The 110,600-nt window shown below is 49.6% G+C and overlaps 4 protein-coding genes and 1 long non-coding RNA gene across 18 annotated transcripts in view; 4 read left to right on the forward strand and 1 right to left on the reverse strand.

Moving 5' to 3' along the window:
* The first annotated feature begins 14,392 nt into the window (after positions 1–14,392).
* Positions 14,393–25,243, forward strand: ACER1 (alkaline ceramidase 1). The gene is made up of 6 exons (XM_027701659.1): positions 14,393–14,485; positions 20,774–20,888; positions 21,903–22,041; positions 23,034–23,171; positions 23,899–24,036; positions 25,075–25,243. Exons 1-6 carry the CDS (start codon positions 14,393–14,395, stop codon positions 25,241–25,243), a joined length of 792 nt encoding a protein of 263 aa, XP_027557460.1.
* Positions 25,244–39,264: 14,021 nt separating this feature from the next.
* Positions 39,265–71,873, forward strand: MLLT1 (MLLT1, super elongation complex subunit). 2 transcript variants are annotated; one of them, XM_027701599.1, is made up of 12 exons: positions 39,265–39,440; positions 43,371–43,551; positions 46,430–46,512; positions 55,308–55,451; positions 57,155–57,280; positions 58,522–59,067; positions 63,807–63,903; positions 64,689–64,800; positions 65,986–66,085; positions 66,306–66,377; positions 66,963–67,034; positions 67,862–71,873. In XM_027701599.1, the coding sequence occupies exons 1-12, from the start codon at positions 39,429–39,431 to the stop codon at positions 67,988–67,990; spliced, it is 1,674 nt and encodes a 557-aa protein (XP_027557400.1). In that variant the 5' UTR covers positions 39,265–39,428; the 3' UTR covers positions 67,991–71,873. The 2 variants fall into 2 exon arrangements, with proteins under 2 accessions (XP_027557400.1, XP_027557401.1); XM_027701600.1 differs by having other exon boundaries at positions 39,266–39,440; positions 63,816–63,903.
* A 521-nt stretch (positions 71,874–72,394) lies between these two features.
* Positions 72,395–89,575, reverse strand: ACSBG2 (acyl-CoA synthetase bubblegum family member 2). 9 transcript variants are annotated; one of them, XM_027701594.1, is made up of 15 exons: positions 89,530–89,575; positions 85,538–85,667; positions 83,549–83,628; positions 82,788–83,032; positions 81,437–81,525; positions 80,755–80,875; positions 80,253–80,333; positions 79,567–79,716; positions 78,863–79,039; positions 78,129–78,310; positions 77,626–77,859; positions 76,827–77,044; positions 75,585–75,724; positions 74,505–74,751; positions 72,395–73,898 (listed from the first exon to the last, which is right to left on the reverse strand). In XM_027701594.1, exons 2-15 carry the CDS (start codon positions 85,660–85,662, stop codon positions 73,786–73,788), a joined length of 2,202 nt encoding a protein of 733 aa, XP_027557395.1. In that variant the 5' UTR covers positions 85,663–85,667; positions 89,530–89,575; the 3' UTR covers positions 72,395–73,785. The 9 variants fall into 9 exon arrangements, with proteins under 9 accessions (XP_027557395.1, XP_027557393.1, XP_027557392.1 ...); XM_027701592.1 differs by lacking the exon at positions 89,530–89,575 and adding an exon at positions 88,700–88,780; XM_027701591.1 differs by lacking the exon at positions 89,530–89,575 and adding an exon at positions 88,421–88,675.
* LOC113976438 lies at positions 84,704–85,717 on the forward strand. The gene is made up of 3 exons (XR_003537095.1): positions 84,704–84,818; positions 84,905–85,037; positions 85,680–85,717. It is a non-coding gene; the product is annotated as an uncharacterized LOC113976438 (long non-coding RNA).
* An 11,292-nt stretch (positions 89,576–100,867) lies between the features above and the next one.
* Positions 100,868–110,600, forward strand: part of RFX2 (regulatory factor X2) — a 64,766-nt gene continuing 55,033 nt past the window's right edge. For 4 of the 5 annotated variants that reach the window (XM_027701603.1, XM_027701606.1, XM_027701607.1 and 1 more), the window contains exon 1: positions 100,868–100,952. The gene's annotated coding sequence lies outside the window, so the exon portion shown is untranslated. The remainder of the gene's footprint in view (positions 100,953–110,600) is intronic. The other variant, XM_027701604.1, reaches the window with a different exon arrangement.

Consider the following 110,600-nt stretch of genomic DNA (forward strand, 5'->3'; position numbering starts at 1 on the left):
GACGAGATAACAGTGGGAACTCCTGGCACTCTGGGGCTGGGATGGTGTTTTTCCCTTCTGGAGCACACAGAGCTCTCCCTGGCCAGGCACAAACTCCGGAGCTGGGAATGCTGCTGCCGTCAGAGGGGCAGGAGAGGGTCAGCAGGGCAAGCACAGCCTGTGGCCCAGGCAGTGGCCTCGGGCCCAGCTGCCCTTAAAGGGTGTGATGAAGCTGGTTGGACTCGCTGAGGGCTCAGGAAGGTCCCCCACCACGACACCAGGCACAGGAGGAAAATTCCTGCAGGATGTGGGCACTGCTGCCTGCAACTCCACTAAAAATCAGCATAAAGAGCAGCCAGAGAAACCTCTCTGATCCACGACCAAGGCTCCACATAAACAGGAACACGAGGGCCAGCGGGCCCGGCCCCGTCATCCCTCATTGTCCTCTCTGGCAGGAGGCCACGGGCCTGCCTTGTATGGGAGGAAATGGCTTTTCTGGTCCTCTGCAGGTCAGTTTTGTCAGTTGGCTCCAACACCAGCCTTGTTTTACTGGGAGGAGCAGAGTGAAGTGGTGACACTCAGCAGAGGGGTTCAAGCTCTGGAGGGACCAAACCCACTCTTTTAAGAGCAGATAAGGGATATCTCCACATAGAAAAATTGTCTTTAATGCATTTTTGGCACCTCTATGACCTCCCTTGCTGACCATGGCTCAGTTTCTCCAGCCCAGCTCTGTGTCAGGGAGCCCCCACACCAATGTCCCCTCCTGGGTGTGCTCCTAAGGAGCCCCCCAAAATGCCCAGTGTGGAGCTGGGCAGAGGCACTGGAGGATCAGGTGTGTTTTGGGGGCACTGAAGGGGCAGGGGAGCAGCCCATGGCTGGGGTAAGAACATCCTCTTACTGCCCTGCCCAGGTCAGTCACATCCCCCCGGGTGAAGCAGCAAGTGGGTCATTGATTGTAATTGGAGATGATAATTGATGCTCATTGCAGGGGGGGGTTGGACCAGGGTTGGACCTTCAAAGGTCCCTTCCAACCCAAAATATTCTATGGTTCTATGCATATAAATTATTATATTATTATAATACAAAGTTAAATCAATAATTTACTTTCACCCCATGAATCATGGGACGGTTTAGGCTGGAAAAGACCTGTAAAGATCATCGAGTCGAGCCATAAGGTCAAGGCCAGGTTGGATGGGCCTTGGAGCAACCTGATCTGGTGGAAGGTGTCCCTGCCCACGGAATTGGATGAGCTGTAAGGTCCCTTCCTACCCGAGCCATTTTGGGATTCTATGATCACCGAGTCCAATCGTAACTGGGACCCTCTTTTTCGGGATGATCCCAGGCTCCTCTGGCCCTTTTTGGCTTCAGTCTGGAGGGAAAGCAGGTCCCGGGCCCCGAGGGGTCCCCTGATCCCCCCTCGGACACCCCCCCGGCCGCAGCAGCAGCTCTGCAGCCCCCGGGCAGCGCAGCTGGGAGATGAGCGCAGCCGTCCCCTCTCGCTGATCTGCATTTGTTTTAAGGTTCTTTCATGTCCCCTTTGAGGCTCGTTTCCTGTCCTTTGTAGCAAACAATGGTGTGTCTCCCCCCTCCCGGCCCAGGCTGGTTTTATCTCCCCTCCCCTGGGCCGCCGCTCTCTCGGGAGCTGAGCTTTATGTTCACCTTCAAATAAAAACCCTGCTCTGGTTTCACCGAATTGATTTTAAAGCTGCGGGCGGGAGTGGATGTCTGGGAGATGTATTTGCATGTTTGTTCCTTTCTCTGGTGGAAATCGGGGATCTAAAACTCCCAGGGTACCTCTGGTCCCCCTTATCCCCCTGTATCACAGGTCCCCCTTTCCCCCTGTACCCAATCCCCTTTTCCCCCATGCCCTGAGTCTCCCCTCTCCCCCCGCACCCTTGGTCGCCCTTTTCCCCCCATATCCCAATCCCCCCTCTCTCCCCGCTCCCGTCACCCCCCTGGGTCCCCCGTCTACCCCTCTACCCCGATTCCACCTCTCTCCCCGAACTCGAGTCCTCCCTTTCCCCTCATATCCCAATCCCCACTTTTCCCCGTATCCCAACCTCTGCTTTCCCCCCCTTACTCCAATCCCCCCTTCCTCTGTATCCTGATCCCCCTCTCCCCACGTACCCCAATGCCCCCTTTCCCCCATACCCCAATTCTCCCTTCCCCCTCACCCTGACCCCCCCTTCCTCCATACCCTGATCCCACTTTCCCCATTTCCCCCAATTCCCCCTCTTCCCTCGTAGCCCAACCCCCCCTCTCCCCCTGCACCCCAATCCCTCCTTTCCCCATTTTCCCTAATTCCCCCTCTCTCTGGCATCTCGATTCCCCCTTTCCTCGTGTACCCCAATTCCCCCTCTCTCCCTGTACCCAGATTCCCCTTTTCCCCTCCATATCCTAATCCCTCTCTCCCCCTATGCCCCAATCGCCCCTTTCCCCTCGTACCCCAATCCTCCTCTCCTTCGATACCCCAACCCCCTTTCCCCCCATACCCCGATTCCCTTTTCCCCCACACCCCATCCCCTTTCCCCCACACCCCGATCCCCCTTTCCCCCATACCCCCATCCCCTTTCCCCCACACCTCGATCCCCCCTTTCCCCCACACCCCGATCCCCCTTTCCCCCACACCCCGTGTCCCCCCGTCCCGGCTGCACCGCGCTGTCTCTGCCCGCAGGTGGCAGCACCGGCCCGGCCATGGGGGACGCGGCGCAGCCCGGGGGGGTCCCGGGGGGTCCCGGGGAACCCCTGGAATGAGGAATGGCGAATCAGGAAAAACCCCTCAGCAGAAGAGGAGCCTGAGAGTGGCTGAGGGCCCCGGGCAAAGAGGTCCCGGTTTGGGGCGGTGCGGGTGCTCCCGACAGGGCTCTGCCACCCCCGGCCGCCACCTCCAGGCAGCTTTTTGTGCTTTGGGGCAGGACAGAGGTGCCCAAAGGGTTTGGGTGCCACCGGCCTCCCTGCAGGCACTTGGGAGGAGTGTCTGAAACAGGAGTTGTTGAGTCCAACCATCAACCCACCGCCACTAATCCACGTCCTCAAGTGCCACATCCACGTGTTGTTTGAACACTCCCAGGGATGGAGACTCTGCCACTGCCCTGGGCAGCCTGTTCAATGCCTGATCACTATTTTAGCAAAGATCTTTTTCCTAATATTCAACCTGAACCTCCCGTGGCAAAACTTGAGGCCATTTCCTCTCATCCTGTCCCTTGTTCCCTGGAAAAGACTGACTCCCCCTGTCTTCCCCCTCCTGTCAGGGAGTTGCAGAGCCAGAAGGTCCCCCCTGAGCCTCCTCTTCTCCAGGCCGAGCCCCTCCAGCTCCCTCAGCTGCTCCTGGTGCTCCAGACCCTTCCCAGCTCCGTTCCCTTCCCTGGACAAGCTCCAGCCCCTCAGTGTCCTTCCAGTCACGAGCAGTGCAGAACTGGACACAGGATCGGAGGTGCCTCAGCAGTGCCAGCACAAGGCACAGTCACTGCCCTGGGCCCGTGGCCACACTATTCCTGGCACAGGCCAGATGCCATTGGCCTCCTTGGCCACCTGGGCACACGCCTGCTCATGTTCAGCCACTGCCTCTCTGCCCTGCACTAATTAGCTGTGGATTCTGGCATCCTTAAACCATAAAACAACACCCAGCCCCTATCTCAGGGCAGATCTGGAGGCTCCTTGCAGATCCCTATCCCATCTTTCCGATAGGGAAGCTGAGCTGTGCAGCAGGGAAGGGATGGATCCGTCACCACCCTGCAGAGTCAGGGCCGAGCTTCTCCCAGGAGATCATTCAGCATCATATCCAGTGCATTTAGTGCCTTGGAAAGAGAGGGTGGGAATGGATCCAGCTACAGGGAGAGGAGAGAAAGACAGCAGGATGTACCTGGAGTGGGGTTTGGGGAGACAGGGATTCCTTTGGCCAGGTGAACACTGTCCCCACCTCACCCCTCATGAGGTGTTACCATTTCCAGCTGCCTCAGCACTCCCCAGGCTGTTTACAAAACTTGGTAAAAATTAATTAGTGTTTTTACGAACTGTACAGAGTGTCCCAGCTCAGCCAGACCGAGTGGTAACACCAGGAACAACCATCATGGCAATTATTGCTCTGCATGGCTGAAGGATTTTGGATCCCAACCCCAGAGAGACCACAAAGCAAACCTGTCCCAAAGAGTCATGACAGGCATGGAACACAGTTGAGAAATGGACTTCAGGGGCCTCAGGCCCCCAAAAGCGCCCTGATTTGGGTTAAATGATGCTTCAACTGCTGGGATGGGCAGCTCCAGGGACCCCCATGGCCATCCCTCACCCCCCAAGAGCTGCTGTGGGCACCTCAGTCCAGAAGGATCACGACACACACAGGCACACAGGTATGAAGTCTGTGTGTAGGATTCTCAAATGACACCACTTTTGGGTTTATATCTCCAAAATATGTGTTTTTTTACAAAACTCACCTGCTGCTGTGGGTGGGTGTTTTATACAATACCCAGCTCCTCCTTGGGATATCACCCTGTCCTGTCCCTGCACCATTTTCCTGCCACTTTGGTTGTGCTTTCACTGCATCAGGTCTCAGCCAGCTTGTGACCCTTCTGTGCAGTGAGGGAGGCCAGAGGTGTGTGAGCCCCAAGGTTTTTCCCTTCTCTGACCCGGCCTCGCACACCTTGTTACCTCCCAGCTCCAGTGCTGCAAAACTCCTGCTTCCAGGCTTAAAAATCCTGTTCCTGCACATTGTCTGGAGAATTTCTGTGAACAGGTAGGAAAAATCAGAATTTCTTGGTTTGTTGTGATAGTCAGAGCTGCAGTTGCCCCTAATTTGCAAGGCTTGTGCTAATATTCCAGGGTTTTTTGCAGGACAAATATTGCAATAGGAACATCCCTGGACAAACTGGAGTTCCTACTCATCACCTCCCTAATTCCAGAGTGTGAGGGTGTTGTTGTGCTTCTCTCACTGCCTACAGAGATTTCAGGACATGAAAATAAGATTTGGGAAACAGTGTCACAGATGCCACGGGGAGAGGCACACTGTGGGTGGGGTGGCTCCCTCTCCCATTCCCACTCCCAGTTCTCCAGTCTCAACAACAGGGGAGGTAGGCAAGGACCTGGCCTGGAGGGTGGGTTCCCAGAGCAGCCTCCTCCTCTGCCACCAGCCTTGTGCAACCCTCCTGCCCTCTCTCCAAGGGTGTGGGCAGATCCCTGGCAGGAAGATGCTGCTCAGGGTCCAGCTGGGCTTGGGAAACAGCTCCACATGGCACCTGCCCTGGTCTCACAACATCCCCTGTGTGCCTCTGGCACTGGGATGGGGTGGTTGAATCAGCTGGAGACTCTCAGGGCCGATTTGACACCCTGGAGCTGTTTTGGAGCCAAGCTCCAGCCTGATGCAAGCAGGAAATCCAGTGAATTGCACCAGCCAGGAGTTATTTTGGGCCCTTCAGCTTTGCCTCTGAGTTGCCTGAAGACTCTGAAACACTCAGGATGAATTGGTTTTATCGGTTAGAGATGGGTTTTAGTCCCTCCAGGGAAAGGCAGGAATTAAAAGTGTAACAACATAGTCAAGAAATAGGAAGTTATTAAATGAATAAAGGAAATGCCTCTGCAGGCGTGGGAAGGGATGGATGTTCAATGGAATGAGCCTTCCCCAAACTCTCCTCCCCAGAGTTTGGCCCATCAAATTATACCAGGGGAGGTGTAAATTGGTTATCAGGAGAAAGTCCTTCAAGGAAAGGGTGTTCAGGTATTGGAACAAGTTGCCCTGGGAGGTGGCAGAGTCCCCATCCCTGGAAGTGTTCAAACAACCTGTGGATGTGGCACTTGGGGACAAGGTTTGGTGGTGGGCTCGGCAGTGCTGGGTTGACAGTTGGACTCAGTGACCTCAGAGGGCTTTTCCGACCTAAAAAATTCCATGATTCCGTGTTTGGTGACTCCCTGTGTCCCTGGGGCAGCCCTGGGAAAAGGGCACACCCTTGCCAATAGATCAGCACTTGCACAAACCTGCAGATGGCATCAGGAGCTTCCTATGGAATGTGTACAGAGGAGAAAACACCTTCAGGGATGTATCCAGTCCTCTTTTAAGGCCATCAAGAACGGGATCTGCAGGAGAGTGACGTGGTCTCGACAGGCCCGTGTTTCACTGTGCTGGAGCTGAGCTCTGCCCGCTGCCCAGGCACAGGCACACGGCCAGAGGCTGCTCAGAGCTCCAGCAGGACACAAACATTGCTGCTTCTCTGCTGGGATTGAGCTGCAATCACAAGAGATGCTCTGCTATGAGGGGTCTCACCTGCTTGTGCCGGGCAGTGGATGCAGGAGCCTGGAGAGGGTTTTCCTCATGTTTTCAGAGCCCAGGCACCAAACCAAGGATGAAGCCAGTGGGACACTCCTGCCAGAGCTGCTGAGGGCATCTCTGCCCAAATCTCTTCCCAGGCTTTGCCATTTCAGGTGACAAACTCTCCCAAGGGGTTTTTTCTAGTGGCTCTTCTAAGTGTCACCATGTCACTGTTATAACAACCCTTCTGTCTGCCCTTGAGACACTCACACCACATTTCTGTTTTCAAAAGAAAAACCGTGTTAAATATCAGTTTCCATTTATTTTTGTAGGCAGACAGAGGTTTAAAACACCTGGGATGGAATGCGCTTCTTTTGAACAGAGGTGGGAAACTGAAAAACAGGGATGCGCACTGGGAATGAGCAGGGTGGGATGGGGAGGTGGCAGGGAAATGCAGAGAAGAGGCTTGGAGGCAGGAGCAGGGAACAATTCACACTCTAGAAGTGACCCAGCTGGAGGGCTCCCATCAGGCAACAGGGAGGCAAGAGGGGCAGTAGTTTTAAACTGCCAGAGGGCAGATTACATGGGATATTGGGAAGGAATTCTTCCCTGTGAGGGTGGGGAGGCCCTGGCACAGGTTGCCCAGAGCAGCTGTGGCTGCCCCTGGATCCCTGGAAGTGTCCAAGGCCAGGTTGGACGGGGCTTGGAGCAACCTGGGCTAGTGGAAGGTGTCCCTGCCCATGGCAGGGGGTGGCACTAGATGAGCTTTAAGGTCCCTTTCAATTCAAACCATTCTGTGATTCTAAGAGGAGGTACTTTTTCAGCCATCACCTAGTTAATCAGGACCATGGTGACATTGAATATGACCACACAAAAATAACCTTTAAAAACTTGAGATAAACGTGTCCAGGATGAGCCTGTGCTGACTGGTTAAAGATGACGATCCAGGACCTCCAGCTAAGGAATTATTTAATCACTGACCACCAGAAGATGGGGCAGGAGGCAAACCTGTCATCTGCCTTCCTGGGAGCTTACGAAGGCATTAATTGCCCTTCCTGAAGCAGAGGAGCCTTCCTGCTCTCTGCCCACCAGAGCACAGAGGGGCTGGGAGTCTGCCCCCAGGTACTCAGAGACAGCCTTGCATGAAGTCTGTGGTTCCCAGGGTTTGTTGCAGTCTCTGCTATCAAGTCTCTCACAGAACTTGCACAAACCCTCGGGGTCTCCTGCCAAGGTTTTGCGCCACTCTGGGAAGGATTGCAACGTGGGATAACACATCTCCCTGGCTGCAGGGTGCTGCCAAGCTCCTGCCAGCTCTGATGGGAAGCTGTGGGATCAGCCCAAGCAAACAGGAACTTTCTCTTCATCCCCTTGCGTTTGCACATCTCTTCAGAATCAGCATTCCTGCAAATGCCCCATCCCTGGAAGTATTTAAGGCCAGGCTGGACAGAGCTTGGAGCAACCTGGGATAGTGAAAGGTGTCCCTGCCCATGGCAAGGGGTGGGATGAGATGGGCTTTAAGATCCCTTCCCACCCAAACCAGTCTGTGACTGTGATTTGAAGAGGAGGTACATTTCAGCCAGCACCTAATCATACAGGACCATGTTCCACAGAATATGACCACAAAAATAACCTTTAAAAGCTTGAGATAAACTTGTGCAGGATTTTGGGAAATAAGAAAAGTTGACAAGTTGCTGTGTGCAGAAGTCTGGTGTGGCAAGAGGTGCCTCCCTGCTCCGTGGCTGCTAAATCCAAAACCTTCCAGGACTCCAGGCAGCCTTTGTGGCTGAGAAAGCCCTGGTTGTGCTGCTACAGCAGGGCCAAGAATAAGGTGATTTTTCTCCCTTCTACTTAGAGAGCTCATATTTTCATCTACAAGAAGGGGAGGATGGGGAAGGTCTCTGCTCAGCCCTGCACATCCAGCGGGTGAGTTGCACAAGTCAAGGCCTCTCCAGGCACACAGGGCTGTGCTGGAGCTGCATGTGACAGATGACAGTGCTGGGAGAACGTCCCTTAACTACTCCTGTTATTGCTGTCACCATCAGTAATTATGGCATTTGCTTTAAACCTGCCTGCATTTCAAAACAAGCACGGGGTGGTCACATTGACAAAGCCTCTTGGGTTGCCTGGAATGGCATCCTGCCTGGAGTGAAGATAATGGAGCGCCTGGGAGATTGCTCAATGATGAGGGATTGGTGGGGAATTTCTCCTGGACCCCGAGACCAACCCTCTGAGGCCTGACAAGGCTTGTGCTCTGCTGCTGTGGGGGCTGACTTGCACAAGGAGCAGGGCCATGGTGTTGTAAAAGCAGGTGTTTCAGGCACTCAGGGCTCCAAAGCCACACCTCGCGTGGGGTGCATCTGGCTTTGCTTTGCTGCTGCTGCTGCTGCTGCTGGTTTTTGGTTGCCTGGAGCCCCTGCCCTACCTGGTGAGGAAACACAGATATTTCCAGCTCTGCAGATGTGAACAGGAGTGGGTACATTGCTCCCGGAGGGCTCTGCAGCAGCGATGGAGACAAATGCTTCCATTTGGCTCTGCAAAGCACATCCAACATTAGCACGTCTCCTGCTGCTGTTGTTATTCCTTCCAGACCACATTCTGCTAAACAGCTTCCCAGCCAAGCACAGGACATGATTCCTGCCCTGTGGAGCCATGAATGAGAGGGATTATCTAACTGTTCAGCACTAGCAAGGCTCCTGGCTCACCTGCCTGTGTTTTTTATACCTGGAAGCACGAAATTGCATCCCTGGAGCTGAAGTCGTGTACCAAAAGCAAAGGAGGTGGCAGTGGGATGGAGCATGTCCAGGAGGCTTCAGGGCCTTCCTGAGCATGGACAGGGTGATGCAGTAGGACAGCAAGGAGCCAAAATGCCTGATTTCCCTTCCCTCAGCCTTGCTGTGAGAATGGAACAAAGTCATTTGTCTCCTCCCACCGCAGGGCTCTGACTCACAAGTGCTGACCAAACAGCAGTGGGAATATGGGATGCCAGCACCCCCACCTCATCCTCCCTGCCCTGGCTGCTGCTGCTGCCCCTCTGCCCACAGTCCCAGCCCCACACCAGCCCAGGCAATTAAATAACCACACGTGCCTCTGAACCACAGCTGCTCCCAATGGTATTTAAAAGAAAATCCCCTGTCAGCAGCAGTTGGGGTGGAAACCTCCAACCAAGGTGCCATAGGATGAGGCAGGTAGGACCAGCCTCAAGTTAAGCAACTGGATTCTCCCAAACTCACCTGCCAGAGTCCCTGTTTCCCTGTTTTGGTGGTACCAGCAGCAGAACTGACTCTTCCCCACCACAGCTTGTGAGCATAAAGCTATAAAACACTGGCAACTGGAACCAGAGGTTCAGGTCCTGTGAATGTCCCTGTCCGTTCCCTCAGCTTGGACAGGGCTTGGAGCAACCTGGATACTGGAGGGTGCCCCTGCTCATGGCAGGGGGTGGAACAAGATGGGCTTTAAGGTCCTTTCCAACTCCAACTATTCCATGGCTCTGTGATTCTGTGATTCCACTGCCTCATCTCAGCTGTTCCAGTGGGACCCTCAGACTCTGCCCAAGGGATGACAGAGAGGAAAAGGAGCTGGGATGAGGCTCTTCAGATTAAAGCACGTCCCATGGCACAAGGCCTGGGACGTTGCCTGGGATGTGGGGTCTTGCAAGGGGGCAGCAGTTCCAGGGAGCAGGAAGGGACCAGCCAAGGGGACAGGACAGTGCTGCCCCTGAGATATCCCACTGGTCAGTGGCCCTCACAGAGAGAAGTGAGCTGAGATGTCACATGTTAAAAGAAAGGTGGAGAAGAGGCAGGAAGTCTTAGCAAGGTGAGGAGTTCAGGTGAAGCTTTGAGAGAAAGAAGTTTTAAGCACAGGGAGGATTAGAATCACGGAATGGTTAAGGCTGGAAAAGACCTTTAAGGTCATCAAGTCTAACCATCAACTCAGCACCACGTTCACCACTAAACCATCCCCCCAAGTGCCACACCAACACGTTGTTTGAACTCTCCCAGGGATGGTGACTCCACCACTGCCCTGTGCCAATGCTTTACAACCCTTTCCCTGAAAAAAGTGTCCCTAGTATCCAACCTACATCTCTCCTGGCACAACTTGAGGCTGTTTCCTCTTGTCCTGTTCCTTGTTCCCTGGGAGCAGAGCCTGAACCCCCCCACAGCTCCCCCCTCCTGTCAGGGGGTTGCAGAGCCAGAAGGTCCCCCCTGAGCCTCCTTTTCTCCAGCTTGAGCTGCCCCAGCTCCCTCAGCCACTCCTAGTGCTCCAGACCCTTCCTCAGTTCCATTCCCTTCTCTGGACACGCTCCAGCCCCTCAATGTCTTTCTTGTCATGAGGGGCATGACCCTAGGATTCAAGAAGCAGCCTCAGCAGTGCCCACTGTCTCTGTGTAACACTCACCTGAGGTCCAGAAGCTTCACCCTGTGCTCCCTGGGTACCTGCCTCTCCCCAGCCCACCCACCTCCATGCCAGCATCCTCAGCATCCTCAGCATCCTCAGCATCCCAGGCCCTTTTGACCACAGGCAGGAGGATGTAAACATTAGCAGGAGCTGGGAAGGAGGACTCACCAGGAAATCAACCTCTCTTTACTTACTGATGAATCAGGGGAGATGCAGATCCATTACATCCCTCCTCAGTTATTTATTCCCTGTGTGACACAGGATGTATCAGGGATTCTTGGATGCTTTGCTGACACCGACGATGCCGGAGGGTTTGGGGTGGGAAAACTCATTCTTTTCCAGCATGTTCAACCAGACCAGGCATCACGTGTGTGGGTTCTTATTCTGAAATCCATCTCTGCCTCCGTTCCCTGCCTCCCTTCCCAGTAGGATGGGCAAGTCAACGCTTGCTTCTCACTTAGATTCCCTGGGGAACAGGGGAGCTTCGCTCAGCCTGGAAGCTCAGTGCCGAATTGTACAGTCCATCCAGGAGTTGTGAGTGAATAAGAAACAAATTCACCTCAGAATTCCACACTTCACTCAAGGCAGGGAGACCATCCAGGGGTGAGAGCAGCTCACTGGGAATCCCCTTGGACCTTCTGCTCCAAGTCTGTCCTAGAAAGACGCTCAGCCTGGACTTAGTTACCGTAACTGAGGCTCCACCGTGTTGTAACAGAAGCTGCTTCAGTGGTTAATTACCCTCTCATTTCCAAATGCATGTGGATTTGGGAGGCTTTTGTAAGCCCTGGCATCTCCAGGAGGTGTTACACAGATCAGGGATGCTCCTTTTCACAGAATTAGCAAAATAAATGGCTAAGCTTCCCAAAGAGCCTATTCCCAGGGCAAAGAAATCCCTACTCTTCAGGAAACACATGGACAAGGACACCTTGGATCTTCATCTGCCCCTGCCCTGTGATGCTGCATGTGGTGTCTCCCCTGGTCCAACAGGAAGCACTGACCAAATAATAAGTTTTATATTTAAGAAAGCAACATATTTTTTCTTTTCTCAACTCTACAACTTTCTCAACTCTACAAAATGTTGATTCGGGGGAAAAAGTTTAATTGCTGCCAATTTTCTTGAATGCCTGAATGAGGTTCAGGAGGAAAATATTTGCAAAGCAGTCACCCAAAAGTGTCCTGTTCAGATCGTTCTTTAACTAAATACCAAAATAAACCAGCCAGAAGAAGTGTGGTTTGATAGAAACATTATTTTTGATAATAAAACAGAGGATAAATCGAGAAGTGAAAAAGTGACTTGAATTTAAAGCCTGAAAAAAACAGCAGCAGCACCTCACTGTTGGTCAAAAGTGTTGTGTTAGGGTTTATCCATCTCTGTAAGGAGTTTGTAGGGATCAGTCCCTCCCCTGGGAAAAGCAGGGCCGGGATCGGGGCGTGTGCGCGTGCGCAGGCGAACCCGCCCGGGGGCACACGGTGATTCCAGGCTGCATTTCCACCCTCTGCTCTTCCAACCCTTCCAGCTCATGCTTCCCTGCCCTCCCTCCCTGCCCCTGCCCACCTGGGTGCACACATATAAACCCCCCAGCCAATATGTTTCCTGTGGGGGCCCGGCAGGTTTGCCTGGAGGGTGCACATGGCTCCGGTCTCATCCCAAGGCTTTTCCTAGAGACCAGGAGAGGGGATTTGCTGGCGGCTGCTCCTGGTGAGCTCACACCGTGGGCACTCCTTCAGAGCTAGAGCGGCAGGGCAGGTTGCTGCTCCAGCTCTGCTGGAATCCTTGGAGCTCCTGGCGCTTCATCTCGCCGTGTCCATCCCGAGATCACAGGTAAGCCAGGCTGGGAGGAGACGTGAGCAGCAATCCAGCACCACTGCTTCCATCTTTCTGTTCCTTTTCCTGTCTCCTGTCTCCTCCATCCCTTCACCATCTCTCAACCATCTCTGTTCAAGTCATGAGATGGGATTTACTATCCTGGGTCTGATTCTTTTTACACCCTGCAAAACCAACTTTCATCGCTGTAAAAGTGTAATGCAAAGCAGCAGGGATGAGAAGAGAGTCCCTGTAGTGTGAAGGAGCACATGGAGATGCAAGAGCAAGAAGAGTCAGAGCTCAAACCCATCTGCCTGCCATCTCTTATTTTACTTCTGTAGCCGTGATCTCAGCTCTGGGAACCAGCCAGCCTGGATTAAAGAGAGGGCATCGTTAGCTCGCAGTTGTAAAAGGACGATGGAGGTTCACCCCCAGGTCGGTTTATCTGGTTGGAGCAGGAGTTACAGAAGAGCTCGTTTGTCTTAGTTACACTCCTGTGCTTTCTCCCTTTGAACTTCTTGGGAAGAGCAGCAGAGGAAGCTGTGGGAGCTTCACACCCCTGCACACCCCCTGGTTTCTGCTGGACACGGTGGTGCTGCTCAGCTCCCAGCGGGGTAAACAGGGAGTTGGCTGTTTCTCCTCAAGAACATGATCAGCTGATGAGTGAGGTTAAGATAAACTTCCCTTCCCTGCTTTAGGTTCAGAGCTGAAAGGATTTTCAAAGAAACCAAAGCTCTGTTTTCCACCAGTGCCTCAGGATTTCAGAGATGCCACTCAAGTGGTGTCACCTCAGTCCCTGTTTGATGTCGCCTCGGTACCTGTTTGGTGTCACCCCGTACCTGCTCATTCTGCAGGGCTAGAGAAGCACAGCCAGATGGGTTAGTTCCACACTGCATCCAGAGACTGAATCCCAGGGAATTTCTGTCACTGTTTTGTACCAAAACTCATCTGCTGGGATTCAGATGGTGCTTCCAAACACCTCTAAGGTTGGCACCCAACTACCAGCTTCAAAAATAGCTCCAGGGTCTCAAAGATATGAAACAAAATATGCCAAATACATAACTAATGATCCAAATAGGAACAGAATTTTTACTTTTTCAAATTAATAAAAGATTGCTGAGAAACTATGCTCTTAATGAGGATAGGGGAGACTTCAGAATGGGGAAGAAAAGCAAGCAGAAGGTTAGATATTTTTAGAATCTCACTTGTAACTGCAGCTTCTGCCACTTCCAGAGGCCAGGCTGAGGGTCATGGCAGAGGAGAATCCACTTGAAGTGTGAAACTCTGGGAAATGAGGATGGAGCTTTCATGGGAGCGTATTCAGGGGGAAATCAAATTCAAAGTGAAGAGGCACCTCCCAGTGCCTTTGCTCTGAGCCCCAGGACTCCGGGAATACCCAGGGTCAGGGCTGGGGCTCCAGGGCTGAGCTCCCACAAGGTGATGAGCTCCAGCCCTCGGGATGATGCTGAGGAACAACTAAAGAGAACAGAGCCAATGAACACCAACCCCTGTGAAGTTGTCCACTCCCAAAAAGCAGCTCACAGCCTACAGAGAGCAGCGAAGTCCTCCTGGCAGCAAAGTCTGAATCACAGAGAAAGTGAAGAGGAAGGAGAAGACGGGGTGACAAGGACTGGGCTGAGATGGGGAAGCGTCGTGTGGCAGCAACGACACCTGAGGAGAGATGTTAATGCCATGGATGGGTGACCATCCCCAGGCTCAGAGTTCAAGGGCATTTTCTGGGGTGATTTTTAACTCCTGCATCAGGAGGAGAGAGGAAATATTCTGCACTATGAAGCGTGATGGGAAGAGGATGAGTCTTTCATAGCTGGGTAAGATGCCGTGTTGAGCTGACTGGTGCCGGGTGAGGCACATTGGTGGGGTGAGCGAGGGGCAGGTGGGCAGAGCAGGATCCTGCACTTCCCTTGGGGTCTGCAGCACTAACCTGCTCCTCTCCCTTCCCTCCTGCAAGGTGCCCAACGATGCCAAGCATATTTTCCTACCAGAGTGCTGAGGTGGATTGGTGTGAGGGCAACTTCGAGCGCTCGGCCGTGATTGCCGAGTACTACAACACCGTGAGTGTGGGATCCTCCCAGGGCAGGCTGGGGCTGCTTTGGGGACTCCAGATGGGATAGGACATCCTTTTCTTTCCTCCTGCTCACTCCTTTGAGCTTCCTGGTATTGGAGGGTGCTGGTATGGGGAATGTTTTTTGAGCTTCAGGTAAATTGTGGGACTTTTATTGCTTGCTCCCAAAACGTGCTGGGGCCAGGGGGACTCCTGGTATGTGTGGGGCTGATTCCTAGTGAGAAAAGTCTGGAAGCGCCCAGATCTGTGAGATCCTGTTATACCAGTCCTGCAGCTCTCCTGCCAACTGGGGTAGGTCCCACACAGGGCTCATATATTCCAGCTAAATGTACAGGAGTGGCAAAATGAGAGGCAGCACTTCCATGAACCGTGTCAGGCAGGTTGGGAATCCGGAACTCAGCGCAGAGGAAAGCTGATGCATGAGCTGGTTTCACCTCCTGTGATCCTTTATCAGTCAGGCTGCATCCAGTGCCAGTCCCTTGACTGCAGCCTGGCTGGAGCATCCGTATCTACAGAGAACTCGGAGATAACCAGCCTCTCCAAGCATGTCTCTCTCCCTCAGAGCAATTACAGGCTTGCAGGGGTGTGAGGCATGTGGATTTACAACCTTCCACAGGCCTTGTTTACAACTTTTGGCAATTAGGGTCCAACACTAGAAGTTCTTGTTCTCATGGAAATGGCTCTTCCTCTTTTTTTAAAAGCATTTCTTGCTTTTAATAAATTGCCTGTAATAAGGATAATTCCCTCTCCCAAGCCCTGCAGTTCCCCAGCTCTAATTGCCTACATGGAGTCTCAGAGGAGGAGGCTCAGGCTGTGTATGATCAGTGCTCTCTGAGACAGACAACAAAAAGCTGCCAGTCCAGATCAAATCCTGTTTCCCTCTGGCATCCAGCTGGATGTGTTGTGCTGTTGCCTGGTTAGTGACGCTGTTGGATGGGCTCAGAGGTCCAGAGCAAGGTATAACTACCAAGGAGGTAAAGAAATCACTCAATACTGACATCAGCATCTCAAATAGACCAGGTTGAACAGGGCTTGAAGAAACCTGGACTAGTAGAAGGTGTCCCTGCCCATGGCAGGGGTTGGAATGAGGTGATCTTTATGGTCCCTTCCAACCCAAACCATTCCATGATTCTGTGATTCTAAACGGGAGGTGCCAAAGGTCTCTGGCACTGGCAACACTGGAAAGGGGCTGGTTTTCACAGAGAGCAGGAAGACTGAAAGTGAAGTTTTTAGTCAGAATTCCTTCTGGGAGATAAATTTGCCTCATGTCCTAGTTTAGTACACAGTCAGCATTTTTCAAATGTGCCTTTGGAGCTGAGATACCATTTTCACAAGGATCCTGATTTTCACCCAGACTGGCAAAGTGGCTCTGGATCCTTATCACGCCAATAAGTATCTCGGGAGCTCTTCAAAAGCACTTATGTGTCTGACTTCTCTGCTGGATACCAGCTGGTGTGGCCAGATGCAAAACTGTGTCACTTAGGACCCAAAGCCCTCTGATTCCCATAAAATATTAACTCTCAGCTGCCTGGGTCGTTTTGTGGCACAGGATTCTAAGTTATGTGGCTATTCCTGACAATCCTACCAGGTGCCTAGTTCAGGATTGAGGTCCCTGCCAGCCACAGCCATGCCCTGTGTTTCCACACCACCTTTGGCAGACTGGGCTTGTTGGGATAGATTTTCACTGGGTGGGACTCAGACACAGCTTTCCTCCAGGATTGGAAAACCTCTTCAGTGCATGTTTCCACACAGATGCAAACTAGTGTGATAGTGAGGAACAGAGATGGGGGAAGAGCAAACCCTGCAGGATTTTTTCCAGTGGTTGAACTTGCCCTTGTTCTTCTCCTTATGACACTGGGCACCCCTTCCCCAGCAGAGAAAGAGCTTTCACTGGTCCCTGCACTGATGTCCTTGTTTCCAGGCTCATGGAGCTCAGCAGGGTGCCTGTGCAGGTGGAGGGAACCAATTCTGCAGCCTCCCTTTTAGGATGTGATTCCCAAACAGAGAAAGCAGCAGAGATCTAAACCTGCTGTGACAGCTGCCTGCACCAGGCTGGTGTGTGACCTCCTGTCCAGACAAGGACTGACAAAGGAGCAAAACTCCAAAAAACTGCTGTTACCTGAGCATCTGACAAGAGCCCCAAGGCTGCACCACGCTCAGGGCCAGACCTTGTGACCAAAACCAGGCAGGAGCATCACTGACATGGGCATCACTCCTGCCCCAGCTGCACAGCCTGGCTGGCACTGCCTGGCTCTCCCCCCATGCAGCAGCACAGGGACTCCTCCTCACACTCTGGGCTCCCTTGCAGGATCAGGCTCCCTGGGATGTGCCCCAAAGGGGGGACAATAGAAATCTGAGCCAGCCGAGTTCCACAGCTGTCCCTGCTGGCTGGCAGCATCCTGCAGATCCCGCTGGGGCTCAGGGCACTGTCCCAGATGTGGTCCTAACAGCCTGGATCTCCTCCTCTTCCCCTCTCCATTCATTTGTTCCCCATACTCAGGTTTCTGCCTCTCTGCAGCGTTACGGGCCTGCCCTGAGATAATTGTATCAATATTGACTTCAGTGTCAATTTTCCAGAGTTTTAGAGGGAATTCCAGCCCAGAGGCTGGGAATCCAGCCAGCTCCTACCCAAGCCTGCTGGACCACTAAATCAGCAGGGCTTCCTCATGGAGCATCCTCTTCAATGTCTTCTTCCCAACCCTGCCTGGGGCTCCAGCAGGGCAGTTCTGTGCCAGCAGCTGTGCTGCTGGGAATTGCTCTGTGCCAGCCACACTCTCTCAGGTCTGCTTGGCTTAGATGCTTTTTTATTAGAAATAAGCACCAGGGGTATAAGAAAAGAATGTAAACAGTATCTTTAAGTACCTAATAATACATGGTGGCTCATGGCTGGATGCAGTTCAGCAACAAAGCCCTATTTATAGTGACTCAGTGACCCAGAAATTTATTGTCTTCTGGCTGCTCAAAGGAGAACAGTATTGCACTCTAGGAGGGTCATCAGTCAGGGACTTGTCTTTTTGCCCTCATTTCTTTGCTGAAATGACTGATCCAGGATGCTGGTAATGACACCCACATCCTCAGCAGTGTCTCTGCAGCAGCAGGAGCTCTGACACTGCTGTATATCCAGAGCTCCTGGATGCTTCATGGATTGGTGGGATAAGTTCAGCTTACCCCAGGTTACCCTCAGGATACCCAGATCCACCCAGAGCAGGACTCACTGTCAGTGTGTCAGGGCTGATCCCACGGCAGCACAGCCACATCAGCCTCTTGCCTGCCCAGAAAGTCACGTGCAGAACCAACCCCCCGAAACAGCCGTTTCCTGCCCCGAAGCACCGGCAGGACTGTGATGGCAGAATATGCAGCCTCCTCCTCTGCTACACAGGTCTGGCTGTTGGGAACTTGCTGCACAGGTCTGGAGAGCCTTGGAGGTGTTCGCTCCTGTCCTTGACCCTGTGGGCTCCTCTGGAAGCTAAAGTTGGTTCTCTGGCCTTTGAGTGAGTGAACTCTGCAGCGAATCCTGCAGAAATCTCCTTCCACTGCAAAAAATTCCTGGCTGGAGTAAGGACTAGCACAGGTCTTAGCTGCCATTGCACTGTTGCTGTCCTCAAACCAGTATCTGCTGCCCCAATCCTTACCAGAGGCTGGACTCCACTTGTCATGGATGGAGATGCAAACAGGTTCCCTGTGGGTCTCTCCCTCCATCCCAGGGATCCCTCCAGCATGTCCTGCCCTGATACAATCAGGAGCTGGTCTCACCCTGTCATGGATGAAGGTTCTCTGCAGGTCTCTCCCTCCATCTCAGGCTGGAGCTGCAAAAGCCTGGGGTCTTCTTGATGATCCTACTAATGCACCAGGATCAGAGCCATCTTGCTGATCCCAGTCTAGTTTCTCTCCTAGTGAAAGAAGCAAATGCCAAGCTAGGTGGGCACCTGGGGCAGTCACTCCCCCTCGTTAGGGAGTGGGACACAGCTGTGAGCTCACACAGTGGAAACCCGCAGGACTGGGTGGCTCTCCCATGTCAATCACACCTCAGCTCCACCACCACTCTCTTATCTCCCCAGCATCCCGGCAGAGGGAGCTGGTGCCTCCCGGCCAGTACGACCCAGACGGGTATAAAAGAAGCTGTGCTGGGGGGTCTCAGAGTGAGCAGAAATTCTGGAAAAACTTCTAGTAGGAGTACTGGGAGCAAAACCCTCCTAACCACGTTTGAGACAGAGCTTGCCACATCCTAGAGGGAAAACAGAAGTCATCATTTACAAATCAGGGCTGGGATCCCACGAGTGATGAAAACCCATGTCCCCCACAGGGGTAAGGAGCTCTTCCCTAATCCCAGAGCTTGGCTGCTCTGCAAGGAATCACTCTTATCTTCCTGACCCTGTTGGCACGGCTCCCCTGATTATCCCTCCCCTCTGATATCTGATCTTGCACATCATGTCCTGAATTAATGAAGTGATAACGCCATCATGTAATTAATGACACTGTTGCAATGCCCACTGCAGCACACCGATCCAGACCTCTCCACATACAATCCCAGCCTCCCACGTTTCCTCACGCTGTCGTGCATGCTGGCACTCGCACACTGCTGCCTCTTCTCCAAGCGTTTTCCCTCTCCTTGCTGTCCCTGCTTGTCTTCCCAAAGCCTCTTTAACCATTTCACAGGAAAAAGAAATGTTTGAAACGCAGTTGTTACTTTAACACATGGTCTGGTTTCTTGATCATTTTGGAGCGGTTTGACCTCAAGTGTGCAAGTGGGAGCAGCACTTCTTTTTTCATAGCTGGAATGGGAATAGGCCTGGATTTGGCTCTAAGCACCTATGGAAAAACAATACATTTGGCCTGAGAATTGCTGTTAATGGGAGCATGAACTCGTTTCATGGAAACCTTAGTGAAAATCAAGATTAATCTCCGGTGTTTAAGGGAATTGAGACCTTACATTAGGCGTGAATTGTGTTTCCCTCTGGAATACCAGAGGGTGTGTTTCAGATAGATGACAATATCCCTGTGATTTGCAGCCCTGTTACCATAAACAGAGATCCCAGGGGACCTGACTAGCCAAGTGCAGATTTTGCAGTTTACCTCATGCTGCTGAGAGGGGAAGACTCTGGGCTGTGGATGTCACATTCCAGGCGGGGGGTCTGGGTCAGCATCTAGCTGGGAGATGAAAGGATTGTCAGGCTGAGATAAAAGTCACCCTGGTGGTTTGCCAAATGGCTCCAAAGCCCCAAAGAGCTGCCTGGCAGGTAAACACAGCACTATAGTCCCAACATTTCATAAGCAAGAGGGATTTTCCCTGGGGAGGTCCCAGTGATACCCCTTTCCTGAGTTTGCAGAGTCAGGTGAAAAATCCAGAGTAAGAACCCACAGAGGGTAATTGGTGTAGACTTCGTTGCCCTGTTGCTGCAGGATGGAGTGGGCCTGACCCAGCAGACAGGGCCAAGTTTTGGGCACTTGCTGCTCCTCCCCAGCTCCCACATTTTGCCCATCAGCATCTCCACTCCCCAAAGCACTGGCACTTCAACCAGTCCATCACCGTCCCCTCCTCCCCAGACAAATCAAAGTCTGTCCGTGAAGGAATTTTGCAGAGTTGGAAATCAGGGCAGAATAATTCCACTGTGTTCATTTGCCAGGTGTGTTTAAGGGAGGTTTATGATCTCATGTAATTACTGGTGTCCAGAACACCTCCCCCCTGCAGGCCAGGTGGCTTCACACATGACACCACAGGATGTCACCTCAATCCTGCCTGTTCCCACCTACCCACGTCCTGCTTGTCCTGCCACTCTCCACCACAGCCACTCCCAGTTAAGGATGTTTTGCTGACCGTGGCTCGCTGTGGTAGCTGAGCTCCTCGCATCCTCCCAGTCCCTCACAGGGGACTCACAGCTGCTGGAAGGGTCAGGAGCCACCCAGGGAGCCCCTGGCAGGTCTGGGTTGACGGGAGGTGGCTGCAAACAGAGGAGTTTGGCATCTTGCTTGAAGCTACACCATCACCCAAGAGGGGCAAACCAGCTCACCCTGGGCTTGCTGTCCCCAGAGGTGCCTGCAGGGAGAGCACAGGTGCCTGCAGCCACTGCTGTCACAGCAATAGCTGTCCTTCCAGTTCCAGCCTCCCTTCTGGAGAAACGCCTCTGCCCTCTCCCTGTGCCAAGGGCAATCCCTGCTTCCACCCCATGCTTCCCACTAGAGATCAGTATCCTCCTCACACACGGAGGTGTTGAGGCATGTGGTGGGATGGGACTCGCCCAAGGTCGTGCAATAAACTGGATGTGGCTCTTTTTTCCAGATCAGCAATGTGAGCTTCTTCGTGCTCTCTCCTGCCCTGCTCTACCTGAACCGGCAGTACTGTCAGCGCCGTCCCATGCCCCTGTACGTCACCTCGGGCCTCCTCATCCTCGTAGGTGGGTGCCAAGGCTGTGGGAAGACCAGACAGGTTGCCAGAGTACCCAACATGATACCCTGGGACGTTCTCAGTGGCCAAAGCACAGGGGAAAGCTGAGGTGGGGAACTGAACAGCCATTTCTGTTTGAAGCCCTGCAGGTTGTGTTTCCTGCACCTTCCAGCTCAGTAAATCCCCAGGGTGCTGAGTGTGTGGGCTCCCCCACACCTCCCCCACACCAAGGCCCATTCACAGAATCACAGAATAGCTGGGGTTGGAAGGGGCCTCTGGAGACCTTCCTGAAGGAGGCTCAGGGGAGACCTTTTCACTCTCTACAACTCCCTGACAGGAGGGGGGGACCCAGGGGGGGATCGGGCTCTGCTCCCAGGGAACCAGCAGTGGGACAAAAGGGCTCGGTTTTAAGCTGTGCCAGGGGAGCTTTAGGTTGGACATCAGGAAGAAATTCTTCCCAGAGAGAGGGATCAGACACTGGAATGGGCTGCCCAGGGAGGGGGGGAGTCACCGTCCCTGGAGGTGTTTAAGGACAGACTGGATGTGGCATCAGTGCCATGGTCTGGGTGACAAGGTGGTGTTGGGTCGTGGGTTGGACTCCATGATCTCAGAAGTGTTTTCCAACCTGGTTGATTCTCTGATTCTGTGAGACCATCCAGTCCAACCCCCCTGCCCAGGTAGGATCACCTGGAGCAGGTGACACAGGAATGCATCCAGGTGGGTTTGGAATGTCTCCAAAGAGAGAGACTCCACACCCTCCCTGGGGAGCTGTTCCAGTGCTCTGTCACCCTGCACGGAAAGAAGTTCTTCCTCATGCTGAGGTGGAACACCTTGTGTTTTAGTTTGTGGCCGTGACTCCTTGTCCTGTCATTGGGCATCACTGAAAAGAGTCTAGTACCATCTTCTTGACACCCTGCTCTTCAGGAACCCTGCCTTTAGGAATGGCCCCCAAGAACTTCCCAGGCCAGACGGGCTTGTGAGAGGATGGAGCTTTGCTGACTAAAACTGTCCTTGCTCCTTACAGGCATCTTCTCCATGTACTTTCATATGACCCTGAGCTATGTGGGACAACTCCTGGATGAGCTCTCCATCCTCTGGACGCTGGCTGTGGCATATTCCTTCTGGTACCCCCAGATTTACTTCCCCAAGTTCATCAAGACCAGGTGTGACTCAGAGGGACACGGGGTGCAGGCTCTGAGGGGAGGGATGGGACACTGACATCGAGGGGTGTGACCCCCTCAGCTCCCCTGCAAGGGGTCAGCACTGAGGTCACTGAATTGGCTTTGGGACCAGACCCTCCATCACTTGGTGCTGACAGAGGAAGAGTCAAAACCCTCCCATGGGAAGGGCTGTGCTGGGCTCCTCTCAGCTGGAGCTGGCTGTGTTTGCAAAGCTGTAGAGGAGAATTTCAAAATTAATTAGGAAATTAAATGTTCCTGAGCATTAACATTCAATTACCTGTTGCTGTCAAACTGTTCCAGCGTCCTCTGTCGTCCACAGAGAGCTTTCCCCGAAGGCTGAGGGGGTTTCCCATAGGACAAGCTGGTCCAAGTCACACCCCTCCTTTCAAGGTTTAGCAGGAGGGCTGGATGGGCTGGAGGAGCTCAGCAGAGAGGATGGGGATACTGGGTGAGCATGGACCAGCAGAAACGGGAACCCAGCAGGGCTTTGCTCAAAGGATAGTCCCGTCCTGGCTGGAGCCCCCTGAGCCAGCCCAGTTAGAAGCCTTGCAAAGGCCTGCTCCAAGTCTGCTCTTCCCATGCCGAAGGAGGTCACCAGGAGTTCACTGTGGAGACGTGGCTGGGGGAGAGGGGAAGGGACTTGGGAAGGGATTTGCATGTGAAAGGCCCCTCTGAGCCCTATTGTTGTTCAGTCAGCCCAAATTGGCCTGTTTGCACGGCTCCGGTGGACTCCTGCCTTGCAGCCCTTCCCTCTGCAGAGCTCCCGGTGCCTTTGCCTCGTCCCTGGCATCAACATGAAAGTGCTCAAGCTGCTTCCTGGGCTGTGCCCTCCGCTCTGTCATGGACTAACCGGGAGGCTGATACCTCAGCCTTCCTGCCAGGGCTGCACAGAGACTGAGCAGGACCTCTCCCCTCCTCATCCTTCCCTCCTGTGAACCCTGGGGGCACTGACACTCACTCCCATCTCCCTTTAGGAGGCATTTCTACTGGCTGACTGGGATCACCACCGTGATCAGCACCTTGCTGTCTTTCGTCAAACCCACCCTCAACGCCTACGCGCTCAACTGCATCGCCTTCCACCTGCTCTACCTGACCTGGCGGGAGCTCAAAAAGTAAGGAAGGGGCTGACAGGGGTTATCTGCAGCTCCATGTGTACTCCTGGTGGGGAGTGACTCTGTCCACAACAGTGAATTGAGACCAAGTCTTCATCAGCCACATGTACTGTCAGCTCTCCAAAGAACTGGGGCAGCCCGGGAGGGACCAGGAGGAGGAACAGGCAGGACTGTGGGCAGCAGGGTACAAGAAGGCCACGAAGAATGGGGACAATCCACAGGACCATCTTATCTGAAGAGACTGCCCAGGGCAGTGGTGGAGTCACCATCCCTGGAAGTGTTCCGAAAATGTGTGGATGTGGCACTTGAGGACATGGTTTAGTGGTGGACATGGTGGTGGTGCTGGGTTGATGATTGGACTTGATGATCTTAAAGGTCTTCTCCAACCTGAATGATTCTATGATTCTCCTCCTCAGCTGCCATCTCTGCAGCTCTTTCCCCTTCATGGGGCATTTGGGAACTAGTGTGTGGCTGGGAGAACCCGCCAGGGCCTGGGGAGAAGATAAGAATGCCTTGGCATCTCCCAGCATCATCCTCACACACAGAGAGTCAGAATCCCTCTCTCCAGAGCCACACTTCTCCAGTTCTTGTGGTCTGAGGAATACTCTCCAGAAGGAACTCACTGGGGTTTGCAGTGTTGCATGTGCAGGCAGGAACCAGCCCTCTTTGAAACTCACTTTCCCTCTAGCGTGATACTCTGCTCCCTCTCCCTCACTGTGTCTTCCAGGTGCAACGACAAACGGGTTCACCGGATGGCCGCGGTCATGGTGATGTGGTGGGTCCTGGCCATCACCAGCTGGATCAGTGACCGGTGGCTTTGTTGGCTCTGGCAGGCCGTCAACTTCCCCTACTTCCACAGCTTCTGGTAAGGGCTCCCGGGACCCCAACCCAAACCTTTCAGGGGCTGAAGGGTCACAGCTACAGAGAAATGGCAGCTGGGATGAGAGGCTCTGCATTTCTGCCCAAGCCTCTCTCCCTTTCCTGTCACTATTGATGCTGCTCCTCACCCTGGCTCCAGCCCAAGGACTCAGCCCCAACCACTGCTTAACATCCCTTTCCTCCTCCACGCCGGCCAAACACTGTTTTGCAAGTGAAATTGTTCCAGCAGTCCCTCCAGGTGAGCAGCTGGCTCTCCAAGGGCTGCAGCTGCTCCCAGGGTGCTGCGTGAAGTGCAACCTTCTTGCAGTTATTTTAACAGCCAAACTGAAAGGCAGAGATTTGCTTGGACACATTTCAGAGCCTGCCCAAGTGTGGCACACTCAGATTCACCCTCACAAAGCACAGGGATGGCTGGGAGAGACACCTGGGCCAGGCCAGGCAAGGGGGAATGAGTGGTTTGGGGTTTCAGTCCCCTATGTCACCCCATAAAATCATAGAATCAACCAGGTTGGAAAACACCTCTGAGATCATCAAAGTCCAGCCCTTGATCCAATCCTGCCGTGGTTCCCAGACCACGGCACTGATGCCACATCCAGTCTTACTTTAAACACCTCCAGGGATGGTGACTCCCCCCCCTCCCTGGGCAGCCCATTCCGATGGCTGATCCCTCTCTCTGTAAAAATTTCCTCCTAATATCCAACCTAAACCTCCCCTGGCACCGCTTAAGACCATGTCCTCTTGTCCTGCTGCTGGTTGCCTGGGGGAAGAGACCAACTCCCACCTGGCTACAACCTCCTTTCATCCATCTCTGTCCTCTCCTCACCCCAGCTCACAGAGCTCTGACAGGATTTCCCCATAGGCACAAACCCCATAGGCAGGACCCACACTCCCTGCAGTCCTTGTGCACCACAGGACTGGGACCTTCCCCTGCCACTGCTGTACCCCTTGGCTCCAGTCTTAAGGTGACCATGCCAGCAGATGGGAGTTATCCCTGTCCAACACACCTCTTTGGTTTCCCTGCCAGGCACGTGCTGATAGCCCTGTCCCTCCTGTACTGCTGCCCTCTAGTCATCTACTTCAACGTCAGATATGAGATGCCATCCTTCAAGCCCAAGCTGGAATACTGGCCCAGTGACTCGTGGCCTGTCGTGGTGCCCTATGTCGCCCTGGAGGAACCCCACAAGCAGTGCTAGAGCCAGTTGCCCCCAGGCATCCCTCGGGCACGGGGTGTGTGTGATGCACACATGGGCAACAACTCGGCTGTGCCGCCTGTTCCTCGGGCCAGGGCAATGTGGAAGCAGCTGAGGCCTCATGATGCTGGGCATGAAGCAGGGTGGGAGCCCACAGGTGCCTTGGAAGACTCTGCCCAGAGAGCCAGAGATCTCCTCCAGCAGATCCCTACTGAGGGGGAGAGGGAGATGGGGCTTCTTCTGTGCCCTCTGCGTTAGTCAAGCATCAGCACTCCTTGCTGACAAGGGCACAGCAGAGAACACTGAAGCCAAACTGGTGGCAGCTGGGTTTGTTGGGGCTGCTCTAATTATTATTATTAACTCTATTTATTGATGTATGTTGTCTTGCTCAGGAGAGCTGTGCATTAAAGCTGTGGACACTGACTTACACTGTGCCCCTTTCTTGCCCCTGACTACACCACACTCTGTTATCTGTCAGTCATTCCCACAGACAGGGCAGCCAAAGCACTCTCTGACCTAGGGAAGGCTGTTTATAAAGAGCAATCCTCCTGGGTGATAGCTCAAAGGAGTTTCTGCTGGCGCAGGTTCCTGAGTGCTCTACCCCTTTCTCAATCCCCGATGTCCTTGTTCCTCCCGAGCTCTGACAATCTCCAATGGCCACGTGTAACTTGGAGACTCTTCTGCTTGCTGGAAGGGCTGACTGGGGGCAGGGTGAGGTGAGGAGCCAGGATGGCCAGAGCTGGTCAAAGGAGGTGACTGTCACACTCTGCTCTGCACTGGGGCAGCCTCACCTCAAGTCCTGGGGCAGTTTGGGTGCCACAATATAAGAAGAACCAAAAGCTGTTGGGGAGAGTCCAAAGGAGGGACACAAAGGTGGGCAGGGTCTGAGGAGCAGCTGAGGGCACTGGGCTGGTTCAGCTGGAGCAGAGGAGACTGAGGGGAGACTCCTCGGGGGCTGCAGCTCCTCCCGAGGGGAGGCGGAGGGGCAGGCGCTGAGCTCTGCTCTGGGACCAGGGACAAGACCCCAGGGAAGGGCTGGAGCTGTGCCAGGGGGGTTGGGATGGATCTCAGGGAAAGGTTCTTCCCCCAGAGGGTGCTGGGGCACTGCCCAGGCTCCCCAGGGCAGTGGGCACGGCCCCAAGGCTGCCAGAGCTCCAGGAGCGTTTGGACAACGCTCTGAGGGACAGGGTGGGATTGTTGGGGTGTCTGTGCAGGGCCAGGAGACTGATGACCCATGTGGGTCCTTTCCAACTCAGGATATTTTGTGATTCAATAATTCTGTGACATTAGATAGAAATGTCATTACCTTTGCAGGAACAAAGAGATGCAGACCCTCAGAGACAGACCTCTGCTGTGCTTTCCAGGTTGTCCCCATAGTTGCTCTTACAGCCACAGGACACACTCTTGCTTTCCAAGCCTTGCTGCTTACAGGGATGAGCTGAAGCCATGTTGTGGGTCTGGGTCCTTGTCCAGCCTGCAGGGAAAATCTCTGGAGCCCACCAAGGCAGGCAGGGTGGCTGAGGTTGGCTCCCTGCAACACGGGCACAACAATATAATGTCACTGCAGGGACCACGGGCTTTGGGGCCCCTGCGAGTAAAGCAAAAGCAGGAGCACTCTGGGTTTTACCTCTGAGGCAGAGGGTGCTGGGCAGTGCCTGTGCTGTGGTCCTCCCGTGGCCGTGGCTGCCATGTGGGTGCCTCTGCAATGGTCCCCAGGGCCACTAGATGGCAAATTTGGCTCATGAACCCGGAGCAGTGTTTCACGCTGGGAAAGGGGTGCCCTGCCATGAACTGGACCCCCAGGCCCGGTCTCCTTGCCCTCTCCATCCCCTGGCAGGATTAGACACCTCTCTGCCAGCACGGCCACTCTTGAGACACACGCACAAGGTGCAGAGCAAGGACTACTGGGATCTCCAGCCTCTGTGTGCCCTTGTCTGCCCACGCCAGTGCCCATCTCCTCCTCCCGTTCGCCTCTTTGTCTCCCCCTGCGTGCCACCGCTCATCACTCCGTCTCTCTTTCGCTGACCCTCCCCGTTTCTCTCCCTCTTGCTCTCCCCCCTCCTCGCCCCTTCCCCAGCCCATCACGTTCTTCCACAGCCTATTAATAACTTCTGGGCAATTGCACTGGGTCCCCGCTGGGCTCGGCCCCTCCGCCGCCGCTGCCCCGCGCAGCCACTGAGCGCGTCGGCAGCAAGTTCAAAAGTGCAGCGGGGATTTCACAGCCCCTCGCCCCGTCAGGGGGTGGAGGAGGCCGCTCGCGAAAGAAAAGGCTGCGTTGCCAGGGAGCCTGGCACAGGAAAAAGGGGTCACCTTCACCTCCGGCAGGACCCACGGAGATGGACGGGCGCCAGCAGCCCCGCGGGCTGGAGATGCTGAGAACGGCGGAGGGATGAAGGCTGGGCTGTGGGCGACCAAGGGCTAATTGGCCACCTCCGGCCACCGAGCCGATGTGATGCTCGATCCAGCGGCAAAATCCCCTGTGCAGTATGGAAATAAGGGAGGTGTCCCGGGCGCTGCTGCCTGGAGAACAATGTTGCTGCAGTTGAGTGACTGTAACAGGCCCCGATGACAGCCGGGGCCGCGTTAAAAATGCCTATTCAAGCAGATCAAGACATTGAGAGGCCTCGTGGGGATCTGAAACCCTCAGGGATTTCTGGATGAGGCCAGAAGCTGAATCCCCAGCCCTGGGAACCTGGGGAGAAAAAAAAAAAAGAGAGAGAGAAAAGAAAAGAAAGCCACAAAGCAGCTTTAAAAGGACGGCAGTGCCCAAGGCAGGGCCTCCTGCTCTGAGTGGGGCTGCAGCCTGAGAAAGTGAAGCAGCCCCAACACACCAGTGTGGGACTGTGGTCTGGGCATCCCCAGGGTTATCTGAGGCTGGGGTGGCACTTCCAAAAGGTCCCTGAGCTGCTGGGGATGCTCTGTCCTTCCTGCCAGGGAGCCATGGCTCCAGCTTGTGGGGCACAGCCTGCACTGCAGAGCTGGCAAAGACCCCTAAAAACACCCTAAAAAGCAGGAGGGCTGTCAAAGGGATGAAGGGATCCTGCAGGGATGCCCAGCATGGAATGGGGGAAGCTGGGAGCCCTCTCTCGATGCTGTGGGGAGTTCTGAGGGTACCTCCTGTCCCAGGATCCTTGCCAGGGTGGGTGTCTGATGGGTGTCACACCAGCTCAGCTCAGTGACAGGTAAACAGGCAGGGCAGGAAGAGCTGCAACCCCACATGCTCGGGGATCTGAGTTCGGACTGGTCAAAATGAAACCTTTCCTTATTTTTGCCAGATGAGCCTCAACCCAGATAATTTCCCTGATTTAGTTCTCCATGTGGCTTCCTAAACCACAAAAAAAGAGGCAAGAGAAGGGTTGAGGAAGAAGAGAGAAGCTGCTCCTTTCAGCTGGTGCCAGATTAAAGAGGTTGGGAAACAACAGCATCAGTTGAGTCTGCTTGGTGCAATTGCAACACAAATAAAATAAGGTTGATAAGGCACAAGTCCTGCAGCACCAAGGATTAGCACTTACCTGTTCTGCTGCACCAAACTGCCTCCTGCTCTTATGGATTCACAGCATTTGGCTCCCAGACTGGAAACTTTTCAAGGCACAGTAATTTATCTGTAAAAGGCATTGCACATTCATGGACCTGCATAAATAATGCAAAAGTAATTAATAATAACTCAGTCCTTGCTCTTAACAATGCCAGGAAAAGAAATTGCTTCACTGGAGTGTCGCTTATGCCTTTTGTAGAAGATCTTTATTTGTTAAGTGTCTCGGAGAGAAAGAAGATGGTAGTTTTGAAACAGGGAATGGATGTCACTCAGTCCTGGGATTTTAGTGCCAGCCTGGCAATCTTCAGGATTGATTTAAAGAACCTTCTCCTGGAGTCATTTTAAACCAACAGCTTTGATTTTGATTTTTGTTTTAATCTCCTGGATCCGCAGTCAAAAGTTTGAAACCACAAACACAAAAGGCTGAGAAAGCCCAGGAAGGAAAGAGATAAGCTCCAAGAATTATTACCTCTAAAAGTCTTGTCCTTTCAACTCTAAGTGTTACTTCTGAGGTTTGACACAGGATTTCCAACTCGAGGGCTGGCAACTCTGTCACACCCACCTCACAACTGCTGGGAAATATGTTCCTTCCCCCCCCACACTGTTTTACCTACACCCTTGCCGTCCCCTTTTCACAGAAGGCAAACTTAAATGTAGGGACATAAACACCAGGATTTGTCAGAGATTGGTGCCTGTTCTGGACAGATGAATGTTATCAGGTCTTGATTAGCTGAAAGTCATATTTCAAGGAATACTCTGGCACCGGGTTTGCAGCAGGAAGGGTTCTGAGGTCCCTGCCTGTGTCCTTCCGTCTGAGCTCACACATAACCAGGGCTGGGTTTGACCAGGGATCAGAGACATGTGGGGAAGGAGAAGCACAGCCATTACTTGGGCAAATAAACCAGTAGACAAAAAAATGAGGTTTTAATCAACAGATCAAATAATCTCTTCAGCTGTTTCTATAAACCCCCATGACTTGGTTCCACTTCAGAAGACATTCTCACTGCTGCTTGCAGAAGAAAAACAAGCAGTTTCCTTCTGTCTGGCAAAGTGGTTTGAATAACTTCCATTCTCTACTAATGGCTGCTATCAAAGTGCCCAAAATGGAAGGATTAATTTTTCTGTTCTGCAGCTCAGAACATGGTTTCAATTAGGACTGATCTCCACTTCTGTTTTATTCACTTTCTATGAACACTCAGTCGCTCGGGTCCCGATTCATGAACTCACTTCAGTACATGGCTCTTCATAAATGTGTTTAAACATAAAACTGAATTGTCCTGGAATGGCACACCAAGCTTCACTGCCACAAATATTTAACAAAAGGCACAGATTTACCTCAAATGCTGAAATATTCGCCAAAAGCAACATTAAGTTGTGCATCGGGTTATGAATTTCACAATCTGCAATTGATGCAGCATTTATTTAGATAGGCCTTCCACAAGAGACCAGCTGTCTCAGTTCACTGAAATGTTTAAACACATGTTTAATTTTAAGAATATGAATAATTCCATTGATATCAACGGTACTTACTTACACGTAAGAATATATTTTGCTGGGCCGGAGCCAGAAACAGTGCCATGTAATGCCAACAACGTGCAAACTGCAATATTTCTCTAAGTGGTTCCTGGGACCAATTTAAAAATTAATCAATGAAGAACCACCATGGGAAAATGCAAAAATTAATACATGTGAGATTTTGCTGTTTAATATCCTAATATTGCCAACTATTAACATCTATCAGAGCACTGATAAGCAAAATCCAAACCAAATCTGTGAAACAGAGCAAAAATGGCAACAAGTTGAATGTGCTGTTCACCATGAATCATCCTATCAGACTTCAAGATTTACTCATGTAACACTGAATAATATTTACCATCCTTACAGACAGATATACATGTAGATTAACTCCATTAGGTTTGGAACTAGATGATCTTTAAGGTCCCTTCCAACCCAAAAGCTCTCAGGGATATGGTGGGGTTGTTGGGGTGTCCTGTGCATGGCCAGGTGTTGGGCTGATGGTCTCTGTGGGTCCCTTCCAACCCAGAATATTCTAGGATTCTATGACTCCTAATGAGCAAATGAGCAATATTATAGAGCAAAGGGTGAATAAAAACATTATTTTTCCCTTTCTGCCCCTTACCTTCCACAAAACTCTATGAATTGTTCTGTTATGAGGAACAGGTGAAAATTTCTAGGCACAAACACTTCAGCTGTTTGCATTTGCTCTCATAACTTTACTCCTCACAGGTCCAACATTCCTGATGCTGCCAGTGACCTCCATAGACCTGGGACGTGCCCCTGTTCCCTTGGGATGGTATCACCAAATAAATAACTCTATATCCATATGCAAATGATTGCTGTTTTCAAGCTGTTCACCAGCGACCCCACACACTGTCCAGACGGTGCAGTAATATGTTTTCCTCATATGTCAGATGTTTCATGACACATCTCATGCATCTACTTAGCAGAGATTTCCTGCCCTTTAAAAATGTCCAGGCACCGGAATCAAGAGTCCTGGAGCTGCAGTGTTTATATAGTACACTTCCAAAATTGCTTGAAAAGTGTCCTCATTGATTGTATTCTTCATTTAGCTCAAATATTGGTAGTTTATAAGTGTGTGTGTGTGTAGTGGATTCACTCATGAGAGGGTATTACCTGCCTAATTTTGTTGGTTGAGTAACAAAGAGAATGAATTTGTTACAGACAATTCTCAGCCCTCCCTATGTTGGTCAAAATGGTGTTTGTCACTTTATAAGCCAACCTGACTCCCTTGGAACTGCACTGGCTGTGCCTTTATGCAACAAAATCAAGCTCCAGGGTGTTTGAGATGTGCCATGCTGCTAAAAAACGACTTTGCTGCAATCAGGCACATTATTGTCTCACAGGTAACGATGTCAGTGATAAAGATTAAGTTTCAGTGGGATGAATTTCAGCCTGACAGGACCAGCCAAATTCCCTGAATCACAGGCATGTTGGCATAGCCCCTCCTGCAGCGTGGGGCACTATCTGACCTGGTATCGTTCCTGAGATAGGTAGATCAGAAGTAATTTGAATAAATTTACATATGTGGCAACCCCACCTACAGGTGAAAGCTCATTTCATACCATTCCAGAAAAACAGTTTAGTGGAATCTGCCATGGGAGCAGCTGACCCGGAATCCACAAAAATCAGAAATTCGTATTAATTTTGTACAATCACAGAATCATTAAGGTTGGAAAAGATCTCTAAGATCATTGAGTCCAACTGCAAACTCTGGGAATGCCCTGGGAGAGGCTGCATCTCACACAGTGTATTTGTAGAACCACAGGATCATAGGATGGTTTGGGTTGGAAGGGACCTTGAAGACCATCTCATTACACCCCCTGCCATGGGCAGGGACTCCTTCCTGTATCCCAGGTTGCTCCAAGCCCCGTCCAACCTGGCCTTGGACACTTCCAGGGATGGGGCAGCCACAGCTGCTCTGGGCAACTTGGAATAATAATTCCTACACACAACTCACAACAGGCTCTTGGGTGCTGGTCAGAATCCCCTACTGATCTCCTGTTACATTCTATTTTTCAAGCTATTTTTCCCCCCCATCTGGTATTTTTCAGAGGCCTAAAGGTCACCCTGCCTAGGGTGACAGTCTCCACTCAGAAGGTGGGCCTCTCTCTCTCAGCATACAGATGAACACCTCTCAAAAACTTTGGCAGCAACCACAAGCCCTGTTCAAAGCAGACACCAGTTTGGGCAGTGAATCTCACCCCCTGCCATTGTACCGTGATTGTGTTTGCTCCAGTGGCCACAGAAGGTGCCTGGGCCCGTCTTCCCCAGCTGCATTCGTGCCAGCAGTTTGTGTGGAGCGTGGGACAAATCCAGCTGGTGAAACACTCCTTGTGGTGGGTCTGGACAGCCCTGGCACAGCACAGACTGTGACATCACTGGGCCAAACCTGACCTCTGTGTGCAGAGCACAAGGGGAAGGTGCTGCCAGCGACACATGGATTGACGGGTGTCAGTTCAGCAGCGCATTAGAATGCCAACCTCACCTTTGGTGTTAACGAGGCCCCTTCATTAACAGCCCTGAGCAGAGGGGTCAGGGGCTGAATAGAGACAGGCTCCTTTCTCCCCCAGAAGGCTGGTGCTGCTCATTCAGAACTGGATCACGTTGGCGGGGCAGTTTGAGGACGCTTGTGCTGCCCATGTTGCATCTGCAAGGGCCATGACGTATTTGTGACTATTCATCTGGCTCTTTTCACCAGCACTAAATACCCAGAAAGAATAAAATAAATTCTCATTGTGTTCCCACTTACCAAGAAAATTTTCCCTCTTCCTTCTGGTTTGGAGGGTTATTGGACATTTAAATCCCTTTACATTTTTCAGTAGCTATAGCATGCTATAATTTAGATTTTCCTCAGGCACAAAAGAACTTAGTTAAGCTAAACTGTATTACAGTGTGGGTTGTTGGTTTTTTTGTTGTTGTTTTTTTTTTTTTTACAAAGTCCTTCATTAATAAGGGAACTAAAGAATTTCCAAGCTGTCTGTAATTTTTCCCAGATGCAGCTGGTAGTTGCTAGGATTATCTTTTTGGCAATCTGAGTTTTTGGTTATTAACAATCTGGACTTTCTCTGCACTACCCCAGTATTAAATATGTTCTGTGAACACTGTAGTGTGGAGTGTGAACTGGGGAAGGGGAAGGCAGAGGACAGGCAAAGCAAAATCATTTTTAGAAGAATAAACACTGCTGGGATTAGCAGCTGCTTGGAACAAGCACAATTCCCTGGAGGGATCCCAATGATCAGCAGCCCAGGAGCCCAGTTACCCCAGAACCAGCGCTGCTGCAGAGCTCACTCCCCACTCGGATTCTCTCTGTCCCTCCCAGCTTTTCTCCCTGGCACAGACAAGCCCTGGGGTGAGTCTGTGCCAGACCCAGACCAGAGCAGCACCCAGTTCCCACCAGAGAAACCAAATCCTCTCTTGATTCATGCTCAGGATGCTTTCTGAGGCTGCTTGTAAAGACATGACACTGTTGTTGGCAAAGCCATGATACACACCAGGAGAAAGATGTCTGCCCCTTCTTACCTAAATATCATCAGTTCTTTCTTTTGACTGCAGGTTTGTTCATCTGGGAAACTCATGGGATGTGCTTTGCAGAAGTAGAAGACCACTATAGTCACACTGCAGCTGTAAGAAAAGGCAGTGAAGTGACTGACATGCAGGAGAACTTGGGGGTCTTTCCACACAGGCACATCTCTTTCTCAGAGAAACCCCGCTCAAATATGATGTTTGTGTCTAAATCTTTAAGTCCTTAGAACTATTACAAGATGATCATTTTTCTACACTGATCCTTTCAGTGCTGGAATCAGCCTTGGTCGCTGCCTGGCTGGTGTCCAAGCCACTCAGAGCCCAGACTGACCACAGAAGTCATGGTCTTCAGTTCAAGAGTGGAAACAGGGAAGATGCAATTAAATTAGTAATGAGAAAATAATAATGAATGATGAAAAACAGTGAAACAAACTTGTTTCTCCAGGGACAGGAAGGGCAAGCCACAGACATACAGACACAGACATATAAAACCATGACAGGGACTTACAGGGGATGCACAGTTGATGTACAGCTGATGCAAATCCCACATTTACAGTGAGGGACATTAAGCCTACAGAAAAAAACTTTTGGTGAAAAATTAGCAATTTCAGGCATCTTGAGTTGCATGAAATTGTCTGTCCCAACTGGCACATGACATGACTACTCCCACCGGAGCACTGGGACTCTTCTCAACACCCCAGTCGTTGCCTCCTTCACTCACAGTCCCCAGGAACAGCCACATTTGGCCTGTAAAGAATCCATGGATTGTACAGGCAGGAGAGAGAAAGGATGTGTTGTCCCTTCCCAGGACTGGAACCTGGGAAAACACCCCAGAAACCTTTCCCGGCCCTGGCCAAGACAGGGATAAGCACAGTGCAAAGTCTTTTTTCCACTTTATTTTCCACCATCCCCAGATCCCACGGGACAGAACCAACCTTTGGCATAGTCTCCTACCACAGGCCAAGCCAGATTAAACACACACCTTTCAGCCCAAGACAAAGATCTTTGAGGCAAGATCGTGGAAAGAAAAAATAAAAAACCCAAACAAAAATTAAGGAGAGCTGTCGTGATTCATTTGCATATTTGAATATGCAAATAAGATCTGTTTCTTATCCATTGGCACTGGCCCTACTGTAGATGGCAGCAGCACAGCGGATCTCTGCCAGCATCCAGTGCCACAAAGAAAGACGCTAATTGGATTTGCAGACGCTTATTGCAAAGCCCAGAAGTTGCTGGAATGGGTATAAAGAACCAGGAGCTCAGCCCACGGCTGCCTCGGGTGCGAAGGCACTCAGCTGACAGCTCGTTAGCTTGAGATCTCCCTGCAAAATTAGAAGCTGGGAGAAGCCTGGATGGCTGCTGGCTCCAGCATCCCCAGCACCCAAAACTCCTAACACACCCCCCTAGAGCCTGGCAAATTTTCTGCCCTTGGCTGTGATTTTTTCTTTTTGAGGGGAGCTTGAAAAGAAAATCAGGGGTAAGTTTGATCAGTCATTGTGCTGGAAACTGTTCAGGCTGGGAACTGCTAGTGGAGCAAAGGCTGGTTCTAGGAATTTCTCTCCTTGAGTGTTTTCGCAGTTGAATGTAAAGAGCTACCCCAGCACATTTTAAATTAATCCATTCATGCCACTTCACAGAATATCCTGAGTTGGAAGGGATCCACGAGGATCAGCAAAGTCCAACTCCAAACTGTTTGTCCCAGCAGAGAGCCCTGGGGCGTTTGGAGCAGGCAACAATACAATGAGGTGCTTACCCTGAACGGGGCACCCCAAATTCTCCAGTATAATGTGGTTTAATGTCCTTGTATTGGGCTGCCAATGTGGAAGCTGAAGCTCCTGGCTCTGGATTTCCATCTTGGAGGCATCCAAATTCTTGCTTGGATCCCTCCCCAGGCCGTGGAGCAGCTGAAAGCTGAAAGAGTGACCCATGTCCAAACCAGAAGCAAAGACGGGTCCTGCACTGGGAGAGCCCAAAAACAACCATTAACACCAGGCTGGGCAAAAAACAAAGGCATGGAAAATTTGTCATTGGTGAAAATTAAAATAAAAAGCTGATTTAATGATGTTGCAGAAAAAGTAACAGGCAATTTTTCAGGAAAAAAGCTCATGATCTGGTGTGTCTCTTGCACAAGGAGGAAATTCAGCAGAGTGAGAGTGGAGTCAAAGTTGGGAAAGACGGAGATATTTCCAGAAAATATTCAGCCCTGGGAGCACATAACCACCAAGGGCTGTGATGAGGCTGGGAGTGAATAGCCAGGATTGGGAGGTAGAAAATAAAAGATTTAGACCCAAGAGTCACGTGCATGGGAATAATGTCCACAATTAAAGATATCAATGAGAACTCCCAGAGAAAGAGGCCCTGTCTCAATGGAGAAGAAAAGCGACTGTCCAAGGAGATGTCTCTTGGGACTGCATCAGACAGAAACATGGAAAATTAAAACAGGAGCACTTAAAGGAACCCAAATCAGGCTCTTTTTTGTTGTTGTTGTTGTTAACTGAAGCGATTAAGCATTTTGCTTGGCTAATATCCTCTATCAGGTTGATGAGGTAAAGTGGCTCTTTAGAACGATTTGGGAGCCGATTAATCCTCGCCTGTGGCGATCAGGCAGTGACACACAGAGTTATTGGCTAACACGGGGGTTTTCTGCTGCCTCACACAGATCAACAAACTGTCTGAAACAAGAAAGTTGTGTGAAGGAAAAGAAATTCTGAGTGAACTTGCTCGGAAACAGTCACCAATTGCACTTGTAAAGATAGTCCCATTTAGGGCTGGCAAAATTGAGCCCAATAACTTGTCACTTAGAGATGTAAGAAAAGGTAAAACTCTCCGCGGGCGGGAGAGCGGCAAAGGGGGAGAGAGGGGGGAGAGGGGAAAGGCGGGAAGGGGAAGGGAACTGAGGGGGGATGAGGGGAACGGAGGGACAAAGGGGAGAAAGGAGGGAAATGAAGGGGAAATGGGAACCAAGAGGAAATGTGAGAGACTGAAGGGAAAAATGAGGGGAATGAGGGAAACTGAGGGAGACTGAGAGGAAAAAATGAGAGAAACTGAGGGGAGAGATGAGAGAGACCAAGGGGGAGGTATGGGAGACTAAGGGGAGAATGGAAACTGAGAGGAAATGAGGGAGACTGAGGAGAAAAAGGAGAGAAAATGAGAGATAAAGGAAACAGAGAGGGAAAATGTGGGAGACTGAGGGGGAAAATCAGGGAAATGAGGAGGAAATGAGGGAGACCAAGGAGAAAGTGTTGGAGGCAGGGGAAAAGGAGAGAAACAGAAGGAAAAGAGGGAGACTGAGGGAAAATGAGGAAGGCCAAAGGTAAAAGGAAAGAAACTGAGGGAAATAAGGGAGACTCAGGGGAAAAAGAGGGAGACTGAGGGGAAAAATGTAGGAGACTGAGGGGAAATGAGGGTGGCTGAAGGGCTAATTGGAAACTGAGAGGGAATGTGTGAGACTGAGGGGAGAAATGAAGGAGATAGAGGGAAAAAAGGAGAGAAGAAAACTTGGGAAACTGAGGGGAAAAACAGAAACTGAGAGGAAATGAGGGAGACTCAGGGGAAAATGGAAACTGAGGAAATGTGGGAGATGGGGAAAAGGAGACAAAATGAGGTGGAAATGAGGGAGACTGAGGGAAAAGGTGGAGACTGGCAGGAAAGGAGAGGAACTGGGGGGGGAAGGAGAGAAGCAAAGAGGTGACTGAGGGGGAAAATGAGAGCAAAGGTGGGAAACTGAAGGAAAAATGGAAAATGAGGGAGTCTGGGGGGGAAATGAGGGAGACTGAGGGAAAAGGGGAGAAACTGAGGGGGAAAGGAGTAAACCAGAAAGAAAATGAGTGAGATGAAGGGGAAAATGGAAACTGAGAGAAAATGTGGGAGACTGAGGGGACAAATGAGGGAGTCTGAGGGGAAAAGAAGAGAAACTGAGAGAAAAAGGAAAGAAAATGAGGGAGACTGAAGGCAGTTGCAACAAGGGAGAGCAAAAGAAAGATGAGGAAGGACAAGGGAGAATGAAGGAGGGGAAACGGGAGGATAGGAGAAAATGGGATAAACTGAGGAGAAATGGGGGATAAGAGGGAAAAGCAGGGAGCATTGAGAAAAAATGAAGGATGGTGAGGGGAAAACAAGACGGGGGAACTGAGGGGGGAGAAGCAGAGGGAAAAGGCACAGGAAGAAGAGAGGCTGGGGAGAACAAGGTAAGCCCTGCCTGGCCACCCCAACCTGCCGTGCTGGGAGCCACGGCTTCACTTGTTCCCCTTGCTCTCCCGTGTTCCTGCTCATTGGTGTCAGGAATTAACACACAGGCGAGACAAGTGTGGACTGAGGTGGGGGGAGAGGGAGAAGTGGTGGGATGGGCGAACAGAGATGGGTGAACACCTGATCTCAGTGTTGGTTGTGCGCTTCGAGGAACACCCTGGGCGACAGAACTGGGGGTAGAACAGCGAAGGGCAGTGGTAGAACAGCAGTGGTATAACAGCTCACCCGGGGCAGAATGGGTGAACGATCCCCAGTGTTGGTTGTGCACTTCAAGGAACACCCTGGGGGATGGAATTGGGGATAGAACCCAGAAGGGCACCAGGGTGTGGAGGAGCTGCCTCAGAGCCTCACCTGGGGCGGGTTGGGTGAACGAGGCCCAAATGCCTGATCCCGGTGTTGGTTGTGCCTTTTGAGAGACACTTTGGGTGACACAACCGGGGGCTGAACCCAGAAGGGCTCCGGGTGCTGAGAAGCCACTTCAGGGTTGGCAGAGGTGTAGGAGGAAGAAGGGCAAGATGGGTGAACAATTAGGCCCAAACGCCTGATCCCGGTGTTGGTTGTGCACTTCGAGGAACATCCTGGGACAAAATTGGGAATAGAACTGAGAAGGGCACCGGGTGCTGAGGAGCTGCCTCAGCAGTGAGGAGAGGAGGGGGCTAGATGGGTGAACAACGAGGCCTCAACGCCCGCTCCTGGTGTTGGCTGTACGCTTGGTGGAACACTCTGGGGGACAGCACTGGGGATAGAACTGCGAAGCACACTGTACCCGCCGCGCACCCGCCTCAGCGCCTCACCCACCCTGAGGGAGGTTCTGGGGGGGCCATCAGACCCTACTCGACCCACAGTGCCGACCCCGCCCCTTTCCCCGCCCACTCCCTCTTAGCCTGCCCTTCCATTGGTCAGAACGGCTGCCCATCAGGTGGAAGGGGCGGTGCCGCGCGCGGCGCGCTGGTATTGGCTCCCCCCTCCCTCCGCCATGGCGGCCGTGAGGCGGTTTCCGGTTCCGCGGGGCGGGCGCGGGGCTGGCGCTGCGCTCTGAGTGACACACAATGAGGCGGGCGGCGGGGCCGTGAGGGGCCGCGACCGAGCAGGCGGCGGCCGAGGAGGCGGCGGCGGCTGCGGTGGGGAGGGGGGTGGGGGGGAGAAACCGGACGCAAGAGCGCGGAGAGAGGGTTGTGGGGTTTTTTTCCCCCCTCTCCCTCCCTCTCTCTCTCTCTCTTTCCCTCTCTCTCTCTCTCTCTCTCTCTGTGTCTCTCACCCCCTTCCCCTCGCCGCGCGCGCTCCGCCGACCGGGCAGCGCAGACCGAGCGAGCGGGGCCCGCGGCGCTGCCGTGCCCAGCCATGGACAATCAGGTGAGGAGCGGAGCGGCCGCGCCGCGCTGAGGGAGGGCTGGGGCGGTGCCGCCCCCCCCCCCATTTCAGAGAGGGGGGCACGGAGGGGAGGGCCCCCCCCGAGGAGGGGGTGCTGCGGGAGGGCACCCCCAGTTCTCGGGATTCCCACCCCCGAGGTGTTGGGGGGCGTTGTGGGGGGCACATCGCCTCCTCAATCTCATGGTGGAGGGGGACATCTTTTCCCCAACCCCCGTTTTGGGGGGGGGCACATGTTCTTCTCAAACCCATTGGGGAGGGGAACATGTTCTCCTCAACCCCCACTTGGGGGGGATACACCTTCTCCCCAGTCCCATTGGGGAGGGGGATATGTTTTCCCCACCTCCCAAAGGGGGGGGACATCTTGTCCTCAGTCACATTTGGGGGGACACATGTCCTCCTCAATGCCATTGGGGGGGGGATATGTTTTCCCCACCTCTCATTTGAGGGGGATATCTTGTCCTCAGTCACATTTGGGGGGGTCACATCTCCTCCTCAATCCCACTGGGGAGGGGGATGTGTTTTCCCTACCAACCCCATTTTGGGGGGCATGTCTTGTCCTCAGTCACATCTGGGGGACACAGCTTCTCCCCACACTGTCTTTGGGGAGGCACACCTCCTCCATGCCCCCCCCAAATGGATGGTACATGTCCTACTCACACCCCTTTGAGGGGGACACCTCCTCCCTGCACCCTTTGGGCTACACTTACTTCTCAGTCCCATTTGGGGGTGGGGTACACCTCCTCCCCACACCCCATTTGAGGAGCACATCTCCTCCTCGTACTCCTTTGGCGGGCACATCTCCCCTCCACACCCCCTTTGGGGGGCACATCTTCCCCCCTCCCGCCCTCTTTGGGAGGACACGTGCCCTCTCCAATCCCATTTGGGGGGCACACCTCCTCCTCACCCCCCTTTGTGGGGGCACACCTTCCCCACACCCTCTGTTTGGAGGAGGGTCACACCTCCTCCCCACAACCTTTTTGAGGGGGCAGATCTCCTGAAGCCCATTTGGCTGGGGGCACACCTCCTTCCCACCCCCCATTTTTTGGAGACGTTTCTCCGCTCACCCCTTCGGGGGTCGCACCTCCTCCCCACCCCTCATTTGAGGGACACATTTCCTCCTCACTCCCCATTTAGGGGGCATACATCGTCCCCACTCACCCCTTTGGGGGGCACACACCTCCTCCCCATCCCTCATTTGGGGGGCACAGCTCCTCTTCACTCCCCATTTTGGGGTCACATCTCCTCCCCATACCCCGTTTCGGGGGTCACACCTCCTCCCCACTCCCTTTTGGGGGGCTCTCAGCCCTCTCCCCTCCATGGGCGGCCGCCGCAGCCTCGCCCGCGGCGGGGGGTGGCAGCAGCAATTCCCGCAAATTCCTACCCGGGATTATTGACAGCGAGAGAGGTGCCGGCCATGCGACCCCCCCCGGAGCTGCACCGGGAAGGGTTAATACCGCCGGGAAGGGTTGATGCCACCGGGATTGCTCCAGGATGGATGCTGGAAGTTAACTGAGGTGATGTGGATGTGGAGCCTTTTGTGTGCGCGGGAGCGGGTAACAGGTACCTCCCGGGCTGAGGTTCGGGAATGAGCCCCGCTATCCCGGATAATCACCCGGAGGAGCGGGAATGGGAGCCGCTCGATGGCTTTCAGGCAATTAGCACATCAAACAAAAACCGGAGCAGCCTTCAGAATGTTTATTGAGAAGTTGAAAGCAGGCTCCTTTGTATTATTACAAATTGTTTGAATAGGATCCTGATTTCCCTTTGTTGGGAGACACGCTTGGAAATAAAAAGGAAAAAAACCCTCCATTTTCAGCGGAGCAACTTTGGATGTTGGTTATGTCGGGAGATCTTATTTTCAAATGTGTTTCAACTTCTGGCTTAATTCTCAGCGATTGTTAATTGGAGCGGGGTGTGAGGAGTGCAGCAAGTACAACTTTCGCTCTCAGATAAACAGTTCTCCTTTATGTTTAATTTCGGTCTCTTCCACACAGCCCCATCTGGTTCTCAGCTACAGTTTCTCAGCCGTTTCGACTCGGAAAGGCAGATTTTGTAGCCTGACAGTCATTTGCACTTCTCAGGAGAGGGGTAGTAACTGGCAACAGTAGCAGGATTTAAAGGGTAATTATGGAATCGATAACGTGAGGCTGCGGCACGGGCTGGCTCAGGGGATGTGAACGCTGTGGGAAGCATCCCAGATAAAGCAGGCCTGCAGGCACACTCCAGTGGGAGCTTAGGATTTGGGCAGGCTGTCTCCACATAATGCTTTCCCGGGATTGCTGAGCTCCGGGTGAAGCACACCTTGCCTTTCTTCTGAGTCCTTAATGCGACATGAAAGAACAGCTGGCCCTGCTCCTTCAGGAGTGAGATGGAGCCGGTGTAGATAAGCCATAAGAACAGGAAAAAATGGGAACTTGCAGAGGAAGGTATCCCAAAGAAATGTTGTAGTGAAGGAATTAATTAGATGAGTTTGTCCCCGAGCCTTAGAACGGATGCGTTGGATCGAGCTGAGGGTATTTTGCTGTGAGGATATAAACTGCCTGAACAAGTGTGTTAAGGCTTATGGTTGAAATTGGAACTGGACTGCAATTTGGGAGGTCAGGCTTTGATGCCTGGTGCTCTGCAGACCTCCTGTGAGAGCTTTTTACAGAGACAAGAACGCTGAGGTGGGGTGACTTGTGCTTTTTCAGCACCGTGCTCTGAAAAAAAAAAGTCAGGTTGGAGATGCAAAATATTTTTTGAGCGTTAATTGTGATCACGTTCCTTGCTGCAGTTCATCCGTGGGAAAATAAGGATGCTGCTTTCCCTAAACATTTGTCTAGAGCTCAGGAAGCTTTCTCTTTCCATGTTCATTGTCTAACATCATGCCTTTGGTTTGGCTCTGGGTCAACATGTAATATAGGTAATGACAAATAATGTTGCCTCTCCCAGTGGTAATTGGGACCTGCTAGGAAGAACAAGACACTTATTTGCAAGCCTGAAGTGAAGGATGGGGTAGGGACTAAAAACTGCCCCTTTTTCTATGAACCTCCTGGTGCTGAAGCTGGATTTTGATAGGATTAGTTTGGAATCAGTGTGTTGCTGCTCTGGTTTGTGTAACAAATATGCACAAAAGTCGGATACCTTGGGTGTTATTCTCTGTCTCTACAAATCTGGCCCTGACATTCCCTTGATTTATCTTGTGTCTGAATCCCTTTCCTCTGTTACATCTGTTTTATTCATTCTCTTTCTCCTGTCTGAAGTCTGCAATAATATGTGGACCTTCACCATTAATTTCATCTGGCTTTTAAGACATTTTAATGGGATTTTTGTGCTTTGAGTAAGGCACAGAATACACCTTCTCTGTTAGTGATTGGAGTAGGATTCAGAAGTGCAAATCAGAATTAGGTCAGTTTAGTGTTGGACATAGTGCAGGCAGAGATGATAACTTGGTCTTGGAAAACGTGTTAATAAAATATATTTAGAATACAGGAAACATCGGAGTTTTATTCTAAACTACCAATTCATGATGTGATTTTTCCTGTTTCAAAATTAGTTTTCTGTCAGTGCTGTGAATCCTGGAAGCTGTGAACATCAAGTTCTGTCTCTGACACTTTCTAGAAATAAAGACTCCGCAATTAGGACTTTGCTGACAATTTAACTGATAAGTGAGGCAGAGAAACCGATCCCAATTCTAAAGCTGCTCTAGTATTAGGGGGGAAATAGGTATGAAATGGTGCTGGGAGGTATTTTTATGATGCCTTTTCTGTTGACAACACTGGTTGTCAGTCTGGGGCTGATCTCTCTGTGGATCTGTGGCGTTCCCCCCGGCAGACCCGGGCTCTGCTGTCGGGGGCCTCATCGTTCTGTAACCTATAAACTGCATCATTTTGCTTGTGGTCCTAAAATGCTAAAACCTCTGTCCTAAAACAGTGCACAGTGCAAGTCAAACTGGAGCTGGGGCACCGAGCCCAACTGAGGAAGAAGCCCACCACGGAGGGGTTCACCCATGACTGGATGGTGTTTGTCCGTGGCCCCGAGCAGTGTGACATCCAGCATTTTGTGGAACGCGTGGTCTTTCGGCTGCATGAGAGCTTCCCAAAGCCCAAGCGAGGTGAGTGGATGCTTGAAGGTGTATTATTAGGTGTTCTCTCCATGAAATAGCATTTTGCAAGTTAAGGTTGTCTTGGGCTGTCACTTTTCTTTAAAATAGCTCCTTAAAGAGGGGCGAAATGTCCATTGTGTGCGCTCTGCTTTAACCTTTCCTGACTGTGTTTGAGGAAGGTCAGGGAGAATGGGACCTTTCTTCTGGTGAAAGGGCAGGAGGTGAGGTGCTTTCTCCTCTTGTTTAAGCATTAGTACTTGCAGGTTCTCAACACACAAGTGACAGCAGAAGATAATTCACGTTATGGAATGGGAGAGGTGGGTTTGATTTGTTGGAATTCACCAGCAAAAGCTGGAAGCACATGATCAGTGAGAGATGCTCAAATACTGGGCTTTTATATGTACTGGGGTGTGTAGGGTTCTGCACTGGTCATGGATTCTTGCAATTCCTAGCCTCGGGTGCCAGTTCAGGTAGATTAACCCAGCAGAAATCAGTGATGCCACAGGGTGATGGTCCCTTTGCCCCTGGCTGGGTGGTCAGTGTGGTTGGGCAGAGTGTACACATTGCAGTGTTATTTTCTGTCTTTGCTTTGTGACTGTGTGGAAAAGATGCTGGCACCAGGCAGCGGGAATTCATGAGGCTGAGGTGGAGGAACAGGAATTGCCCTTTTAGGGGGCAGCACAGAGTTACATCTGTGTAAGATTGTGTAACTGTAGCTGCAGTGTTACTGTTTTAAGAAATACAAGCTGCCTGTGAGTGTTGCTGTGAAGTACTTTGTAATGTGCATTCTTAACGTACACTCAGGATGTCTTAGGACAACCTGTGACATGGGTTATTTGTAAGAGTCCACAGTGGAAAGTAACTCAAAGGCGCTCAGCTCACGAGAGTGTGAATATGGAATGTATGTTAATAATGTCTCCTTCAAATTGACGTAGTAAAACTGATGTATGATAAGCAAGTGCAGGACTGAGCAGAAAGCTAATTTATAGAATAAAAATTGTAATCTGCTGGGTTACAGTTCTGTCATCTGGTGTAATTTAATTTATTACAAACAACTGTGTTGTGGTAGTACATAGAATCATGGTGTGGTTTGGGTTGGAATGGACCTTAAATACCACTTTGTTCCACGCCCTGCCATGGGCAGGGACACCTTCCACCAGCCCAGGGTGCTCCAAACCCCGTCCAACCTGGCCTTGGACACTTCCAGAGATGGGGCAGCCACAGCTGCTCTGGGAAACCTGCGCCAGGGCCTCCCCACCCTGACAAGGAAGAACATCTTCCCAATATCCCATCTAACCCTGCCCTCTGGCAGAGTGAAACCATGGCCTTTGCTCAGTCAGTTACTTTGTCATCTACATTCACAGAGATATTTTTCCCTAATCCCTGGGTTTTTAATGCTTCCTTGAGCTCCATTCTAAGCCCAGCATGCCTTTGACCAAGGTGTGTTTGGGTTTTACATAAATACTGTGGCATGTGCATCCTATTCCTAGGTTTGTTTGAAGGGTTCCTTCAGCTGGTTCTGTCTCACTTGGAGCAGATCCTGGTGCTGAAGGTGGGCTCGTGCTGCTGGCAGATTGCTCCTGGAATCATTGGAATTTGTCAGAATAGAGTGGCAGAAGAACAAAGGCTGCTTGGCAGATAGGCTTGAAATTCCCGCTGCCATATTGGCACTGCTCTTTGATTTTGGGTTTTTCCCTCTAAATGACAGGGTTCTTATATAAAATTCAAGTTAAAGCAAGTCTAGAGCTTTTTATTATTTTTAGTACGTCTTTTTTTCACAGTTGAATTTTGAGTGCTGTTTTTCAGCACCTTAATGATGGTAAAAGTGCTTAGAGCTGGGGTAACACATCTACATTAAAGGAAAATAATTTGTGTGCTTTTAGGTTTGATGTACTGTTTCCTAATCATATTAATTACTCGGAATTCTTATGAGAAACTCCAAAGATTTGCACTGAATTCCTCTAATTACTTAATTGACTTTATTTACATATATTGTAGTGCATAAATTATACGCAAGTGCATCCGGTTCCTGGGAGGGAGAACATCTCTGTGGGTCTCATGTTTCTTCTGGCAGCTGTTGTGTGTTTCTACATCATGGCCAAAGAAATGATCCTGGAATCCTTAGAGTTGGATATCCCTATCCTGGAATGCAGTGGTGGATAATAGGAAGGATTCAGGAGCATGAAGCTACACCAGGTAGCGGGACAGGGGCAACTGAGGCAGGAAACACAGAGATTAATTTCTCTGAAGCAATTAACTTTTCTAATTACCGTGCTGCAGAAAGCAGCTCTGACCTTAGCAACAAACTGGTTCACCTTCCTCCTTGTGTTTCCTTGTGTGTGGAATAAATAGCAGTGCTCACCTGCCCTTCGGGTTTGTGAACCTTTGGGGGAAGCAGCCTGTTACCTCATTATGAGGGTTGAGGATTTCAGGGGAGTGTTTCAAGTTAAAAATAATCATCTTGCTTGCGTGTTGTAGTGCTTTGATTAATAAATATGGACATCAAAGTCAATTTTACCTTTCTCTGCTGTTGTACCTTTTGGGTCTTGGCCTTTTCTTGCCAGACAGCTCGAACTGGCAGTTTGCATTGTTGTGGAACAGCCCAGAAATGTAATTGTATCTCACTGCAAAGGGGGGTAAGAATCTCACAGAGCCTCTGGCCTGGAGTGTTTTATGTTTCCTTTCCATGGGAGGAGCTAAGAACAGATTTTCATGTTCCCAACTAAGCCTGTGGCCACCATCTTATTCTGTGTGGTTTTCTCCACAAAGGTCAGTGTTTTAACTGTGTCCTGAGTTCTCAGGGGCCCGTTTCTCCTCTTGCAGCTCCTTTTTGGCTCAGATGAAGTTGTGCTGAATTCCAAGTTCACATTTATTTGTTCTCTTTCAGTGTGCAAGGAGCCCCCCTACAAGGTGGAGGAGTCTGGCTACGCTGGCTTCATTATGCCCATTGAAGTGCACTTCAAAAATAAGGTAGAAATCTGATTTCTGGTCTTCTAATTGTTTTGAGCTGTGCCAGAGCCTGAAACTGCCTGACAGAAAGACTCTAAATTATGTGACTGTTTTATGTGTGTGTTTTTTATTAGTCTAATAAATAGAATTTAACTGGGAGTTGGAAGCTCCTGCCAGACTTCAAAAGAAAGCTTTTGGCAGAAATGGAATTGCATAGAAAGGTGATATCAGGACAGTGGATGGTCCTAGAGATTGTACCACTTGTAGCTCCTTTAACTTGGAGACTATTAAAGCATTTTAAAATATTTTATGCACATATGGAAGTAAATAAACATAAACTGCTGATTTTGTCAACATTTGTAAACACTGTGTTGTCCATAAATGAAAAAAATCCACTTTTTAATTTGCAATCTCATTAAATTAACTGTATAGGTATGAAATTTGTAGACACACATTTGCATGTCTAGGACAAGTATTCAGACCTGTGTTCAAGATATCCTTCTTCTGATTCACTGCTCTTCCAAAAAGAAAACACTAAATATTTGAAGTCTTAAGATGCATTGCCAACAAGCATATGAAAGTTAAAGTTTGGGATTTATTGCTTGCTTTTAGTCTTACCACAGAGGTCACATGCTGCAGGACTTGGAGAAGGTTATGAAAACAGGGAATTGGGCTCTTGTGTTCATATTACCTCAGTTTCAGTCAAATTGTTTTGTTAAACAGGAATAGTGAAGCTTTCTGGGTTTGATTACTGCTTAAATAATAAAATAAAAAATAATGTTTTTCTTATTAGCCCTAAGAGGGAACCTAGATAAAACAAACTAAAAATGTGACCATTGAGCCACATCACTGTAATCTCTGCTCTCACCCACCCCCTCATATATATATGTGTATGTATAAAATATATATAATTAATTCTCTTTAGCTTCCCGTCATTTTTTCCATGTATCTCCCACAAAAATCCGTCTGTCATTTCCTTCTCACCCCAGTCCAGCACAGGGCACTCTCCTGGCAATGTCATTTTGTGAATAATTAGCATTTTAGTTTGGTTTTTTTGGCCCTGCTGCATTGCCCTGACCCCACTTTGAGTCAGAGTAATGAGCCAGATAATGGGACTGAACCACAAGAAGACAAGCTGGTCTCCTAAACCTGGGAATGTTTTGCCCACAAGTTATTTTTTGGGTGAGTAGGGGAACCCAAAAGGCTGTGAAAAGAAGTGGCAGTCAGAGGGTGGGGGTGAAAGTTGTTGATAAAAGCAGCTTTTTTGGCAAACACTGAAAACTACGACTTGAGTGCAACAAAAAGCTCAAAAGCTTAAAAGTAGTTCGAATTTTGGTGGCTTTTTTGAGGTTTTAGGTGGGAATCAGAAAACTCTTGAATGTTCTCATAAGTCAGGTTCAAAATCCTTTACGTTCCTGACCAAAAAATATGAACTTCTCCGTGTTGATTCCTTGTAACTGGAACCTCTAATGACTGTGAGGGGTGAACTGTGTTTTAGTTCTACTCTTACCCTTTATTTTCCCTTCCTTTCTTCACCCAGTCTTTCCTCACACTTTTTGCTGCAGGTTTGTCTTTCACAAACCCTCTGATCTCTCATTTCTGTGTTGGATTTTTGTGGGTGCTCTTGTTTGCATTGACTGCCATCTGCATTCCTGCTTTCTTTTTTTCCTCTGTTCTTTATATCCCTGTGTTGCTGCTGAAATATGGAACTGGCAGCTTTTCTGCCTAGAACTTGGTTTCCCACCCACCGGGGTCATCCCTTCTCATTGTTCCTCCACACACGTGACTGCAGAGTTGTTCCCCTGCTCTGAGCATAGGGGTGGCTTTTATAAATAAGGGAAATAGGTGGGCTCTGTTCTCCCTGGAAACAATGGAAGAAGCAGCTAATTTAATTTGTTGCTGACATTTTGGTCTTAAGAAACATGGCAAATAATTAGGACAACAGGTTTTAGTTGCACCCTTGTTTCAAAATCTACAGATCTTCAAAATATTCATCCTTGCCTTATTTTTTAGATCCGTGTGCTTTGGAGAAGTTCTTTTCCATTTTTAAGCTGATGGACAAATTGCTAATTAAGGAGTTTCAGGCAGCATTAAATTGGGGCAAGCTCTGGTTGAGGGAACAGGTTCCATTTTCCAGCACATGGTTGGAACAGAGACATCTTCTCAGATTCAATCATGAAGTTAAGACTGCTGGAAGCTCAGAAGCTGCTGCTGATGTGGTGATGAGTGACAGGACCCGAGGGAACAGCTGGAGCTGTGCCAGGGGGGTTGGGATGGATCTCAGGGAAAGGTTCTTCCCCCAGAGGGTGCTGGGGCACTGCCCAGGCTCCCCAGGGCAGTGGGCACGGCCCCAAGGCTGCCAGAGCTCCAGGAGCGTTTGGACAACGCTCTGAGGGACGGGGTGGGATTGTTGGGGTGTCTGTGCAGGGCCAGGGGTTGGACTGGATGATCCCTGTGGGTCCTTCCCAACTCAGAATATTTCAGGATTCTATATGAGGAACTGGGCTCCTGTATCCACCATTGCCCACTTGGAATTTTAAGAGCTATGATTATTTTCAGGAAGTGGAGCTGAAGGAAATGTATCTTCTGCAAAGATAGAAATGCAAAGACTGGGATATAGCAGAAATTAAAAAGATAGGCAAAGAGGAGGAGGAGGAGGAGTGGCAAAGGCTTAGGATGCAGACTGTGTTCTCCTGAACTAAAGAACGTGGTGTTAAAGCACCAAATAAATCAAAGTCTTCATCACTTCAAGACCACGTGTTCACTCTGATCTGTGTAAACCTGTTGACACTGGTGGGGATCAGCTGGTGTGTGTGGAGCAGATATTGTTCTGAATTGATTACAGCATTTGGGGCTCATCCTTGAGTAATTCCCTTCAAGTAGATGTTAGGGATTGATCCTGGGATTGGGGAGAAAAGGCTATTTGGAGGTGGGTGGGTGTTGTGGCCATATGCTCCCACATTCTGACACATTTTTGTTGATGTGTGTCCTGGGTTGAAACCAGAGTTACAGAGGCTTTGGGATTTGTTTATCGATGCATGTTTAGCTTTGTAAAGGTGAGAAGAGAAAGGATTTAAAGAAGGAGTGAACTAATCTGTGGATGTTGATCTTTGTAGTGGTTGGCTGAAATGTTTTTTTTCCCACAGTTTAAGCCTCCTTTCTTAGCCATTTCCTTTCCCTGTGCTGATTTGTTACTGCGATGGTAAATCCTGCAGAAACACTGACCTATGCTTTGTGAAGGAACAGTTTTAAGAATGGTTTTAATGAGCTTCATCAGGGATTTTTTTAAGCAACTTGGCATAAAATCACCCATTAACTCTTTGTGTTGGAGTACCCTCTTATTGTTGTTGTGTGTTTGGAGCAGCAGAGTCTGTTCTCTTGGCCCCCCTGAAGCTTTTGGTGCCTTTCTGTCAGACAGGCAAGTGTCAACAGAGTGTAAAAAAGGTGTAAGAGCCTGTTTTTATCCTCCACAAGGGTTGTTGGGTTGTTGTGTTTGTCCTTCCTGTGCTGCACTTCAGTGCCTCCCTAAGTAGGTGCTTTCTCAGCATTGGCATTTGGATCACAGATTATAAATTGTGAATATTGCTGTGAGCCTGGGCAGGCTGTGGGGCTGAGTGGGCTGTGTGGCCACAGGACTCATTTAATACCGGCCGAGCCTCTGCTGCTGTAACTGATCCTGAAAAACAAATGGCAGGGGCTCAGCAGGTTGATTGATAAAGCTTTTGAAAGCAGAGTTGACTAATGACAGCAGATCATTTGGACTGGAAATGTTAGTGTGCTATTTTTGTGGTGAAATCCTTTGTGTTCCTGTAACGAGGGCTGCTGTTAGTGGCTTCTGCTGCTCGAATCGATACAAACCGGGTACAACAAATGCGTTGCTGTTTTTCTCCTGCTCTTCCCCTTCCCTCTCCCCCTCAATTTCAACAGTCTGGAGGCTTTTTTCATTGTTGTCTCTAAATAAATGTCTTACAGTGGTACATGTTGTGATCTGGAGGCTGTGATACAGGTCTGACTTTGGTATTCATCCCCTGTGACATTTTTTGCATCCCAATCAAATTAGATCAATCCCCCCCAATAAAGCTAAAGGTCTAGTGTATTTTCATGTTACTCTGATACAAGGCAGACGATATTAATGCAACATGGATAAGATGCTGTATTAAAGTCTCTTTAAAGATGCTACCTCCCAATTTTAGTGCTGGAGATAAAAGCCTTTCCAGGATTTACATAATGGATACACGGAACTTGGGCTTTTCCTATTAGTGAGGAGGAGATAAGCAGAGAAAGCGAAGAAATCCGTTTGATTTTTTCCAGTGAGGTTCAAGAGAAAAACATGCATATTTTACCCCTTCTGCAACATTTATAGGTGTGATACAGAAAACAAACAGAGAAATATTGGAGAAGGGAAAAATTGTTTGTGTCTCACGGTAGGAACTCAGTGGACACGTTGTAAGTGGGCTGCACATATGGCAGGGGAGTGAAACAAGATCAGCTACAACTGGTGTCAGGACTGTGCCATCAGGAGGGGATTGGCCTGGGAAATGCTCCCAAGGAAGGTTGTGGCAAGAATTGGCCTGGGAAATGCTCCCAAGGAGGGCTGGAGAGCCTGTGTTTGCACGAGATGTTTGATTTTACACGAATTACTGTTCTTGGGGCAGGGTCTGCACAGGTTTGAGGAAAGGAGGAGTAGCTTTAACCTGCTGGTGTTGACTCAGTGTTGCTGAAAGTTGTGGACAGAGGAGTAAAACTTGTCATTTGTCTGGCCTTTAAGGGAAGCATTTGTTGCTCACATTTTTTAGGTCTATTTTGCATTCCCCACCAAACCTGCAGCACTTTTGTGCTGCTGCTGAGGAGCGAATCTTTTTTTTTTTTTTACCTTCTCCTGTCAGAAATTAATATGTATTATCAGTTTATCCATTCCTTTATCTAAGCAGGGCTTTCCTGGCCAAAACCCCCCTGGGCTGTGTGTGTTTCAGTAGCCATTCACTGTGGGGCTTCCATATGCTGAAAATATATATATATGTGTGTATATATAAGATATATGTATATGTAAGATGTATATATTAAAAATATATATGTATGTATAAGATCTAAATATTAAAAAGATATAAAAATTATATACAAAATATATAAATAGATATAGATATTGGTATTAAATGTATATTATATATATATATATATATAAAAATATATAAATAGATGATTATATAAAAAGATATATAAATTTGTAGTGCCTGGCAAGGATGAGTTTGCAAACACAGTAGCTTTACCGGCCATGCAGCATCATATCATCTATTTGTAAGAGTTAGGAGATTATTAAATGCTTGTCTTGGACCAGTGAGTACAAAAATATATCAGGAACACCTAATTTTCAAACGAAGAATTATTTCTGATGCGGGGAGAGTCCAAAATGCTGTTCCCTGTTGTTTCACTGAAGAATCACAGAAAAGATAAAGGTGGTTCATGGTCTCCTGAGTGGAACACAGGGCCACTTGCTTCAAAAACTGAATCTTGGGCTATTCACTTTTAAATGTCCTGTCTGGAAGCGGGTGGAAGACCAGTCAGACGGGTTGTACGAGCCTGGGAAGGGGGTTTCATTTATACAGACGTTCCGGATAAATGACTCTGTCAGGCTGGATCTATGGCAAAAGGGAAGTGGTGTTAGATGTTATAGTTATTGAATAACCATGAGCCTGCTTCCTTGGTGTGCTAGATTTTTTTTGTAGATAATTTTGTTTTATGGCTTTCTAAAAGTGATTTATGAGCTTTATGCGCACGCTACCAGTGAAATCCTTTTGATTTGTGTTAAGTGGCAAAGGGCACACCCTGCCTTAAAAACAAGACAAGGAAATTTTAACAAAAGACTTTGAAAAATTCCTCCTCTTTACGAAGAAAAGTGCCAAAAGAACTTTAACCCATTACTTGAGAGCTCAAAGGGAAAATAAAGCGGCTTCAGTGCTCGTAACAGCACAGTGGCGGTCGGTGCAGACAGGAAGCAGTAAAAATAAAACCTAATGTACCCTGCTTGGGAGATTGGAGGTGGAATAGGGGGATTCACGGGATGAAGGGAAGTTTACAGCAGCTGCAAATAAAAGCTTGGCCCTGGCTTTGTGATCCACACTCGTAGTTTACTTCTCTGGCATCCTGAGATTTAAGGGGCAGATGCAAAGTGAGGTTCTGAGGTGCCTTGCTGAGAGATCCCCCCTCCCTGTACCAGCTTAACCATTTCCTGACCAAATTGACCACTGGATTTTAAATCTGAATAGCTGATATCTACCAATTAGAAACGGATGCAATGCATCCTTTTTAAAGCTCTTCTTGGGAGTAAGGCCCTTCAGGGAGCAACAAAATATCCAGAGAAAGTAAGGCTCTCCCCTGTTCAGTTTTGCTGGTTGATGTCAAGGGTTGAATATCAGAAGGTGGAATCATCTAAGAGTAAAGCCTGGCTTGTGTGTGTAGTTGCTGCTCAAGCAGGAGTAGGTAAAGTGATGCTGTAGGACTGTCTGGACCAAAGTTTGTAGGGTGAGAAAGCACCTACACCAGGTTGCAGCCCCAAGCAGCAGGATTTGTGGACCCCAGCATAGTATTTAGAAAGGCTTTGAAGTGTGGCCCTGTGGATTCAAGCCTGGCTTTCCATTCCAAGTTAGAAGATGGGTAGGTCCAGGTCAATTGAGAGATTTCCCTTGGTCTTCCGCCCCCCTTCCCCCCTTGATGGTTGTTTGGAGGGAAGAACCTTTTAGGGGGGACCGGATGGATTAAGCTTTGGAGTGGCTGGAGCTGTAATCATTAGCTGGGCAGTGAGGGCAGTAAAGGAAAGAATGTTTATTTGCAGCTTTTTGCTTTGAGACTTTTGTGGTGGTTCTTTTAGGAGTGCTGTAATCTCAACTATTCACTTGGTGGGGGGAGTTGGGGGGCTCCTCATGGCCTTGGGGATACAAAGGGGATTTTAATGATCAGGACACTTGGCTGGGGCTCCTTCCCAGGGCAGGAGTTGGAGAAAAATCACATTGAAAAACCGCCTTAATTTTACAAAAATTCAACAGAGACACAATAAATATTTGGGAGCTTCTGTCCTTGTGAGTCTATACAAGAAATGGGATACCTAAGGTGAGAGGGAGAGGAATCTGCTGCCTCTGCCCTGCTCAGAAAGCAAACAAATGACAAAGCAGAGCTGGTAATGGGGTGGCAAAACAGCTTTTGACCAAATCCTGCCTTTGCTAATATATCCAAGATCTATTTACTCTCTTGTAAACCAGGAAAAGCATTTTAGAAACCATTATTAGGCCACATTTGGGTTTCTATTCATCCTTCATTTCAGTTTATTAGACTTTGAGAGACCCTGTGCAGCTGCTGTTTGAACTGCAGCGAGCACACACGCAGAGCTCGCTAATGATTCTGTTAATGAGGACGGTCATGGAAGAGAGGGAAACAACAGGGCAGTGGATTTTGCAAGGGTTTTTTCTTTTTCTTCCCATTTATCTGTTTTAGTGGCCACTGAACCCTTTGGGGAGACACTGAGCCCTTTTGGGAGGGCGTGGGTTCTTCAAGACTGTCCCAAGAGAAGCTCTGAAGACCCTGGTGTTGGTAGCACGTTAATCTGAGACTCGATACCTGTTTGGGGGTTAGGACTAACCTTGACTCCCAGATAAGCTCAGGGTGCTGATTTTGGCGTTTACCTGATTTTGGTAAATCAGGTGTAGTTACCACCCTCTGTATTATGAGAGGTGTAGTTTGTCCAAGAAATGGCCTCTGCAGCAGGAGCAAACAGCAGGAATCGGGGTGGTCCGAAGCCGTTTGACGCTCTAACCTATTTTCAGCAAATCTAATGGAGCTCGGGCCGGGAGCCTGCGGCGTCTGTTCCCATCCAACAATGCAACTGCACCAGGAAATCGAGCTGCTGGATATGAATTCTGGAAAAGGCTGCTGTGCAGCTGCTTGATGTTGCGCAGTGAATGAGGCATGTGGGAAGCATTCATGGAAACACGGAGGGTACTGCCGGGCTCACCGGGCTTTGCAGGAGAGTCTCTCTTGCCACATTTACTTTCCAAGCTGGAATACAAGAGAACACCAGGCAGTGTCCTGTGGGTATTTGTAACGCACAAGCAGCCTGCAATATTTGCAGTTTTGGTGTGGGGGGGGTGTGAAAAAAAAGGAGGAGGTTTGTTCCATTCTGTGCTGCAGATGCAGCAGGTGGAACAGGAGCAGTGAGGCGCAGATGATCCCCAACGTGATACAAAAACTCAGGATTGCTTGGGTGAAAGTGCCCTCGGAAAAGTTCAAAAGCCTGGGATATCTTCCCATTCAGCCTCTGCAATATGCATATTGAAAAGGATTTTGCAAACCAAGTCATCCTTTTCCCTGTTGTGTTTAATCTTTTCTTGGTACCCACAGAGATCCCGGGAGTTCAGAAGTTGTTTTTTCTCTAAAAAAAAAGGATTGTGCTTTTCTTAATATTGATACTTAAAAGTTGCTTCCCAAAGGAGATAGGATCTGAATTTTGGGGAAAACAGAATAGCAGGTAGACCTTGTGAATCTGCTTTTCTGGGAAGGCTTGGACAGCTTTAAATAGACAATTTTCACTCAAAATTCATGCCTGTGTGTTACTTTTGCAGTGGTTCATGCCTCAGTTCCTGCTGAACACTGTGTTAACTTCAGGCACAAATAGTTTCATTTTCAGCTCTCTGATCTCATGATGAAAAACTCCACGTATACAACACTTAGTGGTTTATTTGGGATTTTCAGGAGTGACTGTTTGGATCCTCAGCCTTACTCTGCTTGCCAAACTCCTTCCGGTCTCCCAAAGTCTTTCTTGTTTTTAGGAGGAGCCGAAAAAGGTTTGTTTCACGTATGACCTGTTCCTAAATTTGGAGGGAAACCCACCTGTGAACCATCTTCGTTGTGAGAAACTGACTTTCAACAACCCCACCAAGGAATTCAGGCGCAAACTCATTAGGGCTGGAGGGGTAAGTGCCAGAGGGATTTGGGATCCTAAGAGGTTCTGCTAAAATGTGGAGTGAGCTTGTTTTGCTCTCAGGTTTCTTCTTCAGGCTTCAAGCAGTTTTCTGTGTTCATCTAAAGGGTGACCCAGCCAGCTTTCACTCCTGGTTATACAATTGCAGCACTTGAAGCAGAACAAACCCTTTGCTGGTGTGGTTGGTGACTCTTCATTTTTCAATTTAAATGTGACCATTAATATCAAAGCACTTAAAACCCCTCTGGAAATAGAGATCTGCTGTGGATGATGCAGGCTGTCCATCAGTTATCTGGAACCTTCCTGGTGCCAGGAGCTGGATCAGGACAGAAAAGCTCAAGGAAAGGGAGAGACTTCCAGCCTATTCCTTGCTCATTTTGTTTAGCTTAATAGTTAGTGCTTTCTGGTCAATAAATGTCCTCTAAACCTGGGATCAGCTGCTTGTGGCTTAGATAATAAAAAATTAATGAAAAATATTAGAATGTAAAGTGAAAACAGGTGTGGGAGATAAAAATAGCTGTACCCTTGAAGGCACAATAAGATATGGGTTCCTACAGTGGATGAACTCTTACCTCTGGAGAAGTAGCATGCAGTGATAGACTAAGGGATGATCCTCAAATAACTACAAATCTGAGCAAATTAATGCAAGCCACAAAGTGCATGAAGTTTTTAACCAACCAGAGGATGTCAAGGCCAGGTTGGACGGGGCTTGGAGCACCCTGGTCTATTGGAAGGTGTCCCTGCCCATGGGAGGGGGTGGAATGAGATGAGCTTTAAGGTCCCTTCCAACCCAAACCACTCCATAATTCTGACTGTGTTCTGAGATACCCCCTTATGCAGTAATGCACAATGTTCTGTTCAAGGATTTTATTCAGGATGGTCTCAATTGGTGGCAGAATTTTCTTCTGGAAAAGTCAGAAAGTTGTGGGGAAGATGGTCAGTAGTAGATCTCAGGAGCTGCAGGTATTCCAGCTGTTCCAGTGCTTCTCTGTACTGGGCACAGGGAAAGGTGCTCGCTTCAGCCCTATGAGGGTTGGAACATCATCTGCTTTCTAGGATTTTCACAGTAATTACTGTATTCCTTGTGTACTGAAGTATTTCAACTGTGAACCACTTTTGATGCTGTTTATCTAGTGGAAATTTTCCACAGAATTATTCTGACAATATAGGGGAGGTAAGAAGGGAGTTGTTCCATGGAGCTCAGTGCTTGGTGTTAAGACCTTGTCAAGGGAGAGACACAAGCCCTGCTCTTTTGTTTTTCTTTTTTTTTATTATTTTTCTTTTTTCCTCTGAATTCAGCTTCCCCTAAACCAATGAAGTCTTGCTCATTCCTTCCAGATTTATCTCACTACCCTTTTTCAGGATAAAAGCATTTACAGCAGAACACACAGTTCTTGTCCAGAGCTTTATTGCCTTCCCTGTGCTCAGAGTACTGGCATTCCCTTTGGGAAAGACACTCGATATTGCATGTTGCCTTTCATTTTTGGTGGGTTTAGTATGCTCTGTTTGAGGAGTTGCCTTGAAACTGAGCCTTCCATAGACAATATCTTTTTATGGCCTTTAAGCGGGGGGGAACCCTTCAAAAGATGAATAATGGTGTGTTAATTGAGCAAGAGGCTTAACATAATCATGTGTTAATAGTTAATAGTCCGTGAGACTTTCCTTAGACATAATTTCTCTCTTCTTTATCCCCAGGTAATGGTAATGCCAGAAGGAGCAGAAACTGTTTCAAGGCCAAGTCCCGACTATCCAATGTTACCCACGATACCTCTCTCTGCCTTCTCTGATCCCAAGAAGACCAAACCCTCCCATGGCTCAAAGGTCAGTGCAGCAGACTTTTGGGTCACCCTGAGGTGAAAACATCTTTCAGGGCTTGCTGCTGAGAACTTGTTTAGCAGCTGTTTCTGGCTGCTTCCAGTTCTGAAACCTTCTTGTACTCTGCAGCTCAGGAGCCAGTGGTCTGGAACTTACCATAATTTAGGAGACTTTTTTGGATGATTTGATAGACTTCTCTCCAGGGAAGTTTTGAAAAGAAAATTACATGTCCAAGACTGGGAATTTTTGGTGAATTGTATCTTCCTCTAGATCTGCTGTAACAGATAAAGGTGGATTAAATCCTCTCTGATTGTATCCTTGGTGCTGAGGATGAATTCTGTGGATGTTTCACTGTCTGCCATGTCCAGCCCTGTTCTGAGTGCCTGCATTTCTTTGCAGAAAGGCTGAGAGGAGAGTCAGCCCTTCCTGTCCTTACAACTGCTCAGGGCAGTGCTGTAAATAAAGAACATAAAATATGCTGCATTTGGTCAAACTGGCGATTTCCAGACTTGATTGTTTGCATCCAACTGTAGCCAGTTCCTGAGCCTTCTGAAGAACCTTAAGTTTGCTTTTTTTCACTTATGTACTAAAGCTATTTTTGTATAATTCTACATGGGAGAAACAATCCCCAGGCAATGGTGTTTTGGAGCAGAATACATGCACTTTATCAGCCTGAGCAGTCACAGATATTAACAACAATTCATTTTACACTGTAACTCAATTCTGATATCCATGTTCTTTGGGGCTCTAAACACTTCTGGCACTTCAGTCCTGCTTTCTGATGTTATGAAACGGAATGAAGATGACTTACCTGTTAGTGGCTGATTTAATTTTGGTCAGGAAACATAGAAGACATCAGAGAGATAAAGGGCTTTGACATGAGGTCTGGTGAAAATTGCCGGTAGGTAAAGAGATAATATTTTCCTGCTCCCTTCCTCCAGGTTTCCCTCAGAGGTTCATGTGTGTTTGCATTCAGATTAAATGTGAACTAAACATCTGAAGGTGTTTCGAGAACTTTTATAGGTCCTGGAAAGGAACAGGACCTGTTACAGTTCCCACTGTCCATTTGTGTCCATCAGCTTTAGGAAAGTGTAGATGTTTACCTGGGAGGTAGAGAAGCACTGCAGGGATCAGTGGGTGGATTTCTGCAGGAAACAACCATTTCCATGTGATTTATGAGGATGTGTTCTGTCCTTCTGTGCAGAGTTTCATATTCAGCTTGCATGTTTTCTGTTGCTGAATTTTAGGAGGCAAACAAGGAAAGCAGCAAAGCATCCAAGCCACACAAAGTCACCAAGGAGCACAGAGAGAGGCCCAGGAAAGACTCTGAGAGCAAAAACTCTTCCAAAGACCTTGAGAGAGAACAAAACAAGCCTTTGAAGGACTCCTCCAGAAAACCAACTGAGAACAAACTGCCTAAGGAGGAGAAGGCACCTCCAAAAGCTGCTTTCAAGGAACCAAAACTGGCCGTGAAGGAGACCAAACTGGAGAACACTTCCCCAAAGGGGGGGCCACAGCCGGAGTTAAAGTCTTCCAGCAAGAGGCCCTCCAACGTGGAGTCACCAAAGCCTAGTGCCAAAAAACAAAAAAAGAGTAGCTCCAAAGGGGTGAAGAACATCCTGGGGACGTCTCCCAGAACCTCGTCTTCCTCATATCCAGAGAAGAAACAAACCAAGGAGAAGATGAATGCCAAAGTGGAGAAGGTAAAATCCGAGAGCGAGGCCAAGGAGATCAAAAAGCCTGTGGAAATGGAGGAGTCAAATTCAGAGGATGAAACTTCTTTCAAGTCAGAGGTGAGTAGGGATTTATCCTTTTTCAGAATTTGGAAAGGTGCTGTTTAAATCCTTGCCTGAAAGAGATGTTAAAAATATTCTCTCAGAGGAGATAGAGAAGCAGGTTGGTAAATGCTTAGCCTGGGTTGTACCTCAAATAAAACTCCTTTTGGAGAATCCTGTCAGTATTAATCATTCCCCCTACCTGGTTTACCTCCTGTTTCAGGTACATGCTTTTATTTAGATTTATCTGCAGGCAGAATTACCTAAAAGTCAGAGTTTAAGGTTCATCCCTCATTCATCCCTTGCAGTGACATTTACAGAGCTACAGTAGATATAGAGACTTTCTACCTGCTTATGATAACATAATGTTTTTGAATGTGGTCTTAATTCAGAAAAGGAGGAAATAATTTCATTTTTGTACCCAACAATATTAAAATGTGAATAAAGCCCCTCTTCCTGACATGGCCTGCAAGAAATGCGCTATTGGCTGGAGTTCAAAATACAACCACATGCCACCAAACCTAAATAAATTGTGTTGTAAAACATAAAACAAATTATGTTCTTGTGCTACTATTTTTAAAAGCTGTCTAAATATTTTTTTCCTTTTTGCAACTGAGAACATTCCTCATCCTCTGTCTTCTAAAAAATATTTTCCAAAAGAAGGCAAAAAAATGTAGGAGGAGAAAGACACAACTTAAATCCAAACTCTTTTTGCTTGTATATTTAATATTTGCTACAAAGAAACCGTATATCTTGTAATGGGATTCTCAGGAAAATGTCACTGGAATTTTGGAACTGCTTCCTCCTGACCACTTTTAGAAAGATTTGTTTTACTGGAATAAATCTTGTAGGGACAATTTGTATTAGGATTTAATCAGCACTGTGATGCAGCAAGTATTGATGTGTTTATATCAGGAAGGATTTTTTTCTGCAGGATTCCCACTACAAGAGTTTATTGGGGAAGTGTTAATTCCAGTTACTCTGCAGAGAAATAACAGCCCTGGAAGTGTTCAGGCCAGGTTGGGCTTGGAGCAGGCCTGGTCTGGTGGAAGGTGTCCATGCCCATGGCAGGGGGTGGAACGAGATGAGCCTTAAAGTCCCTTTTAACCTAAAACATTGTGGGATTTTAGGATTTCATTTCCCAGATGGATGAAATGTGTAGGTTGGGCATTAGAAGAGGCAGCTCCTCTCCACTTCTAGCTTTATACCTCAAGTGCAAACCCCTCATCCAGTTCCAGATCCTCACTGGATCTGGTGATCCCTGAGTGTCCTGTACTTCATTATTCCTCAGGTCTCACCCATCCCCTCGCCATCCCAGGCAGCTGAAAGCTGATAGTGCTGCTCCAAGTGTCCCAGGAAACCACAGCCTGTGGCTCTGGGTCCACAGCCCTGTCCTGGCCCCCTGAGCTCCCTCCGTGTCCTCCCTTGCACCAGCTCCTGTGTCTGTTTGACGCTGGATAGAGGGATTGGAGTGCTGGCCCGGGACAGGAGGGCAGGAATACTTGGAGTCATGGCAGCTGCCAGTCAGAGCTGCTTAGGTTTCTGTGGAACTGAAGCTCAGGGGCCCAACTGCAGAAGAGCAGCCTCTTGGAGTTCCTTTCCCACCCTGGGGGCTCTCCTTGCTCCCAGTGCTGCCGTTTTGCTCCGTGGTTTGTCCTGGCACAGCCGAGCCGTGTGTGGAGCCACTAAAGCAAAGGAGCAGCTGGAGGTGGAGCAGGGCCCGGAAACTCTTAAATCAGCTTTGCTGCTGCAGCCAAGGGATTGTGCAACAACCTCCGAGGCTGCAGCTCCATGAAGGCTCCTGGTTGACATCTTAAGGAACAGCCTTGCTCCTGGCCTGAGAGCTCCAGGGTCTGCAGTGGGATAAAGGAATTTCTCGTGCCATTTCAGCTTTATTTCAGCATTTACTCGTCCTTTCTCTTCTTTTTTTTTTCCCCCTTTTTTTTCCTTCCCCCATCAAGTCCAGTTCCCTGAACTGGCCTCATGCTTGGCTGCCTGAACACTGACAAAAGGGAGAGGCTGGGATGAGAGGCAGGATTGCTTTTTTCCATTGTCTACGTGTGCTTTTGTCACATCCTGGTGACAGTTGCTGCAGCCGGAGCACACGGAGCATGTCCAGCTGGATCCTCCTCGTGCCTGAAAGAGCTCCATGGGGTTAATGGCAAAAGGAGAAACAGGGTCCTTGAAACTTCCAACTTCTGCTTCTTGCATCCTGTTAAATCATTTTAAGGGAAGAGCTGCAGATTATCAGGAATGAGGGATGTAGGATTGTGGTCAGACACAGGAGCTGTGCTCCCTTAGCTTGAACATGTTCACAGAATCCCAGAATGGTTTGGGTTGTGAGAGACCTTAAAGCTCATCTCATTCCACCCCCTGCCATGGGCAGGGACACCTTCCACTACCCCAGGTTGCTTCAAGCCCTGTCCAACCTGGCCTGGGACACTTGCAGGGATGGGGCAGCCACAGCTGCTCTGGGCAACCTGTTCTCTCTACTCTCATGTTGTAATTTCTTTAAACAACCAGTGGTGCTGCAATATGCCAGTAGATCTGATATGGGAATTGTTAAATTATTCTCCTTTGCTCCTGAACCATTCCCAAGGGTTGTAATACCCTTTTTGGCACATTTTCCCCTCTTCTTACAGTGGAATAAATGAAACCCTTGCCAACACTTGGGCGATGGTGTGGCAGCAGGACCGGGGCAGAGATTGTCCCTCTGTGCTGGGCACTGGGGAGGCCACACCTCGAGTGCTGTGTCCAGGGAAGGGAACGGAGCTGGGGAAGGGGCTGGAGCACCAGCAGCAGCTGAGGGAGCTGGGGGGACTCAGCCTGGAGGAAAGGAGGCTCAGGGGGGACCTTCTCAGTCTCCTGAGATAGGAGGGGGGAGCCGGGGGGGGGGGGGGGCTCTGCTCCCAGGGAACAAGGGATAGGACAAGAGGAAATGGCCTCAAGCTGTGCCAGGGGAGGTTGAGGTTGGACATCAGGAGGAATTTCTTCTTGGAAAGGGTGGTCAGCCATTGGAAGGGGCTGCCTAAGGAAGTTTGGAGACCCCATCCCTGGAGGTGTTCAGGGAACAACTGGATGTGGCACTCAGTGCTTTGGGCTGGGGGATAAGGTGGGGGATCAGTCACAGGTTGGACTGGATAACCTTGGAGGTCTCTTCCAACATAAATGATTCTGGGATTCTGTGATAAATTACAGGGAAGGCTGGTATTGGGATAGAAAGTCCTGCTGCCACTTACACTTACTGGTGCCCAGAGCTGCTGATGTGCCTCTTTCTACCTTTCATGTTGTTTTTATAGCACTAACCTTTCCTGTGAGAAAGCTGATTGATCAATGAGAATGTGTGATTCTTCAATAGGATCAGGATTTGGTAGTGGAAGTAATAGACAGATTCCTGGGAATGAAGCAGTGAAATTGAAACGCTAATTTCCATAGAATTACTTAAAAAAAAGGCAAGATATTACAGTACGTTGAGAATCTTTAGAACCTGATAAGTCCCACCCTCCCCTGCTTTTGAGGGATTTCAGGAGCCGTTTTGGGGCCGAAGGCGTTGCCGTGGTCTCTGCTGTCCCCTGGCGGCCCCTCAAGGTAACGCAGGTGGTCACTGTACAGTGTCTGATTTAATATTGATTTACGATTAACAGCACACGGTGCACCCAAACTCCCTGTCTGGATGCTGCTGTTATCAACAGTTCATTTTCCTCTTCATTCCCTCTTACTGCACAGGATTTTCCTGGCATTTCTGACCAGTGTTGACAGAGGAGTTGGATTCACAGTGAGAGTTTATTTAGCTGGTCACTGTGATGTTTTCACAATCAAATTTGAAATTGGTGTAAAAACAACTGGTTTGAGGGTATAATAATAATTCAGAACTAATTTTGGAGTCAATTGAGCTAGTTAGGATAGACATCTCTTCCTGCCTATGAGGAAAGGCTGAGAGAATTGGGATTGTCCAGCCTGGAGAAGGCTTTGGGGTGACCTAATTGTGGCCTTCCAGGAACTGAAGGGAGCCTACAAGGAAGGTGGAGAGAGACTATTTACAAGTGTCTGGAGTAACAGGGCAAGGGGCAATGGCTTCAAACTGACAGAGAGTAGATTTAGATGGGATATTGGGAAGGAATTCTTCCCTGTGAGGGTGGTGAGGCCCTGGCACAGGTTGCCCAGAGCAGCTGTGGCTGCCCCATCCCTGGAAGTGTCCAAGGCCAGGTTGGGCGGGGCCTGGAGCAACCTGGGCTAGTGGAAGGTGTCCCTGCCCATGGCAGGGGGTGGAATGAGATGATTTTTAAGGTCCCTTCCAACCCAAACCATTCCATGGCTATGATTCCATGTTCAGTGACCAGTCAGAAGAAAGTTGGTGGGTAAAATAAATACACGTTTTAAGAGGGCTTTGATAAAGAGGGCTTTGATCTGTGTTCTGTGCTGGTCATCTTTCCACTTCAAAGTGAGGAGTTTTCACTTAAACATTTTTCAGCTGCTGTATTTCATCTCTTGAGGGTATTTGGAACTGGTGGCTTGCAGGGTTTTGGGGGGAGCTCTTGATGCTGCTCCCAGGAGTGCTGAGCTTCATCCTGCCAAACTTTCATAAATGTTGCTTTTATTCCCCTCACACTTTGTATGTTTTCTGTAATCCCAAGAACTGCATTCAGTGCTGTGTGATGTTGTAGAGTGCTCCAGTTTTCCTGTTCTCACTGTGCTTTGTGCTCTGGTTTTCTGGATTAGAAAGATTAAGATTCTTTTTCTTTTTTTCCCTTTTATGGGGGGTAAAGTCTGTCCAGTCCAGCCCTTCCAACTCCAGCTCCAGCTCCGACTCCAGCTCTGACTCTGATTTCGAGCCATCTCAGAACCACAGTCAAGGTGTGTTGCAAGAAATAACAATTTGTTAAAACCTCCCTTGCGTAACCTTAAAAGGCTCAAGAGAATTAAATCTGCTTTCTCAGTACTCTCTGTGAGGTTCATACAGTTCCTTGCATGCAGCCATGTGTTGGAGCTGTGATGCTTCAGCAAGAAAAGGCAATAATATCGCAACATAATCATGAACAAGTATTTTTCTTCTTTTGGCAGCTAATTTATGAGTAGGGAGTCCCTGTGGATTTGGTTCTTTCCCTATTGGCTTTGGTTTCTGCCTCGGTTTATAAATGTGTTGCTGCTGCCTGATCTGTAAAGTCACCAGAACAGTTCTCCAACCTCATCTATGTTTTATTAAAAATTATAAATGTGCCATTCATCACTTTGCAAGTGTGGATTAGCTCCTTTCTCAGGTTCCTCCACTGATAACCCAGAGAGATAAACTGTGGCAATAGTAGCTGTTCTAACTGTAGCAAAAGCCCTGTTGCTACAAATACTGTCTCAAGTGGCATTTAAATCAGCCCCAAACACATGAAAAAATGTGTCCTTTTGTTTTCATTTGGGAAGGGAGTGGGAGGATTTGGGGGGAGGGAGTTGTAAAGTTTGTCAGCTCTGCTTTAGCTTCAAGCCTGGGACAGGGTGTCCTTCACCAACAGCTTTGTGCAAAGCGATAAAACCAGTGACATCTCACTGGGAAATCCGGGATGTATCTCAGTAATAATCCCAGTTTGGAGCTGGGATGGAGTTGCTACACATGTCCTGGTGCTGAATTCCTGTGTCCCCTGTGCCCCCAGGCCCCCTGCGCTCCATGGTGGAGGATCTGCAGTCGGAGGAGTCGGATGATGATGACAGTTCCTCTGGGGAGGAGGCAGCAGTCAAAGCAAACCCAGTCAGCCGGGATTCCAGGTGGTAACAAATCCGGAAGAAAGATGTTTATTTGGCTTTTTGCCCCTTAGTGTTTGGTATTTTTGGGTGCCCTCCATTTAGAGAGAGGAATCAAAGGATGGAGCTGTGTGTGAGAGGGGAGGGAGGGCAGATGTGTGGTCACTTAGCACGGGGTGGGGACACAGGGCTGGTGAGACCAGAGTGGGGTGAGGAGCTCAAAGAGAGGAAGGACTGGGAAGTGCTGGGCTGGGCTGGCAGCTGTTAGTGAGTGAGCCCCTTCAAACACTCACCTCATTGTCACCCTCAGATCTCTGCTGAGCTGAATGGAGTGTGACACCTTTGATCTGCAGGGATTCCACAAGTGTGTGCTTCTCTAGCTGCTGGTGACAGACACAGCAGAAGAGTCAGTCTGTGCCCACCATGTGCACTGACAGTTCTGTTCCCCTCCTCTGGGACTCAGCTACAGCTGTTTCCTGCTTCAGTCCCTGCACATAGTTGAATTTCATCCTTCTCCCCTCAGGAAATGCTGTTATAGCCAAAACCCAGAGTCTCAGGCTGAATGTTTTAACCCAAATGCTTGACCCACATAGCAGCTGCAGATTTCAAGTGATGCTGGTGTTCACCAAAACAAATATCCGCTATTGCACTTTGTCATCATCAACTAAACAGGAATGGAGAGACTTGGGAGGGTGTTTTTTTAGACAGTTTTCCAAGCTCATCACAGGTAGGATACCTGCCATGGTACATCTGTGGGGCCACAAGAAGAATGAGAATAAATAGGAAATCTCAAAGGTCACACCAGCAACACTAAGAGCATTTTTTGTGCTCAGTGTTGCTGAGCCTCCTGTGCAGGTACTCGGTGGTCTTGGGATGAATTCCTGAAAGGAACAGTTGCTGCTTGTGAAAATCAAGTGGTGCTGAATTGTTCTAGGGAATGTGTGTATGACAGAGTTGAACTAACTGTTGGCTGTAATGTAACTAAAACTCCCTGCTTTGCCTGCCCAGGGAATGGGAGATGACATCAGCTGGGAAGACTGGGATTCTTGGAATCACAGACTGACCAATTCTCCCAAAATCTGTGATAAAGTAGAGAATAATAAAGAATGATAATAAGAGAATGCTAAAGAAGCTCTGTGGGGTTCAGGTGGCAGTTGGGTGAGGTTCCTGTTCCCTGGGGATGCTCATTCTCTGCTGGTGGTTTTCCAGACTGAGCCTCAGTGACAGTGACAGCGACAACAGCGCCGACTCCTGCCCGCCCAGCCGAGAGCCGCCCCCCGGGCAGAAGCTGCCCCCAGCAAACAACAAGGTGTGACATCCTATGACATTCCCCCTCCCCACACAGCCCTGCTTTCCACCTGCCTGCTTCCTGCACTGTTAGTTATCTCTTGAACCAAAGTTTCCCTGTTTCACTGTGCTCCTCAGACAGGTCATTTCTCCCTGTTCAGTGCTCTGTGCCCAAGCCATGACACCACCCTGGTGTCTGAGCTGATTTTGGTCCCTAATGTTGGGGTTTTTTTTACCCTCAGGCATCTGGAAGGAAAAGCCCAGAGTCTTGTAACAAGACAGAGAAGATCCTGAAGAAGGGAACGTATGACAAGGTGCGTCATGTGGAGAGGGACCTTATTGCATAGGGACTTTCCACATGTAGTAACAGGACAAGGGGGAATGGCCTTAAGCTGCAGGGGGGCAGGTTTAGATTGGATATTGGGAAGAAATTCTTCCCTGGGAGGGTGGGGAGGCCCTGGCACAGGTTACCCAGAGAAACTGTGGCTGCCCCATCCCTGGAAGTGCCCAAGGCCAGGTTGGAGCAACCTGGGCTAGGGGAAGGTGTCCCTGCCCATGGCAGGGGGTGGGAATGGGAAGAGCTTTAAGGTCCCTCCCAACCCAAACCATTCTATGATTCTCTGATTCTGTGAATTAAATGAGTTCAGTTTTGCTGATACAGACCTATTGTTGGCTGCCTAAATAAAATTAAAATTAAAAAAAAGACAAACCAAACCAGTCTTATATTAAAACAATGAACATGTTGAGCATATAAACAATCCTGCGTTTCCCACTGTAGGGAAAAATTTGGAATAGGAACATTCCTGAAAGGGCCTCAGGTTCCTCTGATCCTCACTAGGGAAGTCCCTTGGGCAGCCTTCAAACACCCCATGTGTGTCACTGTTTCTGTTCCTGCACAGGCCTACACAGATGAGCTGGTGGAGCTCCACAGGCGACTCATGGCACTCCGGGAGCGCAACGTGCTACAGCAGGTACAGATCCCTGACACCTGCTGTTCCCTGGGAATCTGTGTGTCCAAGAGTCTCAGCCAGACCCCTGGGATGCTTGACCCTTCCTGAGAGGGTCTGCTTTGCTTTGAAAGCAGAGATATGGAGGAAAAAATATAAAAATCAGCTGTGGATGTGATGCTTTTGTTGGAAAAGATACAGGAGTGTGATGTGGGCATCTTCCCTCTCCATCCTGGCAGTGGTCCCAGAACTGGGAACTCCTGGTCTGACTGACAGCTTAATCTGACTGACAGCTTCCTCCTGAGGGGAGGCGGAGGGGCAGGCACTGAACTCTGCTCTGGGACCAGGGAGAAGACCCCAGGGAAGGGCTGGAGCTGTGCCAGGGGGGTTGGGATGGATCTCAGGGAAAGGTTCTTCCCCCAGAGGGTGCTGGGGCACTGCCCAGGCTCCCCAGGGCAGTGGGCACGGCCCCAAGGCTGCCAGAGCTCCAGGAGCGTTTGGACAACGCTCTGAGGGACAGGGTGGGATTGTTGGGGTGTCCTGGGCAGGGCCAGGAGTTGGACTGGATGGTCCTTGGGGGTCCCTTCCAGCTCAGGATATTCCAGGATTCTGTGGTTAAAAGGAAGGAAACATGCCCACATCACTGTCCAGACTGAGCTAGTCAGGCATGCAGGAGGAGCTATTTTGCTTTTTTGGGAGAGGATTCCCTTCCTGTTGTGAGACATCCTCATCTCCAAGGCTCTCCCAAAGGGATGGGAGAGGACTGGGTGGGTTCTGCATACCTGCTGTCTCTGCTGTGCCTACCCCTGTTGAGGTCTCTGTACATCCTTCCTGTCCCCTTTCCTGCCCAGATTGTGAATCTCATTGAGGAAACCGGGCATTTCAACGTCACCAACACAACCTTTGACTTTGACCTCTTCTCCCTGGATGAGACGACCGTCCGCAAGCTGCAGAGCTACCTGGAGGCGGTGGCCACATGACGCTTGGCCTGAGGGAAGCAGGCTGCTCTGAAACCAGAAACCCCCTTCATTGGTACCAGGAAAACCCATGGAACTAGGCCTTCTTATCCTCCTGCCTCCCCCGAAGCACTGCCTTAGAGAACAGCCATGCTCTAGGAACGCTCAGCCAGCTGCACTTTCTCGTAGGCTTCAAACCAGCGCCCGTCTTGCTGAGTCTGCCCTCCCTGGCTCCGTGTGGAGGCTGGGCCAGGCCCCAGGCAGAGCAGACGAGCTGCACTTCGCTGCACAAACCTTTTTTGGTTTTTACTTCAAGCAACTCGTGTTTCAAGAGCACATTTTCAGGCGTCTCTGAGATCCGAGGAAGTGTGGACGATGTTTTTTCCGTCACCAAACCTTGGGAGCAGCCCCCGCGTGTCCTGATCCCTGCAGCTCTGCCAAGCCAGATTGGCTTTTACAAAGAGACTGGTGACAGAGGAGGCTTCCCAGGATCCTGCTGGTCTGCTGCAGAGGAGAGGGGACGGATTCCAGTTGGGAATTGCCAGTGGTCCTGCCGCGGTTCGGTCCAGAGCAGTGCTGTAACTCGGCTCCCAGTGGGAACAGGACCCCAGCTCCCTGTGCTCGCTGAAGAGGCCTCTGGAATCTGCTGTCTCCCACTGGGGTTTGGAGATGTCTTGTTTGTTGATCTGAGCTCCTAAACAAAGTCCCACTCCTTTCAGTCTGCTTTAACTGTAATAGGACTCCAAAACTGTAAGCTGTATATTTTATATATATATATTATATATATGTATGTACTGTATGTATAAGAAGGGCCTAGTTGGGTCTTATGATCTTAAGGGTGTGTTTTTCTGTTGTTTTTTTTAATGGCTCTGGCAGGGGAAGGCGCTTAATAAGATTTGACTCGTTTGTTAATTGCCTCTTGTGGACAATTTGTAGTGTAAGGAAGCTGGACAGCAACCTCCACACATCCCACGCTCCAGAAGGGGCTCACCCCTCGTCTTTTCCATTTGTCAGTGTTGGATAACTTTGCCAAAACACGTGATTTGGTTTTGTCCTGTGTTCTCAAAGAGGAATCTCCTACAGTGGCCCCTATAGTAGTGGCTGTACTTTGGGAAAACCAAAACAAGGGAGAACTTGGTCTTTGGACACACCTGGGAGATGCTGATGTGAAAACACAAGTGGAGTCAGGTTTGTTTCCTCCTCCCTCTGCCGCCCCTCTGCCTGTGCAGGAAAAGGCAGGAAACATAAACACTAATCCAGAACCTCTCCTATATTTCTAGTCAGACTAGGATTGACCTCCAAGTGTTGTCCAGGTGGATGTGCAGGAATCCCGCTGCCTCCATCAAAGCTGTGTTACGCTCCTGGTCCCTAAAATTCAGTATTTTCCAAGGAATTGCTCGTTTTTCCTAGGGGGGGTGTAAAGCTTTTGCCAAATGGGGCACAGGCAGTGAGGGAGCAGCACTGCTCCCGGGGGGGTTGCACCGCTCCAGGTTTGCTGTCCCTTGTTTTGGGTTACCCCCTTTCTTTATCATGGAAATGTTGCAACTAATCAACTGAAGTGGCAATATGATGATAAGCTTGTTTGAGTTGGGTCATGTTGACCTGATTCCCATTAATTTTGTTGTTGTACCACCTTTCATGTGTCTTGTGTGTGTGTATACACACACGCGCACACACACACACGTATATATGTAAAAATTCAAGCTCGTGCCAGGTGCAAACCCTGTCACACCAGTGATCTCAGCTGTTTTCTTTCTTGATGGACGATGCCAAGCCTGGAGAGGAACCCTGAGGAGGTGGAGGACAGTGGGAAGAGCAGGAGCTGGGATGTGCCGCGGTGGAGGACGGTGACCACAGACCCTGTGGTGGGTAGTTGCGAACCCCTCGTGTCTCTGTTGGATCTGTGGCACAGAGGAGGCAGCTTTGTGCCCCACACTGGGCTCCCTGGCACCGCCATGGGGGGGGTTGGTGGCACTGTCCTGTCCCCAAAGCAGAGGAGCAGCCGTGGTGGCTTCAGATCTCTTTGCTGACTGTCTCCAGCCGGGTTTGTCGCTCCCACAGCTCCGTGTGGCAGCACTTCTGGGACTATCCACAGCCTCCAGGGGTGCCCCATGGGGGACCAGAGGTGCCACCTCCCTCCTGCCCCTTCTCAGTCACCATCCACATGGTCACCCAGCTCCCAGCCAGTCCAAGAACACATGTGGGAGCGTGTTCCTGAATGTGGCTGGAAGCGCCCAGGGCTCGCGGCCGCGGCATCGTCCTGTCCTGGAAGTGACTTTCTTGGTGAAGTCTGCTGAGCGTTGAGAGGGGTTTGGTTTGGTTTTTATAAGAAGTATTTTACACGTGGATTTTTTTAGACTGTTTATAATTCCCCCTGAGAACCCGAGGTAGGATTGTCCCCCAGCAATAGTTCTTCTCCATTGTGTGCACATGCTGATTTGTTACTAAAAAGGTTTCTTGCAAGTACTTAGTTGTTCTACAGAGTTGTTGTTTTTTGGGGTATGTAGTAGCGTCGGGGAGCACAGGAGGAATGACTCTACAAGCAAAGGATGGTCAGATTTGGGCCTCATCTTGTGTCCCCTTGGAGTTCCCTGTGTAGATTCCCTCTAGGCTGGCTGAACGCTGTGCTGAACAGGCCGTGTACAGGTTTTTGTGGATAAAGTGTTTGTTCTTGTGTCACTCTTGAGAGCATGGATGGATTATTGTACTCTAGGAAGGAGGGGGCAGTGCTGCTGCAGGCATTGCTTCAGGTCCTCGAGGATGTGTCGTAGCTTGCGTTGTTAAAAAAAGGAAAAAAAAAAAAAAAGAAAATCCCAAATTGACTTGTAGCCATAATGGTTTTTCCAAGGAAAACGGGCAGGACTCTGTTACTTTTCCATGTCCTTCATCATGTTGCTGGTGGCACAAACAGGTGCTGCTCAGCCCTGAAGGCTTCCAGAGTTGCTGTGAGTTGAATCGTGTTGGAGGTGAGATCAGGACTCGGCTCCTCGTCGTCCTTGGCCGTCGGATCCAAGGGCAGAAGAGGGGCCAGGAGCGTTGTCCTGGGTCCTGGTCTGCTGTGTATTAAGCCTTGAGGCTTTCATTACTGACATGTATTAAAAAAGGAAAAATTAAAAAAAGAGGAAAGGAAGGAAGGCTGGAGCCAAAGGCCAGCCAGAGTCTGGGAGCCGTAGGTAGCGAGGCCGGCTGCGGTCAGGCTGAATCCATGGAAGTGCAATGACTCTGCCACCCGTGGGATCGCTGGGTGCAGTGGGAGCATCAGAACCAGCCAAGCAATTGATGCAACAATCCAGAAGCAGTTTTTTTTGTCAGATCTTGGAATGTGTTTGATGGTGAGAGAGGTTGGAACGTCCCTTCTGGAGGTGCCCGAGTCGCTCTGGTTCCACGGATTTTCCATTGGGGATGCACTGGAGCCCCTTGTGCTCAGATGAGGCTCCTTTCTGCTCGCCCAGGGGTGATGCTGTGGCCACTCCTGGTGCACCTTGGACAGGTATTAGTGCTCAAAAGGATCCAAATCACTCGGTGTGGCTTCCCTGGGGCGTGAAATAGCCATCAAAAACTGACAAGATGAGTTTGCACTCCTAAAGAAAAAATGTAAGTACTTCAACTTCTAGAGAATTTTTAATTGTATTTCTGCCTAGAGCCGAGGTATTAAATACCTCGTCACTTGAGGATTTTAAAAGTTGTGTTGGGACATGAGTTCTTCACTCAGCTGTAAGAAATGCAGCTGGCCCAAGACTAACTGCAAGATTTAAAAAACAAATAAAAAAAAAAAACAAAACTCATGTTTGTAATACGTTACAGGATTGTTGGTCCTGAATTTTAAACTTTTTGTTAAATTTGTGGAACTATGGAGGAATTTTCTAGAAAAAGTGAAATAAAGTAAGATGGAAAAGTAAAACTTCAAGTGGTTTTTGGTTGTTGTGTTGCTTCTCCAGGGATGACACTGTGGCACCTCCTCATGGAAAATGTTTCCCATTAGGAGCACCAAAGCTGGTGATGCCATTGGCTGCAGGGGGAGGTGAAAAGCTAAGGAAAAGGGAATCATTTTAAGGACAGGATGGTGGGGAAAGGCTCTGATGTCCCTTAATACATTGGACTTTAAGTTGGTTCATGTGAGGGGAAACAGGCCAGAGCAGGAGAGGTGCAAGTGCTCCCCCTCTGCTCCCAGAACGTGCCAGACCTTGTCCCAAGCCCAAACCAGGGCCCAGAGCTCTGGCACAGGTTCCTCAGCACAGGGTAAGGGTGAGACCTTCCATCCCCTTCCCCCTGTGGGAATGTCACACAGCCCTGGGCTGCCCCAGAAGCAGCTCCCCCCTCAAGGATTCCCGAGGCAGCAGCCCCGGCTGCACCTCTCCCAGCCCTTGGCTGCTCCCGGCCCTGTGCCACAGGCCCTCAGATCCATGTTTTCCAGGAATGACCGAGGAGTCAGGAGACACAAACTGCAGAGTTTGTTTATTACACATTCCTCTTCCAAACACTGGAGACACGGCAAATCCAACAGCTCCGAACACAGGTTTGCAGGGGATGAGCAGCAGGTGCATTTCCCACCCTTCCCCAGGGGCAGGGGGAATTTCCCTGAGCCCAGATCAGAGACACTTTGGGGTTTAACCCACCCCGAGGTGCCCAGGTCCAGTCCATGCCCAGCCCAGCCAGGGTGTGAACCAGCACAGAGCTGCTCTGATCTGCACCCACCACCTCCCACTGCTCCTCCTTTTCCATGGGAAGAGTTGCTTGGAATCAGGGCTGGGCTGTCCCGCTTGAGTCCAGGTGAGAATTTCTGGTTTGAAATAACCCATTTTACAGACAATCCTTCATTTGCTGTCGGGATTCCCAGGCCCTCCTGGGCATGGGGCAGCCTGGAATAAGCCCTGCAGAACCACTTAGACCCATGAGGAGCTGCTGGTTACAGGTACTTCCCTCCAGCTTTGCAGGTCCCTAAACCTGTGTCCTGCAGCCAATGAATCCCATGGGAAGGACCTTCACAGCTGCTGGGATGGCTGATCACAGACCTTCAGAAGAACCACTGGGTTCCCAGCACTGTGTCCTCTCTCCAAGCACAGGTACAAACCCTCAGTCCACCCACCCCCCACTCTGGAGTTTCCCATTTCACGACATTTCTAGATTGTAAGATACAGACAGATTTCACACATTGTACACAAGCCTTATAAATAGTCCCTGGACTAAATCACTTCCAGAACATCAGCCATAGATTCTACTTCAATAGTACGATTTATGGCTTCACTATAACTCAAAAAAAAGATTAAAAAAAATCAAAATATTGCACAGACAAACCCAGTCCATGAGAGGTTCCAACTCCACTGGTGTGTGCAGTCACCCAGCATTTGCCACTTCAGACAGGGTTTGTGGGGAAGGAGATTTAAAATGACATGGATGCCACCAGCATGCAGGGAAACGTGCAGAGGGAGGGAGCAAGGACACTGCTGGGAAACGGAATCTGCCTTTCTCCCTCAGCAGGGAAAGTGCAGCTCCTGATTTACAGCTCCTGCTTTACATTCAGCTCAGGAAGAAAAAAAAAGAAAACTTTGGTTAAAACATAACGTCACGTGGATTGAAGGTAAACATTGTATTGCCCTTATAAAAATGGGAATAAAAAATAACAGAGCTGAGGTATTTGGGATATCTCAGCAGGGAACACAGACACAGGAGAACACGGGCGTGACCACGCTCACCACACTGCAGGGCAGGGCCAGAACATGGACAGCAAAGCGAGCCAAGGGGCTGCATGATGGCAGAGCCTCTTTATTCCAACAGAATCCAGGGAATCCTTCCTGGGGAGCTGGGGGATCTCCTCTGGGTTACTGCTGGGCCGAGGTCTCCCCATTGGGAGTGTCCACATCTGCATAAAACTGAGCAATCTGGGCTTTGTATTTCTGTGCCACCACCGGCCTCTTGAGCTTCATGGTTGGGCCTGTGGAGAATCAGCACAAGTTTTAATGGAGAGGGAGCCACAGGGAGCACAAATCTTCACTAGGGTGAAGCAAGTCTGGAGGGAGAGATGAAACACAGGAACAGTGACCAGTTCTAAAGTTGTCTTTGGGATTAATGGAATCTCCCTCCCTCCTTCCCTGTGAACAGGAGCAGCACAGCATCACCCAGAGGGTGCTGGGGCACTGCCCAGGCTCCCCAGGGCAGTGGGCACGGCCCCAAGGCTGCCAGAGCTCCAGGAGCGTTTGGACAACGCTCTGAGGGACAGGGTGGGATTGTTGGGGTGTCCTGGGCAGGGCCAGGGGTTGGACTGATGATCCCTGGGGGTCCCTTCCAGCTCAGGACATTCTGTGATTCCATCATCCTGCAAGAGGCATCTCAGAACAAGGGTGAGCACAGCTCAGCTCGGTGCTGCTGGCCAAAGGTGGGAATTCATCCCAACTCATCCCACTCCCCAAACTGCAACAGGGAAAAGCCTCGGCGAGGAAAGGCCATGGGGAGCTCTGTTTTGGGGGTCCTGGTTATGCTGGTGTTCAACAGCCAAGGAAGGGGTGCATGGGGGACCCCAGATGCCTCACCCATCACTCACCAAGCTCTCCACCAAAGAGGGAAAAGTCCTTCTCCAGAAGGACCCACTTCTGGACTTTCTGGGCATTGGAGGTGGCTCCCTCATTGACCGCTGTGATGCCTTTCTGGATGGCGGCGTAGATGGCCTTGTCTTTGCTGCTGATGATTTCAGAGACCTTTGTGGCCTTGCTGCCCAGCTTCTGACAGTATTCCAGAGCCTCTGGAGTGAGCTCATCCCCCGGTTCACCCGTCTCTGCATCCACCTTGCACTGCAGGACGAGCCACAACAGGTCCCTTTGTATTGCTGAGCACCAAAACGCTGCCCTGGGATGGTGCCAGGGCTCCCTTCCCACCCTGCTCCCAGCTGTCACTCCACCAGCCCCTGCAGCTTCATCCAAACCCTGGCAGCCAATGGACACTTGGGACAGAACATGGATAAACCCCCTCAGAGCTCTGCCTGCTCAACAGCCACCTTGATGCCAAGGACCAAACAGAGCTCATCTGCCAAATCCCTCCTGTGCTATCTAAAGTTAATCACTTTTTTTCCAGACCTTTTCTGGGCCACAGTTCACTTCCCTGCATCCCACAGTCAACACACACAGCACAGAACCATGACAAGCACAGCAGGGCCACCTCCAGGGCCTGGCTCGGGTCTCCTACCCCAGGTGAGGCTGTTGATCTTAAGTCTCACTAATTCCCATTGTCCTGCAAAGCCTGTGTGGGACCACTGTGGATGTGTCCTGGTGGAGTTTGAAGCCAGAGTCTGACAAAGCAATCCCTGACAGCTGCTTATTGCCCAGCTGAGAAACTAAACCGGGTGAGAAAGGCAGAAGGGTTCCTTTTTCAGCCTCACTTTTAGGTCTTTTCCTTCTCTTTCTTCCTGCCCTTTGTGGCACAGAAAGAGTTGCCCTGAACAGGGTGGTCTGAGCAAGTGACAACTTTGCTGTGGTTACAGCTGCTCTTTGCAGCTCAGCTACAACAAACTGTGCCCCACGGAGCCTCCTGTCTCCACAAGACACCAAAAATGTGCAACAATCCTCTTCCTCCCTGGAACTGATCACATTCAGTGACAGAGGTGGGTTCCCTCCCTGTTTTCCATTACCTTTAGTGTCAGAAGCATTGACAGGAATTTGGCTTTGTCCCCAACCAACATGGCATTGCTGATGATGGGAACAGCATTTTTGACGGCATCCTCGATCGGAACGGGAGGAACGTTCTCCCCTCCCGCAGTGATGATGAGCTCTGGAAAACAGTCAAGTCTTGGTTAATGCCTGGAGTTTCTCCCCTTCCCACAATCTGAAACAACTCAACAGCTCCTTCATGTCTCCTGGATCAAACAGTGCGTGGAGAAGGCGGCACACCAGGACTGGGAAAGTAGTAGAGTCACCATCCCTGGAAGTGTTCAAAAAAATGTGTGGATGTGGCACCTGGGGACAGGGGTTAGTGGTGGCCTGGGCAGTGCTGAGGGAACGGTTGAACTTGATAATCTTAGAAGGCTTTTCCAGTCTTAATGATCACTCCATGTCTCCAGCCAGGCCAGGAGAGAGGAGCTGGAGCCATGAACACACACACAGCCCTGTGAGAGCTGCCTCAGTGCTCTGGAGGTGTTTGCAGTCTGGGAACACAGGATGAGCCCTCAGCACCTTGGCACACACACCTTGGACTCTCAGGCACCTAAGCTGGCACCCAAATTGTCAGAAACTGAAGATTTGCTGAGGTTGGAGGTCTTGGCTTTGTTTGGGGTTGCTCAAAGCAGTGTCCCAAGAACCTCGTTGCTAAAAGGCACTTGCACAACAGGGTTAAGCTGTTGTTTTCCTTGGAAGTCACCCAGCAAAGCTCCTGAAACTGGTGGCACAACAAGCCCACAAAGCATTAAGTGCTGCTGCCGAAATCCAAGGGTTTCTCCCCCATTCTGTGACACATCCTGGTTCCAGGGGCCACCCCTCTCCTCCCATCACACACTGTGTCACACTCTCAGAGCCAGGACATGCTGCAGCCACATTCATGTGGAAACTCCAGAAGGAGAAGGATTGAAATAATCTGTGCAAGCCACAACCACACAAGCAGCAGAGCCTCCCCTGCACCAGGGGAGGTTTAGGTTGGATACTGGGAAAATGTCTTCACTGAAAGGGTGTCCAGCATTGGCACAGCTGTCCGGGGCAGTGGTGGAGTTACCACCCTTGGAGGGATTTAAGAGATGTGTAGATGTGGGGACACGGGTTAGTGGTGGCCTTGGCAGTGCTGGGGGAATGGCTGGGTGCCATGATGTCTTTCCCAGCTTAATAACTCTGTGATTCCATAGTGCTGCACAACATCAAGACAACCAAGTCAGGGGATGAGTTACCTTTAATTCTGCCTGTGATGTAGAGGAATCCATCTTTGTCATGCTTGCCCAGGTCACCTGAGTGCAGCCACCCATCCTCATCGATGGCCTCTTTGGTTTTGTCCTCCATGTTCAAGTAGCCCATGAAGATGTGTCTCCCTGAGAAGCAAATCTCCCCAGTGCCATCCCTGTCTGGCTTATGGATGAGGGTCCGGCAGCCTGGGAGTTCCTTCCCACAGCTGCAAGAGAACACAGACCCATGGCAATAATTGATTTTAAATGCAATTCAAGCAGAGATTAACAGCAGCACCCTCTCCAGCTTGAACAAAGCCCAGCAGCTTTTTAGTACAATGGCTTCAGGAAGGAGCTTAAAAGGCATCTGCTCATGTAAGGGAAGCTACAGCAAGAGTTGTTATTGCAGAGATCAGTGCTCACACACCAAGGGTTTTCCACTCATTGTTCTCCACACCTGAGCTCTGAATGAGAAGATTTATGTCCTTGGCAGCAAACTTTTACTGTGCAGACTGAACAAGCCACTCAAAGACACCCTCACTGCCATTAAAGTGTAGGTTGGAGTTACCAACTCTTCCTTCTTCCCACCAGCCCCTCCATTCCTCCTCAGCTCCTCCAGAATCCAGCTAAGTTCAATTTCAGCCTCCCTGCTGCTGCTGCCCTTGGCAGATCTGTGAGATGTGGCCAAAGGAACCTGTTCCCCAGTGACCCTTTAGTGGCAGCAAAACTCGGGATGAGCTGCATGAGGAGAGATGGACGTGCCAGATGCAGGAGAAACCTTGACCTCACCCTTCACCCCTGCTCTCACCTGGTGAGCTTGAAGGCGTGAGGGACGGAGATGGTGTGAGGCCCAGAGCTCTCACTCATGCCATACAGCTCCAACACGGGAATGTTCAGGCTCAGAAAGAATTCCAGGGTCTCTCTGGTGATGGGAGCAGCCCCTGTGTAGCACTTGGTGCACCGGTCCAGCCCCAGGGCCTTCCTCACCTTCCTGTACACCAGGTGTTTGGCCAGGCGGAAGTTCACCGGCACCTCAGAATACCTGGAGGAGGGAAATGGGCACAAGGTCTCAGCCTCCAAGTAGAACTTCTTTCCCTTCCTCCTTTCCTCATCATCCCAGTTTAGTTTATTTAGTAAAACAATGAATTATTTGCCCTCCAGCCTTTGCTGCTTACCCTAAAGTTTGGCTTTATTGCCCATAAATCTGGCCTGTTATGTTGGATATAATCCCTGAATGGAACATAATCCCTGATCTGATAGCAAAGTTCTCCTAACACTCATGAGCATCCCTTAATTGCAGCTCATAATTACCCATTCATCCTCTTCAGGTTGGTCTGCAGCCCCACTCCCTTGGCCCACGAGGCCACTTTCCTCCGCAGTGCCGACGATTTCATCCCTACGGATTTCATCTTTTCTTCCATTTTTTCCCAGACACGAGGAACCCCCAGAAAAGCAGTTGGCCTCACTTCCCTCAGGGTCTCCACCAAGCTGCCCTGAGACAAGCAGAATTTGATGCAGCTTTTAGAAGTGCTTCACTGCAGACTTCAGGTCAGCACCGGTCACGAGCCAGAACTTGGGACTGTGCCACGAGCTTTGAGGAACTGCTCATTTTGTGCAGTGCCATCGGCAGAAAGGAACCCCCCAGGGCATTCCAATGGAAACTGGGAAGGCAGCAAGGGTCTGTGCTGACACAGCACAGGGAGAAGAATCCCTTTCTCAGGCCACAGATGGAAGTGGTGTTACAGATTTAACTTGTGCAATGCGGGCAGAGCAAACACAAAGCTGTTGCTCAACCAGCCGTGGGGGCGGGGAAAGGTGTCAGGTGAGACACTCAGCAGGTCCCAGCTGTGAAGTCTGGGCCAGTTTCTCCCAGGCTTGGGAGAGAGTCAAAAGGCAAAGGTCAGAGTGGCTCTAAAACCAACAGGGGCAGTTGGTCACTGGGCAAGTAAACCCAGTCAGCAAAGCTTTCAGAACCACAGGATAACACAGCCTTGTTTTGAGCCACGAGCAGATGGGTGGGTGTAGGTTTATTATTAAGTTTTTACCTTCAATGCATCTGGCTGAGCAAAGTAAACTTGCACTCCAAAGGTCATGGCTGACCAGATATCAGACATCTGGGCAGCGATGTGGCTGAGGGGCAGGTAACTGATCACCTGCTCCTGCCTCTCCTTGGGGTCCGTGAGCATGATGGACCGTCCGGCCACCGCCGCCGTCCACGTCAGCTGCAACAGAACCCATGGGGGGTCAGGGATGGTCCTTCCAGGCAGGGACAGCATAGAACACACAGGTACAACATCCTGTGATCTCAACATCAGGCACTCAGCTTGTTCAGCTCGAGAAGAGACTGAGGGGAGACTCCTCGGGGGCTGCAGCTCCTCCCGAGGGGAGGCGGAGGGGCAGGCGCTGAGCTCTGCTCTGGGACCAGGGACAGGAGCCAGGGAAGGGCTGGAGCTGTGCCAGGGGGGTTGGGATGGATCTCAGGGAAAGGTTCTTCCCCCAGAGGGTGCTGGGGCACTGCCCAGGCTCCCCAGGGCAGTGGGCACGGCCCCAAGGCTGCCAGAGCTCCAGGAGCGTTTGGACAACGCTCTGAGGGACAGGGTGGGATTGTTGGGGTGTCTGTGCAAGGCCAGGGGTTGGACTGGATGACCCTTGTGGTCTCCTCCAACTCAGCACATTCCATGATTCTGGAATGAATCCGGCTGATCTGTCACAGCTCCAGGGGTGGCAGCAGAACAGAGCAGACACTCACATTGTCGTGGCTGAGCATGACCCCCTTGGGCTGCCCCGTGGTCCCCGAGGTGTAGATGAGGGTGCAGCACTGGTTGGGCTTCTGCGCCGCTATGGCCAAGTGGAGCAGAGTGTCTGGGACATCCCTGCCCAGCTCCATGAACTCACTCCACTGTGCAAAGAAGAGAAGAGCTCCATCACTTTGTGATCTTTCATGTGAAAAATTAAACCCTTTGCTACACACGAAGAGAAGGAAGCCATTCCCTGTGTTCAAGCCTCTGGAAGATACGCACCGCCCCACACTGTTTTCTGGCTGCCACAAGAGAAGCAGAAAGGAGACAGACCCATCCTGAGCAGCTTTCCAGCTCTGTAGCAATCCCGGTACTCACTGGAGTAACTGTGGGACGCAGGGCTGCCTTGCAGAGGTGGGTAATCCAACACCCTCCTTAGAGCAGGGATTATCCAGGTTTGCACAACAGCTCCTGCCCAGTGGGGCAGGCAATCCCTCACCATGGCCAACACAAGCTCATGGGATCACAGCCACAGAATCCCACACTAGTTTGGGTTGGAAGGGACCTTAAAGACCACCTTGTTCCACCCCCTGCCACGGGCAGGGATGTTTAAGGTCCCATGGAAGGTGACAGGTACTTGGAGACACCACCTGAACACAACCAGGACTTACAAGCCATGAAGATGCCCAGGGCTTACCGAGTACAGATTTGGTCTCTTCTCCTTTATCTCTTCCCCATACTGGACAATGGCCTTCAGCTGAGGTAGTCTATCCTCAATCTGTGTTAAGAAGGGAGATTCATGAGAAGGAGCAAATCCTGCTTGTCCCTTCCAGGCCACATAACCCACCACTTGGCATGCTCCTGCTATTTGCCATTTTATTTAAAGCCAAGAGAATCCCATCTGTGCTACTGAAATAACAGGGAAGCCTCACTAGAAACTCATAATTTGAGCTGGGACGTTGCCAGACATCCTAGAGGCTGTTCAATTGTTCATTTTGGCTTCTCAAGGCTTTAAGAAGGGAAACCACCACTTCACCTCTTGTGAGACTCAGTACAAGAGACAACCCATCTGAGCCAGGCACCAAGAAGGCTCAGCCAGTTCACCTCTGCTTTCAGAGCCAGCACTCCCCTCTGGTATTACCCTCCCACAGCTGTCAACAGGATGCTGTAACCCCCAGACATCTGAAAAATAGAATTACTTCTATGATTTTCTGCAGCTGTTTCTGGTTTTCCACCACTATAACATCAGCACTGCAGTTCTCTGCCACATAGTGACAGGCCTCGGGAGAGTTTGTTGTGTAGATCCCAACAGCAAATCCACTGTAAGGGAAGAGGGGAAAAAACAAAACAGAAAAGCAAAACACAGAATTAGAGGACAAGAAGAATTGCTGGCAAAACTCAGACCTTTTCAGAGGAAAAACTTTGAGAAGAATATCCCATAATATGACAAGAAAAAGTGGAGGGTTTAATTCCAAGAGCAAAGGCTCTGATGTGGAGCATGGGAAATGTCAGAGTGGTGTAAGGGTCCAAAATGTCTCAGATGGAAGGAAGATATCAAAATCCATCCTGGGATTCTCTGGCATTTCCCATTATATTTTTAATCACAGTATATATAAGAAATCTTTTGGATTAACCTAGTGGTCATCTTATTTTGAGAGAAGCATTTGGCTAAAAACAAAAATATTAATTCTTGTCTCATTGATTCATTCTGAATTAAGTCGAGGTTGTCGTTTCCTTCATTATATTAAAATACAAACAACTGGGTTTGGGGTTTTTTTGTGGTTGGTTTAGTTGGGGGGTTTTAATCATATTTGCTTCTCATGTGGATACTGCAATTACTGAGTGCCAAAATTCATGGCGAGAGACAAGACTTGTTCTTACCCTGCAAGGATTGCTCCAATGTCAGCAATGAACCACTCAGCAGAATTAAATCCCAGGATGCCCACTCCATGGAAACGCTGCAGCCCCAGCTGTAAACAAGAGATGGAATTACAGCACTCTTGGTTTTCCTTCAAAGAAAGCTCAGAGTTAATTTACAGATCTCTGCTGCAAACACAGGGAACAGGAGAGAGTTTGTGTTGTTGGACAGAGTGATTCCCACTGAAAAACTTCCCAAGAGCCAGGATGGAACCAGTTAAGTTCCACATCAGGCACTGTCCTGCTATCAGTGGGAAGGAAAAAGGGCTTTGCAGAGCTCTGTGCTTGGAATGCCTGGCTCACTGACACCAACACAAACCTGCAATCCAGGGAGTTCTCGGTTCCCTCTGGGAAGGAGAAGAGGTGAAGTTAGATAACATCTCCTGAGACATTTAATACAGTTGGATATATCAGATATCAACAGTGACAAGAGTAACAAGCTCCAGTGACAGTCAGAGACATTTTGGGATGAAATTTCAGCTGGAGGAGTCCCAGTCTTTAAATCTCCCTCCGGTTTTGTCCCAGACGGGAAGATCCCACCACGGGAGTGAGACCAGGGTGACCATGACTTGAAGAAGCCAGACTTCATCATAACAGTAAGAACATGGAGTGTTGGTTTCCCTCTCTGAGTGTCTCAATCCCAACAGCACAGGCAAAAGGCAGGGCCAGATGGGACATTTAAGGCTGGTTCACAAGCATCCCTTCAAATTTTGAATTTGAAAGATTAACATTTCCAAGCCTCTGGAGGTGCAGTGTCCAGGTTTGCCTCAAAACCTCAAACACCTCACTTTATATGTCTCCTTAAATGCCTTTTTTGAAGTTGGATGTGGAACCAACTTGCAATAAATTCAGACAAAACCCCTGTGGGGAGTACCAAGGTGCCCATGGCATGTTCAGGTACTTCGCTGTCACTGAAAGACTCATCTACACTCAGAGAATTGGAAGGTTTAAAATACATTTGACTGCAGCCATTCCAGCACTTAAATGAGTGAACATTAAACTGACTTTTTACACAGTGGTAGGACAAGAGGGAGCGGTTTTAAACAAAAAGAGGAGAGATTTACATTACATATTGGGAAGGAATTCTTCCCTGTGAGGGCAGTGAGGCCCTGGCACAGGTTGCCCAGAGCAGCTGTGGCTGCCCCATCCCTGCAAGTGTCCAAGGCCAGGCTGGATGGGACCTGGAGCAACCTGGGCTAGTGGAAGGTGTCCCTGTCCATGGCAGGGTGTTTTATGAGATGAGCTCTAAGGTCTCTTCCAACCCAAACCACTCCGTGATTCAATGAATATGAACAAGAGCTCAACAAAAACTCACCTTCAGAAAGCTTTTTGCTGCTTTACAGCACTCATCATAGTACATTTTGTATGTTAGTTTGACCCACTGGCCACCTTTTTTGGATGCAAGGGCATAATAGTCCCCATATTTATTGACAGTTTCCTGGAAGAGCTGGTGAACAGTCTTTGGTGGTTCACTGCCTATTCCCTGGTCTTCCATCCTCAGCTTGACCTCCCCATCCCGACGTGTTGTCCACACTCTAGAGGCAGGAGAGGAGGAGGCTGCTTGGAAAGAAAGGGTTCAGCATCTTAGGTTTCAACATTTCTTGCTGCCATGACAGAAATATAAATCCAAGTATCAAGCACACAATAGCAAATGTTGTTATACCCCTCTCACACCCCTTTTTCGACCTTTTCCTCTTGGCAAGTTTGCCACAGGATCCCCCCTATTTTGGACTGGGAGCCTCTAAAGCACTTCAAAATTTTGTTAAACATTTCCTCTAACCCGCTCTGCTGCTCAAAAGCTCTTGCACTGTAAGGTGGCAGCTTCCTCCAGCATATACTCTGCTATTTTTAATTTGTTTTTCTTTTAAGGAGGGCTGAAAGCAGGACATTGGTACCTGACACTACTTATTTACTCCTCGAAGCACAGCTGTGCTTCAAAGTCTAAGTTCAAGACACCTCTGGACAGCCTATCCTGCACCCTGAGCTCCTTCTTCCATTCTTATGGTTGGATAAATTCCTCTCTCATTCCAACAATAATTTTATGCACATCACAGTGACCAAACTTCTCATACTCACCTTTGGGATCAACTGAGTCCAGCTGATGTCTCTCCATGTTGGAATCTTCCCCTGGCTCGATGTTGTGGGGCTCAGGAGTTCTGCAAGGCAAAAGCAGAATGAGCACACTGAGGGCAGGTTTGCTCCATCACTTCATTTCACTAAATCCTTGGATGTTGAAGTGGCTCCTGATGTCCTGCAGGTGACTTTATTAATCCACTACCCTGCATGGCTCAGGTCCCTCAGAGTGTGCAAGCTTTGCCTACGCTGGTTTTGAACACATGGATGTTGCCCTAATTGCAGCTTTCATTGCAACCCATAAACTTAACAGCTCCAAAACAGGCATCATTTAACTCCAGAGGTCTGTTCCAGGTGCCTGAAACAAAGAATATGCAGTTGGGAGGAGAAGGAGGGGGGTAGGAAGGGCCACATGGATCTGGGGCTCATCTCCTCTCTGCAAAATGAGTTCAACAACAAGGAGGCCCCAGGGCTTGCCTCAAGTCACCCTGTGGGAAAACCCATGGAGGTTTCCTGCAGAAGAGCAGGAAACTGATTTCACAGGAAATCTTGTTCTTGTGTATTCCTAATAAAGCCATTGGGCTCCCACCAGATGTCTGTGAAGGAATGGGAACAGGTACATCCCATGTACTCCAGCCACGCTCCTCCCAGTCATCCCTTTTCCTTCCAGCCCTGCAAGACCTGGTGAAGTACCACTTGTCCCTGGTTGCAAACCAGTTTTCTTCCTCCAGCCCTTTCCAAGAAGGACTTTCTCACAGTCCTAATGATGAGGATAAGGCATAATCAAGTTGAGACCATGAGCTGGAAGCCAGACCCTGTGAGATTTGGGATTTGGTCCCTAGAAGGACAGCCCACGCTCCAACCAGGCAGCTGATGCTTGTTCCCCTGCCCTGGGCAATACCCTGCCTGGACCATCAGCATAGCCCTAAATCCAAGTTCTAGCTGACCCAAGATTATACTCCAGAGACCCAAAATTTCCATCTTGCCTTGCCCTACCAAGGCCCTTTTCTTCAGGCCATCATGAAGGTGTTTCACCAGGCCAGTGCTCGGTGTTTTCTCTTCCCCATGACAACATTTGGTTGTAGCCCCAGCTCCAGGGTGTTCTGGAATGGCTGCAGGGCCCTGACATCACAATAACCCCAAAACTCTGTAGGACAGCTCTGGGGCAAAAAGGAGCAGACAGGTGGAGCTCCTCTGCTCCCACACAATCCAGGCGGGTCTTCCACTGAACCCCACATTTTATTCCCCTTCTACCAGATCAGAGACAAGGCAAGTCAGTACAGCCACTACGAGAATTTCAGTGTAAGGGGGAAATCCCTTCCCTCTGGTTTATGCTTGCTCTGATTTTCTAGGGAATAGTCAAGTCAACTGTTACTGCTTTGGGAATATAAGATTTAAGGCACAGAGAAGACCTGACATGGCTGATCCCATGTACTGTCCAAAAGCAGAACTGCTTCCCTGAACTAATCTCCAAGCCAACAACCAGAGCTGAGTAAATAATGTTTTTTTATTTCCCCCAAAGGGATTATGAGATGTTCCCTCCTCATTATCGAGAACATTTTTCAGCACAAATTAATCCTCAGTAGCAATAGTTCTGCACCATTTCTCCACCAGCTTTTATGATCAAAGCATGCAAATGACCCAGTAATATGAGCAAAAAAGCCCCAGCTATTTCCCTCACAGTCAATCAAGTCATCTTTTTTCTCCCCCTTATGACATGTAATTCAGTGTAGCCTGAAAAAATTTAGGTAAAGAGGTTTTATTCAGCTAGATCCCATTATGCTGTGGGGAGATATAGACCCTTAAACACTAATCTGCTCTTCAGACTGTAAATCTAAGCAGCCTCTTAGAGGAGTTTGGTGGAGATCAGTGTAGGCACCACACACGAGCTGTCCCCTGCAGAGGCTCTTCCAAAATGATTTTAATTAATCCAAGTAAGATTAGAATACAAACTATGTACACAGATTAAATAAAACCTTAAATTAGGCACACCTGGCTGAAGAGTTGAGCAGCACATCACTCAGTGACACCTCACAGTTCCCTTCAGGAGCTGAATTACAATAAGCCATGGGGACTGGTTCAGCGAGTGCCATCCGTGCCTCTGACTCACACAGCATCGTCCCTGCGAAAACAGGTTTTAACAATTAAAATACAACCAAATTCTACGGTAAATCGGCTTCAGTCGATGCAGCTACACGAGAGAGGCAGCCCCAAAGAGGCACAACTCGAACCTGCATGAAACGCGGTAAATTCTGACAGCGTTCGCCGCCACTCTGTTAATTTGAAAACCTGCTGAAACCTCCACCCTGCAGCAAAACCAACGTGACACCCCCAGCTCTGAGAAAGCCCAACGAGCCAGACAATTTAAATTCACACTCCCTGTGCCCCAAAACGCTCCCGCTCGGCTCCCAGCCCCCCACCCCACCCCGCAGAGCTCCATCCTCACAGCGCATCGCCGTCCCGCAGCCTCCGCTCCGCACCGGCGCCGAGCCCGACGTGGAATAGGCTTTATTTTTAAACTAGCGCCCAGGAGGCAGATCTGGAGCATCTTATGTCATGTGCTGCTGCCTCGCAATTGGAAGCGGCTCGTCACCCCACACCGCCGCCTCTTAAGGAGGCTCTGGCCCCACGCCCGCCTCAACCCCGGCACACCGGGGATTTCGGGTCCCTCTCCGGGGACGCAGCCTTGGACACCCTAGATTTTAAAAGTTCTCATAAAAACCAGCGGTTTTGCAGCTGTTTTTTTGGCAGCTCCTATGCTTCTTTCAGCACTTTGTCTCGGGGGATTTTATCACCTAAACAAAAGTGTTTTCTTAAACGCTGATTTGATTTAAGGTTTCCATTCATCAAAAGCCTTTGACGCTTATGAGTTGCCAGGCTGAGCTTTAATTGTTTCAAGGGATTTCAAGCTGATTGGAGATGAATCTCATTATCCCTGATCTCTTTAAGAAGTGGATTTTCGGCTGCTATTTTGTACCCGCATTAGACAAACGCGTTTAAATCGGGTGATGCGAAGAGCGCGTTTGCATCAATGATGAGCGACAGGAGCGAAAGAGCCCTTTTAATAAATCAGAGCCAGCCACGCTGCAGCCTCTGACGGGAGGGGAAAGCCACGCCAGGCACAGCTCAGAGCCCTGGAAAGCACGTCCCCCTTTCCGCTTACTCATCTGAGCAAGACACGTCGCTGCTCACGCCACACTCTGCTTCAGCCACGCCAGGAACAGTTTAATTCACCGGCAGCTGAGACTGGGATGTCTCAAAAAAAAAAAACCTCCAGCTCTGAAGCGCCGAGATAACCGGCAGATGTTGCCCAACACCCCCGTTCTAGGCTGAAAGAGCAGAGCGGTTTATCTGGGGGGAGTTATGAGCTGTGAGAAGAGGGGGGTTATCTCTGCACAGACCTGCCCAAGCTGGGGCAGTTCCCAGCCCGGAGGAGCTCAAACCCACATGTGGGAGAGCACAATAGATCCCAGACTTCTCGGTGCCACCACGGCCTCTCTTGCTCAAGGAGAAATCGAGCACGAGCCCAGGAGGGACAAACCCCACGGGGCCTGACCCCCTTGTGCAATTCTGCACCCACCAGCACCCACAACAAGGGGTTCAGGGCTCCCCTGTGGCCCTGGAGGAAGCTTTGGCCTCCGCACTAATTGCAGTGTTCCTCTGGCTGGCTGTGCTTTTAATGCAGCAACAGAGTTTCAAGGGAAAACTGGTGTTCTCACTCCAGCTGTCACAGAATCATTGAATCCCAGAATGGTTTGGGTTGAAGAGACCTTAAAACTCATCTCATTCCATCCCCTGCCATAGGCAGGGGCACCTTCCACCAGACCAGGTTGCTCCAAGCCCCATCCAACCTGGCCTTGGACAGACAGCTGAAGTGCAACCTGGTTGTGCAGGTTTCCTTGTGAACGCAGGGATCACAAACCAGTCATGCATTTTAGACAACAAATTTAGGTTAGAAACAAAAATTTCCCAATATACACTCCCTAGCTCTGCTCAACTCTGCAGCTCAGTCCCCCCCTCCTTGATGCTCAGTTATAAATACAATCCACTGGAAAACACACGTGTTTCAGGGTTGGAACTGGGTGAGCTTTAAGGTCCCTTCCAACCCAAACCATTCCATGGTTCACCAGAGCCAGGTGTAACCCCTGGGGCAGATCACCAGGATGGGATCAGAATGATTCTCTCCTGGACACACGACAGCCCGCCTCTCATTGTTCCCAGAGCAGTTAACACATCGTGATGTCCCACAGACGTTCAGGAACGTGGAGAGCACACACCCAAACAAAAACCCGCGGCAAGAAACCTCCCTTTTAATTAAACCTGCCTGACTCCTTAAATCATTTAAATACAAAACACTTTGTGCTTTGAGGGAGCACCGTGTCCCAGAAGAACTGGAAGTTGAATGATTCTATTGAAACCACTGCAGAGTTTGAATAAATGTCTGACAACGTGCAAACTCCTGGCAGGAGGTTTCATTTATAGCACACCTTCAACAACATCAGTTCAAATTCAAATTACTGAAGGTGTTATGAGCCTTTGACATTTTCCAGCACAGCCCACTCGGCTTCCTGTGGCTGATTTCTTCTAACTGGTACAGACACCACATCCACCCCACTCCAGATTTCACTGTCCAGAGCAGCTTTAGGCAACTGCCACCTTATCTTGCTGCCTTTCCACATCTCCACCAAAACTCCAACCTGGCCCTTTTTGCTCCTTTGTCTCCTTTCAAGATTTATTAAGTGAGGAAACAGAAGCTGAGCAACCTACTCTTCCTCTTTTAGATAAACTCCATTTTTAGCAAGGGCAGCCACAAAAACTTCCTGAGCACTAAAGGTTTTGTCCTCAGCAGTACCACTGGTTGTGCTGGAGAATTACCTGATGCTGGAGAGGAGGGAGCACGAGGAAAAGTAACTCCAAGCTCTCTGAGGATGATGAGTGACTGTCAGGACTGCACACAGACACTTGACTCCACCACAGCACCTTCAGAGCTGAGCTTTGGCTGAAGGGAGCTGCCCACAGACCCAGGGCAGGGCACTGATGGCACCAGAACTGTTCCTCAGCCACCCAGACAAGCACAGAACTCTCAGTTTCGTGCAGTTTGCTTCTCCAGGACCCCGGGGTGTTTCAGGTGGATTCCACAGACACGTGACTCACCAGGAGGCTGCTCCGAGTTCCTCTTTCCTACAGAGCTGTTTGCTTTACTGCACCATCTGCACAGCGGGTGGGAACTCCCCTCTAGAGGAGGAGGAGAGCACAGGGATGTAGGAAAGCACAGGGAAGTGTTTCCAGGGATGCATCAGCTGTGTTTCTGCCACTGCCACACATGGCATTGTATCTGCTGGAAGCTCAGGAGGGCTGGGAGCCAGAGCAGGAGCATCCCAAGCACTCAGGTCACCACATGGAGCATCCCCAAGCACCCAGATCACCTTAAGGAGCATCCTCAAGCACCCAGATCACCTCACAGAGCATCGCTGAGTGCTCAGGTCACCTCATGGACCATCTCCAAGTGCCCAGGTCAGTGTATGGAGCACCTCCAAGTGCTCAGATCACCCCACAGAGCATCCCCAAGTGCCCAGGTCATGTCACATTCCCTCGATGGGCACAGGTGTCATGTGGAAGGGACAGACCTTCCCCTCGGACCACCCACTGCCTCAGCCCACAGGGTTATCCCCAACCCGAGTGGGGGGTTATTTAACCAAAAATCCCAAAAAAACCTTCACCCCCACTCCCCAGACACCCACCCGCAAAGGGACATTAGGAGCAGCCGACACAAGAAAGGTGAATCCCACAGCCAAACCCCCGCCACGGGTGGGCACGGGCCACGCATCCCACCCGCACCGAGCCCCACTGGGGACACCCAGAGAGCCGTGGGGAGCCATCACACACACACACACAGACACACAGACACACACAGCCCGCAGGCCCCTCCCCGCACCCCCGGGCGGGCTGTAGGACGGCGGTCGGGCTTTAGGACCGCGCGTTACCTCAGGGCCCGGCGGGAGCGCGCGCGCAGCAGCGACTCATGAGGCGGCGCGCGCGCCGGGCGGGGCCCCTTTAAACCTCCCCGCCCCGCCCACGGCCCCGCGCGAAAGATGCCATTGGGCGAAGCCGCTGTCAGTAACGGCGAGGTCCCGCCCACACAGGCGCACAGCTGCGCTATTGGTCAAGGGGGCTGTCAGTCACAGCGAGGCCACACCCCCGCTGGAGAGGCGCGCGTCGCCACTCTATTGGATGAAACAGATGTCAATTACGGGGAGGCCCCACCCCCTCGGGGTTACCCGCGGTCGATGCCCCGGTGGTGAACGGCGACAGGCGTGACCAGGACACCGGGAATGGCCTGTCCCGGGGTGCCAACACAGCCCTGCTCACCCATCCGCGCTGTGCCGGACAGGGGGGAGCTCTGCAACGCCCGCAGCGCGTTCATGGTGTGCGGCAGCGCAGCAGAGGGTTTTGGGAAAGCGAAGGAAATAGTCCAAATCCCTCTGGAAGGTGGTTTTCAGATTGGATAGTAGGGAAAATTTCTTCATCAAAAGGGTTGTAAAGCATTGGCACAGGCTGCCCAGGGCAGTGGTGGAGTCACCACCCCTGGTTTAGTGGTGATCACAGCAGCGCTGGGTTGACCATCTGAAAGGTCCTTTCCAGCCTTAAGGCTCCTGTGATTCTGTGAAGAACAACTATTTTCAAACGTGGCCCTGAGCTACAACAAGGCTTTGACCAAATAAATGAAGCAGAAGATTGTTCACACAGAAACTCTGGGGCCACCCCAGACAGGACAAGATGTAGAAAATGTGCCCTAACCACAGCCAGGGGAATGGCCTTACCTGGAATCTCTGGCAGAAAGCTCCAGGGGGGACTCCAGGTTGACCCCTTAACTTTTAGGATTAGGGATACAGCTGTACTTCACTCCAGGAGGGAGCAGTGTGGAGGATGGCAGAACACAGCCCCACACAAACCAGCCCCACACTGTTGTTTCCCAATCAGCACAAAGGAAGGACAGGGCTGGAACTGCTGAACAGCACCACAGGCACAAGTTCTGGCCGTGGTGGCAGCAGGACACCTGGGGAAGCAGACCTGGGGAAGAACCTGTGCTCTGGGGGCAGCTCTGCCATCTCCTGCCCTTCCTGGATCCTGATTATTTAAACTGGAGCCCAACAGCACATATTTATTTATTTTATATATTTATACATATTTATACATTTATAGTATATATTAATATATATTATTGATATTAATTTATTTTTAATGGTTGTGATCAGGAGGATCAGCTAACTGTTCTCAGTCATTTCTGGCTGATAAAACTGGAGAAAAGCCACGATTTTGTTTATCCTCTTGGGAAAACAGCTGTATCCCTCAAATGAATTATTGCTGCTGTTTTGCTGGTGCAGACCAAGAATTCCTAAACATTGGGTTTTTTTCCTGCAAATTCTTCTCTCCTGTCCCCCCTTCTCCCTTCACAAGGGGTGGGGAGGGTTCAAGCCATTCAGCTGATGAGCAAACCTAAGGAATAAGTAATTAGGGAAGCTCCTGCCAGAAGGTCAGGGCTGCAGCTGGAGCAGAGGCAGGTCCAGAGGACAGAGCAGTGCTGGGGATATTGCAGCTGTAAAACAGCATGAGCACAGTGAGATGGTGATTCCAAGGCAGCCCCAGCACCTCTGAGTTCTTGCTGGATCGGCTGTTTGCCATCTCCTGCAGGCTGAGCCTTCCCTGGCAGCTCCTCTGTGTTCCCCTCTCTCCCCTCCTCCTCTCTGCAGCCTCTCCAGAAACACAGAATATTCTGAGTTGGACCCACAAGGATCATCGTGTCCAACTCTTAAGTAAATGACCCATATGGGGATCAAACACCTTGGCATTATCAGCACAAATCCCTTTTGTGGCTCTGTTTCAGTTCAGATGGCAAATTTATTTTGAAGAGCAAAAGTACAAACAGCAGCCTGAAAGTTGGTGAAATCTGTAAAATTCAGACTCCTGCCCCTTGCCTTGGTCCTCAGCCAGCACCTGACCAGGGGCACGTTATTCCCAGTGAACCAAGGAAAGATCCAGGGGCACAGCCCAAAGGTTAACTGAAGTGGCAGGAGTAACCAGTTCTATTTTTGGAGATTCCCTGAGCCAACAAATTACCTTGGACGAGCTGCTTTTTTTGTGCTCCCATGTCCTTGTCCGTCAAACTGAGGTTGCATCACTCCCAAGGTAGATCCCGTGCTGTTTGCTAAACTCCTGCTGGTTTTTGGACCAGAGGGGACCACGTTGATGGGGAAGGACCAGGTAAGAGCAGGGATGAGCACAGGTGGTCCTCAGGCAACGCTTCCACAGGCAGGAGAAGGGCTGTTTCACTGGCTGTGGGGGTCAGTTGATACCTTGTGGTTATTGATTGGTGAAAGCTCAGCCCTTTGCAAACAAACATGGAGTTGTTAAGCTTGAAATAGCAAATGCAGCCACTTCGGTCAAACAGCACCTTTGCTGGCTCTGTATTTACCAGGAATTAACTCGAGTGGAGTCCCAGAGTTCTTGTTTTCCAAGACATCAAAAGCAGGGTGGCCCGAAGAGCTCCAGGAAAGGGAAGAAACCAGTCTCAGTAGAGGTTGGGAGTGACCTACAGAGAGCAACTCTGTGGAGAAGGACCTGAGGGTCCTGGTGGATGGCAAGTTGACCATGAGCTGGAGGAAGGCCAATGGGATCCTGGGGTGCATCAGGAAGAGCGTTGCCAGCAGGTCAGGGAGGGGATCCTGCCCCTCTGCTCGGCCCTGGGGAGGAACATCTGGAGTGTTGTGTCCACCTCTGGGCTCCACAGTTCAAGAAAGGCAAGGAGCTGCTGGAGAGGGTCCAGCAGAGGCCACAAAGATGATGAGGGGTCTGGAGCACCTCTCTGCTGAGGAGAGACTGCAGGAGCTGGGCCTGGTTAGTCTGAAGAAGAGAAGGCTGAGAGGGGATCTCATCAATCCATACCAACATCTCCAAGGGCTGTCAGAGGATGGTGCCAGCCTCTCTTCAGTGGTGCCAAGAGACAGGACGAGGAGTAGCGGGCACAAACTAAACCACAAGAAGTTCCACCTCAACATGAGGCAGAACTTCTTTCCATGGAAGTGGCAGAGCCCTGGAACAGCTCCCCAGGGAGGGTGTGGAGTCTCCCTCTCTGGAGACATTCCAAACCCACCTGGACACATTCCTGTGTCACCTGTTCCAGGTGGGTTGGGGGGTTAGACTAGGGTGATCTCCAGAGGTCCCTTCCAACCCCAATATTCTGTCATTCTGTGAAAAGCAGAATAATATCTACTGTCTGCAGAGACATTTTCAGTCTCTGGGACTTCAAAGGGAATAAAGGCTGGTTTCTCCTCTGATGCCAATGAGCAGAGCTCTGCAGGAGGAGCCCTGCCCTGTGTTTGCTCCCTGCCAAGGTCAACATCCAAGGCAGAGCTGGGTATTTCACAGCAAAGGAGCAGAGAAATGCAGTGTCTCAGTGTTTGGCTCTGTAAAGCTGATTAACAATTGCAATGTTGTCTAAAGGATCAGCTCACCTTTGGGTGCTAATAGAGATTATCCAAATAAAATAAGTTGTCTAATACTGGTATAAAGTTATATTTTTAGTTTGATGCAGGTTTAAAGAACTGTCACATCTGCTGCCCTGCAAAAAGGCAGGTCAGGAAGAGTGAGAGGTGGAGAGGAATTCTTGGCTACAGAGTCTGACTGTGGATCAAGATTCCAGAAGATACTTGGGCAAACATGGAGCATGGAAGAAATGGTGAAAATCCTAAAATCCTTCCCTTTTGAAAATGCCTTTCCATTACAGAGTCACTCCGAACACACAAAATTTCACATTACCTTTAAATTGTGCTTGTGATGCAAGATTGGGAGAGAGAAGATGGCTGCAGGTTAAGAGCCTTGAGCTTTGCTGATAACACAGGTTCAACCTCAGAGGGGGGGCTGAAAACTCCACAGAATCCATGTTGTTCCTGTTGGTAAATTCTATGGTCAGGATACACATAAAACCTTCAGTTAATAGTCTGCTTGGATCCCATCTGGGTTGTCCATGTTACAGCTTGTTCCCTCTGTGATATAATTCCCCTTTTCCTGAATGCAGACACATTCCTGGAGGGGTTTACAAGGTGTGTAGATGTGGCACTTAAGGACATGGTTTAGGGGTGGGCTTGGCAGTGTTTGATTAATGATTGGATTGATTTTAAAGATCTTTTCCAATCTAAATAATTCCATGGTGTCTTCATGTTTCTATCTCACCTCGGCATTTTCAGGTATTTCACATGATGAAGGTGGAAGATGGTGCCATCGGGGACAGAGGATGTCCCTCACAAGACAAGAGCATTAGGATAAGTGGAAAGGCCCAGGATAAATGCAGACTGGGGCTGTGGTAATTCAGGTCTGTGCGTGTCAGAGCACCCAGCTGTGGTTGGGAACGCTGGTGTAGAGGCTCCTTCTTCTTGGTTTGGTGGTGAGGCACAGCCTGGCTGTCCTGAGAGCTGTGTTCCTCTTCACCTCAGCCACAGGTTTCCTGTGCCCTACGGAACATCACCTCAGTGTCTGGTGAGACAGAAGAAATTCCATTTGCAAGTTCTTTCCTGTCTCAAGCAAAGAATCATCTCTTCATGCAGCTGTGGACAGAGTGGAAATGAGTTCCTTCTTCAGCCTAATCATTGCCCATTCAGAACAAATCCCATCTGCCCATCTGAATTATCCAAGACAGTTACATAACTTCTAACTGTTATCACCTGGCATTGGATCTGAAAGCTATTCTAGGCTAGGATTCCTCAGATAAAGCTCCCAAATTTCCAACTCCAGAGCCACTGGTAGCAAGTGACTCAACCCGGGATGTAGTTGCACCTCAGGACGTTGACTTGGAAGATAACAGGGTGTGGGAAAATACACTATTTCAGCAATTTCCACTTGAAGCTCAACAAGAGGAGAATGACTGTGCTGAGGAAACAGGCTGGTAAACATGTGATCACAAGGCAGGAAGGAAGACAGAAGAGTCTGTGTTTATGCCACAGTCATTTCTAGACTTAAAACGGTTATGATGTCTTGCAACATCTTTCTGGTCATGTGAAAGGGTCTACAGCAAATAGGTGTAGGAAAACTGAAAAGAAAACCCAACAAAACAAAGCCCAAAACCCCACAATGAAAAGAGACACACACACACTGAAATCTCCACCAAATTAGTTCTAGATTAATATCCAACTCTCAACTGTCATAAATCACCACAGCCAAGGAGTCGCCACCAGGACACACCAGTTGATAAGTGACCTTTATCTGCCTCTGTCTGTGACTAAATGACTCCTCTGCAATTCTCAGAAATAAAACTGGGCAAAAAGTATTTACCCTGCCTGTTATAAGCACAAACTGCGTTTTAATTTATTTTAATACTCATTAAAACCTGCACACCGGTGGATTTTGAAATAAGACAGGATGGGCAAAGGCTGACCATGGTTTTACACAACATGAAGAGTATAGTATGTGATATATGCATTTATAAAGTGTGAAAGCAGTGGAGAATTAGATTTTCTTGCCTATATAATAATTTATTTTGATGCTAGATATCACCTCTCATTGGAGGTCTTGCCTATGTCCTGTGACCATTAAAGTTAAACTCAAATTTCAATGCTATCTATGCCCATGGGTAATTCCATGTCTGAAAAAGAATTTGAGGGAAAGACATTTGCTCCAAAATAAGATGGATACAGAAGTTACATGGAGAAGAGTTGTTTCCAGCAGCTCAGAAAAAAACCCAATTGCATCTCCAGAATTTCAATAAAAATGGAATTCTCTCTTTTCTCTGCCTGCTGTAGGCCAAGAGCAGTGGGGTGCTCCCCCATCCCCAAACCAAGGGACTTTGTTGCAGTGGTGTCACAATGTTTACCAAGCAGAGCAAGGCTGTCCCCTCCCCAACAAGCTGTGTTGTAACCAGGAAAGGGATGAATGTGTAACCAGAGCAGGAGACAGAGACTTGGAAACATGCCCTTGGTGACACCGAGCCCAGGTGCCGCTCTGAGCCGTGAGACAACCCACGCTGAGAAGTTGCTGATGATGGTTGACTGAGCTGGAGTGGGGTGCAAGACCTCTGCACCTGCAATTCAGCCTGAAATGTTAATAATCCACTGGGCCATTTCATATTTTTGTAGGGGTTTGTTTAAACATAAACTCACCATGGTAAAACAGTTACAGAACTTTAAGATTCTCACAGTCCCGAGCAGGTTGAGCTTCTCTATGTGAACAAACTGAACCTTTCTGTTTAATATTTAGGTTCCAAGTTTCCAGCAGGGTGCTCAGTTGGCCAAAACCTCTTGTATCAGCCACAGTGTGGTCAGCAGGACCAGGGCAGTGACCATCCCCCTCTGCTGAGGCACCACCTCAAATCCTGGGTTGTTTTGGGCCTTTCATCCCAAGAAAGACATTGAGGGGCTGGAGTGTTTCCAGAGAAGTGAATGGAGCTGGGGAAGGGTCTGGAGCACCAGGAGCAGCTGAGGGAGCTGGGGGAGTTCAGCCTGGAGAGAAGGTTCTCCATGATGGTGCCTCGTGCAGATGCTGAAGGTGACATTGCTGTGGCTGTTCTGTTGAATTTGTGATCTCTTCCCACGACATCCCCCAGGCCCTTCACTTGTCCATCGTGTCCATCACTCCCTCCCAGGCTGCTGTTTACTCTGCCCCTCCCTGTTCTTAGCACCTGTGGTGCTGGGAAACAGGAGGAGCCTTGTTTAAATTCACCTACAAAAGTTGTGCACTGCACAGAAATTCCGTTTAAACCTTATTCCTGTGCTGTTCAGTCATTGAGAGGTTAATTACACAGATGTTGCCTCCCTGCAAAAATCTGTGTTGAAATAAGCTGTATTGAATTAGTTATATCAATATGAGCATATTTGATTGTGTCCAGGTTGTGGACACATCCTCCTCCAGCTTCTGTGGGCCCAGGAGGCTGCAGCTCCCTGAAGGAAGTGGCACAGAAACCCACAGGCACTGGGTTTTTCCATGACTGTACCCACTGTTTTTTGCAGGATTTCCAGGCTGCTACAGCCAAAGCAAACAGATAACACTCCAGATAAATGCTTAGTCCTTTAATTCTGCTGGAAAGAAACTTCCAGAGTGGGGGGAAGAGAGCATTTGGGGTTTTAGCTTGTTAGGGGGAAGACATGAGGTTGAAAAGGGTAACCTCTTCAAATGCCACATTGTCAAAGTCCTTGCCAAGGACTGTTGGGATATTTGCTGCCATCCAAGGGAGACAGGAAAAATGGCACAGGAAGGGTGTGACCCCCTCTCTTTTTTCTCCCACCTTCAGCACTTACCTTTTGCTTTCAGGCTGGGCAAGGCAAGGAAAACAGTGCCCTGGGATGCTGCCAAGACAGGACAGAGCATCCCGTAACTCTGGAGCAGCCGCAGCCTGGATTTCATTTTCCTGATGAAAACGGGCAGAGGAGGATGTGGTACGATGCCACAGGGAAATTCCAGCGTGGCCCTGGCACAGCCACACTCAACAGATTTATCCTCTTAAGCCTGTCCAAAAGCACTGGAGAATGTTGTTGTCTGACCAGCAGCAAGGTCAGGAGTTTATGATGGAGAAAACACACTCCTGGGGCTGTGGTTGGAGCAGGATCTCACCCAGGGTCATCAATTCACCAGGGATGTGGCAGCTCCACACAGGAAAAGCCACCACTGCAGTTTGCACCAGTCCCAGTTTCTTTGGAATAGCTGGAAAGGAGATTTAGTCTGTTCCTAAATTCATCTCTTGAGCTGTCTACCAAACCAGAATCTACCCCTTCTGTACCACAACTTAAAATGATCATGGAGTTTCATTTTATCACTTAATTTTTTCATATTAAAGGAAAATCCATTATCACAGTTTGGATGGTCCTCATAACTTGCATGGGATGGTGCTGTGGATACAGCGGGAGAGGGGACATAGAAAGGCATCAGTTCAGGTTCCAGATGTTTTGCAGCAGATGCCCTGAGTTCCCTCAGCAGTAAAACACAGCACAGTAAATCACAGAATCACAGAATCATTACAGTTGGAAAACACCTCCAGGGATGGGGGGAACCTGGTACAGAAATCTTCCAGGCAGAAAGTGCTGTGTGGGTTGGTACTTATGTAAAAATAGGGATTCTCCCCTTTAAAAAAGTAAACTTTTTTTTTTTTTAAAGCAAAAAAAAAAAAAAAAAACCAACCCAAAGTAATTTTCTTGTTTGTTTTGGTTATAATCCTCTGGGAATTTTTTCATTCAGCAAACAGTTCAAGGGAGCATCTTAAATTAAGGTTTCATTGCCAAAACCCAAAACAACACTACTTTCCATGGATAAACGTGACATTTCAAAAGATCCCACTACTTTGAAAGGAATCTGCTTCTGTCCAAAAACTATTTTTTGCCCAAATCCCCCTTTAGTGAAATCAAGTCAATCAGATCCTTTGACTGGGGTTGGATTTGAGCTGAATTCCAGTTTGCTTTGAGGAACATGCCCTCCTGTGGGTGTCAGCGACAGCTGCAGCAAACCTGCTCCTCTATGAGAAGAGAGAAGGGAGACCAGACTCAAACTCCTCTTTCTTTACCAAAAACTCACTAAAATGAGTCTCCTTCCCCTCAAACCACCCTGGTGCTGCACAAGAAGGAGATGAGGTCTGGCTCAGGAATAGGCTGCAAGAAACAAGGGAAAATTAATTCCAGTGATCAGCTTGACAGAAGAGGTGACAGACAGGTCCCTAATTAAAAATAACAGTGCTGGAATGATTCCCAAGGATCCCAGGAGGATTGGATAACTTCTGTGGTCTGCAGGATTTTATCAAAGGTGTTTTTTTCAGGCATTATCAAGAATTTTCAAGTGTTATCAAGTGTGGATGTGGCATTTGGGGCCATGGTTTAGTAGTGGCCTTGGCAGTGCTGGGTTAATTATTGGACTCGATGATCTTAGAGGGTTTTTCCAACCTAAATGATCTTGTGATTCTCTGAATTTCAAAATGTTGTTGGCAGGATACAACAAGAACCTGTGCTTTGTGTTTCACACAATAATTGACACTTGGGAAAGAATAAGAGCACATCCAAATTTATTTTACATTTCTTTTCCAGAGGTACAGATGCCTTTCAGTGGGGAATCATGCCCTAAAAATTAAATTGATAACAGACCTGAAACAACAGTTTGTAGGTGATACTAAAGGGGATTGCAGGCACCTCTGAAGGATTTCATTAAGCTCTTGGCAAATTCAAGTGATGACTCAAAATCAACATGATGCAATTCAACATGGCCAAACACAATGTACATTTAAGCAGGAATAAGTGACCACAGTAGTGCAGGATCAAAAATAACTATTTATACAGTGTTTCTTAGGAAAAGCCTGGATTTTTCTGGCAGGAAAACCAGAGGATTGCTTAATTTAGAAAACAAGAGATTGAGGGAATGAGAACAACCTTCGAACACATCAGAAGGAGCTGTTAAGGAAAATATATTACTCTGCTCTCAGTTTCCTGTGGTGAAGGTGGATGTTTATGTGTATTAGATGACTTCTCATGAACTATCCCATCTCTATTTTCTATTTTAGTTTATTACACATTACACCATCACCTAAAAGTTGACAATTTTAAATATCTATGGTTTAAGTATTTACAATGCACTAAGAAGGCAAGTTATTTCTCTTTGGGGCTTCTCAAAAACTCCATGAATTTTTCCACTGTAACTCTCATGGTAATTTATCAAAAGCAGGAATATCAACCCTAAATCTGCAGATAGACCACATTTAACCAGCAAGTCCAGTCTCTCCAGTTTAAATTGCCTCACTCAGGCACTTTCTCTCCTTCTCTTCCTTTTCCAGTAACTCCTTTCCCGATGTGTTAGGTAAGAAAACTAATAATCCTGCGGCGTTTGGAGCGAGCTGTGTTATTGGAGTCTCCATGGGTACAGATTCCACACACTTCCTTGGCTTAGGCTGGGACATACTTTTCAGAAAACATTACAGAAAAAATACATCATAAAAGCTTTTTATTGCATGTCAATAAGGTGATTCTGGAAATTGTGAAATTCCGGATGAGGATTTTTTTTCAGAGCAATTGAAAAGTGCTCATGGTGATTCTACTGGGTTTGACTGAGGGGAAAACCCCATAAACACCCCAAAACCCAAGGTATTTCTTAAAGCTTTATAAAAAATTCTGCTTTCCTTGGCAGCATCTGCCTTCAAAAAAACATGGATGAGAATTGAGAGTGACTTATTGGGTTTCACTGTGCAGCCTTTGCTGACAACATAAACCAGGATGGGAAGTGGGGAGTGGAGCATCATCCAACCTGGCCTTGGACACTCCCAGGGATGGGGCAGCCACAGCTTCTCTGGGCAACCTGTGCCAGCGCCTCCCCACCCTCACAGCCAAGAATTCCTTCCCAATATCCCACCTAAATCTCCACTTTTCCATTGGGAAGCTGTTTCCCCTTGTCCTGTCCCTCCATCCCTTGTCCCCAGTCCCTCTCCAGCTCTCCTGGAGCCCCTTTAGTCACTGGAAGGGGCTCTCAGGTCTCCCTGGAGCCTTCTCTCCTCCAGGTGAACACTCCCAGCTCTCCCAGTTTCTCTCCATGGCAAAGGGGCTCCAGCCCTTGGAGCAGCTCCGTGGCCTCTTTGGACTCGCTCCAGCAGCTCCACGTCCTTCTGATGCAGAGGACCCAGAGTTGGACGCAGTAGATTTGCCATTAAACAGATAATGTCGTGTCATGAGGGTGATGCTGCTCCCCCCCATTCACCACATCCCCCCAAACTCCGGGAGCCTCATCCGAGGGCGCCGGGCAGCAGGAGGTTATTGCACCGATTCACCTATATTCCCCCAATTCGCCCCAAAACCACGACACCCCCCGGTCGCTGTTTGTTGTCGGTGACGTCACAGCCCGTCGCCATGACAACGCTTTGATGTCACGGGGAGCGCGCGGCGGGCGGGAAGGGGGGAGGGAGAAACCAGGCGGCAACCGCGGAAACCACTTCTTAATATTTAACAGCCGGGGGAAGGAAATCAACTTTTTTATTCTTTTTTTGTTTTGGGGGCGATTTATTGAGAATTATCCAAGTTCGCTTTGGCCCCGCCCCGCCCCCCTCACGCGTCACGCGCCGGGGCCCCGCCCCGCGCGTGAGGCGCCAAACCGCGCGCGCCAACTCCCGGCTCCGCCCCTTCCCTTTCTCTATTGGCCCGTCAGCGCTTCGTCCCGCCTTCCCGAGTGACTGACAGGCGCTGCGCCAATAGCCGGCGGGGTACGGCCCTGCCACTCCCCCTCGAGGGGCGGGGCCGGGCGGTGACGCGCGGGGGGCCGGGGTAGCAACAGTTGCCTCGAGACCCGGCGCCCGGCGCCATAGTGACCGTAGCCCTGGAGACTGTTACTTGCCAACGGCGGCAACGCGCGGCCCCGGCGGCCGGAGCCCAGCGCAGCCCGCGGCACCCGGCGCCGACTTCAGGTGAGCGGGGGCCGCCCCTGTGATGGCGTGGGTGGGTCGGTGTCGGGAGTCGGTGCGGCGCTGGGCCCCCCCCCCCCCCGTCCCGGTGCGGGATGCGCGGACCCGCGGCTTCCCCCCCTTCCCCGGGAAGTTGGGAAGCGGTGGAGGCGGCAACGCTGAGCACCCCACCCCCCCCGCTCCCGCCGCGGGTGTCCTCCCGGTGCCCCCGGGGCACCGCCCGCGGCGCGGCCCCGCCCGGGGCCGGGGACGGGAACGGGAACCGCCCGCCCGGGGATGGGGAGGGGGGGAAAAGAAGCGGCCCCTGCGCTTCCCGTAACTCTCCGATCCTGGCAGCGCGGCCGCTTGGGAGTCCGACCCGGCTCCGGCGGAGCTGCGAGTCCAGGAGTGCCCAGTGAGGGTCGTGAGGGGGGCACGGGGCAGCCTCGGGGCTGTGCTGGGAGCTGGATCCCTCCGTGATGTCCCTGTCCCCCCTCCGTGCTGTCTCTGCCCCCTGTCTCTGTCCTCGCTGTCCCCCCCTCTGTCCCTATACCCCATCCGTGTTGTCCCCATCTCCCTCTTGCTGTCCTTGTCCCCTCCTCTGTCCCCGTCCCCCGCTCTGTCCCCGTCTCCCCCTCTGTCTCTGTCCCCTGTCCCCCCCCGCTGTGCCTGTCCCTCTCTCTATCCCTGTCCCCCCTCTCCGTGCTGTCCCTGTCTCCTCCTTTATCCCTGTCCCTTTCCTTGCTGTCCCCGTCTCCCCCCATCCCTGTCCCCCCCTTCTGTGCTGTCCCCGTCCCCCTCTCTGTCCCAGTCCCCCCTCCCCGGCCGCTCCTCCTCTTCCCGGGGGTGGTTTCAACTCCAGCTCATCCCCGGAGTTCGCCGGAGCCCGGGGGATCCCGGCGCTCGCCTCCCTGTTGGTTTTAGGAGCGATAGAAAATCGCGGCGAGACCTATTTTTAAGCGTCTGTTGCCGTCTATTCTTGACTCGGTTTCTCCTATTTGTTTTGAATAAAGTATGTTGTGAATCAAGATCCATCTCCTGGTAGAGTGGGATTTTGTGGACGTGCCTATTTCCAGCTTGAGTTCCCGCTGTCTGATTAAATCTTTCCATTCTTTCTGCTTAGATACCGCTCCAAAGCCTCTATTTGGGTTTTGCTATTGAAAGAAATGAGTCTTACTAATTAAAAAGTGGAATTAATCATAATTTTATTAAATATTATTAAATTTACTTTACCTTTTTGCACTTGAAAGATCTTTAAACCTTTAAAGGGTTTAAGTGGTAGGTTAAACTGAGAGCTCAGCTCTGGAGTCATTCAGTGGAGGCTTTTTTCATCTGCTTCTCAACTTTTCAACGCTATCTCGGTTACCAATCATTTGAGAATAGAGACTAACAGCTGACTTAGAAAAAGAAAGAAATCAGGCTCAAAATACCGACCTTAAGCTCCTGGGCTTCCTTCTCTGCCTCTGCTTGTTTCAGTTTTCAATCTGAGTTTGCTTTAGTCAGTTCAGGACTAATTCAGTCTCAGGTTTTATTTTAAAGGGAAAGGTTTAGTAGAAAGGGAGGCATTTGGGGAGGCTCTTTCATGGCTACCTTGCTCAGGATGGGTTGAATCAACCTCTGACTGTATCTGCTGAGGGAGTTTGGGATGAACAAAGTTTGATCCCTGGATGGCTGGAGTCAGGTGAGGAAAAACCCCCAAGGTAGGACCTTGTAGGACTTTGTAGGGCCAAGCTGTGGGTGTTGGTTACCTGACAGTTTAATTTTGAAAATCTTAGTTGATGTTTTAAAAAAACAACACATCCAGCTGTTTTTTTACCCCTCAATGTTGCTGTTCCAAGGGATAGGAAATTTGGAATTTTCTGAGATGTGTTGCGTTTGCCTTAGGGTTATACAGCTGTGGGCATTTGTTGTTCTAAGCCTTTGGGGCTCATGTTCTCAAAGCTGCTCCTGTAGCCCTGAGGTTTGGAAATACTCTTGGAAATACTCATCTTTTTCCTTGGAATCTGGGTTCTCAGGTAACAATAGGATCTTGGCCTGGAGAGTGAAAGCCCAGACACAAGTGAGGAGTTGACAGCTGGAATTTCTTTGTCCCTGCTTGCTTCCTGCAAACTGGGAGCGATCCCAGTGCATTTGTGGATGGTGATAAGAGCATCTGCTGCCAGGGAAGAATGTCAGAGCCAGGTCCTTCAGACTTCACTGGGACTCCCACAGACTGTCCCTGCTTTGCATTTCCCTGCTGTGCCATTTGCATCTCATGAATTCCTCTCACAGTGTCCCTGTCCTGGGGCCCTGTGTGCCAACTCTGTTCCCTATGGAAGAGCCAGTGGTGTGCTACAGCACCCAGGGAGAGGCTGAGATCTGCAGGCAACACACAGGAGGCCAGTGCAGCAAATTCACTCTCAGCATCAGATCTGCCCTCTCAAAAGAGGCATTTGTAGGTTGGGCATATGAATTTGTAGATTTGGCCTATAAATGGAGACCCCCCTTCATCAAAGGACTTGGCACCGCTGAGTCCCCACAGCAGAGCTGGGAGGGAGGGATGGGGTTGCCCATCTAAGACTTCAGGCTGCACATAATCTAGAGAGAGTTGCTGTTAAATCATGTGTTATATGTGTGGAGGTACATCAGAAATACACTTTGTGTGTCCTTTTGTGTGTGTAAACACAATCAGCCACATCCCTGGGAGTGTCCAAGGCCAGGTTGGATGGGCCTTGGAGCAACCTGGTCCAGTGGAAGGTGTCCCTGCCCATGGCAGGGCGTGGGACTGGATTGGCTTTAAGGTCACTTCCAACCTAAACCATTTTGGGATTCTGTAACTATTGAAAACACGAGGAACCAGCGCCTCCAATGCCATCAACTGCTGACGTGTGTTCCCCTGTTGGGGGAAATCCTCCAGCTGAGAGTATTTATTAACTAAAAGTCACCTTTCTGCCACGAAACAACTTCAGGGCTGCCATAAAAGCAGGGTGGCTCACAAGTGCAGCCTTTCCCAGCCCCACGACAGCAGAATAGACGGCGCCAGCCATTGTCTTTAAATAGTCTCCTGCTTGTAACACCTCGGAGCATCGACAGCTGCTCTGTCTAATCACAACATGCTTTCCCTGTTAATACAGGCCTGTAAACAGAGCTGCTTTAGCATATTCCAGCAGATTTCCCTCGCTCAGTTTTAGCACTCCCGGAGCTAAAAGCGTCCTGCGGAGTCACCGCGGGGCTGATTCAACAGGCGGGTCTCGCTGCTCGCCTGCTCAGCCAAAGTTTCTGCTGCCGAGTTATATTTAAACCAAGTTTTTGTTTTTCCCTTCTTCCCCTCCCTCGGAACAAATGCCAGCACAGCTCAGGGCTGGAGCCCAGCCAGCTGGAGCCCGACGTGCCAGGGCTTGCCATGGTAGAGAAAGCACTGGGACTCTCCTGTGTGATCTGGGATTGTGCTCCTGATATTTGGCACAAAGGGAAGGTTTCTTGCTTTAATCTGAGCTTTGAGGCTCGGTGTTTGGTGTTGTTTGCACTGGGAGTCCTTTATTCCTTTGTTTAAACACTCACAAATCCACCTTATTGTCCAAGAACGTGCTGGTTTTCTCCTGTCCCGGTTTTTGCGTTTTGGGCTGTTTCTGTCCGAGCAGCTTATGGACTAATTATCCATAAATACAGAAATAAATGGCAAAATATTCCTTCAGCACAAACCACAGACCCCTTAACACAATGAGCAAAGAGGGATCCTTTCTTTATGGCTCTACCTGCAGATAATCTCTTAACACACAAAGCACAGAGGAAATGATTTCAAGGCACATTAATACACAATTTATTTCTAGTTAGGGAGGAAAAGAGAAAAAAACAAGCCTACCTTCAGCTTTGGGTGATGTTTTATGAAAGATGGCGATTTCTGCATTTCAGAAGGCCTAGAAAACTTTGTGTCTTTAATTGAGCTGACTTGTTAAAACAATACATAGTTATGTATAGACATGTGATTTCATGTCAGTGAATGCCAAAATTTTCCTCCTCCAATGATATTCCTGCTCACTTATGTCACTACAGGGGTTGGGCAGTGTCTGTCCAGCAGTAAAGTTATGAGATGTGTTTTAAATTGCAATGGTAACAGAGGTTTCACAAGCAGAACTTTATAAACTGTTGTGGTTTGGTGATCTGGTCACAGAATCGTAGAATCCCAGAATATCCTGAGTTGGAAGGGACCCACAGGGATCATCAGCCCAACCCCTGGCCCTACCCAGGACACCCCAACAATCCCACCCTGTCCCTAAGAGTGTTGCCATTCCCTCAGGTACTCCTGGTGTTACACAGGAGTGAAGAGCAGCAGCAATGCCAAATGAAGGCATTTGAAAAGTCATTTAAAGGCAATTGATAAGCTTGTTTTTTTTCCTAAGTTAGATTTCTATTAAGAATTCCTTTTCCTGAGATTATAAATGCCAAAGAAGTCTCAGCATCACGAATGTATTCTAGTGAGGAAGCTTTGCAAGAGATTAGTGACTGAACATTTCAATTGCTGTCAAACAGATCACGGAATGCTGCACCAAAGATGACTTTTATGTGAAGAAAATTTAAAAAAAAAAAATCAAATTCTTTGTTTTCTTGTCCCAAATCTGAAGGAAATCCTTGGTGTCTCCATCAGGAAGCTGACAGAAGTAATAACTACATTGACTGCAGAGTCCTCCCTGGTGCACCATTTAGTTCACTGATGCATATTCTGACCATCCAGGTTCATTTTTTTTCTGTTTGAGGTAGTTTTTCTCTGGCTTCAAGTGAGTAATGTCTGGGTATGTGTGTGAGGACAAACACCAGCAGGTACCTGTGTGTAGGCTCTGACAAAGAGCAGCACTTTGAGACACGTCCCTGTCTCCTGTGACAGGGTGGCTTCATGCTCTGACATCTTCAGGGCCTCGCTGGTTCTTACAAAATCTCATCCTTACAAAGAAAATGTGGAATATGACCAGAAATAAAGCAAAACAGAGACAAAAGGCTTCTGTGGATGCCACTGTGTAGCAGCCTCTCTCCATGGGGACCAGCACCTGCTCTTTGGTGGTTGTCCTGCCTGATTCTCTGCTCAGCTGCCCCCTAGGAAAGGATTTGAGGTGTACCGGAGATGTGGCAGCAACCTCCAGGTTTGGGGGGCAGATCTGTGTCCAGTCCTGCTGCCTCCTCTCCTGGTGACCAAGTGGCTCTGGGTGTCACACACACATGGAGATGTTTGACAGGCTGAGGAAGTTGGGGCTGTTCAGCCTGGAGAACACAAGGTTGTGCCCGACCTCACCGCACCTTCCAGTGTCTGAAGGGGCTACAAGAAGCCAGAGGGGGGCTGTTCATCAGGAACTGGAGTGACAGGACAAGGGGAAATGGCTTCAAACTGAAAGATGGGAAATTTAGGTTGGATATTGGGAAGGAATTCTTCCCTGTGAAGATGATGAGGCCCTGGCACAGGTTGCCCAGAGCAGCTGTGGCTGCCCCATCCCTGGAAGTGTCCAAGGCCAGGTTGGATGAGGCTTGGAGCAACCTGGGCTGGTGGAAGGTGTCCCTGCCCATGGCAGAGGGTGGGAACTGGATGGGATTTAAAGTCCTTCCAACCCAAACCATTCTGTGATTCTGTTTTCATATGAAATTAGATTTTCCTCATCCTTTCTAGAAAAGGGGTTCCTGGCTGGATTTACTTCTCTCCCAAGCAGCTTTGGAGTCCACATTTTCTCTTGTCCATGCTCCAGCAGCCACATGCTGCAAACCCACGTGCATCCCATTTGCAGGCAGGTTGTGGATGAGTGAACCCTTGAACTCCACAGAGCACAACTGAATCTGGATATGGAGAGAGATGGTTCTGTCTCCAAAGCTGTTTCCAACTCATTTGGAAGCAGGTGGATGAAATCAATGCTGAATCTGTGCAGGGAATCACCAGTAATTCAGGAATTTCTCTGGGGTTACATGGTTGGTGGTTCTTTGAGGTTAACACAAGGCAAAGGGGTTCTGCTGAATGGAGCCTGTAATTAAGGATGCTTCTTTTGGAGATGTCACTAGTTAAGACTGACAAGAGACATCAGGGGAAGAGAAGAGAAGGGGAAAGGCAGGGGTGGAATGATTATGGGCAAACAACCTCAGCAGAATTAGCAATTTCCTCAACACCACCTGGTTAGTCATTGTCAGACTGTTCTTTGGTATCAGCTTAAGATCCCATTGGCACCATGACAACCCTAGAACTGTTCTGGAGAATTTCTGGCTTAACACGAGCTGTTCAAACATTCACCCTGTTCAGGGAATTATATCAGTTATTCCATTCTCCTCACCCCTGGGATGCTGGGAGTCCTGTGGGTTTGAGAAGGAGCTTCACACTGACAGGTAAAACCCCTGCAGTGACCTTACCTTTGTGCAGCTGAGCAGGGACAGAGTGGGACACTTTATAAGGAGTTTTTTTAGAGAAACCAGGGCACCGAACATTTAATTTTTATTATTATCAAGTATAGACACCCGGCAGCACAACACAGTGATGGCCTCACTGCAACACTGGTGGAAGTTACTCTGTTCATTTGATTTGGGAAGGTTATTTATGGTGGATACATGTCTTCTGGAATGGCACAGTCTGACCTGGGCATCTGGCATCTGGTGATGGCTTTTGCACAGAGGATTTCCCATGTTTTGTTGCTCACAGGAGGAGATGCTGATGTAGTGGAGCATCAGCTCATGTGAAAAGGCTTCACATGAAAGGGGATGGTTTTAAACTGGAAGAGAACAGGTTTAGATGGGATATTGGGAAGAAATTCTTGGCTGTGAGGGTGGGGAGGCCCTGGCACAGGTTGCCCAGAGAAGATGTGGCTGCCCCATCCCTGGAAGTGTCCAAGGCCAGGCTGGATGGTCTAGTGGGAGGTGTCCCTGCCCATGGCAGGGGGTGGAATGAGATGATCTTTAAGGTCCTTGCAACTCAAACTGTTATGTGATTCCATGATTCTGTAATCCTTTTTCCGTTCCCTGCTTGGCTTTCTCCAAGACCTGATGATTGTGTGTTGGCTCGGTGCTGATGGTTCCTAGGATGTGTTCAGAGGGTTTTACTGGCTGCTAATGGACAGTTTCACAATTAGGAGATTTGTTAATTGGCCTTTACTCGGTGTATGAATGAGGCTGTGGGCTGGTTAACGAGGCACAGGAACAGGAACTCTGAATGGAAAGGGCATTCCTGTCTCCATCACCTTGTGACTGTGGTGGGACGGGGTTTCACCAGTGTCCGGGAAAGACTCCTCAGGGGCTGCAGCTCCTCCCGAGGGGAGGCAGAGGGGCAGGGACTGAGCTCTGCTCTGGGACCAGGGACAGGAGCCAGGGAAGGGCTGGAGCTGTGCCAGGGGGGTTGGGATGGATCTCAGGGAAAGGTTCTTCCCCCAGAGGGTGCTGGGGCACTGCCCAGGCTCCCCAGGGCAGTGGGCACGGCCCCAAGGCTGCCAGAGCTCCAGGAGCGTTTGGACAACGCTCTGAGGGACGGGGTGGGATTGTTGGGGTGTCTGTGCAGGGCCAGGAGTTGGACTGGATGGTCCTTGTGGGTCCCTTCCCACTCAGGATATTCCAGGATTCCATGAGCCCAGGCTACTACTGGAGCAGGGGAGCAGGAAGAGGCAGCTGGAGGTGGGGGATGAGGTGGAGGTGAGGGATGTTCATGGAGAGCATCCATCATGACGGATGGATTCTGCACAGAGCTGGATATTCCAGTCAGTTCAGCCAGATCTGAGGCCTTTCTGACAAACAGTCTCTCATTTTCTGTCACCCAGACTGTGCTCTTGTTCGGGCAGTAAAGAGTTTGTGCAGAGATAAGGGGGAGCAGAAATCTGGGAGGAAGTGAGTTCAGAGATAAGACCAAGCTCCCCGTGTGCAGTGGGTACACAACGTCATCCACAATGTCAGCACTGTCACCTCCCTGCTCTGTGCAAGGAGATCTTCCTCCTTCTGCTCCCCTGAGCTGTCTGGGAGGCACAGTCAAAAAAACCCCTTGAAATTCATCTCTGGGCTGTGAAATGTGGGGGGAGATGTGAATAAGTGCACATGGACTGGTTCTGTCTAATTTATGTCAGCCTTTGCATTTAAACAATTTCATGTGCTGTTCAAACCCTCTCCACCCATCTCCCCAAAGGAGATGAAATGCAGATCTTTTCAAATATTCATGACCTCAAATGACCAGTCATTGGAGGAAATTTTTCTTTAATAGGTACAAATAATAAGAGAAATGATGGCTCCTGCTCACTGAGCTGGTCTTCAGAGCTTCCTTCTTCCTAGCAAATATTTATTCTTCTTAATGTGACAGATATGAACCATTCTTAGAAGACTTGCACCTGTCAGGAAAAAGAAATATCCTCCACAGAATTCCTTAGGAGAACCTGGGGCTTGTCTGCTGGCTCCCCATGCTCCACAGAATTGTTTGAGGTCAGGTTGGACGGGGCTTGGAGCAACCTGGGCTAGTGGAAGGTGCCCTTGCCCATGGCAGGGGGTGGGACAAGATGGGCTTTAAGTTCCCTTCCAACCCAAACCATTCCATGATTTTGTGGTTCTATGAATATTCCCTGGCAGGCAGGAAGCACTCAGATGGGTAGAACTGCTGCTTGTTGTGTTAATAAATGGACTTATTTGAATTTCAGAGTATTGTCTTGTGTGCTGCCACCATTAGAGGTAATTGTTTAAGGTGAGGAGTTGTAAACCAGATAATTCATGCTTCAAATTATCCTGGAGCAGCAAAAGTGCTTTTTTATTTTAATCACTGCTGTTTTCCACAGTTTCATTCTCCCCGGTGTAGAATCACAGAATATTAAGGGACCCACAAGGATCATCGAGTCCAATTCTTAAGTGGACTCAGAGATCCTGCTCAAAACTTAAAAATTCTTTAAAAAAGCAAAACAAACAAATAAAAAAACCCCAAAACCAACTTCGTTTTAGATAAAAAGTGCAGTAAATTTTTTAACCATTAATAAATTGTGTGTTACCAGAGCTTTACCTGACTCCTGAAATTTGGAGTCAGTTCATCATTTAATCTTACCAAGGTAGAAGCACTGAGTAGAAATGGCTTGTTTTAGACTCATTATCTAATATCAGTTTAAAAAAAGTGAATTTTTGAGCCGTTGCAGTGCCAGGAAGCCCAAAATTGTCCTGATAATCTCTTATCCTGGGTGCTCTGGGTCTGGTCTCTGCCCCAAGGTGCTCACAGTGGTTTCTTGGGAGAGGCAGAGCAGAGATTGTCTGGGACCAAAGGTGGGGGTTGATTATTCTGTGCCTTTGATTCGTCACAGAAACCTCCCCTGCAGGTCCCATCCAAGACATTCCAGGGCGATGCCTCATTGCTGCGTCAGCCCCGACTGTTGGGATGGGCTGTCACAGCCCAGCCTTACCAGGGAAGAGCCTCACATGCCTCCAAGGGAGGAATCTTTGGGCTCTTCAAGTTACAGAGCCCTGTTAAATTGGAGTCAACTTCATGGATATGGAGCTGGAGCCAGGCTGGGAGAGCTGGGGGGGTTCACCTGGAGGAGAGAAGGCTCCAGGGAGACCTGAGAGCCCCTTCCAGGGCCTAAAGGGGCTCCAGGAGAGCTGGAGAGGGACTTGGGACAAGGGAGGGAGGGACAGGACAAGGAGGAATGGCTTCCCAGTGCCAGAGGGCAGGGTTAGATGGGATATTGGAAAGAAATTCTTCCCTGTGAGGGTGGGGAGGCC

The sequence above is a fragment of the Neopelma chrysocephalum genome, unplaced genomic scaffold (assembly GCF_003984885.1).
Source record: "Neopelma chrysocephalum unplaced genomic scaffold, ASM398488v2 Primary Assembly neopelma1_164, whole genome shotgun sequence".
Taxonomy (NCBI): domain Eukaryota; kingdom Metazoa; phylum Chordata; class Aves; order Passeriformes; family Pipridae; genus Neopelma; species Neopelma chrysocephalum.

Coding starts and splice junctions, on each gene's coding strand:
- ACSBG2 (XM_027701589.1), bottom strand. Junction 80,876..81,436: donor ATTGGAGCAATCCTTGCAGG/GTAAGAACAAGT, acceptor CTTCCCTTACAG/TGGATTTGCTGTTGGGATCT. Junction 79,040..79,566: donor TCATGCTCAGCCACGACAAT/GTGAGTGTCTGC, acceptor GTTCTGTTGCAG/CTGACGTGGACGGCGGCGGT.
- ACER1 (XM_027701659.1), top strand. CDS start 14,393: ATGCCAAGCATATTTTCCTACCAGAGTGCTGAGGTGGATTGGTGTGAG. Junction 20,889..21,902: donor GGGCCTCCTCATCCTCGTAG/GTGGGTGCCAAG, acceptor TGCTCCTTACAG/GCATCTTCTCCATGTACTTT. Junction 22,042..23,033: donor CCCAAGTTCATCAAGACCAG/GTGTGACTCAGA, acceptor ATCTCCCTTTAG/GAGGCATTTCTACTGGCTGA.
- MLLT1 (XM_027701599.1), top strand. Junction 43,552..46,429: donor CTTCCCAAAGCCCAAGCGAG/GTGAGTGGATGC, acceptor GTTCTCTTTCAG/TGTGCAAGGAGCCCCCCTAC. Junction 55,452..57,154: donor AACTCATTAGGGCTGGAGGG/GTAAGTGCCAGA, acceptor CTTTATCCCCAG/GTAATGGTAATGCCAGAAGG.